Here is a 144,179-nt window from a genome sequence, read left to right as displayed (position 1 = left end):
GGTTTAAATTGTAAAGGTCCTCTCTGGCATGACTCAGGCGTCCTGACGGGGCAAGCTGTTGTCAGAGCGGGTCATCTCTACCCTATAAGGGGAATCCGAAGAGGGGAGTCGAAAGAGACTCCAGGTTCGCGCCTTGTAAGGCCGCTTTCGTTCGACGACGGCTCACCTTTAGCTCCACTGTGAAAGCAAGTTCGGCGCTCTCGTTTCCCCTTTGCGATTCTAAAAAAGGACCGACTCCAAAGCGGAAAACGAAAAGAGCGCACACCCAAGCCGAGCCCCACTCCCCGCTTTCCAAGCTGCCTCGCCAGGTGCGCAGCGCCGTCGCCTCGGGGGAATCTCCCAGGGAGCTGCAAGGCTGGATCCGGCTCGGGCTGAAGGAAGAGATGCTTCCTTGTGGCCCCGATTTCAACCGGACTTGCTCTCTTCCTCCAAGTTGCGCGCAAGCCTATTGCGCTTGCTCGGAATCCACGCCGTGGCAACTCCCTCCCGTGCGCACCCGCCCGCCCACCACTCAGCAAGCGCGCACAGGATCGCCGCAGCCAAGTCCCTTCTCTGCATAGGATTACGCTACTTAGGCAATATATTCTGTTTAATGCATTCCTGACCTGGCTCGCTCGCTCGGGGGCCGACCTCGGAAGCAAACGCTGGGCAAAGAGAGAGAGAGATCCCTCCCCGCGCACCTGGCTCGCCCCATTGCCCCGCCCCGCCCCATACCTGGAGCCGCGGGGCCGCGCACCAGCTGCCCGGGCTTGCAGCAGCTCCCCAAGCCGTCCCAATTCGGCTCCGCTGCCCTGCGCGGAGGCGCCCTGCCCTCCTGCCTCGGCCCAGGCCATTCGGTCCCTGCGCGCACGCCAGGCGAGCGCCCCCTCCGCTCCCTTAAGAGCCGCCCGCTCGGCGGCGAGGAGCCCCGGCAGGGGAGGAAGCAGCGGCGCGGCCAATGGCCGGCCTCTTCACCCGCCCTCCGCCAGCCAATGGCCGCGCAGCTTCCCCGTGAGAGACCAGGAGGATGGCGCGTGGACGCCGGGCGGGCGGGCGGCGGCGGCGGCCCCGGCAAGGGATAGCGCGCATCTGGAGCGCACGGGGGCTGGGAATGGGATGGAGCGTGGAAGGAGGCCTGGGACAAGCGGCCCGCTTCCACCCCAGGCCCGGGCGCGTTTTAAGGCCTTCTCTCAGACGGAGAGGCGCCCAAGGCTTCCTTTTCCTAATAAGCGCAACATACTTTTAAGAGCGCGTTTCCTTTCCCCAACTGGACGCCCAACAACAATCCTGGGAACTGTGGTTTGCTCTGGGTGCCTGGAACCTGCAGCTCTGGGTGGGACAAGTTAACGTTCCCGAAAATGTGGGGCGCTGGATGCAGCCTAGAGTTGTGCCACCCTGTTGGAAGTTAAAAAGTCCCCTCAGGATTCTCTGAAGGGAAGTTGTTGTTGTTTAGAAAGTACCTGTGTCAAATATATAGTGCCTTTGCAGACAGTGTTTCCCAAACTTGGGTCTCCAGTTGGTTGTGGTTGGTGTGGTTTTTTTTGGACTACAATTCCCATCATCCCTGACCATTGGGCATGGTAAAGGTAAAGGGACCCCTGACCATTAGGTCCAGTCGTGGCTGACTCTGGGGTTGCAGCGCTCATCTCGCTTTATTGAGCTTCCGGGTCATGTGACCAGCGTGACTAAGCTGCTTCTGGCAAACCAGAGCAGCGCACGGAAACGCCGTTTACCTTCCCGCCGGAGTGGTACCTATTTATCTACTTGCACTTTAGGTGCTTTCAAACTGCTAGGTTGGCAGGATAAGGGACCGAGCAACGGGAGCTCACCCCCTCATGGGGATTCGAACCGCCGACCTTCTGATCAGCAAGTCCTAGGCTCTGTCGTTTAACCCACAGTGCCACCCGCGTCCCTTGGAATTAATGGGAGGTGTAGTCCAAAAACAGCGGGAGACTCAAGTTTGGAACACAGCAAGTACTTGTTTTTCGTTGTAAAGGTAAAAAAAGGTAAAGGACCCCTGGATGGTTGATATGCCAGCACACATGGGGTCTCTTTCCAGGACAGCTTTTATTCTCCCAGTAATCCTGTGAGGTGGGTTTCTCTGGGAGTGGACCAAGGTCACCCTGTGAGCTTTTCCCCCACCCCAGTGTTTTTAGCTGTTCCTGTTTTATCTGTAAACTGCCTTGAGTCTCTGTCAGGGAAGAAGGCCGGGTATAAATGTATAATAGTAATGTATAGGTGGGGAAGGATTCAAACCTAGGTGTTACCAATCCTAGTCTTGACATTCTAGTTTAAGTATGGGCAAAGGGCTATAATAGAGATAATAAAGCGTGGAATTGGCCACATCTGCTTCTGCCTTTTCTCCACATGCCACAATTTAGGAGGGAGGGATAATATTAATCTTTGTCACAAGCAGTAAAGTATTTTGAACTAGCCCTGAGCATTATTTTCACATCCCAGCTGGAACAGCTCAGTCAATCAACCAACCACCTGTCTCCTGGATCCTTGCCCATCCTGGCTAATAAAAGCAAGCCGGGAAGGGCTGGGCGATGGGCTCTGCGGGGTGGTGAATGCTTCCCTCTGTGAGGGAGCATTCCCAGATCTGCTGAAAGAGGCGGTCATCAAACCGCTTCTTAAAAAACCATCTTTAGACCCGGCCAGTATGGCCAACTATCGCCCAGTCTCAAATCTTCCATTCTTGGGCAAGGTGATTGAGCGCGTGGTTGCTGAACAACTCCAGGCACGCCTGGAGGATGCGGACCATTTGGATCCCTTCCAATCGGGATTCAGGCCTCATCATGGGACTGAAACTGCCTTGGTCGCGCTGGTTGATGATCTCCGGCGAGCTAGGGACAAAGGTGAGAGCTGTTTCCTAGTTCTGCTGGATCTCTCAGCGGCCTTTGATACAATCGACCATAACATCCTTCTGGACCGTCTAGAGGGGCTAGGAGCTGGGGGCACTGTTATACAGTGGTTTCGCTCCTTCCTCCTGGGCCGTGTTCAGAAAGTGGTGGTGGGGGATGAGTGTTCAGACCCCTGGGCCCTCACTTGTGGGGTGCCTCAGGGTTCCGTCCTCTCCCCCATGCTTTTTAACATCTATATGAAGCCGCTGGGAGAGATCATCAGGGGGTTTGGACTGGGTGTCCATCAATATGCAGATGATACCCAGCTCTACCTCTCTTTCAAATCGGAACCAGTGAAGGCGGTGAAGGTCCTGTGTGAGTGCCTGGAGACGGTTGGAGGATGGATGGCGGCTAATGGATTGAGGTTGAATCCTGACAAGACAGAAGTACTGTTTTTGGGGGACAGGGGGCGGGCTGGTGTGGAGGACTCCCTGGTCCTGAATGGGGTAACTGTGCCCCTGAAGGACCAGGTGCGCAGCCTGGGAGTCATTTTGGACTCACAGCTGTCCATGGAGGCGCAGGTCAATTCTGTATCCAGGGCAGCTGTCTACCAACTCCACCTGGTACGCAGGCTGAGACCCTACCTGCCCGCGGACTGTCTCGCCAGAGTGGTGCATGCTCTAGTTATCTCCCGCTTGGACTACTGCAATGCGCTCTACGTGGGGCTACCTTTGAAGGTGACTCGGAAACTACAACTAATCCAGAATGCGGCAGCTAGACTGGTGACTGGGGGCAGCCGCCGAGACCACATAACACCGGTCTTGAAAGACCTACATTGGCTCCCAGTAGGTTTCTGAGCACAATTCAAAGTGCTGGTGTTGACCTTTAAAGCCCTAAACGGCCTCGGCCCAGTATACCTGAAGGAGCGTCTCCACCCCCATCGTTCTGCCCGGACGCTGAGGTCCAGCGCCAAGGGCCTTCTGGCGGTTCCCTCATTACGAGAAGCAAAGCTACAGGGAACCAGGCAGAGAGCCTTCTCGGTAGTGGCACCCGCCTTGTGGAACGCCCTCCCATCAGATGTCAAAGCGATAAATAACTACCTGACATTCAGAAGACATCTTAAGGCAGCCCTGTTCAGGGAAGTTTTTAATCTGTGATATTTTAGTGTATTTCTGGTTTTTATGGAAGCCGCCCAGAGTGGCTGGGGAAACCCAGCCAGATGGGCGGGGTACAAATAATAAATTATTATTATTATTATTATTATGAGACTCTCAATCTCAAAGTAGCAGGTTCATGTGCCTCGTGGGGCAAAAGATTATTTCATTGCCCAGGGGGCTGGCAGGACTAGATAGCCCTGGTGGTCTCTTCCCACTCTAGAATTCTATGATTCTGTATACCCAGAAAGCATTGTAAATAACTGCCCAGGGGCCAGATGTCTGATAAGATAGTGGCCACAATACTTGCCAAGAGGAAAGACAATTGAGTGCTGGATAAATTTGGTGTAGCTGACTGTAAATGTTTAGGGGTTTGTGTGAATTCCAGGCTCAGTCACCTAATGCCAACCTATATAAGTGCCATCAGTTTGCATTGATCCCTGTTATGAGGAGCGTACAATGATTTGGTGTAAAAACATCTGAAAACGACCAATAGTCTACGAAGTTTTCAGGCAAGGATTGCACCAGAGTGGAAGGCAAATAGAAGCTGATCTTGTCAACAAAGCGTAGGATGGTTGGGTCAAGAAGCATGCCAAGATCAGAAGCAAGGAGACAACCTTTGGAGTAAGCGGGGAGGCGGGGAGAGAGAGAGAGAGGGGGAGAGCTGCAGACAGGAAAAACAGGACAAATTTCTGGAAACAGGGCTCGCCTGGCCCTACCATTTGGCAGAGTAAGGTGGCTGCTTCAGGCGGCAGGTGCTGGTTGGTGGCAAGTTGTTGCAGGACAGAGCTGTGTGTGCTGTGCAACCTGCCCGGTATCCCCTAAGGTAACCTACAGCCCTCGTGGTATAGGATTCTGCCCCATCACTAGTGTTGAAATAAGATTACAGTATTATTATTATTATTATCTATTACATTTGTATACCGCCCTTCATCCAAAGATCTCAGGGCAGTTCACAGCATAAAACACAAAAGAAAACCACAAAATAATTAATAGAAACAAAAACAAAGCAATAACACACTCCAAAAATAAACACATTTAAAGGGCTGGGTTGAAGAGGAACGTTTTTGCGTGGCGCTGTGGGTTAAACCACAGAGCCTAGGACTTGCCGATCAGAAGGTCGGCGGTTTGAATCCCCGCGATGGGGTGAGCTCCCGTTGCTCGGTCCCTGCTCCTGCCAACCTAGCAGTTTGAAAGCACGTCAAAGTGCAAGTAGATAAATAGGTACCGCTCCGGCGGGAAGGCTAACGGCGTTTCCATGCGCTGCTCTGGTTCGCCAGAAGCGGCTTAGTCATGCTGGCCACATGACTCGGAAGCTGTACACCAGCTTCCTCCCAATAAAGCGAAATGAGCACCGCAACCCCAGAGTTGTCCACGACTGGACCTAATGGTCAGGGGTCCCTTCACCTTTACCTTTAATGATGTATAACGAAGGCACCAGGCAAAGCTCCCTGGGGAGAGCCTTCCACAAACGGGGAACTACCGTACTGCAGAAAAGGCCCATTCCTGTCTTGCCACCCTCTCATGGAGGAGGCACATGAAGAATGGCCTCAGATGATGAACACAGAGTCTTGGTCAGGTCATGTGGAGAGAGGCAGTCCCTGAGGTATTGTGGTGGTCCTGAGCTGTTTTATAGGTGAAAAACAGATTTTATAGGTATAAAAAATGCCAGCTTTTTGTATGCAGAATAGCAAAAAGGACATCTTTCCTTTGCCTTAGGTAGCAAAACCTATTCAATCAGTGTTATGTTGAACCCTGAGACTACGCAGCAAAGAGTTCTGGAGAAGACCTGGAACGAGAACATTGCAGTAATTCAAAACAACTCTTTTCTTTGGCATAGACTTGCCCAGTCATTAAAACAGACTTTTTAATCTGGCTTTCACCTTTGATGTGGGCATTGGAACTCAGCCTGTTTTGATTTGGCCTTGACAGATTAGCTTCCCAGTGTCTTCCAATGTTCTGTCCAGGTAGGACTGGCATGTACTATTGACAGTGTCCACTGCCCTTTGGACAACGAAAAGGCCCACAGTGTGTTGGTAAGGGTGATGTGATTTCCATGGAACAATAAACCTTAAATGCTATATTATTATGCACATGTATCTGTGGTCTTTTAAGCTATGTGTGTGTGAGAGAAAGAAAGAGTTTGTTACTACGGTATACTATTTTTGTGTTTTTACATTGCAAATTACCCTCTGATTATCGTATGAAGAGCAAGATAGTAATGTAATCAATAATAGTAATACTGTATCTTTTCCCTTTTTTCTTTTTTAAACTGAAAGCAGCCTCTTGGGTTTCGGCAGCTGTTTAACTCTTTCTTTTTTGGGCTTCTTTTGTGCTCAGAATTCACCTTCCTGCTTTTCACCTCCTGCAGGGGCATCTACTTCTTCTGCCCTGCAGGGCCAAAAGCAATTCTGTGATCTTGTGTGAATTTGAAAGAGGCAAGGAGGGGGGAACCATTCAGAAGGGAAGGAGCAAACCACCCCTCCATACTCCATTCTTCCATGGAAACTCAAAAACCACAGTGGCTGCTTCAACTTGAAAGGAGACCAGAGGAAGCAGACATAGTGCTGCATGAAATGTCCATTGTGGCCCTAAGTTCTCAGGTGTTTGAATTCTGCTTCCTCATTCTGAAAACAGTTTGAGTTAAAGCAGCATTTTAAATGGCATTTTTACTATGCTAGCGATGTCATAACTGCAGGGAATCTCTTGAGTAAATCTGTGCTCCAGGGCCTGCTAATAAAGGCGGTAGGTATGTTTATTGAGGACATCAGTTTTGGCCAACTAGAATGCAGATGGTCAAGACAAATCACTGGGACATCCTTCTCACTACCTAGAGGTCATTGAAGCTTGGATAGATATTTGATAGGACATCCTGCTGTCTTAACTAGGCTTCCAATGAATGCTCTCAGTCTTTACTGTTCTCTGTAAGCTTCTGCTCTGGAGTATTTATGAGCTTGATGCCCTCCACCCACTGGCAAAGTTATCTCATATATATATATATATATATATATATATATATATATATATATATATTCCTGACTGTAAATAGCTAGGGTTGCCAACAGTTTTCCTGTTAGGTCTTTCACGCCTTTAATGGATGTGTTGTTAAGGGCAGGCATTCAACAGCAGAATCACAGCTCATCATGGAGGTGCCACAGATTAAGAGTAGATTGGCCAGGAAGCCATGAACTCCCTGGGTGGCCTTTTAGTCAATAAAATACAATATAATAAAAAAGAAACAATAGAAATACAGTTAAAAATTAATATGAAAGTTTAATATTTGACTTCCTTTAGTAATGTATTCTTTTGAAATGTTTTAAGATATAGATATATTTGTTAACTCGGTTGCGTTAAATGTGCACCCTGTAGCTGACCTCCTTTGTAATGTTTTATTTTGAAATATTTAAGATAATATTTTATTTCCATGTTAATTATGTTGCTTTGAAGATATACTTTGTATCTGACTGTCTTCAGTAATGCTTTATTTAATGTTTTAGCGTATTGTAAACTGCTTTGTGTTTAAGGGTTTCCCCCCTTAAAAATATAAAGCTGTATAGAAATGAAATGAATAATAGCAATAATAATGTGGGCATGTTGTGGACTGCCTGAATGAAGCTTGTGGACTACAATTTGGGAACTCCTGGCATTGTGGAGAGAGAACAGTGTTGAACTAATTCATTTTGTTGAACTAGGAGTGGAGAGACCCAGGTTCAGTCTTCACATGTCAGCTGTGAAGCTCTCACTGGGTGACCCTTGATCCGGCATCTATTTATCTATACAGTAGTACCTCAGGTTAAGTACTTAATTCATTCCAGAGGTCCGTTCTTAACCTGAAACTGTTCTTAACTTGAAGCACCACTTTAGCTAATGGGGCCTCCTGCTGCCACTGCACCGCCGGAGCACGATTTCTGTTCTCATCCTGAAGCAAAGTTCTTAACCTGAAGCACTATTTCTGGGTCTGTAACCTGAAGCGTATGTAACCCGAGGTACCACTGTACCTGATGTTTCACAAGGTTATTGTTTGTATAAAAGTGGGTGGATGTCAGGACTGGACTGAAGGGGATGAGATGGAGGGGGAATGGTGGAGACCACTCCCCTCTTCTCCTGAAGCTTCCAGAGAAGAGGAAGGCAGTATTGATTTACAGCTGGGGTTTGAGGAAGGTCACAGTGCAGAGACTGGTGAACAGAAGAGTTGGGAGGTGTTAGAAGGGGGAAAGGGAGGCAGAGGCAGAGCAGCCAGCTGACACGTCACTGGAGAGTATTTCTGACCTCCCTTCTCCCAGAACTTGGCCTTCGTTAAGAGTGCAAGAGCAAAGGACCCAGAGACAGTTGGCCATGGGCAGCCACCTTAAGGGAAAATGGTGTTGCTGGAAAGGGAGGAAGGAGGAGCTCAGTTGGAGCAATGCCATTATCGATAGGCAGACTGAATTCTTTTGTCTCTTGCCATGATGAATGAATAAAGTCATTAGAAAAGACTCTACCTTGCTTTTCTCTGCTTCTTCCCAAAGCCTGACAGTGGGTGGGAAGCACGTTTGTCGCTTTGGCGCTTGTGGGAGAAAAGGGGTGAATGTACAGTACTTAGTCATAGACTAGATCAGGGCTCAGCAAACCTTTTCAGCTGGGTGCCGGTCCACTGTCCCTCAGACCTTGTGGGGGGCCGGACTATATTTTTTTTTGGGGGGGGGCAAATGAACGAATTCCTATGCCCCACAAATAACCCAGACGTGCATTTTAAATAAAAGGACACATTCTACTCATGTAAAAACACACTGATTCTTGGACCGTCCGTGGACCGGATTTAGAAGGTGATTGGTCCGGATCCGGCCTCAGGGCCTTAGGTTGCCTACCCATGGACTAGATGGGCTCTGAGTTTCTGGAGCTTCCTGGGATACAAATGGGATCTGAAAGAAGGAATCTCTTTGCCCCCTCCACCTAGATGGATCTGATGCAACCCCTGCCAGAGGTCGGGGTGTGCTCCACCAATACCTGAGATCGCCCAAAGTTGTTCAGCATTTTTGGGGAGATTGTTGCTGCTTCCTGATTCAAACCCTTCCAAAATCACGAGAGGACCTAATGTCCTTCACGTCTGACCATGACCAACAGGTATATTTACCCATTTCATCACCACTAATCAATGATCATTTTAGATGGATGAGATAATAATTTATTCTTGAAATGTAGAAGATACGGTGCTCTAAAGCTTTTAAAGTTCGAACTCATGTGCTATCAGAGAGTTGTCTTCCCCTTCCTCATCTCATTGCTTTGTCAGAATTTTCATTCTGCTGGGCATATTCTGTATCATAATTATTTGGCCTAATTCTCTGTGTCGGTGCAAGGAGATTTCTGCATTGCATCATAATGAACAAGTGCCAGCTTTCTGAAATCTGGCAGCTATTTAAAGAGTGACCAAGATCAAACAGGGCATAAAACTGCCTCAAAGTCACTGGATGTGACTGGGGAATAAATTGACAAGGTTTCATTCCCCAACACAGAGGTTGTACTAAATTGATATCTACGTGGAGGTCAATGGGTCAGTTCTAAACAGGGGTTGCATAACATGAGCATGTCTTTTAAACAAACATTATTTGGTTCTGATGATGAACTGACTTGTTAATAAAAGGTGGGGGTGGGAAGAGACTGTTCTTCCTCTGCGCTGTAAAACGACAGAGATCCTAGCATGCTTTTTCAAGTCAGTAGCTGGAAAACTTGTTCAGAGTCTTAGTGAAGGCAGAAGGCCAGGCAGAGTGGCTCTCCTGCACCTTCTCATTGGTGGCCCTGTGTCTGCAGCAGTTTAGCACAGAAAAACACGTTCCTGCCACTGACTACTGCTAGTGGAAAGGATAAAAACAGAACTTGTGACATTGGAGGCAGAAGGTTTATTTCCTGGTATCTAGAATGCACCAATGATTTGATTTGGTTCCTATGGACAGCAGAAGCCCGTTCCTCAGCAGAAATAGACTCCCTGACCCATGAAAACTAGGCCTTGAACTTTCATCAGCAACCACCCTTAAACGTAGTTGGTTCCAATGGAGGATATTGAAGTGGAAACATAGGAGAAATGCTACCAACGAATTTCTGGACTCATTACTCCTGTGAGCCGTTCTCATCCTACTGGATTTGCTTCATGCTTCCATTAAGAACTGTAAGAAGGTCATGTTGAAGCTACTATACTGCAGGACATAAGGTGAAGCTGCTCTGCCTCAGTAATAGAGAACCGGCAATTTTCACCCCCAGGAAGAGCAATTGACTATTAAACGACTCTGAGAACTGCAGGTTTGTGAGAGGAATAGGTGTCTTCTAATAACACAGAGATGCGGGTGGCGCTGTGGGTTAAACCACAGAGCCTAGAACTTGCCGATCAGAAGGTCGGCGGTTTGAATCCCCACGACAAGGTGAGCTCCCATTGCTCGGTCCCTGCTCCTCCCAACCTAGCAGTTCGAAAGCACGTCAAAGTGCAAGTAGATAAATAGGTACCGCTCCAGCGGAAAGGTAAACGGTGTTTCCGTGCACTGCTCTGGTTCGCCAGAAGTGGCTTAGCTGTACGCCGGCTCCCTTGGCCAATAAAGTGAGATGAACCCCAGAGTCTGTCACGACTGGACCTAATGGTCAGGGGTCCCTTCACCCCTTTACCTTTTTAACAGCACAGGACTGCAATACCTCAAGGACCGCCTCTCTCCATATGAACCGACCAGGACCCTGCAATCATCTTCTGAGGCCCTTCTTTGTGGGCCTCCCCCATGAGAGGTCTGGAGGGTGGCAACACGAGAACAGGCCTTTTCTGTGGTGACTCCCTGTTTGTGGAGTGCCCTCCTCAGGGAGGTTCAGCTGGCGCCCTCATTATACACCTCTAGGTGCCAAGCAAAAGCAACAACATCCAGAAATCACCGTATTTCTCACTCTATAAGATGCACCACACCATAAGACACACCTAGTTTTTGGAAGAGGAAAACAAGAAAAAAAATATTCTGAATCCCAGAAGCCAGGACAGCCAAACAGGATTGCAGTGCAGCGATCCTACTGCTGTCCTGGCTTATGGAATAGCCGGGGAGGCTGCGCACGGCTAAGCAGGAAGCCAGGAAGCACAATGATCCCGCTGGCTGTTCTGGCCTCTTGCTTGTCCGCACGCAGCCTCTCCCAGGCAAGGGGAGCCTTCATCCTCTGCTCGGGAGAGGCTGCACGGCTAAGGCTCCCCCAAGAGCCGCGCTCCCTTTAAAGAGCGTGCGGAGTGTGTGTGCGGCTCCTCGGGGCTTTTCCCTCGGGGCAGCCCTTCTCCCTCGGGGAAAAGTCCCGAAGAGCCGCACACGCGCTCCATGCGGCTCTTTAAAGGGAGCGCTGAGCAGAGCCTCCTGCCTGCATTCGCTCCATAAGACGCACACACATTTCCCCTTACTTTTTAGGGGGAAAGTGCATCTTATAGAGCGAAAAATACGGTACATTCATTCAGGAGCAAGGTTTCTCTCTCCTCACTCGTGCTACCCTAATTGCCATTCTGTGCTCAAGCGGGGATACCATAGGCATTGTTGCACTCGAAGTTACTTCTCACCTGCATCTGTGAGCCTGCATGACTCTGCACACCACATAAAATAGATTGTGTAATATGTACTCTGATGTGAGAAAGGATGAGGCAATGTGGGAATTTGCGAGATGTTACTGCAGTTGAGTTCCACTTGAATATGTTTGAGGATGAAACTGGACTTGGTTCCAGGTTCATGCACCTCCTGCAATGCTTATCTAGTTGGCAGGAAGCCTGTGAGTTTGCCTGCTAGTTATCACGGAGTTCCCTTGGCACTGCCAAGTCTTATTGACCAATGAAGCTCTCAGTCATGCCACCCGGTTAAAGGTATCTTCTGTCTTTTTTAAAAAAAAACACAAAAAACCCAAATTACTTATACTTGAATAAAAGTCACATGGTTTGATGAGACTGCTAAAATTTTTAAAGGGAATAATTGAAGTCAGTGATGATTTTTTGGCACAATATTCTTTAAAAGAATGTAACCCCAGTTATGCAAGAAAGCTGAATGCAGGATTTTCTGCTTCTGTAGCTGATATTTGTAAGAGTCATCCTCTTACAGGGGAGAAAATGGGCTGGTCAAAATGCAAGCAATACTAAATAGGCATTTTTCTTAGCTTCCTATGTCCCATACCTCAGCCAGGGACATTTACTTTAACTAAAAGTAGAAATAATCAGAGTATTTGAAATTGAAATACTCTCTGAGGTAGCTTGGATGATGTCGTGCGTTCTAGCGATGCAACTGGCAACCTGACTGAGCGATAGGCGTGGCTTCCATGAGCTGACCAATCGTGTCACAGGTAGCTTGGTTCTGGAAGCTTCTCATAGTTTCTGGCATTTTCTCCTGAGAGCCTGCATCTGCAGGGCCCGTCTAGAAATGAATTAGAAGTTTTCCACAGACTATTTATACTGCAGAAAGCCCTCAGGGCTCAATCTATGATATAGTTCATTGGAGGGAAAAGGAGAAATCTGAGAAGAAAGTGCTGAAATGGTTTTCCGCAAAGATTTTTTTTAAAAAATGAAAAAGACATGTGCTTTATAATTTTGCAAACCATACTCGTTAACCGCATGAAAGGTTAATTTTAAAAAATTTAACTTCCTAGTTTTCAAATACTGAAGATTTTGACAGATTTTCCTGAACACTTGGGGTCGAAAGAAAACAAATTAAAATAACTGTTGTTGAGAGATTTCATTCCAAATCTGCTGGATGGAGGCAGACAGAGGATGATGACAGGTCCTGCCCCCCCATAACATAATTCCTGGCTACGCTCATGACCTCAGCGGTGAAGCACATACAGAAGGTTCCAAGTTCAATCCCAAGCATCTCTGGAAAAGATCTCTCTCTCTCTCAGATCCTGGAGAGCCACTGCTGGACTAGGTGGAGCCAATGTTCTGATTTCTTAGAAGACACCTTCCTGCCTTATCTTATTCCTAAACCCTAGGAAAAGAAGTATCACATGACCTTGCTTCCTGCACCGCTTCATTGGCTGCCATGGCCAGGAAATTGATTGTGGTGACATTAATTCACACGTCTTCCTTTCCTGGACATTGCTGGGGAGGTGAAGCAAGGAGACCTGGGGCTGCTGTTCTTGGCAACAGACACGCATTCCTTATGTTGTCTCATCTTGCCTTGGGCTATGTCTGAAAATTCCAAGGGCCAGTAATGTGAAGACTTCTGCAGCAGCATCCCTGTGGGGCAGGGATGATAAACCTCTAGCCTTTGGGTGCGGTTGGACTCCATCTCCCCTGACCATTAGCCATGCTGGCTGGGGCAGAGAGCAGTTGAGCCCCATTGGTGGTTGTCCCTTCCTCCCCAGCTGATGCCAGGGCTGGCATGCCCATGAAGTGAGTTGAAGCAACAAGCTCTAGGCAAGTGGGAGGGGGTGGCACCACTTGCCCCCCACTGCCACTGCCACCGCTCCACCACTACCTGGCCCTGCCTCCTCCTCTGCATGCTGCCTGCCCACTGCTGCTGGGCACACAGGTGGTTGCAGAGTGGAAGAGGAGGAGATGGGCACTGGCAACCCATGCCACTGTTGACATTTCCATTCCACCTTAAGGAACAGACATGGGATTGTTACGTGTCACATGTCTGTTTACATTCCAGCACAGCTTGCTGGGATCTTCCATTGTGTGTACAGTGGTACCTCGGGTTATATACGCTTCAGGTTACAGACTCCGCTAACCAGAAATAGTACCTCAGGTTAAGACCTTTGCTTCAGGATGAGAACAGAAATTGTGCTCCGGCAGCGCGGCAGCAGCAGGAGGCCCCATTAGCTAAAGTGGTGCTTCAGGTTAAGAACAGTTTCAGGTTAAGAATGGACCTCCGGAACGAATTAAGTACTTAACCCGAGGTACCACTGTATAGCTTTTGTTTTTACTGTTCTCTCTGAGACGACATGAGAGAGAGACAACATGTTTCTTTGTCCTGGTTTATGATTAATAAATCTGTAGTTGTAGTATGCTTCCACAAGCCTCACGCCTATTCTGTGTGCTCAGTTTGATCTGCTGATAGTGTGCCCTGGCTTTGAAGCCCGGCTCACTGATTTACATCAGAGTAGTGGTGATGGTCTTCACAGCGGGACGGCTGGAAGGGAATGGCCCAGCCGGAGCTAGCCAGCTGGCCTCCCGGCCCTCTGCATGCCGACAACAGCCACACCACACCATGCCACTGCTCCTGAATCTTCCATATAATGTGTAATTTGGCCCAGAGTTGGTTTTGCTCTGAATTGCCTGCTGGATGCCTCTCCTTTCTGCCAATAAAAATACTGGTTTAACAGCTTTGCTGTCAAATTTATTGCGCCCATTAAAATGCTGGTATCAAATTGCAGCTCAGCAATAATCCCATGTGACTATGATGCTCAGCAGTGTGACTGATCTGGATAAGAATAGATGCTTGGAAAGTTGGAGACATAAGAGACCTGCTCCTACTGGAGGCCCTCTTGAATCATCTTCTCCCAAAGGACACGTCTACCTGGTGACAGGGTCCTCCTGAGGCACAGCCAAAGGCGGTTTTTAGCAGCACTTGTATGACGTTGATGGCACGGATACACATAAATGAATATGTGTCATTGTGGGTTAAACCACAGAGTCTAGGATTTGCTGATCAGATGGTCGGCGGTTTAAATCCCTGCGACGGGGTGAGCTCCCATTGCTCGGTCGCTGCTCCTGCCAACGTAGCAGTTCGAAAGCACGTCAAAGTGCAAGTAGATAAATAGGTACCACTCCGGCGGGAAGGTAAACGGTGTTTCCGTGCGCTGCTCTGGTACGCCGGCTCCCTCGGCCAATAAAGTGAGATGAGCGCTGCAACCCCAGAGTCGGTCATGACTGGACCTAATGGTCAGGGGTCCCTTTACTAATTAATGATACCATTATTTAAAAAGTTGGACAGCCCACCCAATGCAAAGGAGCAAGAATGTGGGCTGCTGCACCTTCTTGGCAACTTATGGGCCAGGTGTTGGATTTGCAATGGAATAAACCACTGCCAGGTTGTAGTGCCACACATGTACAGTATGATAGCATCCACTTCTCTGTAGTCACTAGGAGGCTTAGATCAACGTCACTTTGCCAGATCACACATTCATTGGGTGCTATTTGTAGATATATCGTTTGCTTATATTTAACAGAAGCAGAAGTACATAAGTAGCATGGGCTGAGGTGCATCACACCAGGCTTTTTGTAAATATGGTACTGTTTTCCAATGTGGAATTTGTTAGGAGCTCTAAATAGCTCGGGATAGTCCTGCAGAATTTTATGAGCAGGCTATTTATGGAAAGGCATTTTGGTCAGCCAAGGGAAGCGTTCTTAAGAGCAAAACCCAGTCAGAAGAATACCAGTGATAACAGCTGGGAATGGCATATGCTTTCTTTTGAAGCCTCTAAACTTTTTCATGGTCTCTCCTTCTTGTTCCTGTCTCAGAACCAACCTATGCAGTCAGCTAAATCACATGATGCAGAGTTCGTTGGATGACGCCATTTCAGATTTCAAGGGGTTGAATGGCTGCTTATTTGTTTCTGGGCTAAATTTAAGATACTGGTTCTTAACCCTACATGACCTGAGCCTGGAATATCTGATGGAGAGTGCCTTCTCGCATATATATCTCCCCATTTGTCAAGGTCTGTGAGTGAAACTTTTTAGTAGGCTCTGGTGCTACAGAGCCATGATTTTCCTCAACGATAAATAGGTCTTTCTCAGTAGTGAGAAACTCCTGTAGAGGGGCTCCTCTTTTGCCAATGCCTAGACAGCCAAATGTTGGTGAGGGAGGGCTCCATCAAGGGTTCTGCCATCAAATCAGTTCAGATACCTTTGGCACAATCTGAACTCTCTTTTTCTTTTTTATTGAAGAATAACAGGATATTTTAATGCCACCATCACAGAAGTGTCTGCAGAGGTGAAGCACTATTTCTGGGTTAGCAGAGTCTGTAACCTGAAGTGTATGTAACCTGAAGTGTATGTAAGCCGAGGTACCACTGTAGTTCAGTTTAAATATAAATGTAATACAGTTTCACTATTTTGGGAAATACCAGGACAATTGACAACAGTTAGACAGCTGTCCTGTGTAAACTAGGGTATGTTGCCACCCTGCTAACAGCACTGTGCAGAAATGACAAAAGCAATGACTGTTCAGATTAGATATAAAAACAAACAACATAAAAGCAATACGTCAGCAGGATCTGAGCAAAACAGAAAAACCCAACCGGACATAAATGCCAAATTCAGCTCATGGCTGAATGTCCATTTCCCATATATATATATATATATATATATATATATATATATATATATATATATATAAACTTATAACTTCCTTGAGTTTATTGTACGATTATAACACACATTGCCTCATGATTGGCTTAAACTGCAATAAGCCCCTTATTTATTTTGGAGCTGTAGCAATAAAACATTGTGGTCCCAGGCATCCTGAAAGTTCCCACTCCTGAAAAAGTCCACCCTGGATCCTTTGTTGCTTTGTGACAACTACTGCCCCAATGCAAATACGCCCCCCCCCCCCCTTATAGGGAAGTCAATTTCAAGGGTTGTGGCGCACCAACTGCAGGTGCTGTTTTGGTGAAACATATTATCTTGACCCATTTCAATCTGGGTTCAGGCCGTATTATTTATTTTATGGCATAAAATTTACACACCACTTGATTATAAAAGACCCCCCCAAGCGGTTTGTGAAAAGATAAAAACAAGAAAATCAAGGGAAAAAATGCACCAATCCTTTAAAAGACACAGAGGACCTGATGGACCTTAATCTAGAGAAGGACAAGGAGAATGTTGCCCTGTTATTCATACTTGAATCTCTCAGCAGCTTTTGGTACTTTTAGCCATGGTATCCTTCTGAGCTGTCTTAGTAGGATGGATATTGGAGGCCCTGTGTTACAGAATAGTTAAGGGGCTGCAAGCCTATGCACATCTTTGAGGGTGAGTTCCATTGAGCTTAATATTTTGGATTGCGCAGTAATTTTCTCAGCCATTGTGCAACAAATTATACATGTCTTGTAATGCCAAAAATTAATTTCTAAGGGTGGAATTCAACATCACATTATGGTGAGCGTTCTGTCAGCGCTGCATTCTGCCCCCCCCCCCACTTCTGCCCCCCCCAGCCCGTGTGCTGTTCTGGGGTTTTCCAGAGCCCCCAAGCCAATTTGTGGGGTGGGGGGCTAAAGGCGGGGAGAGGAAAGCCCTATTGCTCCAGCAACAGCCCTTGCACAGGACTTGCACTGACAGGATTGATTAGATTAATCCTGCCCAATCATTCCATTCCAGAAGATCAAGACTGTAGCCAAGAGTGTGACAGATTCTTAGGCTTAGTGCAGGATGATGGAGAAGAATGACGTACCTTGGGGGCAAACTTGAAATCTTAAATTGTTTTAGACTGGCAGGTGTGAAATGCCTCACAGGAAGCCACACGTTAAGGCTGCAATCTTATGCCCACCTACCCAGGAGTAAGCCCCACTGAACTGAGCGTCACATACTTCTGGGTAAAAGAAGGTAAAAGGTAAAGGACTCCTGGATGGTTACGTCCAGTCATACTTGACTATGGGAGGCGGTGCTCATTTTGCTTTCAGGCCAAAGGAGCTGGCGTTTGTCCACAGACAACTTTCCAGGTCATGTGGCCAGCATGGCTGAACCGCTTCTGGCACACAGAACACTGCGACGAGTGCCAGCGCGCACGGAAACAGTGTTTACCTTCCTGCTGCAGCGGTACCTATTCATCTACTCGCGCTGGTGTGCTTTCGAACTGCTAGGTTGGCAGGAGCTGAGACAGAGCAATGGGAGCTCACCCTGTCCCGCAGACTCGAACTGCTGACCTTCCGATCGCTAAGCCCAAGAGGCTCAGTGGTTTCGACCACAGCGCCACCCGTTCCCTCCTTCTTACATGTGTAAGAACCACACTGTAAAAGCGACGTTGCCATTCTCCATCATTTCTTGGCTGGTGGCAGAGGGTGAGGGTTGTAAATGCTTGAGAAGGGTGGGTTTAAGGTGGAGGAAAAGGTCGTTGAATGAAAAGCCCAGAGAGTGCACCAAAAGACAGACACCCAGACAAAGCTGGGCCATTGTTTACAAATGTAGCAGGGATTCTGACATGCGGCATAAATGAAGGGAAGGGCTTGCCTGGTCTCTCACCATGCCTACACTTATGGAATGTCTCAAATTGCCAGTTCCAATATTTACCTTACTGTAATAGCCACAGGCCCCATTGTGCTACACCCTGTGTAAACACCTAGCAGGAACCAGCCCCTGTTGAGAAGCACACCCCTCTGCAGGTTGGAGTTGCTTGGCAGATAATGTGGCTCCTGTTATGAAAAGCCAGAGAGTGTTCCTCCACCCGCTACAAAGGAGGTGGGGAGGGAATGTGTCAGGAGGAGATCAAAAGTACAATTGCTGTGCAAAACTTGGGGGTAAAACAATTAGGGGTTAAAAATGGCATAGAAGTCCGCTGAGAAAAGTACCTCAGAAAATGCACGGGAAGTGACGACCCTGTGCTTAAATTCAGAACATCTCTCGGCTTTTGTTTTATTGCTTATTTACACAGCAAGGCGACCCCGCGTATCGGTGGATATTGTGCGCTGTGAATTAGAAGTTGGAAAAGCAGCTCATTGCTCATGAGTGGTTGCTGGAGATTTGGGGTTCATGGGAAAGGGAAGCCCCCTCCCTCCATGTTGAGATGCAGAGGAAACCCAATGCGTTGAACAAAGGGCCACTAAGCTAAGGAAACAACCGTGGGCTGTGTATCATTTTCTAGTAGGTGTGGTAAATTAAATTTATCTATTTATCTATCCTCCAGGATAAATTACGGTAAATTATATGGAAGCAGAGATGTAGTGGATTTCCCTGTCCTCAAAAGAGGCAGCCTGTTGCATTACTATGAGCCTACTCTAGACCTAGTCTTCAGTGGCGTAGCGTGGGTTATCAGCACCCGGGGCAAGGCAAGTAATTTGCGCCCCCTAACCCATGGATTTGCGCCCCCTAACCCGTGGATTTGCGCCCCCTAACCCGTGGATTTCCCTAACCCCCAGATGTTGCGCCCGGTGCGGCCGGCCCCCCCTGCACCCCCCACGCTACGCCACTGCTAGTCTTGACCTTTCTGGAGCATACTCAAAACAGTGCAAAAACACAGGGGTAAGTCTCTCTCTCTCACACCCACACCCACACCCTTCACCCAAAGGTCTTGGTGAGGTACACACACATATTTGAAGCCAAACTGACAATATATGAGCTAAAACCAAAATACATAAATCACGCTATGACCTCTGAGAAAAATGTCCTTTAGATGGCAGCAGGAACCAGACACTGCGTTAAAGAATTTTGTGGTGCATGTGCCCCATGCTGTGGCTTCATGGAAGAGAACACATTCTGCATGTCGAAAGTTCAGGCTCTTCTCTTGATATCTCCAGCCAAAAGGCTCTCAGGTAGCAGAATTGAGGACGTTCTCTGCTGAAGACCTTGAAGAGCTGTTATGGACAGCTTAAGCTAGAGAGACGAATGGACTGATGGCATAGGAGGCAACTATATGCTTCTGCCTGGGTCTCTCCCTCAGCGGTGGCTGCCCGGGTGCAGGAGGCAGGACGCCATGTTGGTGCAAGGTAGAGAGTGATTCCATTGCACTTGGGCTGGGATAAGAGACCCTTATTCCAGGTCCAGCTGCTGCAGCACAGCTAGACATAAAGACTGGACGCTTGACAGGTTTTGCATTGGTCTGCATTTAAGGTGAGATCAAATGCCGTTTTAAAAAATTGCCAAAAAATCAGATGTTATAATTATCAGTCACTAAATGCCAACCTAGCAGTTCGAAAGCACATCAGAGTGCACGTAGATAAATAGGTACCGCTCCGGCGGGAAGGTAAATGGTGTTTCCGTGTGCTGCTCTGGTTCGCCAGAAGCGGCTTAGTCCTGCTGGCCACATGATCCAGAAGCTGTACGCCGGCTCCCTCGGCCAATAAAGCGAGATGAGCGCCGCAACCCCAGAGTCATCCGCGACTGGACCTAATGGTCAGGGGTCCCTTTACCTTTACCTTAAATGCCACCCCACCGGTTAGGTCAGATACTGTACTTAATTGCATTGCAACTATGAAAACAGTCAAATATTGGTCCACATATCTACTTGGGCAGGACCTCAGATGGTTATCCACAACACCAAGGTCTCATTTACTTGCTCATTTTCCAATGCCAACAATGCCCTTCTGCAAAGGGCAAACACGCTAGTTTGTGCAAAAGAGTAATTGAATCTGAAATTTAATAAAGTTGTGGCCATAACACGTTGTCTTGAGTCATTATTCTGCTCAGGGGTTGCCTGGGGGTTGGGGGGACTCCGCCTGTCCACGCAAATGGAAATACTCAAAAACTAGTGGGGGAACATTTAATTTTTCTGGGCACTCAGTAAATGACCACCCTGGAGTAGTCACCCTGGAGCAATTTCAAAGGGAGACAGCAGCATGGAGTCACTGAATTACAATTCAGCAAGAGTTTTATTGATATCACTTGTGGGCTGAACAAGACAAAGGATCATTGCTCTCTGACCTCATTGTTTACAACCTCCCCCCGCCCCCTGCTGCCATGTATATATGTGCCTGCAACTTGGGAAAACGCTTCATGTATCTCATACCCTCCAACATTTCTCTGGTTTCATAATGATAATTTCACTATTTATACCCCACACATCTTACTGAGTTGCCCCAGCCACTGTGGGCAGCTTCCAACATATACAAAAATATAAGAAAACACTAAACATTAAAAAAAAGCTTCCCTATACAGGATTGCCTTCAGATGGCTTGGGGGTCGGATAACTCCATACCCTCCAACATTTCTCCAATGAAAAAAGGGACATCCTAAGGAAAAGTGGGACATTCCAGGATCAAATAAGAAACTGGGATGGCTTCTCTAAATCAGAGATGTCCCTGGAAAATAGGGACACTTGGAGGGTTGGGAGGTGGACTGCAGTCCAAGAGAATTTATGCTGTATAAATGTGTCACTCTTTAAGGTGTCATAAGACTCTTTGTTAATTTTAACCAACAGCGATAGAAGCAAAATGTCAGATACTGAAATACAGTAATGTTTTATGGGGTGTCAGTATTCCAGAACAAAACGGAACACCAAATTATTTTGAGAGTATCTGATGAATGTTTCGCATCAAGTTTCATACTGGAGAATTTTGGGGAGCAAATTCATATACTGTACAGGGAGAGGGAGAGAGAGAGAGGACCGTTTTGCCTCAAATGACTGTTTTGTAATTTTGGAACAATTAATCTGTATGAAGGATGGAATTAATGCAAACTTCTGAGAGACCTGTTGGGTTTTTTTTCCCTCAGGAGAGGATAATAGTTGGGTGTTGTGTTTAGATGGTCTTTTGGGTGGGGGTCTTTCAACAGATGTGCTACTCTGAGTGCTGCCGTGTTTTCTGGACAATTCAACTTAATGTATCATTTCTTTTCCTTCCCGGTTTAATGCGGCAGAGATGACTGCTGGTTTTACAAGATATCCCAGGACCTTTCGTGCTAGGAAGGTCACTTGGAATTAAAAAGGGGCCTCTGAAACCGAATTCCAGCTCCAACACTGCTAGGCAGGAGGAGAAAAGCAGCCCGTGAGCATTTGAATTCTGAAGTCTCACATCTTGACCCTCTGTTATTATCCCTGCCTGTGTATATTAGCCTGACCAGAGTGGCGCTAACGTTTTGTTTTCAGAGAGAGCTATCCAATTCTCTTTTGTTGTTGGATGGCATGAGATGCTAACCCCTTGGGAATTTTCCAGACTACCCATTTCTGGGGTACATTTGACCAGTCCAAGAATGTTTCATGAGGGCACTTTAAAGTGTCTCTTACTTTCAGTTTTCTATAAATATGCCCTCTTGCGAAAGGCAAGTCCAAAGAAAAATCCTCTTGCAGTTACCGTATTTTTTGCTCTATAAGACTCACTTTTTCCCCTCCTAAAAAGTAAGGGGAAATGTGTGTGCGTCTTATGGAGCGAATGCAGGCTGCGTAGCTATCCCAGAAGCCAGAACAGCAAGAGGGATTGCTGCTTTCACTGCGCAGCGATCCCTCTTGCTGTTCTGGCTTCTGAGATTCAGAGTATTTTTTTTTCTTGTTTTCCTCCTCCAAAAACTAGGTGCGTCTTGTGGTCTGGTGCGTCTTATAGAGCGAAAAATGTGGTAGTTCCCTTGGCTTGGCCAAGCTATGTGCAACACAGGGCCTTGCAGGAGAAGGAAATACATACACTCTTGAACGTGAGCCTGGCCAGGGAGCTCTTTTAAAAATCATCACTGGCATCTTGACCGCAGATCTGTTATCACCAACTGTAGCAAGGAAGTATTCAAAAACAGTTTTCTTTGGTTTTTCTCTTTCTGTTTGGGTTGCCTGTTTTTCCAGTGGTTTCTGTAGCCATTAGTGAGAGCTTGCGCTGCAGAGGTTGGTTGGTGATATTGCTGTCTACTCCAGGGGTGAGAAAGCATGTCTGAGAAATATGGGCCCTTTCAACAGAATATTAAAATTGTTGTTGTCGTTTAGTCGTGTCCGCCTCTTCATGACCCCCTGGACCAGAGCACGCCAGGCACTCCTGTCTTCCACTGCCTCCCGCAGTTTGGTCAAACGCATGCTGGTAGCTTCGAGAACACTATCCAACCATCTCGTCCTCTGTCGTCCCCTTTTCCTTGTGCCCTCCATCTTTCCCAACATCAGGGTCTTTTCCAGGGAGTCTTCTCTTCTCATGAGGTGGCCAAAGTATTGGAGCCTCAGCTTCACAATCTGTCCTTCCAGTGAGCACTCAGGGCTGATTTCCTTCAGAATGGAGAGGTTTGATCTTCTTGCAGTCCATGGGACTCTCAAGAGTCTCCTCCAGCACCATAATTCAAAAGCATCAATTCTTCGGCGATCAGCCTTCTTGATGGTCCAGCTCTCGCTTCCATACATCACTACTGGGAAAACCATAGCTTTAACTATATGGACCTTTGTTGGCAAGGTGATGTCTCTGCTTTTTAAGATGCTGTCTAGGTTTGTCATTGCTTTTGCACCCCAATATTCCACTTCTCCAGGATATGTACGAGGTTGAACATGGTTGCAGAAGAGGGAGAAAGGCTCTTTAATTTCTTAATAATAATAATAATAATAATAATAATAATAATAATAATAATTTATTTATACCCCACCCAGTTAAAAGCTTCCCTAAACAGGGCTGCCTTCAGATATCTTCTTCTTTCTCATTGTACATCCCCTTCCATCAGCCTGAGGGCCTCATTCCTTATTGCACAACCCTTTGGGAGCCACATACAGATAGTGAATGGGGCCAGAGGCAAATGTAGACAGAGCAAGGGAGGCAACTATTAAACACATGCGCACACACCTCCATCACAGCATGCAAGAGGCATTATCAGGAGGAGGACACAATCCACTCAAGGAAGATGTGGAGTGAGACTGGTGATGGGTGTAGGCTGGGAGGGCCATGTTTGTTCCCAGAATCTGAGCTTCCTGACCCCAGCTCTACTCCTTCAAAGTTACAAGAGCAAATAAGGCTGTTTTTTTCTCTGGCCAGTGCCAGACCCTCCAAGTGTCCCTATTTTCCAGGGACAATCCTGGATATACAGAAGCCGTCCTGGTTTCTGATTTGATCCCAGAAGGTCCCACTTTCCGTTGGGACATCCCTATTTTCATCGGAGAAAGGTTGGAGGGTATGCAATTCTGCGACCCCTGAGCCATGTTCTCCATTAAACTTTAAAGGTAAAGATAAAGGGACCCCTGACCATTAGGTCCAGTCGTGACCGACTCTGGGGTTGCGGCACTCATCTCGCTTTATTGGCTGAGGGAGCCGGCGTACAGCTTCCGGGTTATGTGGCCAGCATGACTAAGCCGCTTCTGGCGAACCAGAGCAGCACACGGAAACGCCGTTTACCTTACCGCCGGAGCAGTACCTATTTATCTACTTGCACTTTGACGTGCTTTCGAACTGCTAGGTTGGCAGGAGCAGGAACCAAACAACGGGAGGTCACCCCGTCGTGGAGATTCGAACTGCTGACCTTCTGATCGGCAAGTCCTAATCTCTGTGGTTTAGCCCACAGCGCCACCCGCGTCCCTTATACAACCTTTAGAAGACATATAAAGGCAGCCCCACATAGGAAAATTTTAAATGTTTAATTATATTTTTATATATGTTGGAAGCCGCCCAGAGTGTCTGGGGCAACCCAGTCAGATGAGTGAGGTATAAATAACAAAATTATTATTACAATTGTAATAAACAAAAATCTTCCCTTATGGGGGACACAAGAGCCCTTATAGAGTCCTTTGTAGGTTCTCCATCGGTAGGAGAAAGTAACAGAGGCCAACCAGAGAATATTGAGAAGCAAAGCAGCTAGTACTGTAAGCCTGATCTTTATTGAAACTGTTGCAACGGGGTGCTCCCCTCACACACAGGAAAGGAGGAGGACCCAAAACAAAGGTGTGCCCACCCTTATAAAGACATTTTAAAATGACCGCCTTGGAGTCCAAGACCACCCCCATACATACATCACAGAAGGGGTGTAGCTCAAGACCACCCCCCAGATACATCATACCTACATCACAGAAAGGGCGGTCTACAACAGAAATCTGAATGCATTGTTTACCTCCTGTCTGGCAGCTTACCTGTTAATGGTCACTCGACTGGATTACCTGGGGAGCCTGGCCAGTCTTTTGTAATGATAAATACTTAGTTCCTGGGCCAGGTCACAGGCTCACCCTATTCATACACAGACATACCCTTAAGACAGGATTTGTGAAGGAAAAGACAATGGGGAAGCTTTTCCATTTTCCTTCAACTTTGCTGAGAAATATTTGAGGTCAATTTGGGAAGGACAAAATGGTTTCAGTGCCTTTTCTGTGGGGTTTCAGACATGTGGTTTATATATGCAGTTATGAACATATATATATATATATATATATTTGCTTTCGTAGATTTTCACGGGTACAGGAATGCAGGTTTTGGTGTCCTCGGGTGTCTTCCCGTGTAAAAGTTGGGGTGTCTAGGCGACGTTTCGACGAGGTCTCACTCGTCATCTTCAGGCTGGTGCTTTCGGCTTCTTGTTACTGGAACAGAGCAGGATCTCAGTGTTTGAGTTCCTATAAATACTGTAGAGGGGGTGTGGTGTATAGCCTCCAATGTTCTGGGCAGAGAGGAAGTTCCCAGGCTAGTGTGCCTTTTCTTCTTTTGTTCCTTAATTACTTGAGAGATATCTTGAGTGATTTCTTGAGTGATATCCTGAGTACCACTTAGGTGGGTCATTAGGTGTGGATTAGTTGTTAAAGTCTTTGTGTCTTGACCTCTTGAACTTTGTGAAGAGTTTTCCTGAGAAGATGGCTGTACTGTACTTAGTTGTGCTCTGGCTTGGCTTCGTGTATAGGGGCGAGCTGTGGTTTTGTGGCTTGTGTCAGCCAGATCTGTGTAGGGATTGCAGGGGGGTGCAGCATCCGGAGGTGCCACCATGGATTGGCTACTGGATGGTGTCTGTAATTCATCTGTGGAGAGGGTCTGGGTTTGGGTCTGGTGTGGTTGATTGGTGTTGGCGTTCTGTGTGCCTCTGGATCTGGTGTCAGTTTTTGTGGGGAGGGCTAATTTCCAGATGTCTGGCAAGCGGGATGTGTCGTCACGCTTGTTCATGTTGTGAGGGTGTTTCTCTATCTCGATGGCTTCCATGATTATTCTCTTGTGGTGATGTTCCGTGTTAAAGAGCAATTTGGAATCTGCAAAATTAATTTCGTGTCCTGTTTCTTTCATGTGTTGGAAAAGAGAGGAAGTTTTTTCTTCTTTTTTGACGGCATTCTTGTGTTCTGCGATACGTGCATTTATTCGTCTGTTTGTTTGTCCAATGTACGTGGCTGGGCAGACTTTGCAGGGTATTTCATAGATCCCTTGGTTTTCCAACTGGATTTTATCCTTGGGGTTTCTGAGGATATTGGCTATTTTTTGGTTGGTGCAAAAGGCTGTTTTGATATTGTGTTTATGGAGGATTTTGCTAATTTTATCTGTAGTGCCCTTGATATAAGGAAGGAGGGCCATGCCATTGTTTTCTTCTGTGTCTTGGTTTTTGGGGGGTGTTTCCTTTTGGATTAGCTTCGTAATCCTGTTTTGCTGGTATCCATTGGCAATTAACACGTTTGAGAGATTCTGTAACTCAGTTGTCAAGTGGTCTTTGTCAGCCAGGCGTTTGGTTCTGGAGATGAGAGTCTTGGCTACGGAGTTTATTTGTGCAGGGTGGTGGTGTGATTGTGCATGTAAGTAGCGGTTGGTGTGTGTTTTTTTTCCGGTAGATAGTGTGTCCTAGGGAGCCATCAGGTTTTTTGTAGATTAGGACGTCAAGGAAGGGAAGTTGGTTGTTGGCTTCTATTTCCATAGTGAATTGTATTTTGGGGTGTAAGTTGTTGAGATGTGTGAGGAAGCTATCCAGTTTTTCTTTCCCGTGTGGCCAAATTACAAAGGTGTCGTCAACATATCTGAGCCAAAGTTTGGGTTTGTGTTCTGACTTGTCTAAAGCATTGGTTTCAAAGTGTTCCATGTACAGGTTTGCGATGACCGGTGAGAGGGGTGATCCCATAGGTGCTCCTTCTATCTGTTTGTATCTTTGTCCATTGTGGATGAAGTACGTGTTGGTTAGGCAGTGGTTGGTCAGGTCCAAGATGTATTCGGGGGGATTGTATTTGTTTTGAATAGCTGTCAAGGCTTCATTAATGGGCACTTGTGTGAAGAGAGATACAACATCGAAGCTCACAAGTAGGTCATTAGGATGTAGGTTTTGCTTCTTTATTGTTTCTATGAACTGGAAGGAGTTTGGTACGTGTGAAGAGATGGATTCTGCATAGGGCTGAAGTTGCTTGGCGAGAAATTTAGCGAGATTTTGTAGAGGTGAGCCTATGGAGCTGACTATTGGTCTGAGTGGTGTTCCTTCTTTGTGTATCTTGGGGAGGCCGTAGAGTTTGGGGCATCTGGATGATTTTTCTCTGGGGATGATTCTTAGCTGGATTTCTTCACTGATAGGAGAGGCTTTTATTTTGGATTTGGTGGTTTTTTCCAGGTAGGTGGTGGGATCTGTTTTTATAGGTTTGTAGGCAGGATCTTGGAGTAGATTTGATAGTTTTGCTTAGACACCCCAACTTTTACACGGGAAGACACCCGAGGACACCAAAACCTGCATTCCTGTACCCGTGAAAATCTACGAAAGCAAATATCTTACCTCTACGGGGAGGAAACCTTCCAGCTGACAAGAACCTACGAGAAACTAGAAGTCCGAAGAGCCACCATCTTATGTGATCTCTTGTTCCTACGCAACTGCCGAGACAACAACTTAATTCCCACATGCTTCCAACTTAAATTCCATTCTAAAACCCCAGCCACCGAAAGGATCCTGAAACGAACTGAACTATCCCTAATCAGAAACGAACTACACAAGAAAAGATACCTACTAGACCAAACCAACAAAGATCTACTCACTCTTCACCTCAAACTCTGTAACAAAATCCACCCTGCACTCTGGGACAAATGCAAACAACTAGCCGTCTGGAGAGCTGAAACGGAGACCTCACATAAGACAGACACACACACCAACAAACTCCACAAACTAGAGAAACGCCAGAAGCCCAGCCACCCTCCACAGCAACCCATGAAACAAACAGTACATAACATATCAGACAGGATCCTCACCACAACTGAAACCAAAGTACTCTCCAAAGGTTTCAACTTTGCAGTCGCCCCGAGACGCATCCCCACGGAAAACATCATATGCGGAGTCGAAGCTAGCCTAACCAAAATCAACCCAGATGAAGCCAATAAAATCAGACTTGAAGTCACCAACATCCTCTGCTCCAGCAAACCACCCAGAAGCAATTTACACAAAGAAGAACAGAAAGCACTCACCAACCTGAGGAAAGACAACAACATAATCATTCTCCCAGCAGACAAAGGTAATGCCACAGTGGTGATGAACACATCGGACTACCAAGCAAAACTATCAAATCTACTCCAAGATCCTGCCTACAAACCTATAAAAACAGATCCCACCACCTACCTGGAAAAAACCACCAAATCCAAAATAAAAGCCTCTCCTATCAGTGAAGAAATCCAGCTAAGAATCATCCCCAGAGAAAAATCATCCAGATGCCCCAAACTCTACAGCCTCCCCAAGATACACAAAGAAGGAACACCACTCAGACCAATAGTCAGCTCCATAGGCTCACCTCTACAAAATCTCGCTAAATTTCTCGCCAAGCAACTTCAGCCCTATGCAGAATCCATCTCTTCACACGTACCAAACTCCTTCCAGTTCATAGAAACAATAAAGAAGCAAAACCTACATCCTAATGACCTACTTGTGAGCTTCGATGTTGTATCTCTCTTCACACAAGTGCCCATTAATGAAGCCTTGACAGCTATTCAAAACAAATACAATCCCCCCGAATACATCTTGGACCTGACCAACCACTGCCTAACCAACACGTACTTCATCCACAATGGACAAAGATACAAACAGATAGAAGGAGCACCTATGGGATCACCCCTCTCACCGGTCATCGCAAACCTGTACATGGAACACTTTGAAACCAATGCTTTAGACAAGTCAGAACACAAACCCAAACTTTGGCTCAGATATGTTGACGACACCTTTGTAATTTGGCCACACGGGAAAGAAAAACTGGATAGCTTCCTCACACATCTCAACAACTTACACCCCAAAATACAATTCACTATGGAAATAGAAGCCAACAACCAACTTCCCTTCCTTGACGTCCTAATCTACAAAAAACCTGATGGCTCCCTAGGACACACTATCTACCGAAAAAAACACACACCAACCGCTACTTACATGCACAATCACACCACCACCCTGCACAAATAAACTCCGTAGCCAAGACTCTCATCTCCAGAACCAAACGCCTGGCTGACAAAGACCACTTGACAACTGAGTTACAGAATCTCTCAAACGTGTTAATTGCCAATGGATACCAGCAAAACAGGATTACGAAGCTAATCCAAAAGGAAACACCCCCCAAAAACCAAGACACAGAAGAAAACAATGGCATGGCCCTCCTTCCTTATATCAAGGGCACTACAGATAAAATTAGCATAATCCTCCATAAACACAATATCAAAACAGCCTTTTGCACCAACCAAAAAATAGCCAATATCCTCAGAAACCCCAAGGATAAAATCCAGTTGGAAAACCAAGGGATCTATGAAATACCCTGCAAAGTCTGCCCAGCCACGTACATTGGACAAACAAACAGACGAATAAATGCACGTATCGCAGAACACAAGAATGCCGTCAAAAAAGAAGAAAAAACTTCCTCTCTTTTCCAACACATGAAAGAAACAGGACACGAAATTAATTTTGCAGATTCCAAATTGCTCTTTAACACGGAACATCACCACAAGAGAATAATCATGGAAGCCATCGAGATAGAGAAACACCCTCACAACATGAACAAGCGTGACGACACATCCCGCTTGCCAGACATCTGGAAATTAGCCCTCCCCACAAAAACTGACACCAGATCCAGAGGCACACAGAACGCCAACACCAATCAACCACACCAGACCCAAACCCAGACCCTCTCCACAGATGAATTACAGACACCATCCAGTAGCCAATCCATGGTTGCACCTCCGGATGCTGCACCCCCCTGCAATCCCTACACAGATCTGGCTGACACAAGCCACAAAACCACAGCTCGCCCCTATACACGAAGCCAAGCCAGAGCACAACTAAGTACAGTACAGCCATCTTCTCAGGAAAACTCTTCACAAAGTTCAAGAGGTCAAGACACAAAGACTTTAACAACTAATCCACACCTAATGACCCACCTAAGTGGTACTCAGGATATCACTCAAGAAATCACTCAAGATATCTCTCAAGTAATTAAGGAACAAAAGAAGAAAAGGCACACTAGCCTGGGAACTTCCTCTCTGCCCAGAACATTGGAGGCTATACACCACACCCCCTCTACAGTATTTATAGGAACTCAAACACTGAGATCCTGCTCTGTTCCAGTAACAAGAAGCCGAAAGCACCAGCCTGAAGATGACGAGTGAGACCTCGTCGAAACGTCGCCTAGACACCCCAACTTTTACACGGGAAGACACCCGAGGACACCAAAACCTGCATATATATATATATATATATATATATATATATATATATATATACGAAAGCAAATATATATATATATATATATATATATATACATATACATATATGACCTTACTTTTTTTTAATTTCACAATTATTATGGAATAGGACATCCCTATTTTCATTAGATAGATGTTAGAGTACGCAGTTGACAACCCTGCCACCTCTTTAATTTCTGCAGGTGCTGCCCTTCTCAGTTGAGTTGGAGTTATTATTCCAATGCAAGGTTGCCACTTGTCTTATTGACAGCCTGCAGTAAGGGAATCTAGCAGATGGTGCTTTTTCCAGAAATGGAGAGAGAGAACGTGGGGGCGGGGAGATTCTTTCGTCAAATCTCTGCACCTAAGACTACTGTTGAAGCACAAAGGGAAGGCCGGGGGGGGGGGAGGTGGGCCCCACATTCCATAACACAATTGTGGAGGTGGGGGGGCGGAGGACAGAGGCTTGCCAAAGGCCTCCTAGTACTTTCAACTGGCTAAGGTGGCCTTTGATCTGGGATCAGATGTGATGTGGATGCACGCTTCTGCTGGAGGCAAATAGTGCTTATTCCAGAGAATTGGAGGAAGCCTTGAAAGCAAGACTGACACCTGTGATAAGTGCAGACACCCCCTCCCCTGAGTTTTGCAACTGCACTGGGAAAACAAGCCTGGCAACTTTCCATAGCATCTCAAAAGCTGCAAAACGTGTTCCACCAGAAGCTGACTGTGGGGCAGAAGAAATGCCCTTGTGTCCAAGCAATAACTCTCCTTCATCACCTTTCAGCACCTCTCCTATAAGCTACAGTCTTATTGCTTTCCTTTGAATGGTGGTCCGTGCAGGCGGCTAGGCGAGATGAGCTCTGGTGATGCAGATACCGGGCTGCAGATCCAGAGGGGCACAGATCCAGAAGAGAAAACTGCTAGGTGAGGCAGCTCCACAAAGGGTCCAGCCCCCCCACTAGTACAAACATCCATTCAGAGCAGGAGAGTGGAACCTGTCAGCTGTGATAGTCGCAGGGTGACTTTAGGCCAGTCACAGTTTCTCAGCCTTAACGTAGCTCACAGGGTCGTTGTGAGGATAAAATGGGGGAAAAACAGAACCATGTGTGCTGCCTTGAGCTCCTTGGGAGACGAGATGGGATATAAATATGGTAAATAAGTAATAAATACAAATATTTAAGCTTAGGCCCACATTGGCTCTGGATGGACTTGTCTTCTAAGTGTAAGCGAGTACAGTGGTACCTCGGGTTAAGAACTTGATTCATTCCGGAGGTCCGTTCTTAACCTGAAACTGTTCTTAACCTGAGGTACCACTTTAGCTAATGGGGCCTCCCACTGTCGCTGCACGATTTCTGTTCTTATCCTGAGGTAAAGTTCTTAACCCAAGGTACTATTTCTGGGTTAGCGGCGTCTGTAACCTGAAGTGTCTGTAACCTGAAGCGTGTGTAACCCGAGGTACCACTGTATTTGACTAGATTTCCGGGGAGAGGGTACTTGAGTAGAGAGCTGCTAGGTGCCACACTTTGGGAAATCCCATTGAACTCTGCTCTGTTCCCTCTTTCTTCCCATCCAGGGCAGCCCTGCCCTCTGCCTACCCCCCAGAGCTATTGAGTCAAGAGGGGCTGAGCCTTGGCAGTGACAGACTCTCAGCCTCCTCACCTGCACTCCAGTGGCTGCTTTGAACTGCCCAAGGGAGGGAGGCAAGGAGCAGTGGCCATGGAGAGGCAATGGGATGCTCCCTTTTAGCCGCCACTGCCGCTTGAGACGAGCGCCAGCCCATCTTCCCTGGGCCCACTGCTGGCGGGGGAAATGGGGACATTCCAGGATCAAATCAGAAGTCGGGGTGGGTTTCGTAATTCTGGGACTGTCCCCGGAAAATAGGGACACTTAGAGGGTATGAGAGTAGTGTTTTCCAGTACAGTGGTACCTCAGGTTACAGACGCTTCAGGTTACATACGCTTCAGGTTACACACTCTGCTAAGCCAGAAATAGTGCTTCATGTTAACAACTTTGCTTCAGGATGAGAACAGAAATTGTGCTCCGATGGCGCTGCAGCAGCGGGAGGCCCCATTAGCTAAAGTGGTGCTTCAGGTTAAGAACAGTTTCAGGTTAAGAACGGACCGCCAGAACGAATTAAGTACTTAACCCGAGGTATCACTGTCCAGTGGTACCTCAGGTTACAGACGCTTCAGGTTACAGACTCCGCTAACCCAAAAATAGTACCACGGGTTGTTGTAAACAAAAGTTGCCCTTTTCCCTTATGGGGTATCCAAGAGCCCATATAGAATCCTTACATTAGGTTCCCTATTGGTGGGAGAAAATAACAGAGGCCAACCAAAGAATATTGAGAGGCAAAGCAGCCTGTAGGCTTGATTTTTATTGATCTGTTGCAACAGGGTGCTCCCCTCACTCGCAGGAAAGGAGGAGGAACCCAGAACGATGGCGTGCAAGGCCTTATAAAGATTTTTGAAATTGCTACCCTGTAGATCCATGGGGTCACGAAGAGTCAGACACGACTAAACAACTAAACAACAACAACAAAGATCAAGATCACCCCCAGAAACATTATGCATACATCACAGAAGGGGTGTAACCTAAGACCACCCCCCAGATACATCATACCGACATCACAGAAAAGGCGCTCTAAAACAGAAATTGTTGTATTTCCTTTACCCCCCAGGTTATCTGATTGCCTTTCCTGATAGTCTGTCACCCATTAAAATGCTGATTACTCAATTCCTGAGACAATGGGAAGGCTCCCTGACCCCCCCCCCCTCCTTGCAGGGAGAACATTTGGTCAGTTTGGCAATCAAAATGGTTTCAGGTCGGTATCCTGTGCTGATCTATGTACGTGCTTGGTTGGTACACTTATGAACATTACCATGTATCTAAGACCTCAAAATTCCTATCACAGGGTTAAGAACTTTGCTTCAGGATGAGAACAGAAGTCATGCGGCAGCAGCAGCGGGAGGCCCCATTAACTAAAGTGGTACCTCAGGTTAAGAACAGTTTCAGATTAAGAACGGACCTTCGGAACGAATTAAGTTCTTAACCTGAGGTGCCATTGTAATGTGCTGGGGAACATTGCAAGGCTTATTAGATGATATTCAAAGAGAAGATCACTATTGACAGGCATGCTTTCTTGAAGGATAACATGCCTGCTTCCACTGAACTTCTGCAACGTTTGGCGTGTCAGGGGGTCGCTCTTGGTTCATCGTGTGTTCCAAGAATCCTGGCCGGTGCCCTGTATGGGCAGAGCATGCTTTTTCCTCCCTCCCTCCCTCCCAAATATGCCCCAGGACAATCTGTAACACACTGACAGATGTGCTCAGCAGACAAGCTAATGTGGAAAGAGTTCCCCGGAGGTAGAAAGTCTGAAAACCTCTCCCTTAACAAAGTTTTAACAGTACAGTGGTACCTCGGGTTAAGTACTTAATTCGTTCCGGAGGCCCGTTCTTAATCTGAAACTGTTCTTAACCTGAAGCGCCACTTTAGCTAATGGGACCTCTTGCTGCTGCCACGCCGACGGAGCACAATTTCTGTTCTTATCCTGAAACAAAGTTCTTAACCCGAGGTACTATTTCTGGGTTAGTGGAGTCTGTAATCTGAAGCATATGTAACCTGAAGCGCATGTAACCCGAGGTACCACTGTATTTGGTAAGGGTTGCTGCTGGGAATTGCAAGTCTGTGGGAAGTCAGTGACAGTGCTCAGAATTCTTTGAGAGGGGGAATGTGCTTTGAAGGTGGTTGTGGGTGTACGCAGCTGTAGCTCAAAAAAAGTTACTGTTGGAAAAGGTTTGGCTGAGTAAGGTGGAATAAACTTAACTAGTAAATGAAGTAAGACTGCCTCCATGTGGTTATCTGAGTAACGTGATTAACTTTTGGCCTTGGCTGTTGACAGCAAGATAAAAGGAAGATTTGTATCATCAGAGATCGCTGCAGTTGGTTTCAACTTTGCATTTCGACCCAAATTGAAGGCCTGAAATCTGTGAGGCTGAAATGTATCTTGCGATTCCCCCCCTCCCCTTTTGGGTCCATTTTGGATGTTGAACCTTTATCGTTGTTCTTGGCATATGTCTGTCTCCAGAGACAATGGAGTGTGCCTCAGGAGGTGAAGTCAAATCGCTGCATTAGCAGGACCAAAGTGACCTACCCAGGGTGCAGGCCTGGGCAGTGTGTATGGAGGTCCTGGGCTGTCCAGAGGACAAATTTGGCAGGGGGCAGTTTGGGGAGAGAATTATACCCTATGCTCCTGAACACCCCCCCCCCCCCGCTTCTCTACATTTTGCAATGTATTTCTGTGCACTAGCAATTTTTTTAAATGTAAAAAGTTGCATACAAATTTCTTTCTGGTGTATGCATTGAAATGCATGTATTTCACATAAAGAGTGCACACAGCAGGATGGAACAGGGTGCAAGGAACCTCTGAGTTCCAGTGAGACCAAAAGCACATTGGAATTCTCTAATCATCCCATCCCTAGTAGAGAACACCCCCTGGCGACCATATTTTATATCTCACACAATTCCCCTTGCAAATGATGTGTCGGATTCCTCTGTTGGGCAACATTAATGCTCATCTGAAAGAGAATGCTGGATATAGCCCAACATAAGAAATACAACACAAATTCCACATGTAAAACCAAACACCATACCTAATATGAATAACAGTGCCACATTTTAAGTAACATAATCAAATGAAACTCTTGATTCAACTTTGGATGAAGTTGCCTCTGTTGTTTCCAAGGCTTTTGGCTGCTCATCTGGTAGTTCTAGAATCCATCTTGCCTCAGCTACCAAGGGCTTAAAGAATTCTGATTGAAAGAGTCTCCCCTTAGGTGGAGATTCCTCCAGTTATTATTCCGAAATGTGGAAATGGTGCATCCAAAATAATATGCAAAGCGTTAATGCTGTAGCACAGAATCTTGCTATGTCATATGCCTGAGGCATTTCCCACCCCCAGTTAGTTGAATTATCAACTGTTGTTAAGTTTTAACTGTTAGAGCAGCAAGTATATTGTGTTATGCTGCTGTCTGCCTCAGAGTGAGTCTGTAAATGTCAGTCAGTCTCAGATAATTTTGTTTTATATAGACGCAGGCGTTGGTAAACGGACAACTGAGGGATGAGGAATTTGCTTTAAAGAAATGGATGTTAATTAGAGATAAATCTGTAAAATAAGCAGAATGAAAGAGGGGAAGAAATGGAAATATCTGGGAAAGAGCCTGGGAAGCCAGTTTTTTGGGGGGAAATGTATTAAATTAGCTTTAATTTGCTGCTGATGTGTTATAAATTTTAAAAATGAATAAAAATTAATTGGCAAAAGAAGAAAGTGAGGTTTGCGGCATAAACCAGCACCAAACCAGCACACCACTTTGGCACCAGTTTGCAGTCAATCAGACAAGGTTGGGTTTTGGGGTATACTGACGGCCCCCGGTTTGAATGTCAATTACTCAATTTTGGGGCAGTGCAAAAAGTGGGGTTTACAGCTCAAAATGGCACCAAACCAGCACACTACTTTGGCACCAGTTTGCAATCAGTTGGAGGTTTAGCCATTTCCTTGTGACCCCTGTTTGAGTGTGTTATAAGAATTTTAAGGTCTCAAATATAGAATATTCATAAATGCGACGTGGGTGGCGCTGTGGTCTAAACCACTGAGCCTCTTGGGCTTGCCGATCAGAAGGTCGGTGGTTTGAATCCCCGTGATGGAGTGAGCTCCTGTTGCTCTGTTCCAGCTCATGCCAACCTAGTAATTCGAAAGCACACCAGTGCAAGTAGATAAATAGGTACCGCTGCAGCGGAAAGGTAAACAGCGTTTCCATGTGCTCTGGTTTCCATCATGGTATTCCACTGTGCCAGAAGCGGTTTAGTCATCCTGGCCACATGACCTGGAAAGCTGTCTATGGACAAACGCTGGCTCCCTTGGCTTGAAAGCGAGATGAGCGCCGCAAACCCATAGTCGCATTTGACTGAACTAAACCATCCAGGGTTCCTTTATTTTTACCTTTTTTATTCATAAATGCACACATATCTAAATATATGAACCATGAGTCTGAAATAGTATGGGAGAGTAATCCTGAAGCCATTTTGACTCTCCTAATGACCTCAATTATTCCTCTACAATGGGGGAAGCCTTCCCATTGTCTTTTTGATTGTAAATTCTGTCTTAAGGGCATATTTGTGTATGAATAGGTTGAGCCTGTGACCTGGAGTCAGGAACAAAAGTGTTAAGCATCACAAAAGATTGGCCAAAGTGCCCAGGTAATGCAACCAGTGACAATTGTCAGGTATCCTGGCAGACAGGATTTCTGCTGTATACCACCTCCTTCTGTGATGAATGTATGATTTTTTTTGGGGGGGGGTGGTGGTTTTGGGCTACAGGGTGGTCAACTTCAAGTCTATGTAAGGGCTTGCGCCCCATTCTTCAGGGTTCCCCTCCCTCCTGCTTTTGGTGAGTGGGGACCCTGCTGCAACAGTTTATTTTCCTTCAGTAAAGATCAGGCTTACTAGCCGCTTTACTTCTGGTTGGCCTTTGTTATTTTTCTCGTACAGATAGGGTACCCACTTAAGGACTCTATTTGGGCTCTGGAATAGCCCAAAAGGGAAAGGGAGCAGTTTTTTCTTATAACAAGTGTAAATTACTCATTTCGGAGAGCAGCACAAAAATGAGGTTTGCAGCAAAAACTGCACAAAACTTTGGCATCCAGAATTTCTGGGTCTCACACTAATGAAGCTTGGGATAGTAAACATCCACAGGCACAAAGAGAAGCCCAGCTTTAAAAGCAGAAGAATTCAAGCAGGCAGGAAGACTCTCAAGATTGCATGTGCCTAAGCTGAGATTGCAGTTATCTTGTTGTAAATTAATTAAGTTTGGAATTGGGACTGTAAATAGGTTTCCGGCATCCCCTCCAGGCCTCTGATTTTATAGCCCTTCCTATAGAAGTGGCTGATAAAGAGGTCAAACCAGCTGGGCGAGCTTAATCTAGCAGATAACCCCTTTTTGGTGAGAAGGAGACTTTGCATAACTAAAGAATTGGCTAAGTACAGGTGAAATGGATAGCGGCAGACCCTTCTGATGTCATCGAAGTGTGCAGGAAATGGATCCAGATGTTTTTCGGTCTTGTATGCTGGACATCTGTTCTTGTCTTGCTGTTCAGTAGAATGAGCTGTGATACCTGCACACCAGCCTGAACTCCCTTGTTTTATCTCCAAAAAGTTATATCTTGTTTTGTTTGCAGATTTTGGTCCCAAGTTTTGAAGCTGTCAAATGTAAACCACTCAAGACGAGCAAAAATCCTTAATGCTTAAAAGATCAGAGTGGAAATGCTGTTTGTCTTTAAATATTAGCATAGCCTTTTTTGTGCCTCTCTTTTTTTTAATTGTTGCTAGTATTTCTGTCATTTTTGAATGTGTCTGAAGAACAAATCACTCCAGTTGAATTTCTCCTGTTGTATATTACATTCTATATTTCAGTAAAGTTCTTTTTTGAGCCTCAGGGAAAAAAAAGCTTGCATTTTTTTCAGACTACTTTTGTCACTGTGACAGTTGTAAATAAAGTCTGAAAATGCATAACTAAAGAATTGGCTAAGTACAGGTGAAATGGATAGTGGCAGACCCTTCTGATGTCATCAAAGTGTGCAGGAAAGAGAATAACAATAACAATAACAATTTATTATTTATTATTTATACCCCAGCCATTCTGGGCGGCTTCCAACAAAACACTAAAATACAATAAAAACACAAAGAAGAGAGTCTTAAGCCCTATCTGTCTCTTTCCTTGGAAGTAAGCTCCGCCGTTCAGCAGGGCTTACTCCCAAGTCAGCAGCCAAGAAAGAGCTGGCTCGCTTTTAGGCCCCGCGCAGGGAACCAGTTCCCTACGCGCTTCCGTAGCCATCTCAGCCCGTGACGTCACGTCCCCCCAGCCCGGGCGCTGATTGGCTGCGAGGAAGCGGAAGCGAGGGCGGGCGCTCTGTCGCCGTTGCCGCAGTGACAGGACCGGGCCGCTCTTTAAGAGCTGGGAAATGGCGGCGGCATCGTCGTCGCGTCGCTCCCAGCAGCAGCAGCAGCAGCAGCAGCATCACCACCCCCACCCCCCGGGCGCGACTCCCGCGTCGCCGCCGCCGCCGAGCTCCAGCCTTTCCCCGCTCGGAGCTTCCCCTCAGCAGAGGCCCAGCCTAGCCGGACCTGAGGGGGAGGCTCACGGGAGCAGCGGCCGGGAGGCGGCGGCGGAGAGGCCTTTCTCCCCGGAGAGCGCCTGCGAGGCCGCCGGGCCTCCTCCGCCTCCGGGCTCGGGCGCCAGCAGCGCCGCCAACAGCAGCACAAGCAGCAGCAGCAGCAGCAGCTCCGGCTCGTCGCCGTCGTCGTCGTCCTCGGCCGCTTCCAGCCCGGCCGCCGCCGAGAGCCCCGAGCCGCCCGCCCCGCCTCTGCAGCCGCCCCCCGCGCCCGTGGGAAGCGGCACTTTCCGGGAGCTGCTGGAGGCCTGTCGCAATGGGGACGTGACCCGCGTCCGGCGCCTGGTGGATGCCACCAACGTCAACGCCAAGGATATGGCGGGGAGGAAATCCACCCCCTTGCACTTCGCGGCAGGTGAGGGGCCGCCGGGGGGGGGCGGGGGCGGGCCGGGCATCTGCCTGGGGCGCGTTGCCCCGAGAGGGTCGCCTGGTGCTTGCGGGGAACGGCCCCCTTGCAATGCTTAAGTGTGCTTAATCGGGGAAGGGAATGTCCTTGTTGTTGTTGTTGAGTCGTGTCCGCCTCTTCGTGACCCCCTGGACCAGAGCATGCCAGGCACTCCTGTCTTCCACTGCCTCCCGCAGTCTGGTCAGACTCATGCTGGTAGCTTCGAGGACACTGTCCAACCACCTCGTCCTCTGTCGTCCCCTTCTCCTTGTGCCCTCCATCTTTCCCAACATCAGGGTCTTTTCCAGGGAGTCTTCGCTTCTCATGAGGTGGCCAAAGTATTGGAGTTTCAGCTTCATGATCTGTCCTTCCAGTGAGCACTCAGGGCTGATTTCCTTCAGAATGGAGAGGTTTGATCTTCTTGCAGTCCATGGGACTCTCAAGAGTCTCCTCCAGCACCATAATTCAAAAGCATCAGTTCTTCGGCGATCAGCCTTCTTGATGGTCCAGCTCTCACTTCCATACATCACTACTGGGGAAGCCATATCTTTAACTATATGGACCTTTGTTGGCAAGGTGATGTCTCGGCTTTTTAAGATGCTGTCTAGGTTTGTCATTTCTTTTGCACCCCAATATTCCACTTCTCCAGGATCTGTACGAGGTTGAACATGGTTGCAGAAGAGGGAGAAAGGCTATTTACTTTCTTAATAATAATAATAATAATAAATTAATTAATACCCCGCCCATCTGGGCGGCTTCCACCCAAATATTAAAATACAGTAGGGATGCTCCTTCTGCACAGATCAGAGGCAGAGAGGGCAGAAAACTTGTCTGTTTATATTTTTACACCCTGGTGGCTGGCTTCCTGCTAGTGGGTGGGGGTAGATGGGCCTCCACCCTGCTTGTTGTGGTGCACCCTGCTTGTAGTGGCTGGATCAACAGCTCCTCCAGCCCAGAGTCCGAGGGCTGCACAGCAATCATGCACCTATCCTGTATCTGTGTGTCCCACACAGGGGCAGCAAGGAAAGGGGCGTGGGGCAGTAGTTGCCCTTTCCAGGAGCAGCCTCTGCCTACTTGGCCCTTTCTCTCTGGGCTGCCCGATTGGGAGGATTGGGCCCTCTGACAGATTCCCACTTCCCTGGGGGGAAATGTGCAACTGAACCAAGGGGTAGGAGATGGTGGTTGCTGCATCCCTGGGGCAGCCATCCACCCCCCTGCTCTTTTTCACTCACTTTCCCCTTTTCTGTGGGTGGCAGTCTCTGGAGGATGGGGCCTAGGATATCAGTAAGTAAGCAAGCGGAGGAGACGCTGCTGCCTCCTTCTGCTCTGTTTGGGCAGTCCAGCAGGGAGGAACAAATCCTTTCAGGTAAGAGCTGCCTCTGCCCAGACCTCCCCCCCCCCCCAAGGAATAGCAGGGAGAATTGGTGATTACTTAGCTGCCCAGAAGGAATGCCCATCTGTTCCTTCTCTCTCTCTCCACTAATATAGGACTCACAGCAGGGGTGATGAGGGAAGACAAGAAGGCCTTGAAAGTTCTCTGACTGTGGGCCTGCTATAACGAAGCCACCCTGGAGAGGTGAATGGTCATGAGCTTTTTAAGTTCTTCATTCGCCACCTCTTAAAGGACAAGGGTGTAGACTAGAGGCCCCTAGGCCCTTGATGTCAATTTAAGGTGAAGCATCAGATGCTTCTAAGGACCACTTCACATATTGCAACATTACTGCTATTAATATTTCAGGTGTATACCGTAAAATGTCGATGAGGCAAGCACTTGTATCCTGTTGGTACAGGTTTTAGCAGAGGAGTAGTGAATGTGTTATCAAGATATTGCTGGGCTCCAGTTCCCATCAGCCCCAGCCTGCTTTGCCATTGGTCAGGGATGATGGAGGTTGTAGTCCGAAAACATCTGGAGGGCCCCACGTTGGCTACCACTGCATTCTGTGGTTGAGGTTTTTATGATACCTTAGACTGGTATAAGTTGTTGTGAATTGGAATTTGCTGTTTTTCTCTGCAGATAACTGCTACCATGAGTTGCCCACTCTGTGTGACCAGTTTAGTGTTGGCGTGATAAACTTGTGTGAGATTGCTGCTCTTGTCTACAAAAGTACAGTGTGGTTTATTGAGTTTGCGGAATATGGAGGGAGAGTTTGCATGTTACTTTATTTGTTAGTCACTTTGAAGCAAAAAAGTCTCAAAGTGACTTAACAAGATAAACTAATAAATAAATAAATTTAAAGCCAAAAATCTAGCAAATGATGTGCAACAGAAAATTCCTAAAACGCTTATCCTACAACACAATAGGAACAATAAGTCCCACCTCGCCCCCACTAAATGAGCATTACATTTTAGAATGCAGTGAGGAGAGGATTCTACAAATGAAAAGGCCACCACTGAAAAACAGATTTGTTCACATGAGCAGTTAATTGTGGAAGGGGGGATTATTGGGTTGTTGTTTTTATTATGATTATCTACTTTGTGGTTTTATATTCTGATTTTATCCTGTGAATCTCCCTGAGACCTGCGGGTATAGGGCGGTATGGAAATTCAATAAATAAATAAATAGGGTAGTTGTGAGAACTGTCTGAGAGCCAGCAGCGTCTGCACCTCCTAATTTAGTGTGTTCTTGTTGGCAAACTTCAGCTTTTGTTGCCATGTAATGAGTGAAGAGGCCTCAATAAGTATAGAACTAATGCTTCTCTTTTCTCAAAAGTATTGTGTATCTTAGTTAGAGCTGAGGACTTTAGGATTTTTCCTGAAAGTCACACTAAAAGGACAAGTCCACATCTGTACTGCAGTTGGAAGGGGCTCTGAGGGTTATCTAGTCCAACCCCTGCAACGCAGGAATCTCAGGAAGATCATACATGGCAGGTGTATACAACTCAGTGGTACCCAGAGTAGATCCACTGAGATGAATGGACGTAAATTGGTTGTGTACATTAATTTCAAAGGGTCTAGCCTGAATATAATAATAATAATTTATTATTTATACCCCGCCCATCTGGCTGGGCCTCCCCAGCCACTCTGGGCGGCTTCCATAGAAACCAAAAATACAGTAAAATATGACTTAACATTAGATACAATCCATATTTATGTAGCTTTTAGATTCAAGAGGACATCAGACCAGTATCTGGTGTTTACTTCATATAAAATGTTTACTTTAATACCCACGGTTTTAAAGGATTTATGTCAATTGAAGAAAGTGTTCAGAAAGTTGGTTTAAAAGGGTTACATGAAAAAATTGATGCAAATCCCATTGGTATTTATTAGATTTGCTGAGCTGACAAATAGGATGTGTCTGACCTTAAGGAGCTCAGCTTGGGATTTCCTAGGGTGTTTTTCTGTGCCAAGTTCATGGAGCCTTTTTTAGTATCAAGGGCAACTGACCCACAGAAAAACATCAATTTGGGGGCTGCACACAACTATTAGTCAGGTAATTAACTGTATTCTATTCTCTTATAACTATCATAGGTTCATATATTGTAATGGCTGGAAGATGATGCTGGGGTTTTGCTTAGGTTCTCAGGTGGGGATCAAGTGAATGGCCTAAACCAGGCATGGCCAAACCAGATGTTTTCGGACTACAATTCCCATCATCCCCGACCACTGGTCCTGTTAGCTAGGGATGATGTGAGTTGTAGTCCCAAAACATCTGGAGGGCCAAGTTTGGCCATGCCTGGCCTAAACAATCTAACTACCACTCCTAGAGAGAGGCGGGATGAATTAATGAACACTATGACACTATGAATTAATACTTCTGTTGGAGCAGGAAAGACAGGTGAGGGGGGAATCTTGGAGCCCTTTCCAGTAGCAGCACTCAATTGGTTGCTTTATACGCTGGTCCTTTCTGGAAGGAAGTGGCTCCCTAGAAATGCTTAGAGGCTGGTTGAGATTAAACATGTGACTGCATCCACCTCATAGATTAGAAGTTCCCCATCCCTGGTACAGACATATGTTCAAATCTCTACTTAGCCATGAGGCTCACTGGCTGGCCTCCTCAGCTTATTCTACCTCATGGGGGTGGCTGTGAGATAGAATGGGGGGAGGGAAGCATGCCCTGAGCAATTGGAAGAAGAGTTGGGGGGGTGTAGTGTCTACTACACAGATGACTGTCTTCTGGTGGGCCAATTTTTCTTTTTTCTTTTCCCTGAACAAAACTTCTTATAGCTCACTCTAGCAGCTGAACAATATGAGGAGTAAGCAAGTTTTTCTTTTCCAAAAATAGCTATTCCTTCTTTCAAGTAGGTTTCTCCCAAACATAGGTGGCCCTAATCCCACACTAGTTATCAAATTTAAGAATTCCTGAAAGGCATCCTTGTTGTCACCTTCTGTCTTGCAACTCACAGACAATCTTGACAAAAATTGGAAACTGCTGTTTATTAGGTTATATGTGATATGTGTTTTCCCCAAATCAAATTCATATTTTTGCTTGCATTACTTATTTTTTTTATATAGGTACAATTTTACTCACTATTTGCAGTTATTATTTAAAAATTATTTTGTTTACACCTTTGTCTAGGACAGCAGTTTTCAAACTTGTCATGGACCCTTTGAAAATGAGTGGGGGCCTCGGTGGATGACTTAAACATTTTTCTTCAGTGCACCATCAAAACAAGTGCAGTATTATGAAAAACATGATAGTTGGGTACCAAAGGAATAAAACTAGAAATTTGTTTGTCTCCTTTATATGCCGGTGCCAAAACCAGACAATCCCAATCAGTAACTTTTGGGCAGTTTGAAATATATGGCTTCATTGACCAATAACTAAGAAAGCTGAACATGTCTGATACACTAAAATTACAGGTTGACTCAAAATACAGCATTGGGCACCCAGACTATGAACCCTAGGCCTTGTTACCCTATGCAAAAAAATCATTATTGGCTCTAGCAAGCTTGATCACTATAGATAGATAGATAGATAGATAGATAGATAGATAGATATAGATATTTTAATCAAGTGCAACACCAAGTACAAATATTCTTACCAATCTGCATTCTTTCCACAGTCGACAAAAATGGCATTGTAAGCCACCAAGAGCTTCTGGACTAGGACAATTTGCAAATAAAAATCTTAGTCAAATCCAGTACTAGATAATTTACTGTAATCCTGTGCTCTTGGCAGTTAAAAGTTAGTTTGGTATATGTTCTGGGATTTCAACCCTGAAGGCAGAGAAATGTGGAGCTCATAACTACAGAGTAGGCACATTTCATTTTGGGATGTTGTAGAAATAGAGACAAGTAAAAGTGCCATTATTAAAGCCATTAGCGCTGTCTTGTTTGGGTTACAATACCCATCCTTAGTCAATTGTGTTCAGAAATGAAGTCAGATTACAAGTGCACATAATAGCAACCGGAGCTATTGCTGAATGAAAAACCTTCAAGAGATGAGACTGGAAATAAAGGGGTCTCTTTATCCATTTTTTTTTTTAAAGTGGTGAACTGTGAGAAGAGAACACTAGTACTCCACATATCTCATAGGTTTTTTTTGGGTTAAATATTCTAGTGTAAGAACTATTGATTTAAAATTATGGTTTTGTACTCAGGCTGAGATTTTGCAGTAAGTGATGCTGCTTGCTCATAATCTCAGATACAAAGAACCCTTAGCCTCAGAAAAAAACACTGGGCATACTCAAAGTAAAAAAGAAGGTCTCATCATGAGACTCATGAGTCTCATCATGAAGTTCGGTTGGGTATGGGAGGCTGACGCAATTTACCAGCGCCGTGGTCAATAAGTCACCTGGATCCCATTGGAGAATACCAAAAGAACTGTGCCATCTGCAGAAGAGTTTTGCTATAGAAATAGAGAAGGAAATATATTAAGCATTTCACTGGGCTCTTAAGCAGGGATTTTGTGTTTGCTGCCCCATTTTCTTGAGCATTGTTAGCCTTATGGCACGGCCTAGGACCCTCGTACCTATGGGACCGCCTCTCCCGGTATGCCCCACGGAGAGCCTCAAGGTCCATAAATAGCAACACCCTAGTGGTCCTGGGCCCTAAGAAAGTTAGATTAGCTTCAACCAGAGCCAGGGCCTTTTCAACACTGGCTCTGGCCTGGTGGAACGCTCTGCCTCATGAGACCAGGGCCCTGCGGGATCTGATTTCTTTCCACAGGGCCTGTAAGACAGAGTTGTTCCGCCTGGCCTTTGGCTTGGAGCCAATTTGATTCCTTCCCCCTCTTTCTTTTTTCTTCTCCTTTCTCCTGCGATGAGGCTACATTTTAATATTTTAATTTTTCAATATTTTAATGTTTCATTTTAATTTTGTTTTTAACTTGTATTCATTCAACTTGTTTTTATTATTGCTTGTTAGCCGCCCTGAGCCCGGCCTTGGCTGGGGAGGGCGGGGTATAAATAAAAAATATTATTATTATTTCAAGCTGTTCAGTTCTGTGCTTGTCCTCACCTGCACTAAAATAATTACTCATATGACCCAAAGGTGTGCCTTAGAACAGGACTTTTTCAGTGCTCTTATACCATTGATAACTTTTTTGTTGTTTAGACTGATAGGAAGGAGAACTTGCTAAAATGGCAGTTTCATCAGGGATTTCATTGGGGCTGTTTCAATAGAGGAAAGGGTTGAATCTGCATCCACATGTTGTGTGATCCTAGTCCAGATTGGGACTCCCTGTGGTTACTTCTTGAAAACCGCCACCAAATACACAGATGCCAATGCAAAAATGTATTTACTGTTGTGATTTGGTCCTCTGTTGGTACAAACGGGTAGGAAGGAGCTACCCTAAACTACATGAAATTAGCAAGAAAATAGTATGCCATATTCATGAATGTAATCTAAGTCTTAGTTTGCACAATGTACTAGGTGGACTATATGTATATTTGTTCTAAATTCCGTATATTTCAACATTTTAATGGTTTTTCTTAAATTACATATTTTTGCAGGTTTTGGAAGAAAGGATGTAGTGGAACACTTATTGCAGACAGGAGCCAATGTCCATGCTCGTGACGATGGTGGATTGATACCTCTTCATAATGCCTGTTCATTCGGTCATGCTGAGGTAGTCAGCCTGTTGCTGTGTCAGGGTGCAGATCCAAATGCCAGAGACAACTGGAACTATACTCCTCTGCATGAAGCTGCTATCAAAGGCAAGATAGACGTGTGTATTGGTAAGTGCATCTTTCCAAAAATATGTCTTTTTTCCCCAGTGGTTTTAAATAGTATCATATCTTATGGGCCTATAGTTACTATTGTATTTACTCAAGTCTAATGCGCCATCGAATCTAATGCACACCTTAGTTTTCAGAACCTTGAAACCAAAAAAAGTATTTGCTGGCGAATGTAAATGTGTCATCAATTCTAATGCGCACATCAATTTTTGCAACTTAATTTGGCCCAAAAAGGTGAGCATTAGAATCGAGTAAATACAGTATCTTGTAACAATAATACTGATACCAAAGCAAAAATATTCAGGTGCTACAGAATGTCTGAAAAGGCCTCTTTACATCAGTTCCTCTATATTTTTCAGCAAACTATTATGAAATATACAGAGAACTGAACTGATACAATCTTTGTTTTGGCTGTTCATCAACTTCCTTGGCTCTTTGTTTTTTGATGAAGGATTCTGATTCTATCTCCATTATCAGCTCACAGGTATTATCCCCAGACCAACTTGCCCATCGTGCATAAACCTCTTGTGTTTATTCTGCAGCTAGATTGTTAGTGGCCTCCTGTTGGAAGTCCAAATCATCTCCTTCCTGAGAGGAGTGGATAGTGAAAAATCAGAATATCTGACACATAAATGGAGAGTCCTTAAGTGTTCATTAAAAACATATCTTTTTTATTTGACATGGTATAAGTTTTTTCCTATGTTAACTCTATTGAACAGCCCACTAAACCCCCTGCAGGTAAACTTGTGGAGAGGCTTTCTTGAGAGCTGAATTGACTCTCTCTCACACCCCCTTTTTAAATATGTGATAGTTGAATGCGGTATTGAATTCTCAATTGTTTTCAGGTTTTCCTTCCCATTGTATTTTTCCTTTTATTTTTTCTATTTCTGCATGCATTTGTATTCAGGTCTCTTTTCACTTTTAAGGTATTTTTGTATTGGTTTATATCAACAAGTTTCTTTTTTTAATGAAGGATTTTGGTCAGATAAATTATATTATTTGTTCACCCTAAAGAATAAGGGAGAAAAAAGGAAAAGTGAGCATGATCCTTGATTATCTGGAATCCCTTTTGAAAGAAAAAGAAATTTACATGGCTGCCTGCTAGTGTAAAACACTGCATAATACTTCAGTTTATTGCTTTAGTTTCATGCTTTCATCTGTATAGGAGTGTAATAGCTAATATATGAAAAACTGAGCTGAACAAAAGTCAGCATTATTAGTAATCCAGAGTCAGACCACTTGCTGTTACTGCTATGCTACCACCTCACTATTCTATGTACTGTATAGCCTGTGCAGATTTACAGTCTAATAATTGTCTGGCAAGTCTTTGTAGCTTGCTAGCCTTCTGGAAAAAAAGATAACTAGGGATGCAATTCTGTGGGCTCTTTTCTGGTAGCTGGGCCTGTTTAACTCAATGAGACTTGCATCTGAGTAGACATGTATAAGATGGCACTGCAAATCTATGTAAGACAACTATACTTGATGTTCAGGAACTGCAGGGCTAACTCCATGGGCCAAATGAGACTGCTTTTTTCTTTGAGCAACAACTGCCCCCTCCTCTCCCTGGATAAGATACTTTTGAAACATGTTTCAAAGTCATTTGAAATGCAAAAATGGAGGGGGAGATGCTCTCTTGATTGTGGCCTTGTGTTTGTGTGTGTGTAATATATTAGATGGTTACTGGGACTATTTATGGCCAATGTATTCATTCTGCAAGTCGGTTTTCAGAGCTTTCCTCCTTCTTTGCACAGTGCTACTGCAGCATGGAGCTGATCCAAATATTCGAAACACAGATGGGAAGTCGGCCTTGGATCTTGCAGATCCCTCTGCAAAAGCTGTACTTACAGGTGAGAAGTATCTGGGTTCTTGTTACCTTACTGTGTGTAATCAATCTCTTAAACTACTCCTTAGTTTTTCTACTATAAAACAGCACAAATGTACACAGCATGTTTACAGATTTCATTGTAGTACTTAGTGAGGACCAAATGTTATAAATATTATTTATTTCATAAAATTTCATAAAGTTGCTTGTTGTACTTCCTTCCTTACGGCAACTTCCTTCCTGTTAGAATTCAGGCTTGGTCAGAGGTATGTGCCTATCTATCCAGGCACCGGCTGAATTCTTTTGACCTCCCTCCGGCGACTCCCGGCAGGAAAAACACATGAGGTCCGTTCCGGCGATTTTCCTCAGGCTGTGAGAAAAACACACCAACTGCTTCTCCTCCTCCCTGCATATCCCCAGGGAGGGGAATCAGACACAGACAGAAATGTATCTACATGCCTTTATTCCTGTCTTTAGCAGTCATACAGTAAAAGATGTCTGCTCTCTTCAACAAACAGAGAGAAACTCTAAACTCCACCCATGTACATCCTGTACAGGTCATATGACACACACACTGAGCTAACATCCGGTGCTCAGTACAGAATGGACTGCCCCTTTGTATCCATGGCAGCAGTCACATACATCCTGTCTGGCTTTGCAGCCACAAGCAGCTGACTGAGCTGCTAGAGCCTTTGCTTGCTGCAGCATTGCTGCTTTAGAATAACACTCTACAACTAACTTGCAGTTAATGTATTTTGATTGAACTGTAGTGATACCGATATAATTTTTCTATATATTTACATCATTTACTATAAACCATTTCAATCCTTTACAACTTATATACAGAAAGGAACTGATGATCATTTGTAGAATTAAAGAGAAAGTAGCATGTCTAAAAGTTTACATGACCAAATATGCTGATGGAAATTAAATGAAGTCTGCCGTTTTCCATATCTGTTTAAAGGGGCTCAGGAGTTGTAGCAAGGGATGAAAGGCTAAAATCTATATTTCTATTTTGGTGATTGATCATGATGTCACTGTCTTTCCTGAGAGAGTCTCACATTTTGAGGCTGTAAAAGACAGAGTACTGAATGAAATGTTAGGAATATAGTTAATTTTCTCATCTCTCTTTCTTTATTCACTTGCAAGCAGAAAGGAAGTCATTTGAGACTCATGGGGAATAGAAATGAGGGGTGGTTTTTTATTTACGTGAGGATGACACAGTAGCTTGCTAGAATTATTATGGAAAGAAGAGTTTTGAGTCTGCAAATTATGTGAATCCCTGATGACTTTTCTCATCAGAATAGTTTTTTTTTAAAAAAATAATTATTTAGAATACTTATATCCCACTTTACAGCTCTGAAAGACTTTCATAAGCAGCTTACAAAAGGTTCTCAAGCTAAAATCATGCTCAAATCGAGTACAGCAACAGAAATTACATGGAGTCCATATGGAACCAAGATTATTTAAGGCAGCATTTCTTTCCCTTGCCCTTTAGGGTGATACTCCAGCTCCCACCAAAATCCTCTACAGCAAGGGTGTGGAACTGAGCACCTGGGACCCATGCAATTAGAGCAGATGAAATGATAAAATAAATGTTTTTTAATGACACCAAATAAATTAGTCAGTTTTGGCCATTCCTTAGAGAAAATTTTCTAGTTCTGTCCTGCTAGTCTTGATAACCTTGGTTAGTGCTTTAAGCCATGTCTTTGTTATTTGTCAGCAGCTTGTGGCTTCTGAAAAAATTTCTCTGCACTTTGGATCTGACAATTTAACTCTGTAGCCTGTAGTTTAAGACGGTGCTTAACCAGAGTGCTCTTTTGGGCACCACATCTTCATTATATTGATATGGCACAAATACATCAGGCCAACAATTTGGGTTGCAACTAGAAACATATCAGTTACAGTACTTTTGTTAGCATTACTGTTTGTTAAAAGAAAGGTGCTACTGTTGATTCCTGGAGTAACAACGTTGCTTGGTCAGGAATATGGCTGAATTGCTCCATACGTATATTGCAAATTGTTTACATCCCTTTTCTCCACAAGGTACCTAGAAATGCATTCTGAAAAATAGAGGGTAAAAGATCACAGATAGGAAGATGAAGGACCACCCTTCATTGCTTTCCAAGACCCCAGCGTTTCTTCCTGCCTTCTATGTTCCTGAGTAGGCAATGAGGGTTGACTTTTGTTTCACACAAGCCAACATTCCAACACAGTTTAGGCCACTGTGTCAATTTCATAAGCAAAGTTCTATAAATGCATAATCAGATCCTATGTCTTCAATTGCAGCTAGTGAGTTCTTCAGTCTGATGCTGCTCATCTGCCAGGAAGGTAGAGAGATTGCTGATTTTAGGCTCAGCTAGTGCTGTAGCATGTAAGACAAGTCATCAGCTTATGTCAGTTCTTAGGGAAATTCCAGAAGTTAAAACAATTTCCTATTATTTATTTAAATAGACTCCAATAGTGAATTCTGTATGTTTTGTTAAGAAATCAAATTATTTAAAGTACAATTGATAAGATCTGATCAAAAGGGATTATGAACAGCCTCCTATAGCATCTCAGTTCGCATCCTTGCTTTGACCTTTTAGCTAAGCTATGGTAGAGTTGTACAGTACTAAATTCGGCAGATAGTGGCAGCTAACAATCCATTGGGCTATTATTTTTATCCTTACGATTAGGTGAGGCATTTAGATGTCCAGTTAAATTGGTCTTCCAAGTGACCCTTACAATGTGCTGGGGTCCAGAGAGGGCCAAGAACTCACTCATAAAGACCACTGGGCACATCACACATCCAGGTGAAAGAATACATGGAACTCAAGCCACTGAGGCCTCTGATACTACGTTTGGAAGACTCAAGATTCATATAAACCCTAAAGAATTACATAGAAGTTAAGTCAATACTTCACCTTGTCTTGTACAGTCGAGTCTCTACCTGGGGACCTCAGACAGATCTTTCCCAGTCATTTATTCTGAGAGCAATACCTGGAGATGCACTCCAAATCTCAATTAAGCAGCGTGCCACGAACCGACTATTCCTAGCTTTTGTGATGCTGGTGTGTGAGAGAATCTGCTGTGAAAGGTATAGACCTGCACTATTTTCAGTTTTAAGTGTTTTTGTGCTGTTAATTATATCACCCTTCAGTTTAATTTCCCTCTCAGTCTTTTATCTGTTTTTAATGAAGGAGTTTATGTTTTGGCAAAGAAATGAAAATCCTGATAATGTGAATTTTTAATACTACATCTGTTCACAGGAGAAAGAAAACGTGCATTCACCAGCTTATAACAAAGGGAAAAGAAAAGCAAATGTTCCCAAGCAAGCACATTGCTGGGTACTTGAAAAGATTAAGGGCACTGGTCCATAGGCACACATTAGCATATGCTAAATTATTTGTATAGACGCAAATTGCAATTTAAATGCCGCAGAAGGCAAGCCAACTAATTTCCCATCCAAATCACCCCATATAAATTATTTAATTAACATGCACCCCAGCCCAGATGATCCCAAATCATTCCTCTTCAGTGTATTTACCCCCAATTAATTTCCCAACTGATTTCGTTCCAAATGATTTTGGTTTCCCTACATATACCCCATCATCTATAGTTAATCTTAATTTATTCCTCAAATTTATACATTACCCACTAACAAAGATCACCCTGCTCAATTCAGTTTCTTCAGCTCCATTACCCACCCAGAAAAACTCTGAAAAAGATTTGAGGCTGTGGACTAATTTCTAGCAATGCCGCTGTTCCCAAGGAATAACTGCTGGGGAAAGGGAGAAAGCCCTCCTCAAAAACTGTTCCAGTGTTCCCTAGCTTACTTATTTCACACAAAAAGGGTGGGTGTAGTTTTGCCACTTTAGTTAACCTTAAAATACAACCTTTAAAATGTGTCACAGAAGCAACTAGTTTTATTATAGTTAGGTATTTTGTTGCTGTAGCAGACTAAAATACCTACTTTTTGACATTTGTGTTACATTGGTTGTGCTTGGGGATCTTGGAAATGTATCCCTGCCCCAATAGAGGCTACACAAAGTAGGAGCATCCATTTTGAGGGGTAGAGGGAGGGAGATTCAGGGAGGGGGGATAGCATCACTTCTGGAAGCTGTACATCCCAAGGGACCCTCTGCTCACCTGTGCTCAGATGCTGCGGGTCTGCCCTTGCCAGCCTGGTGAACCTTCTGGAGGGCACCAGGATGGCGAAAGCTGTTATAGGCTAATCTATATTCTTCCAAAGGGACGCAGGTGGTGCTGTGGGTTAAACCACAGAGCCTAGGACTTGCCGATCAGAAGGTCGGTGGTTCGAATCCCCATGATGGGGTGAGCTCCCGTTGTTTGGTCCCAGCTCCTGCCCGCCTAGCATGTCAAAGTGCAAGTAGATAAATAAGGCACCGCGGACTTCCGGGTCGGCGCCATCGCCGAATGGCGGACTCCCTCCGAGCTCCGGAGGGAGCCTGCACGGCAGGGGCTGGGTCCTACCGCACCGGCGATGCGGGGACCCTTAAAAACCACGGCCACGGGGGCCGTGGACATGGAGACTCGGCTGACACCGTTAGCGCCCTCCCGACTCGTGAAGGAGCCTTTTTAAAGGCTACGGATCGGGTGCCGGGGAGAAGCGTGGTGTTTTGAGTCCTCTGCTATCCCTGCCGTGCGAAGCCGCATGCCATTCGGCGGAGAGCGCTGTCTTCTTCCTTTGAAAATTCGGACCTAAAAGAACAACCTGTAAGTAATTGGAACTTGGATTAAAAAGAGGGACAAAAATTTTAAAAATTTCGGAGCGAGCGGGGGAGGCGCAAAAAAGGAAGTCAGCCACCCCCTCCATTGTAGAAGGGTCAAAGCAAAGGATCTGATAACTAAGATCGGAGTAACATCATTTTGGCAAGTTTTTAACCTCACGAGTGAAGAACATGAGATTGAGCTGGAGGAGGAAAGTAGAATTCGGACTTAAAAACAACCCCCCCTGGAACCCCGGGAGCGATCGATGACGGAGTTTGGAGAGGAGAAAGGCAAGTTTTGACAGCTGTCAAAGAGCTGTCAAAGCGGAAAATAAGATAGAGACTATGTTACAAGGACTTTGCTGGTTATATTTGTTATAAATTGGATACAAATTGTTTTAAATAAGGATTACAAAGTTACTAGGGCTAATGGATGTGATCTGGAAGAGAACTCAGCTTTTGCAATCCACCTAGAGGAGCCGAGGGACATTACAAGTTTTAGCTGGAAATTGGAACTGAACTGTTTATCTCCTGGGAAACTGCAGAAATGGAACATTATTATGACTACAGAGGCCACTACACCGAAGAAGACAATGGAATCATCTGTTGTGGAATGAAAGGAACTTGACGTAATGTTTTGTTTCTGAATAACAAGCCTCTGTAAAGGAACTAACTTTTGGAATTAGGACATTTGTGCAGGAAAACAGGGACAGAAAGAAATAGAAAGAGGAGTGTGATCAATAAGAACAACAAAATAACAAGAATTGGACCAAGTTAAAAGTGGGGACATTTGGGACATCCAGATTTGACAAGCTTAAGGATTATAATTTGGAGTTTTTCACTCCTGGATATAAAAATCTGGATGGAAAAAATGGGCCTCTCTTTGAGACAGAATCCTTCCATGATTGGACATTCGAAACTAAAGAGGACTGGCAAAGGACTATGATTTAGAGAGACGTGGAAATATCGGACATTGAGGAACATTGGGAACGCAACCGGGAAAAGGGGGGGTGGGAAATGTGGAATCCTTAAAGGCGTAAACTACGTTTTATTTAGGTTATATACATCTACATGGTATTCTAAAGGGGGGAACTCGTGGTGGGAATAAGCCGATTTTAGGGGAATGGAAAATAATGTTTTTTTTAAAAAAAAAAAATTTGGGTTAAGGATAACAAGTTTGAATTGAGGAGAAGAACTTGTTGAGATCATTTGAGAGATTGGGAATACAAGGGGGGGAGGGAAGGGGAAGTCCTGAAGGGATGTAATTGGAAAAAGATTTGAAATTGGATGTTTTATTAATTTGTAATTAATTGGAAAACTTTAATAAATATTATTAAAAAAAAAAAAAAGATAAATAAGGCACCGCTCGGGCAGGAAGGTAAACGGCGTTTCCGTGCGCTGCTCTGGTTTGCCAGAAGTGGCTTAGTCATGCTGGCCACATGACCCGGAAGCTGTATGCTGGCTCCCTCGGCCAATAAAGCGAGATGAGCGCCGCAACCCCAGAGTCGGCCACGGCTGGACCTAATGGTCAGGGGTCCCTTTACCTTTACTATATTCCTACAAGTGACAAATAACTGCTAACAGCCTTCTGCTGTCCAATTAAATACATGTTGATTTATTAATTATCAGAGTTTTAATCTACAGACCTTGGACAAAGCATTCAGTCCCGTAGAACTTGGCAAACATGCAGTGGATTTAGTTGTGAGGAACTCAGGCTGATAGGTCATGGGTAAAAGTTACACTTCTGAATTCTAGCAAAGAAGCTGTTTGTAACTTGATGAACACAGCAAACCTTCTGTGCCAAGGGTAGGGAACCTTTGATCTTCAGATGTTGTTGGAATCTTAACATCCATCAGCTCTAGCCAGTGTGACTAATGATGACAAATGATGAGCGCTGCACTCCAACAGGGTCACAGGTTCCTCCCTCCTCTTCTCTGCCCTCAGGAACATCCTCTCCGCCAATACCCATCAAATACATGTATGTATGCATAATTCCTCATGATCTTGTTCTGAAATAATGAAGTAGAAGTTTTGCTAAGAGGTATTGGCAGTATTGTAACTTGGGTAAAAATAAGTGAGGAATCGTAGGTAAGGGTTTTTATATTGGCCAAGGTGCGACTTATGGTTCTTGGTTTATTTTCAGCTTCCTTGGAGTAGCATTTTAAATTTGCCAAAGTGTTCTATATTCTTTTATTCTCACAACAGCCCTTTAAAGTAAGGCCATAGTGCAATTTTATCAAAATATGGTTTATTCATATGCAGCCGTTCCACAGCTAAGCCATGCTCAAGGTGGCTGCAATTCCCCCCTAAAAATTACATAGTTCAGTTTGTTACAAAAATATAAGAAATTTTTAAACAGTCATAAAGGGCAGGTGGAAATAGGCCGGCAAAACAGGGAGCAGGTCTTGTAGGTAAGATGAAAAGAACAGTACTACCACCTTAAGGGCTATCCTGTAGATTATTGCATAAGCTTTCTTGGGCTAGAATAGTCTTCATCAGATGTATCATTCTTGGTATTCCTTGACGTTTATATGCAATATTACTGTTAGCCACTTAAAACCAATTCATCTTGGTATAGCTACCTAGGTGGTGAACAAAAGATGAGAGCTAGTCTCATCTGGTGATGGGAAGACATGCAGACTTGACTTGCTCTATGTGTTGTGTTCAAAGCTATGGCTTTCAGGGGTTCCCTGGAAACCTAATGGGTAATGGGGGAACAAGATCTGTTTGACTGTTGATGCTGCGAGTCCTTCCACCTTATGCTCAGCCTCTCTCTCTCTGTAAATAAAATCATATATCCACAAAGACACTGCATTCTCTTGTGACCTTCATTCTAAGTAATCAAAACTCAAGGTAAGCACTGGCACTCCCTAGTGTCTCACATTGGTTGGAGATTGCATTACACTGGCACCCTCACTCCTAAAGCAGTGGGAGAGAAATGTATTTCCTCCTTCTGAAAGCATCACTAGCTAGTTGTTTCTGTGTCAACATACATGTACTTGTGCAGATCTTTAGACATGTGCAAAGGGTGCTTAACAAAATAAACTGGTTTGACTGCTTTAGCAGTACCTTCTGCTGCAGAATCTCATTTGACAGATATAAAACCAGAAGCCTGGAGGGACCCAGGATATCATTCAACCCAACCCAACCCAACCCTCCAATCCTTTATTAATACATTTGCTATAGGCTTAAAATGCCACTGGGCTATTTTTTTAATTTCTATTGTAAGCAGTGGCTAGTAGGATATCCCTTTGAAAATGTACCACATCATTTTAAGTAATGGTACCCCACAGCAACACCATGCAATGGGTCTATGGCAAAGAGGAGGAATGTTAAATTATGGCTCCAAATCAACACCCCCTCCTGGGCTGAATTTTCTGAGTGGGTGGTTGGGTTGTAATTCTATATAATGAAATTAATAGTGAACTATAAATGAGGGGGGCAACATTTTATTGGATATCAAATTTTTATTTTGGTAGAGTTGGTCTGCCTTTACAGCCTGACAAGTTGGCTATCCCCCTTTGAAGAGAAAATGTTCTATGAACATGCTAGCAGCTGCTATTCAGACAGTGGAATGTGCTACAGTGACCTAGCAAATTGAATTAAAATGTTAGATGTTATCATCTGCAAAGAATTGTAGCAATAAATGGTCAATCATCCTGACTCCAACATCTTCATCAGTAAAAGCAGTGATGTTAGGAGTGTATTACAACCGTGAACCAGAGAACTGCTGCTGATTTGCATGTAATTGCAGAAAATTGTAGCAGCTTGCATTTTTTTAATGAGGTGATTGCGAGGACATAGCTGATGGAGAGCTTGTACTCTTTCCTGTGATATATTTATAATTCACTGTGTGAGTCTAGACGTAACAATTTTTTTAGAGACAGTAATAAGATATGGATTTACATTTAGATATCAAAATGACAATTTGCACACTAACAAATTTTCAGCATAAATATTTGCAAAGAAGTTAAAGTGGACATCTTAATGGAAATGCATAACGTAATCTGCTGAAAGACCAATGTTTCATATCAATGTTAATACTTAACCTTTTTTAGCTATATGACCAGTTGAGATGAATGGGAATGAGTTTAGAAATCATGGTAGTTGGCATGATTCAGAACTTATTAACACATATGTTTGAAGGGTGCTGATGAACATGTGAATGTGAATTTTGGACTTTGTAGTGTTGTTGCTTGATCTGTCATCACTCCGTAAAAGCCTTTGCTATTTCTGTTCCCATGGCCCTTGTTCAACTGTCTGTTTTCAGCTGTCTTTTACTTCCTTGCAATTTCTGTATTGTTGTCTCTGGTTATAGCATATCTCTTTATATACAGGTATATTTCCTGCCACGACTTGGGACAAGTTGCTTTTGCCTGCTTTCTTCTAACAACTCAAGGACCTCTGGCAATCTTGATTGTGCGAAAATCTATCACATATTCCCCCTCTTTTCTCTATAGAGTAATGAGCTGTGGATACAGGAACTGCTTGTGTATATTCAATCACAATAGTGACATCGTACAGTTGTGTTAAAAATCGCCTGGTAGCTCTAATCCACCCAACCCCATTTGTTGGTTAACTTACTGTGATACCATGGAATGTTTACATACACAAATATTACCAAAAAAGCCTCGGGATTTTTAAAAATGCAACTGTGTGCCCTTCCTCTGTTCTGTCTCCATTGTGCTGCACTAACCCAGTTGTCTAGCATCACCTGTTGACAATAGGAGAAGCAGTTGGCATAGTGTTATAACAATTTACTGTCACAAATAGCACAGCACAAAAGGCTTTAAAAAGTCACTGTGTTGCATTAGATTTATGGCATCACTGTCTGTTTTTCTTGTTAGATTAAGACAGAACATAACAACTTTTCATCTTGTAATAATATGCTGCTTCAGATTTTTTTATAGGAAATAGATCTCTGAGAGGCATTATTGAGTTTATATCTGGCCAAGTTTGACTTTTATGGTAGTTTGTTTGGTGCAGCCACAGTTTATCCACAACTTCATTGTAATGAGCTGCAGAAGGTGTGGATATAACTGATAGAGCAGTTTTGATATGTTTCTTGTGCATTGTACAAAATACATGTGGATCTAGGCTTTGTACATTGTACAAAATGCATACGTGACAAGGCTCTCTGGGCCAGCTCAACTCCATGACAACCATAGGACTGTCGAACGTTGTCGCTGGCTGAACACATGGTTAGGACATCCCCTTGATTTTAGTCTGGATTATTTTGTTGTTGGTGGTGTGTGATTTAACCCTGTTGGAATCGTCAGACCATCATCTGTAGCTTGGTATTGCAGCGCAGATCCCCACTGCATAGTTGAGGGACCCATGAGGATGGCCTGCCCCTGGATACTTACAGAATATGACAGGTGCATGAAAGCTTTGGCAGATTTTCCAGAAGTCATATTTGACAATCATGTTGAGGTCTTGGTCTTGCTATAGGAATGGCGAGATGCGCTGGGCTGTTGACACGATTGCTCCCGAGTGCCCTATCCAGCACTGTGGATTTCCAGTGGGTCCCTGCTTGTCCAAGGATATTTTTTAATATATTAAGCAGTTTATAAAGGCTAATTAATTAATTAACACTCCCAGGTTACTGATCTCTTTGCTCCCCTGCCCCCAAGACCCACAGACTTTGGCAGCAATGACAAAAACAAAAATAATTAAATACAGCACTGCTGTATTTGAAGTCTCTCAGCCCCACTCACCTCACATAGTGTTTGTTGTGGGGGAGGAAGGGAAAGGAGAATGTTAGCCACTTTGAGACTCCTGAAGGGGAGTGAAAGGCGGGATATCAAATCCAAACTACTCCTTTTCTTCTTCTTCTTCTTCTTCTTCTTCTTCTTCTTCTTCTTCTTCTTCTTCTTCAGTGGATGGAGAGGTTTAAGACTGTTCAACCGGTGCTCTGATGGAGATGCAGTTTTCCCCTTCTCCTGCCGCAATACTAATAATCTGATGAGTGGAGAGAGGACTGCAGATGTCTTAACTGCATAGGGGTGGCACATGAAAAAGTGCCTATCACAATGATATTAAATGCTGATATAGGTAAAGGTGGTGGTCTCTGAGGTATGGGATAAATGACAAAATACCATCTACCTCAATGCTTAGATAATGCTTCCAAAGTCTAATAAGGGGTAAGTGCTCATCTACCTTACTGTGAATCTTCATGGAGGTTTTTAGACTATGCCCTGGTCATGTTTGTTTTTAAAGGCACATGGCATAGCCACCTTACTGAAGCCAAGCAGGACTGCATCTAGGAAACAGATGTAATCAGCTTTGAGTTGTATGGTGGAGAAAGGCAAGATATATACACACTAAATAAAATACAGGTACCCCATAGCAGTGCTCTTACTTTAAGATTGTTTTCCTTCAGCACTCTCATTTTCAAAAGATAAAATGCCAAACAGGTTGTTTCCCTGCAGCAAAGCCATCACTGCTGCAGGTCTTTCCTTCATTATGTTGCTGCAATTCTGACACTACTGTAGTAGCATTGGCTATCCCCAGCATTGAGCTAAGGCAGAAATCCCTCCCCATCCAGCAGCATGGTCATGTATCCTCCTTTGTTTGAAGGTCTGTCCAATCATCTTGTTTAAAGAAGGGAGGCAAGGGCCTTGATGTTGCCCATCAACAGTTAACATCTTGATTGCTTAGGCCACCTGGTCTCAGCCTGCCTTGTAATGTTGAGATTCATTGGATTTTAAAAAAAATTATAGTAATTGCTTCTAAATGTGCATTTATACATACATATTAGCACATGCACATTTCAGTGTGTGTGTGTGTGTGTGTGTGTGTGTGTGTGTGTGTGTGAATGGCCATTCTACTCCCCCTGATGGTTGTTGGTACAAGCCCTAAAGCCAGCAACCTTGTTCTTCATTTGCCCTTCTGTGGAGTGATATAGCTTACAATTTTTGGGTGCATCTTCCCTTAATTCCTCAGTTCTGTTGGCATGCTGCCAACTCATGAGCCTGGGAGACACTCCACTCCGGTACTTCCTATATGCCTCTATAGTTTTAAAAATGGCTTCAGTGATTAACTTTGCAAGAGAAGACAAGGAGGCTGCTGGAGGCCTGCCTGAGGGGGAAAGTAGCTGAAGAAGTTAAGTTGGTCATCTCAAAGGAGTGCATGTTGCAAGTCATATGTGCAGGACATGACCCTGGGCAGTACAATCCAGTTAGCCATCAGTACAACAAGTGCCCCTTCAGGCCCATTATTCCGGTTTAAAATCCAATCATGCTAATCAAAGAGTCGCCGTGTCAGCTAAAGCAACAAAAGAAAACTCAAGAGTAGTAGTGGGTTAGGAGAACTGAAAATAATGCCAATATATTTCACATCTGGCAACCAATGTGTCTCTGGTTTCAGATAGTACATGGGTAGATGAGTTTTAAAAGCCTGGGGCACAATTTTTTCAGGGCACTCTAGAGGCTATGGCGGCTCATCTACCAGAAAGTAATGTATTTAGTTTTAACTCTGGAAGTGTATACTCGATTCTGACCAAACTAAGCATCCTAGAGCAAAAGATACACCAGGAAACAGGTATTGGAAAACATGACTGCCCAGGAATTATGCATTTCTTGTATCAAATCAGTTTTGGAATTTGCTCTAAAGCCTTCGTTTACAAGGGACTATAAACTCCAGGTTTCCCAGTTAAAAATGTTATGGTTGCCTAGATCCACTCTACCTACCTAGATCCACTCTACTGTAATCACTTACTGAATCACTCAAACTGCCAGGCCAGTACCTGTTGTCCTCGTTTGCTTTTCCTCCACTACATCTGGTTTCTGCTCCTTTGGGCATGTTTGCTGTATGCCAGGCTTCCTCAACCTTGGCCCTCCAGATGTTTTGAGACTACAGTTCCCATCATCCCTGACCACTGGTCCTGCTAGCTAGGGATCATGGGAATTGTAGGCCAAAAACATCTGAAGGCCCGAGGTTGAGGAAGCCTGCTGTATATAGTCCTTTTAAGGACTCCATACAGTCTCCTGCCTCCTGATGGCTGAAGGAGAGTTCTCTTTTCCAGTTGCCAAGAAGCCTTTTTAAAGGGCTCCCTCTTGCTTACTGTTCTTGCTCTTGGCTTCAACATGCCCAGTTTCTCTTTCCCATTGCCCAATGGTGCTTTGATTGGTGATTCACACTCTCTATTCTGCCTTCTGGAGAACCTTTCCTTACAAATTATCTGCTCCTTCTGTCCCCCGTGTGTGTGTGTGTGTGTGTGTGAGAGAGAGAGAGAGAGGTTTTTGTATGTCACCCTCTGGTCCTCCCTTCCCAGCTGCTCATAACTGTGCCCTAGTTTGTAAAATGAGTCCACAGAGAAATGAGTCCACTACTGTTCTTCCTTAAGCAGCACTGACCTCCACCTCACCCTTCCTTCTCTTGTACCCTGTGTGCTTGCTCTTTCTTGTATGCATGTTGTTAGGTTAGTTGTGGTTAGAATCAATTGGCTAATTCCCTCACACTAAAGAAATGTGTATTGTTACTGAGTGATCACCATTGCCATAAAAGAGATGCATTGTTGCTGAGCTATTCCTCACTGAAGTGTTAAATATGTATATCTTGATTCTCTCCATTTTAAGACCTGTGTGAGTATAAGTTGCTGGGTAAATCTGCCAATGCACTTTGTTGCCATTGCCTACATATCCTAATTCATGACTCTTCTAGAACATGCATATGTAAAACAAGTGTCTCCTGAAAGCCTAAGTATACAAATAATTCTGCCATTCGTAGCTGTAACCATGAAAGCTGCCCTTTCATATATTAATATATTAATTCATGGATCCGGTTTTCTTGGCTGGCCAGGAAGAGAGTGATCTGAGAGTGGAGGATATCAACATCAGTCCCTTGTCATGACTACATCACTTGTTGCTGAGATTTTGACTTTCAGCAGCTTACCTTCTCCTCAGAGGCAGGGGCCCTATTTGGATGGTCTGCTTTTGGAGGCTGATGGAGCAAATTGGTTTTCAGATGACTCGGAGCCAGCGAGGCAGCGGTGGGATTTTCTGATGGGTACAGTTGATGCTTTGTTGAAGCCCTGGCTGATCTGTGGAATATGCAGGATTCTTGGTCTGTTAACGTTATCAGCCCTAAATATCCTCTCTTGCTTCACAAAGCTCTTCTAACTTCTTGGTATACACCAGAGCTTAGGGCAATGAAGCAAGGTGGGAGATGGCTTCTTCGAAGGCAAGTGGAGCAAAACTTCAGGTGAATACAATCAAACACCCATGAGTGCTCTTTATCGAGCCTAATCTTTGCTAGTGAAGAAGACATACATTGCTGCTTCCATTGCATCCTCACTGTGTTGTCTGGCGGAGCTTTTCCAGGTAGTATGGGGCCTTTTACATTGCTCAAAGGAGGCAATAGAATGGACAATGGCTTGGTGTGTCTTGTTTGCCAAGCATTTTGAGGATAAAGTCTTGTGCATCTGCCAGGATCTTGGCTCTGCTATTACAGTGCTTGGTTTGCTTTGGTCATCCACTTGTGCTCTTGCTGATAGCAACTAATGGATCACCAGCTGGGCCAGGGGGTGGTTAATGCCTCATTGCAAATAGGGGGTAGTCCATACATACCTACCTAAAGAAGGTGATTGTAAGACCACTCCTTAAGAAATCCTCAGTGGATTCAAAAACATTAATTATGTAATGTCCCCTTTGAGGGGAAGGTTCTTGAGTGTTTGGTCATGGGCCAGAGCCAAGCTCTTTTGGATGAAACCAATTTTCTAGAACCATATCAATGGGGGTTTAGGCCTGGTTTTCACACAGAAAGTGCTTTGGTCACCCTGTATAATGACCTTTGCCAGGAGAAAGTCAAGGCTGTGTGTATGCCTGTTAATTCTCTTTGATCTCTCAAGATGTGTTATGGTACAGTATGTTGTTATTCTGGAGTGAATGCCCTAGTTGGGGTGGGCAGCACCACTCAAATCTACATGAAACCACTGAGTGAGGTCATCGGGAGTTTGGGAGTGGTTGTCAGCAATATGTTGATAATAGGCAGATCTGTTTCTCCTTTAGATGTGGCAATGGACTAGGTGAGAACCAATAAACTGAAGCTTAATCCAAATAAGTATTGGTGGGTTCTCTAGATTGGCTGGGTGGGCCATTGCCTGTTCAGGATGGGGGTTGCACTCCCTTGGAATGAATAGTTGCACAGCTCGTGGGTGCTTTTGGAACCACTACTCTTGTCTGAGACTGACATGGCCTTAGTGGTCAAAGTGCTTTCCATCAGCTTTGGTTGCTGGCCCAGCTAGACCCCTATGAGGATAAGGATAGCCTAACTTCTGTGGTCTGCGTCCTGGCAATAGGTTAGATTACTGCAATGTGTCATATGTGGGGTTACGTTTGGAGACTGTTTGGAAACTGCAGCTGGTGTAGAATTCAGTAGACTGGTGGCTGACCAGAGCAAGATAGACTGATCAATCTTGGCATTGTGTACTAGTAGGTTTGTGGACTCAATTCAGGATGCTGTTTGTTAATCTATAAAGCTTTATGTGGTTCAGGGCCTCAGTATACGAAGAGCTACCTCTTCCACATGAATCAGTCTGAACCCAACATTCATCATCTGAGGTTCATCTCTGTGTGCCCCCTCTGAGGGCCTTCTCAGTGGAATGCTTTTTACTTTTAATTTGTAGGAGAAAGGCTCTTATGCTCATTTTTTGAGTGGTGTGGGTTGATTTGGATCCACCCATTTGTGTACCGTGTACAGTATTATGGATGAACATTTTAGGTGTTTATTTTATTCCTGTTCTTATACTTGGCTTTAATGTTTTGTTTTTATATTGCAAGTTGCTTTGTGTCACTTTTGTGAAAAAGCAACCAGCAAATAATAATGTAGTTCTTTGGAATCATTCTGCAGATTGAACAAAGAAGCTTGTGCACTTTGCAATTTATTCATGCTTCAGCAGGATATGGTAAAGTCTGAAACATGCTTGTAACCTCGTTTTGTGTTGTGGTACTAGCAAGGTTGTTGAATGTAAAGCAGGAATGCCAATGATCCTCAAAATACGTAAGTGTATTACACCTAGAGATAATGGGTTATCTGCTTCGAATAAAAAAATTATATCTCTCTAGCATTGTTAGTAGTTTGTATTTGCATGTGAATAGTAATGTTTAGTGTTTCCACTTAGGTGCTGCATACAAGATTGTAACTGATGGTCAGGATCCAAAGTAACAGCTGGACTAGTTCCACGTGCCTAAGGGGAATTTATTGAACAGCAGAACCCTGTCTAGTTTATGAAATGGTATTATCCATTATTCAGAAGAATAAAAAATCCTACTCGTTGCACAGAAGTCCTTGGACACACCCAATAATCCCTCTAGCACTCAGGCAGCATGTTTTGAATTTCTTTTTTCTTTGTGAAAGACCAAGGAGCAAAAATACAGTGTAAGGGGGAGTGAATAAAACTATCTCCCTCTAGTCCTTATGGGTGATATTACAGTATGAGAAGGATTGGACGACATACAGGTCTCTGGTACTTCCAGCTAAAGCAGGCATGTGCAAAGTCTGTTTCGGGGGCCTAATCTGGCCCGCCGGTTGATTTATATGTCCTGGGGCAAAATCCGAAAAGGGGGGGGGAGGGGAAAAAAGCTCAACAACTTTGGGGCTCACTTCATCAAATCTGACCCTCTTTGAAAAAAGTTTGGGCACCCCTGAGCTAAAGGATCTTGGCTAGCAGGGTTGGAAAACATCTCTGCCTGAGGCCTTGAAAAACCATTGATAGTCAATGTAGACGATGATGGGCTAGCTAGGCCAATAGGCTGACACTGTAAGGCCACTTCATAGGTTGAATCCTATGAAGTCAAGTCTGTATTTATTCTTCACCGATAGAGGTTGCATTTGCATGTAACACTGAGCCCAAACTGCATGGTTTCTTTTAACTATAATATGTATGAGGTGTATTGCCAGTGAATACTCCTGTTTCCTCCTCCGTTGAGCTGGGAAACAAACCATAGAGTTACTTCTGAGCAAGGATTTGTGCTTTGTTTCTCTCAAACTGCAACAAAGGAGCCCATGTTTTGTTTTTGGTTTGTTTGAGAGAAACAAATCATGAATGCTGATTAAGATGTGATGTTAAGCCAGCCACTTCATGGCTTGTTTTCCCACCAACTAAGGAAGGAGTAAAATGGGATCTCTTGACAAATTACACAGTGTGGCTTAGTGTTGTGTATCTGTGACCATTGAATAGAAATTATGTGTGTGCTCTCCAAATATCCCCACATTGATTTAACATTCATTCAGTAGTTGTGTCCGTGCATGTGGATTTGTACAATTGTCCCTGGCAGGTGATTTTAATGGACATGTTGCTAGCCATAATTGTAAAGTGCAATGGTTTTTAATTGTAATATTTCTGTGAGTGAAAGGGCAATGTTAAGATGGCCTGGATACCGTAGCTGCTATTGTGAGGATTATTCCTGACTTTATGGCTCTTAAATTGAGGTGTACTCAGCATTTCCCAGTTCAGGTTTTTGCAACTTTTAAAATTTGAAGACCTGAGGGTTCAAATAATACTCTTCAAATCAAAAATGCTTCAGATATTCCACGGAACCCTTGGCACTGGGAGTTTAGCTAGAGTTCAGGACGTGCATTTAGAATTTTGCCCTAAGATACGAAAACAGCCAAATAACCTTTCAATGGTAGGTTTTAAGTGCCGCTTTCTGAATGCTTTTGCCCTTCCCCATCTCTTTTGATGCATTGCTTTCCTTAAGGCCAGAAGCATGCTCTTAGGAGGCAGAGGCTCAGGAAGTTCTGACGTAGAAAATAATTGTTTTGCAAGATACTGTCAAGCTAGAAACGGATTCAGGGGGTTGTGGCTTTACTTTTTTTCTTACCTTTTCACGCAGTGCTAGTATGCCGTGATACAGTGAATAGGAAAAGTGGGGGAGGAGGCATTGTATTCAGCTGCCATGCTGTTATCGGAGGGATTGTTTCTAGATACAGGTTTAGCATTCATTGGTTGTCTGAAGAAAGCCATTTCATCCGAGGATTGGACAAGAAGCTGCGTCAGTTTGCTGCCCGTCTCCAAGGCACTGGTGATGCTGCCTCCAGAAGCTGGCTAACGTCACAGCTCCATCACCCAGCGGGGTGTGGGCTCACTCTCCCCCCCTCCCCCGTTCTGTTTAATTCTGTATTTGCTTCCTGCTGCATTTCTTAATCTGTCTTCTGCCAAATGCTAACAGCATGATATTTTGCAATCATTTAGGTGAATACAAGAAAGACGAACTCCTGGAAGCTGCTAGGTAAGTGCTGCTCAGAATACAAATGGTTTTTGAAGGGAGGATGTAGGAAGCCGGGATGAAAAATGGGCTTTTATGATCGCTGTCATTCTGTCATTACCCTATTATGAAATTATGCAGATAAACAAGGCTTGTTAGCATGGCTTGCTTTGGATTTTAGCCACTTGCCAAAAGCAAAAGAATGTGTTTATTTGTAATCATGCAGTATGATGGGGGTGCTTGCATTTTGACATAATGTACTCCAAATTTCATTTATGTTTAGAGTGATCATTTTAGAAAGAAACAGTATATTAGGACATTTTCTCTTTATTTTATACCTGAAAGGCATATTTTGTGTTTTCTTATTAAAGCCCATCATAAGAAACCTTGAGCAAGAGCTCTGAAGCTATTTATAGTGTCTTGAGGAATGTAACAAAAATAGGTGTTTGGGAAACGTCTTTTCGGCAGATACATAAAACCAAGTAAAATATAAATTAAACATTAAATTGATGTTAATCTTTTACATGGTGTATTCTTAAAGGAAATGTTTCAAGTGTCTGTTTTTTGCAATTTGAAATGCATATTAGGTGGTTCTTTGAACATGCCAGTATATAGAACAGTATATAATGTGAAACTCCATTTCAAATATGTTATAAGGGGCTCTCCCTCTTTCTTACTTCTCTATCATGCAGGAGTGGTAATGAAGAAAAACTAATGGCTTTGTTGACACCTTTAAATGTGAACTGCCATGCAAGTGATGGGCGAAAAGTAAGTCTGTGCATATTTAACACATTTTGTCATTTTTACCCCTGACAGCTAACCTGCATGCCTTGTCAATTTGAAAATATTTTTAACCCATCACTTATGTTGGAAGTGTTGTAATTCGTGTCTGTTAACTATGAAATTAAATGATGCTATGCCTAATATTGATGGTTTGTGACAGATTGACAGAGGCAGTGGAGCATGCACTTGAAATCATGCTATTTGTTTCAAATGTCAACTATTGGGCTATGCTTCAGATAGTTCGGCTATAAAAATAAACTGCATGTTTGGTCTGTTAATAGCTGTAAAATAACAGTCTGTCTAGTATTTTCTTTTTCGTGGTATTGTTCAGTTAAGAAAGGTAGGAGTCCAAGCCCCTACTACTATGCTTAGCATAGCTAATTCCATATCGGTATGATTTGTGCCTATTGAATTCTCTTAACTTTTGATATTTTTATGCTTTTGATGTCTGGCTGCAGCTTTATATAACGGGGATGTTGAATGAAATGGATTGGGTTAGAAGGGGAAGGGAAGAACCTACAATGACAGGCTACCAGCCAGACTTCATGACATGTTCTCTTAAATTACATAATGTGCATTTGACCATTTAATTTCGCTGCTTAGCTTTGAAATTTTGTAATTGGTATACTAGAATTTGCTCTTGGGACTGACCCAGGTCCACACAGATTAGGAATCTTATCCTTCGGTGGCTATTTTTAGGGTTTGCCGAAATCTTCACAGCCTAGTCTCAAACAGGGATGACCAGCTGCTTTGGCCTGCAAGGCTGGATCATTCCTGCCCAAGCTGAGCTGGAGAGGGTAGACTCATAAAAACTGGGGCAGGTTGTGGCCCTTGGTCTCCCAGTTGTCAATTTTGGAGCTAAATCTTTTAAAAATAAGTTTATTCATTTGCAATGCAAAAAGGGCCAGTTCAAACATTTTTTGACACAAACACTACAGAGCAAGGCTCATGTAAGTGCCATTTATTTCAATGTTTATAACTGCTTATATTTTATGGGACCATGCCCTTTCTTTTTAATAATGTTGTCTGTATAATCTGTAACTGAGCTAAAATTATACCCACTAGATTCTTGATTAGTTGTACTGATTTAAAACTTGACGGTATGCATTGCTTGTGTGTGTGTGTGTGTGTGTGTGTGTGTATGATTATATATATTGTTTTGTTTTTACTTATATGTTAGAATGACCATCAGTGGTTTTACTGTCACAATGAACTGTATACACTATCCCCACCCCCATTTGTTCGCAACTAAGTACTTCTGAATCTCCTTAGAACTGTCTGTGCAAGCAACTTATATTTAGGAATTATTCAGATGATTTGTAGTACTGTATTCTTAGTCTGATAGCATGGGGAAGTCTTTTAAGTGATGATATGCAACTGTGTGTGTTTATTTAAAGAGTTTTCTTTTATAATCAGTATTCTTAATATAGAAGTCCTGAGCAGAACTTTTTTGTGTAGCTAAATCCACACAGATAGTTAAATGAGGCCCCAAACAATATGCCATCAAGTATAGTATTAATTGTTCAGGAATATAATGTATCTGAGTGTTCTGAAAGGAAATACAAAGGAAAGAAGTTCATTGTATTTAAAACAACTGAGATGCAGTAGCAGATAAATTGATCAAAACCAACAGATTTCTATTCAAAACAAAAATAAAATTATTATTAATAACAACAAAACATTTATATAATGAGTATATTTGGTACCTACTGTTGAGAGCTCCTCTGTTGAGAACTGTTCCTACCATGTGATGGATCTTGGGGTATCCCTACAGGTCAGCAAATGCTTAGTTCTTTTTAATCTATTACTGTAACTGTGAAGGCACCATTCAGTTCTCTCCCCTATCAAAATGGCTCATGTCTTCTCTGTTGAAAGCATACTCTCCAAGATTCAAAAGACTCTGACCTGTTCACAGATATCCACCTGTGCAGCGATTGCCCTTGCTTCTGTCAGGGAATAAGTCACATATCGCATAGGGAACAGTGCATACGTAATGCTTTTGAACCTTGAACCTTGATTGGGGTTGGGGAATGCTGCTGGCTTCTGCATTGACCAAAGGAATGCGATTTTGAGACTCTTGCCGTTCAATATGTTTCATTCTGTGATACTGCTTAAGCCTTTTGCTCCTTTCCTTCATCTGGCATCCCCAAGGTTCAGTAGTGTACCAAATTGGATAAGTGTCTCGTTGCTCTGGTTTCACCATTAGTATTAAATCCACCCTAAAAGCCACAAAAATCAACAGCTGGCTTCAGGTAGTATTCAGCATGGCACTATTGCAAATGTTCCGTCTATGCAAGCATATCAGCTTGCCAGATGACTCTCCATGTGCTGTTCTGGGGGGGGGGGTGTTCTCCCCCCCCCATGCCATTGGGGGGGCACATCGGGGGGGGGGTGATACAGAGAGGAAAGCCTCATTGTGCAAGTTGAAGTCCTTGTGCAAGACTTTGTTGAGGTTCATTGGGTGAATCCCACCCTTCATCTATGGGTTTCAAGACTACAATATATTAGGCACGAAATACCTAAGTTGAGTACAAGGTTACATTCTGCCATCTTTCCATGTCTAAGCATCCAATTAGGCCAAAAGGACAGGCGTTGACCAGGGGTGTGACCTTTTAGTTGACCTAGTAAAGATTACCCTCATGTGGATCTGGAATTTATCTGGGAAATTCCCTTTATTCATTCTCTCTCTCTCTCTGTCTCTCTCTCTCTCTCTCACACACACACACACACACACACACCCCTTTACCTCTCTCTATTATGTTCAGATAAATGAGTAAAATGGTTTGAGCTTCAAATACTTGACATCGTTGATATAGGAAGATAGGCTATGCATGCCTAAATAAGAAACCTAGGAGCAAGCCTTAATTTTGGGTCAGGAAATCCCAGCAGTCAGAGTAATGATTGCTGGCTGTGAAAGATTCATGTGCACAAGCAGTCATTACTTAAAACACTAGTGTTTGTGCAACACAAGCTGGTTCTAGGCACCAACATTAATCGCTTAGCTGAAATATGAGGATGCACTTTTTTCTTTACAGTTATAAGAGGCTGTAATTCTTCAATAAAATCTTCAACACTGAATATTGTATAGAATTTTGAAGAAACATATACTGTTGAATTCCATCATTCAAGCTCGCATTCTACTGAAGTTGTAGTACCTAATAGTCTCTGCTTATTAATAACAGCTAGAGGTTAGGGTTTTGCGTGGGGAAAAATAACTCCAAGATACTATAAATAATCCTATCAGTCATCCTGTATATTTTTAGAATCCATTTGTGCAGTTTTTTGTATTATTTCTAATGAACCCATGACCCTATTATCTGTCAATGAATTGAATTGTAAATGAAGAATTGGCTAGTATCTGTGTTTGAATTCAGAATGCCAAGTGATGATACATATTGGCAGGAAATCAATGGCAAATATCCTCATCAAAGATTAAAAAATTAAACAGTAACACCAGGAAAAATAAATTCAGTTAGATAATTCAGTTAAACAAATTATGTACTGTATATTGTGTTGACACAATACAGAAGAAAATGATACAAACTCAATTTTACATTACCAAACAACTTTTACAATATTGCATTAAAATAAATTGCCTCTGCGTTACTCTCCAAAAAGATCTTGCAAAGCTTAGCTCTGCATAAATGCTTCTGCGTGACATAAGGGAAGTGTTTTCATAGTGGGCAGCAATGGAACCGCAGTTATCCCTTTGGAAGCAGTCATATACAGCAAGGCAAGGAAACAAGAAGTTACTGAACTCCTTCTCCCACCAGTCCAAGCCCTCAAGGCTAATGGTCTGGGATAATGGTGTTGTAGACTGACAACATCTGGAGGGCTGCAGGTTCCATATCATTGCAGTGATGTCCAGAGTCCTTTTACCTCAGCAGCCCTAGTAGTTACTGATACAGTGGTACCTCAGGTTAAGTACTTAATTCGTTCCGGAGGTCTGTTCTTAACTTGAAACTGTTCTTAACCTGAAGCACCACTTTAGCTAATGGGGCCTCCTGCTGCCGCCGTGCCGCCAGAGCACGATTTCTGTTCTCATCCTGAAGCAAAGTTCTTAACCCGAGGTAATATTTCTGGGTTAACGGAGTCTGTAACCTGAAGCGTATGTAACCCGAGGTACCACTGTACACTATTTAAAATGGTAGTTACTTATTCCAGCTTTACTGCTGGTGCTCAAACCATCATAAAACACATTATAACAACATCTGCTAATTTATTTACTTCAAAGCAGTGAGATTCTGAGGGTTGTCATCAGTGTTTGTTTACACTGGATGAGAGTTTAGACCAGAAAAGGTTTCAATGTGCTATCTGTTTGTGTAGACTGGCCCTTAGTGAGTTGCAGTTCTCCAGACTTCTAATTCTTTTAAAACTTCTGCCCCTCACCCCATTAAACCTTTCTAGTGCAAGTTCGGATCTCTAGACTCGCTTAACTGTTTGCTTTCTGTCATGTTAAAGTGTGTTTCTGGAACTTTCTGCAGTGTTGTTTCATGGTGCTGGAAACTGGAGAATAAAAGCAGCTTGATACAGAAATTAACTTCCTTTTCACGCTGTGCATACTTAACAACAAAGCCCCTAAACATAAATGGAGGCCCATAGGGAGATGCAAGACCAATGCAGAGCCAAAAAATAACTCATCATGCTTTCTGCAGATACAAATGAGCCAACTGAGTGCATCTTATTTCAGAAGACAGAGCCTTTATAGTATTTCACTACTTTCCTTAACTATCACCTAGGGAGAGGGAGCCATTTCATCTTCTTGCCGTTGCCTTGTATGCAATGTGGGAAAATGACTAGCACGGGAAGTCTTAAAAGCCCTTTCAGTTCTGCATGTGAGAGGAAATAGGGCAAGTGTTTCCTTTCTCTCTTTGCTGTTATAAATCCATATAATTACAATGATGTATCATACCCAGGCAATCTTTTGTATAAACTTGAAAAGAAAACTAGGCACATCTGTTTTGGACACTTCATGTGGGGGCAAAAAAGGAAGTTCTTACCTTCTGTTCTTGGTTCTTCATATATCCTACCCTACTTGGGTATCATATATTGTTCTTCGTCCAAACCCTGTACCCCTTTTATCCTTCAGCAGCCCTGTAATCGTACATGTAGTTTGAGAGACATCAACTGGCCCAAGGTCAGCCAGTGAGCTTCAGGACTGATACAGCGACTGCACCATACTAGTTAGTTCAAGTTCAAATTCAGATATATTAGAAGTCACTTGTTTTTCCTATTCACCATTTTATATACTGTACAAAGCCATTCTTTGTTTACAGGCTGTAAGTCTTAATTTTTGAGGGAAACAAATTCAAGTCCCCATTTTGGATTAGTTTCCCATTGTGTTTACATTTAACTACCATAAACAGGATTCTGGAAGACAATGTTTGCTTTTGTTTGGCTTTTAAATGATGATGCAATTGGAAAAGTTAATGGATTTTCACAAGATGATTTTCTGTTTTCCAAGCATTGTGTGTTTTCTTACCCTTAAATGCAAAGTAATTTGAGAAAGTTCACTCTTACTGGTTACCTACTGAAATGCAAACTGGAAGATTTTCGTCAAACCTAGCAATTGCATTCTGTATAACCACCCCAAATAACTTGCGCTAAGACTGCTTCCATTAGTCCCCAGATGACATCAATACACTATTCTACAGTCAGGAAGGAATCTTCATTTGTTTACACAAAGATCTTAAAGGGGATCATTCACAATGCTGGAATACCTGTGGAAGTGATAGGCTCATTGTGGTATGAGCAGAGGTGACATAATAGTTAGACAGAGCCATTCAGCTTACTGAGTGATCTTATTCAGTCACCATCACACTGATTTCATTCATATAGATTAGATAGATAGATAGATAGATAGATAGATAGATAGATAGGCACTGTTTACCACCCTTCTTCAGTTCCATGAAAGAAAGATGGCATATAAATGTAAGACATACTAATGCAAAAACAAAAACAGCCTTTCAATTTGAGCAAGGAAAAAGGTTTCTTTTGTCATTCTTGTGATGTTTAAACCCTTCATTGTTTATCTCATAAGTAACCAAACAAATAGCTACCGTATTTTTTGCCCTATAGGACACACCGTCCCATAAGGCACACCTAGTTTTTTGGGGGGGAAATAAAGGGGGGAAATTATTTTCCCCCAGGCGCGGGGCTAGGGTGGGGGAAGCTGGGCTCCCGCGCCTGGCGGAGAGGTGCGCGATATCTGTGTGCTCTGAACCCAGCGAGCCCAGCCTTCGTCATGCAGGCAACTCTCCGCAAGCCGCGGGAGCCCAGCGCAGGGCTCCCGCGGCTTGCGGAGAGGTGCGCGAAGTCTGGAGAGCGAGAGGGGTCGGTGCGCACCGACCCCTCTCGCTCTCCAGGCTTCAGCGAAAGCCTGCATTTGCCCCATAGGACACACACACATTTCCCCATCATTTTTGGAGGGGAAAAAGTGTGTCCTATGGGGCGAAAAATACGATAAATGTCTTCAAAGTCACCCTTTTTTCTTTTGGGGGGGATATGTTAACAGGATTGTAAAGTAGGGTGGTCCATTTTCCTTTTGAAAATGCAGGGTGGGAAAGCTGTTTTGCAAGGCTAATTATGATGATTTTTCACTACTAGGTATTAAATTATTTTAGACATAAGAATTTGAAAAATCAAGTAATGCAATGTTTCACTTTGGAATGTTTTAGGTGTTCAATATTTGGAAGGAAGAGTTATGGGATTCCATAGATGGAAAGAAAGCAGTTTGTTTTCAGCTTCAACAATTCAGACTATAGCAATGTTTGTTTACTGTTTACCTATGGCCAGTCACCTCATGTTTACCCTCAATTGAAATAATGCTTAAGGTATTATATTTATCACTTTAAAAGGGCTGTGTTTAGGACAAAAACACTGTCCTTTTGCATTACATTGGTACATTGGTTTCTTTGTGCTGCAGGGGTCACCAACCTTTTTGAGCCCCTGGGTAGGCACACTGAGGTTGATGAGCATTGTGTGTTCTTGAACACAGGTGTAATATATTTGGTTACTTCTCTTATGGAGCTCCTGCCAGAATGTTTTTTTGCATCTGATTCTGATCTAGATTAGATGTGCTAGGATACCCAGTTTGCATCTATTAGAAACTGACTGGTGGTGTCATGGTATAAACTCTTTACAATCAAAATACTTTCTCCCTTCTGCAGTTCTCTTTCCATAGGCAGAAATCTGTTTTCAACACCAAAGCTAAAAAGGCTACGATCGCCATATTTCCCTCCACAGAAGATGTCCACTCCAGGTTTTCTGGTGACCTGCTATTCCCTAAGAGCACCTCAGTTTTCCTGCATGAAACCGGCAGGGAATCTTCATCCTTGGTGTTTATCTTTAAACAATTTGCTGAAAACTGTTTCCCCCTTTCTGGAGTGAGAAGTGAGGTGTGAGGGAGAGTCCTGCTCTGAGTGTACCTCTGCTGTAGATGCTGCCAAAGAGACAGGAGAAAAATTATGCTGAGGTGAAGTCACAGGGAAGAGTGGCAGATGAAGGCAAATACAGAAATGGGAAATAAAAAAATTGAGGGAAGTAAAAAAGAGGTTTTTAAATGCTGCTCCCAGAAGCAGGAGCTGGCGTGGAAATGTAACACAGCTGTCGGCAGGGAGAATTCTGACAATTCTAGAAAAATAAATACTGTAATTTTTGCTCTATAAAACTCACCTTTTCCCTCCTAAAAAGTAAGAGGAAATGTGTGTGTGCATCTTATGGAGCGAATGCAGGCTGCACAGCAATCCCTCTTGTTGTTCTGGCTTCTGAGATTCAGAATATTTTTTTTCTTGTTTTCCTCCTCCAAAAACTAGGTGCGTCTTATGGTCTGGTGCGTCTTATAGAGCGAAAAATACGGTAAATGCCAAAGGCTAGCACTGGTCACACTACAGAGCTTGCCCCAAGCATGCATGTGTTAGAGGGCACAGAAGGAGTTTACGCATGGCAGCTGCTCATTCTTAATTTCTTCGGTGTAGACATGCTAATCACATGATTCACCTTCAGGGTGTGAAGAAGACTCCTGGGACTTAAGCTGGCCAGAAACTATACCCTAATTCTGTTCACTAGATATAAACTCTTGCTTGCCATGGCAACTGTAATTGTACTTCCTGGTTGCTGAGAGGAGCATGATGGGACAGCAGGGTCACTTAAACAGTCTGGGCTAATTTCCCCAAAGCTGGAATGCAAGAAGCGTTTTTCATTAATTTTGGGGAAGCTAGACTGATTTAACCTAGAGAATGCTAATTAAGTTGAGACTTGGATTTGGTATTTGCAGTCAGTGAGAGAAGTTGAAAGTAGGGCAACCACTTTTAATCAATTGATCTGTTCAACAGATTAAATACCTTTTACATCAGTTAAAAAAAACATGATCTCTTGGGTAGTGGTAGCTAGATATGTCATTGGAAATATTCAGTCTGTTGATAAAATGCATATAATGATGTTATAACAGGATCTGTGGTGCAGCCTTTTAAACTAAACTTATAAACTTATCAAACATTTGTAAATGTTACATCACAGATGTAAATGTTTTTTTCAGTCTAAGATGAAAGTAGCCAGTTTCTCTTTTGTTGTGAAAGAAAGCAAATGAACACACTCAAAATGGAGACAGTATTTTAATGGTTAAATAGTGGGTAGAGGATGCATTTTGATAGATTAATAGGGAGCTACAGAGAAGGCAGTAGCCAGAAGAATTTTTTTAATCGACTGGGAAGAGAAAACAGAGGAGAGGGGTATATTATTGATGATACGTTTATCTCTATGCCTACCTCGAATAGCTTACGCATGCAAGCTGTTCTGGTGTTTTGAGGCTGCTGCTCATGTGAGGTGGTTCCCATAGGAAATCTGTGCAGATCATAGAAGGTGCTTTGTGATTGCTTCCCAGCCAGAGTTGCCATTTCTGCCTGCAGTATCTGTCTGTGTGGAAACTTGCCTTACCCAAGGAAAGAGTCTTAATTTCATTCTTTTTGTTTCTGCCTTTTCTTACAGTCTACTCCATTACATTTGGCTGCAGGATACAACAGAGTCCGGATAGTCCAGCTTTTGCTTCAGCATGGTGCTGATGTCCATGCGAAGGATAAGGGGTATGTAAGACAATATAATGAACTCACTGGCTTTTTTAGCGCTCGTAAAGCAGGTGGATAGGGATGCAGGTGGCGCTGTGGGTTAAACCACAGAAGGTTGACTGTTCAGAAGGTTGACTGTTCGAATCCCTGCGACGGGGTGAGCTCCCATTGCTTGGACCCTGCTCCTGCCAACCTAGCAGTTCGAAAGCACGTCAAAGTGCAAGTAGATAAATAGGTACCGCTCCAGCGGGAAGATAAATGGCGTTTCTGTGTGCTGCTCTGGTTCGCCAGAAGCGGCTTAGTCATGCTGGCCACATGACCCGGAAGCTGTACGCCGGCTCCCTCAGCCAATAAAGCAAGATGAGCGCTGCAACCCCAGAGTCGGTCAGGGGTCCCTTTTTTACCTTTACCTTTAAAGCAGGTGGATACTAGTGAAAGGGCCTCTTAAATAGTGGTACCTAACAAAGGCTTATCCTTTGGGCAACAGTAAAACCTTAATTATTCTCCCAAGCATTTCAAATCTTGTAGATGTTACAATGATGTACATTTGGAGTAAAGTTTTGAGATCACAGAATTGATTAAGTATCACACGCTGCAGCTCTCTCCCCCCCCCCCCATTGGCTTAGAGCAGTGGTTTTCAAACTGCATTCTGGGGGAGGTATAGTGGTTCCTCGACAGATATGTCTTTGTGGAAAGTGAAGGGAGATAAACAACAATGCTGTAGAGTAATTCAGAAACATCTTAAGACTTTTTCATATTTCCTACTGCATTTTTTTCTAGTGTGGTTGGGGTGTTTCCACGCCATATTTTTATTTGTCACACCTTTACGAATTAGTCTGTTAGATTATTGTAACAATTTTCTGTTCTTCTAAAGCTTTCCTTTGTGCTCTGGCCTCATTTTTGCGTTCAGATTTTTTTTTAAAAAAAAACCCTCCTCTTCCCTTGCTTGTGAAGTAGCTGGAACCTTTGTACAAAGGCAAGGAAGAGGCGCATTTCAAACGTTGGAATAAGATATAGCAAAGTGCTTTAAAAAGTGGCTTCACCTAGGGCTCAGAAAGGATTTTAAAAGTTGGTCGTGTGGAACAGCTGCTGTGCTGCCTCTCTGGATGAGTTCAAGCAATCTTCTCATCTGTGCATCAGAATTCCCATTTGTGCAGGCATGAATCATGCGACTGATACCCTGCATGAAACTGGGCAGTGCAGTGTTGCTTGTGTTACATGCTCAGATTTTCATAAAATCCTACACCTGGCTAGAATCTATGACCAAGCATCTGTTTGAATAATAATGTTATTGAGGTTAAATTACATTTTACATCTTTAAATGTCTCTTGCTGCAGCCAATTTGGTTCTAAGTTGCCTAATTATTAGCTTTTCAGGTAATGTAATTTTAATGCTTTATTTATTGCAGTGGACTTGTGCCCCTCCACAATGCATGTTCCTATGGACATTATGAAGTTACAGAACTGCTGTTGAAGGTAACGTTAAAGAGAAGTAATTCTTTAATGTTATGTAATTAATTGAAGGAAATAATTAACATGTAGTGTGCTGTCGTGTTTACTATTGGTGTGTTGTCCTTTATTGTATGGTTATTTGTATTTTTAAGTTAAATTGTGTAAGCAGCCTTGCAGATCCTGTGAACTAAACATGGCAATAGCAATATAAATGTCCTTAGCTGCTGTGTACAGCATATGTATGGAAATACGGTATGGCTTGTGGGGGTCTTTCTGTGTGGTCAAACAAACGAAAGAACAATGTTTGAGGGACACACATTTCTCATCAATGAGGCTATTTTTCAAACAATAGCATATGATTAACTGAATTTGTGTGTGCTTGTGACATATTTGTGATTGAAATGTTACACCTCTGAAGAATACGCTGTAAAAATTAGGTGTTACGCCATCCATAACACGTAAATTTTAGCTGTAGTCCATAATATTTTCTATTATGCCATCTTATTAAAAACTAAGTGAAAATAACAGACCTGGTCCACATTCCACACATAGGAGAGTATTTCCACCATATTACAGAAACTGGGTGACGTCTAGCTAAATTATTACGTGATTGCAGTGACTTCTGCTCACACAATGGAACTTCTCCTTCTATGCAGCCCCCTCACAGCCCCATATATATCTGCTCCAGAAGGTTTGGGAGAGACACCCCAAGCAGATTTGGAGAGTTGGAGGAGGAAGTTCTGTTGTGGAAGTGGAAATAAGGCAATAATCTTAAATTAGATACAACCTATTACTTGCCCCAAGCCAACCACAGTTTATGGCTAGTTGAGATTCAACATAAGATGTTTTTACCTGCTATGCTACACCAAGTCTTACTGAAACTGACATTTATTTATTTTTTAAACTCCGTAATCTCATCATATTCTGAGAGAGACTCTGGGCTTTCAATAAACATTTGCAAGCAGCAAACCTGGAGCACATTCTTTCTATCAAGTGCATATTATTTGAACATGTATTAAAATATCAATTCGTTATAATCAAAGGTTTCATTAGATAACACCTATTCTGTTTAGCACTGAAAGTTAACTGTGGTACTGACACTACATAGAAGGACCTGTACAGTTTAACTCTTATTCTTTCCTTACTTAGCACGGTGCCTGTGTTAATGCGATGGATCTTTGGCAGTTTACCCCATTACATGAAGCTGCTTCTAAGAATCGTGTGGAAGTTTGTTCTTTGTTACTCAGCCATGGTGCAGATCCAACGTTGGTCAACTGTCATGGAAAGAGCGCTGTTGACATGGCCCCAACACCTGAGCTGAAAGAGAGGCTTACCTGTAGGTATCACTAGGGTGCAAAATACTGTATTTCACATCTAGAAAGTGCTCTTTGTGCTCTACGGAGTGTGATATCGATCACAGAATTCAGCTCCCTGTAAACCTCAACTTTTTTGCAAAGATAGTTGCAAAGATCATTTTGATGTGGGCATTTCTGGTGAAATCTCAGAGGGATTGCTGTGTAACATTTTGAGCAGTCATAGGGTAGGGCCTGGGGTTCCTTTGCATCCTTCATCATGACCAGCAGAAGCAGAATACATTGTTCGAAATAATGAAAATTATGTAATAAATCATGCAAACTGAGAATAATCATGCTAGTTGTTGTGTAATATTTACTTAATTACTGCCCTTATAATATCTGCTTCATATGTGTTAATAGATTTCGCTATTGTCACAAAGTTTGGGTCACTTTGGGACAACATTCTAATTTATTTCATGCATTAAAAGTCAGTTCAGAAGCCTTTCCCTGCAACCTTTTTTCTTGTTAATCTTCTCTTATCAACATATTTGGCAGATCAGAAGTGTGTGTGTGTGTGTGTGTGTGTGTGTGTGTGTGTGTGTGTGTGTCCCCTTTAGGCAGCATTTATACAAGTCACTGAGCATCTAAACTAATTTTGTATTTAGGCTGAGTAGCATTGAAATAGAAACCCCCCTTTTACCTCTCAGCCCAAGAATGTTATTTTGTCTTCACAATTCTTCACTTGAGAGAACGCAATAGGACAGTTCTTGGTAAACTATGTGGAATTATATTGTCCCTCTTAACTGTTGTTTGGCTTTCCTAAGCTAATGCTGTATAATTCTGACAGTCATGAATATTGTTTATTCCCCTGCAGATGAATTCAAAGGACATTCCTTACTACAAGCAGCAAGAGAAGCTGACTTAGCCAAAGTAAAGAAGACACTTGCCTTGGAGGTCATTAATTTCAAGCAGCCACAGTCCCATGAGACAGCACTGGTGAGATCATAAGAGTCACTCTGCTTGCTTTAGGCAGCATGTAAGGTTTTGTATACATAATTGTGGCTGAAGTTATCCCATAGTTAAGACTGGCGTTTTCAAGGTAAATCTAGTTCAGCCCATCACATAGCTAATGATGCTTGACCTGCCAGTGACTTAATGCTGAGCTAAGGAAGAACCTGTAGTAAGCATCTTCTTTCATGTTTACACCATTTTAGCAGGGATCTGAGAATTCTGCCATTCAGAATTAAATGTTTTTTTCAGTTGTCTGCTTTGAAATGAATGGTTTGATCCCTCAGTACATCGTGTATTTTTACAACTGTAATTGCTTCAGCAGCTTTCAAAATCTGCTAGAGTAAAAAAAAAAAGGTTGCGTATCTGTAGGCACGATGGCACAAGCTGTAGCCTGTGCTGTGAGAGGCAAGGGAGGCAAGCAAACCAACTAATTTAGTTCCTCCCTTTATCCTCACTGCTGCCGCCAAGTGTGGATAACCTGCCTGCCTCCACTAAAACAGTCCTTAACACCTGGAATTTATTTAGTGGCCCAGTGAACTTTCTATATCAAGTAGTGTGGTAAGGCAATTAGTGTAGTGTGAACTACAAAGCCTCTTACACATTTAACCCAAATTTAGATTTTGTAAAAGATTTTGTAAGGCAGCAATGTAAAAAATAATCATGAAGGTCTTTATTCAACAGTAATGATTTGAAACATTTTGAACAAAGAAGATAAAATGAAAATAAATAGGAAAACATGTTCATCTAGTCCAGATTATTTCCCTACCCAAGTTGGTACTTTTATCAGGCAGTGTCCATCTCCCACATTGTTCAGCATCTTCTGTTCCTGGATTCTGGATGTGTAGCTGTCCTTTAGCTTCCTTCTTTTGATTCCAGCTCTTTCCTATTTCACCAGCACTGTGTCTTTCTAAACTCCATTTGCTAGCTTTACTTACACGCATTATTTCAGGTGACCAGTCAGAAGGGCAGTAGAATTCTGCTTGAGATTCTCTTTTCCATAATTTTGTCTTATTCATGTTTAGGTTTCATTTGCACCTCTCGTGTTTGCTTCATGCAGTGAACTTCTGACCTGCCTGGTTATAGAACAGAGAGTGAAAAGCAGCCATTTTATAACCCAAAAACAATAGACAAAATGGTTGAAACAGTTTCATACTTCCACAGTTGGAAAGACACGACTGTAGAGCGCCAGTTCAAATATATCATAGTATGTCCTCTAACAGCGACCATGCTGAGGTTAAGATGAGGGATCATAGTGTCCCTCTCACCAGCCCCTCCTCATTGGTGCTCAAATTCCCTTGCCACTGTTTGCTATGATTAAGGGCTACGTTTGCATCATCAAAGAAGTGTGTGATCTTGTAACCTAGGGGTAATGAACCTGTAGCCCTCCTGATAAAGTTAGACTTCCACCAGCCACAGCCAGCATGGCCAGTGGTCAGGAATGATGGAGTTGCAATTCAGTAACATCTGCAGGGCCACAAGTTCTCCTTCTCCCATGCCTCAGGTGGTAGAACTCAAGGTGCACCCTCCCTCAATATCGGAGAAGTACCTTTGAAGGCTTCCACGTTCTGATAAGACCTTGCAAGAGCTCCACAAAGTCCCCCTGGGCTCTTGCAAGATCTTGCTGGAAGCCACAGCCACACAACCCTAATAAGTGAGGCTTTGGCGTGGGGACGCACGGCACCTTCCTGTTTTGGCTCAGGTGGCAAAGCGTGGTGGGCCGTCTCTGCCAATCTCTGGGATACGTAAAACCTATCCCAGAACATCTTGTGCTTTCTATTATAGTTTTGTACTAAATGCATACGGAGTAGAAGCAACAGTTCATGTTTACTCCAGGGAAATGGAAAACGATTGATGCCCCCAAATTATTGCATTACACCTCAGCACCCCCTCCCCCCCAAAAAAAGCTGTTAGAGGTTCTAAGTGCACTTTTTGCATTTGTACTAAGATTTTCACATGAGAACAAGTTCAAAATATGATGGTACAGTATGTGCACTATATTTTATATATTACATGGTGTCCACAGAAAGGATGCATGCATATGGAACTATGGACATTGCTGGAGCTCTGCTTGTCAATTTGTTGTGGCGGTTCCTACAGAAGAAGCAAGCCGTGATTCCATTTAAGTAGCAGATTCCATCTTTGGCACAGGGAATTACTCGGGCGCATGAAGGGCTACTTGAACTTCAATCACTTGCATACAGTTCCATTTTGAATCCCTGAACCAGTCCTGCATCCTAGGAAGCAAATTCCTTGTTGTACACTATTACGATTTATACAGGTTAACTGCAGCCTTCTCATCTTGTATTTCCAGCATGTCCTTCAGTTTTCCATGTTCTAACCCTTGGCTTAAGTTTTCCTACATTGCCTTTTTTGCAGCACTGTGCTGTGGCTTCCCTTCACCCCAAACGGAAACAAGTCACTGAGTTACTGCTTCGGAAAGGAGCGAATGTCAATGAGAAGAATAAAGAGTATGTTTTCTTCTTTAAAACAGCAACATTTGTGTTCAGATGAAATGGACGCATTCTGAAACTTATTTCTTTGTATCTTTCTTTTCCAAACTAGTTTCATGACACCTTTGCATTTTGCTGCTGAACGAGCTCACAACGATGTTATGGAAGTTCTTCATAAACATGGAGCAAAGGTAAATATTGGATTATGCCTAATTTTCCACACACTGTATTATACCTGTGGTCTTGTGTGCTAGTCCTACAGGTGTGAAAAATTAGGGAAACATTTGCTCTGATATTTATTTGTGGCTCTATGGAAACAGTGGGGGTTCAACTCTTTGCCTCTTTTCACACAAACAAATGTAGTCGTTACATTTTCATTGATACCAACTTTGATAGTTGGAAGTAATTATTTGCACACATTTCCTTTCCAGACATCTGAACAGAAGTCTGGGTCTGCTAGCATGAGGTTTTGGAAGAAGCTTGTTTGTCATAAGTTCTTTGACTTTGTAATCTCTGCTTGATATGATCCTGGTAAAAGTCTGCCTTGCCTTTGAAGAATTTACCGGGATAAAATGTTCTCCTTGTATAATTTCCTGCCAAGCTTTTAAAGATTCAATTTGGATGAGAGCTTTGATATTAGACAGGAAATCATAGGGTGCTTTCACATCTGAAGTCTGCAGCTCAGGCCATGATAATACTGAGTATTATGGAACAAGGAGAGCTGCAATATGCCTTTTTTCAGCACACCTGTTAACTATCTCTGCACTGAACCATCACAGCTACATTTCACCCATTTAATTGTTTGGCACTAATGCCCTAGCTGCAGCTGGGCCACAAAACTCGTAATCTACCCACTTTTGTCCGGTCTAAATTTACATCTTTTTGTTCCAACCAACCAGTGTATAATCAAATAAAAATGCTAATTCAAATTGCTCCTGATATCCAGAGTGCTTGGGCGCATGTAATGTTTACATATTTTTCAAAGATAAAATAATGTTTTTCAAAGCCTATTGGGTAAATTATTGTCATTGAGGCTCTTTCATTAGCTGTCCTTTTCAAGTTCCTTTTTTCTGTTTCTTTAAAACACAGAGGTGCAATTTCATAAATTAATGTATAAATGTTGTTACATATACTTCTTTCTTAATTGAGTATAGACTTGCTAGATTCTTGTTAGCTTAACTTGTTTTATGTCTTCTTTAAAGTGCAAGTTTCAAGACTGCTTATAAAGTGAGGATTTCATATATGTTGCCAGGGGTCCCCAACCCATGAGATTCGTTCAACTGGCACGCTGCATGTCCACATTCATATTGATTTTTAATTGTCTTCTATTGCTTCTTTTTTTTCTTGTATTGTACCACATTTTGAATTTCTGTGGCATTCAGAATGCAATACAATATAAGAAATAAAAGAAGCCATAAAAATACAAATAAAGATCTAGCATTGTGCATTACAATTTCTATAACAGGTTAAAAAAAACCCTTTAAGTTGCCCACCAAGACAATCAGTAATTTTCAAGTGGTCCATGGGCAGGAAAATCCTGGGAATCACTGAACTCCTGAATGGTGAATTATACTTCTGATTCTGTGTGTTTGGGGTTCTTCAGAGTCTTTTCTGGAAATATGGTGACATACTTTTGGCTGAGGTATGGTCAGTTTATTATTTGAGAGTATTAAATAGAGAAGTTCAGATAAAGAGATCTTGGTTGCAGTTCACAAGTGGTTGCCTTGTTGGCACAGGCGAATGAAGTCGCTAAGGCCCAAGGGTACCAAGGCTTCAGGAAGCTGGAAAGTCCATAGCTTTGCAATAAGTACCAGGCCTTGCAATAGTAGCAATGGTGACTCCTGTTCTTAAATGAGTTGGGTCCAGATTTGCAGTTCTTAAGTGCAACCTTTGAGGCTTCTTGGCGGCTGTTGTATGGCCTGGATTGAGGGGACCTTGAGTGTGGAGGAGGGGAAGAGAGAGAGTTTGTGGTTTCCATTCAAACCCGCAAACAGTTAAGTATATCTTCTTTATTATATCTTCAAAACAAAATAAAAAAATTCCTTCCAGTAGCACCTTAAAGACCAACTGAGTTAGTTCTAGGTATGAGCTTTCGTGTGCATGCACACTTCTTCAGATCGTATCTGAAGAAGTGTGCATGCACACGAAAGCTCATACCTAGAACTAACTCAGTTGGTCTTTAAGGTGCTACTGGAAGGAATTTTTTTATTTTGTTTTGACCATGGCAGACCAACACGGCTACCTATCTGTTATTATATCTTATTAGAGAGATATAACATATATCAACAATTCTTCAATTATGTCAGACAGATGCGTTTTAATTTAGGAATCTATTATATAGAAGTGCTATTCTCCAGACCTCTGTTTCTGTATTTGTTCCAAGCAGGTTTAATAGGATCATAAAATACAGTGATATACAGAATCGGGAATGTGTAGTGTGTTATGTTCCAGAATTTTGAACCAGCTGTTACCTTTTTTCTGTGGGGAAACATTTTAGAGAAGAGCCTTTGCGCTCACTGAAATGGCAAAATTGTTTACTCAGGCTGCTAATTAAATGACTTCCCCAAATTGCCATCTAATAAAATTTCAGAAGTGGGGATCCCGTTTGTTGATTAAAATAATGTATCTGGCCAAAGGGTTACAGGAAAATGAGATTATTTGAGTAACAGTGTCTTTTGAACCCAGTAAAGAAGCCTTCACCCACAGTTCCTAACCATACACTGGAGAGAATAGATGAGAAATGTACGTCCAAATGTTCTACCTTTCTATCCTCTACCTCTAGAAAGTAAGGATTTAGGAAACACTGAGAATTCGAAACAGGAAGGAAATCAGTAATAAGAGGCCCTGTCAAAATAGTCTTCAGTTGCTGAGCTATTACAGATGATTGGCAGAACATAGGACAGTTATAGGTGCAAATGCTGCATTGCCACACAGGAGCAGTAAAAAGTGCTGAAGTAAAAAATAATTGCTCGTTGAACAATGACATACATCCATTTTGACTTTCAGTAACATTTCACATAGGGAAGGGACTTGGATGTAGTGAAAATAATTCATTCCAATGGCAAACTCTTGCTTGATAAACCTGGGCAACATGACTTTGAAAGTGATGTTAGCATTGCCTATTTTAGCAGGTTTAAAACATGTGACTATCAGGTCTGCGCTGGTGTCTGTCTGGTGGAGCTGATAGACCTGTCACTTTGTAAGCTGAAAGAGCTCTTCCCAGTCTGCAGCGCAATGCATCACTGCATCAACATAACATGCACAACAACAATCAATGTGACTGCCACAGTTTTTTGGGGAGGGGTTGGTGTAGCTTTAGCGAGCAGTGTAACTTTTAAGTGTATATATCGTTGGGAAGCCAGCAGTGGGCTGATGAATGAAGCCTTCATTCCATACCAGGCAAATTGTCGTTTTGTTATGTTAGCTCTCATCCAGTTCTACTTAGGTCAGTTGGAATTTTGGTGAACTAAATATGGAGGAACCAGATACTTCAGGCAAGAAATTTGGGTCTGCATGGTGAGGGCCTTCTGGCCAGGGTCCCTAAGAAGCCACCTCTACCTACACTTGGGGAACTTGGAGCGATCAATTTAGCTCTCATTTTCCATAAATGAGGAATGCAGTGTGTGCTGGTTAGGACAGACAGTATGGCAGCTAAAATGCATTTGTCACAGACAGAGAGGTAGTTGATCAAAATCAGCCCTGAAGGAAGGAAACTATTCTCTTATGTAAACACCCATCTGCCCACAAGGGCAAAAACACTGGAAAAGGTTCGTTTTTAACCTTCATCCAGATTGGCTTGGTTAACCCCAGTGGAGTAAGCCTTTAACCCAAAGATACTTGATCAGATCTGATTCAGTTCTGAGGGCTGATCATCTGTCTTTTTACCTCTTCTTCCAACAAGAAGTTGTTGAGGTTCAGCATAAGTTTTCAGGTAGGAGGAGGACCAGTTGATGCCCTAAAGGCAGATTAGCCATGCTGTTAACTTTGTACTTCCCTGCCATAACCTCTTCTTCCAAGAGTAATCTGGAAAATCAGGTATAAATTTTAACTGGCCCAAGATTGCTAGCTATAACGGCTCCGATACCATGAGAGAGCTTGACAACTCAAAGGCAGCTTTGCAGGATGTGTCCTTTTTCACATAGCTGGAATGATGTCAAATGGTTCACGGCTGTTGGATTTCTGACCCTGGATGCACTGCAATTTCACATTCTGGTGCTTGTTGCCCTCCCCTTGAGAAATTCTGAATTTACCTGTGAAGTTCTGCTCTTCTCAAGGGAAGCAGGGTAACCAAACCCAGCCTTAGTGAATCTGCTCCTACATACAGAGGTCCGTATATTATAGCCAGACGTATATGCCTAGAGGGGAGAATCAATTATCTACAGGGATCCCCTTTCTGACCCTGTGCTTAAGTTCCCTTGATATCTGGGCAAATTGTTCATCCTAAGTGGTAGGAGAGCTGGAAGTTGGGTTATGTGTGTTGTTTGAAGAATATTCAGCAACTCAAGTTAGTGTTTTGCTACGTACTACTGTATGTACTAGGGACGTGGGTGGCGTTGTGGGTTAAACCACAGAGCCTAGGACTTGCCAATCAGAAGGTCGGCAGTTTGAATCCCCGCAATGGGGTGAGCGCCCGTTGCTCGGTCCCTGCTCCTGCCAACCTAGCAGTTTGAAATCCTGTCAAAGTGCAAGTAGATAAATAGGTACCGCTCCGGCGGGAAGGTAAATGGCATTTCCGTGCCCTGCTCTGGTTCGCCAGAAGCGCCTTGTCATGCTGGCCACATGACCCGGAAGCTGTACGCCGGCTCCCTCGGCCAATAAAGCGAGATGAGTGCCGCAACCCCAGAGTCAGTCACAACTGGACCTAATGGTCAGGGGTCCCTTTACCTTTACCTTACTGTATGTACTATGCTTTGATCTGCTCTTCAGTCCCCCCCCCTTTTCTCTGCCAGACAGGTTCTTGTACTCTCAGATTGATTATTTTGACTACAGGGGAGAGTCCTTCCTCTAGGCACAAAAATGGAGACTAGTCTGTCAGAGCAAAACCCTATTTAAATGCTAGCTGCCCCCTTTCTCTCTCAAAACACATTTTCACATATAAATCCAGCATTTATGTTTCCATTCGTTACAGTAACTGGATATTATTTAATTTGTCACCAGAATTGAAAAGCATGCATTTATTTTACAGTTAAATAAATGTGCTTATTGTACATTTAAATTTATGGTAGCCCCATTAATTTTTTTTACCTTGGTAACAATTTCCGTTAATCACCTACTTCATATGAAATAAATGTGCCTTCAAAGTAACGTGGAAGGACTTAATTGATCCTTTATTGTCCTGCTGTGTTACTGTTTAAACACAGCAGGAGGGGTAATGAAATTAGTGTCTTGTAGTCTTGGTTAACTTTTTCCCTTCCATCCACAGATTGTGAGGTAAGGTAGATTGTAAAGCATTTATAAGCTCTGTTTGGGTTAAGCACATATATATATATTTCCCCCCTCAGATGAATGCACTAGACACACTTGGACAAACAGCTTTGCATAGGGCTGCTATGGCAGGTCACCTGCAGACATGTCGCCTCCTGCTGAATTATGGTTCGGACCCCTCCATCATCTCCTTACAAGGTTTTACAGCAGCGCAGATGGGCAACGAAGCAGTGCAGCAGATACTGAATGGTGGGTGTTCTTTCAGACGATAATGATAACCAATGATGTGCATTTGTAATTTGCAGGAAAGGCTGATTGGTTCTTATTTTAATTAAAATAAAATTGCTTTGTAAATGAGGCTCAAGGCAGCGACTGAAAAGGATAAACAAAATGACACACTGAAACAATGTGACTCTATTTACAATGACTGTTAAAAAGTCACTGTAAACAGGATGACAAGCTCTACATGAGCTAATTTCAGACCTGGGAACTCTTTCCAGTGTTTAATTATGTCAATTCTCTTGATACTTTAGTCACCCACTCCCTCTCCCCCTCCTCCTCCTGCCTCCCAGACTCTGTTTTATGATTTCCTTTACTGAGCTTGTTTTGAATCTTTTACATGCATCGTGTACCTACTTGTCCTTGGGCTAGGCAAATGGGAAACTTCCCAGTTAGTTAACTCATTAGGTAAATTTTTGAGAACTGCTTTTGATGTTCCAAAGCCAAAGTGATTCTAAGACCACAGATCATATGGAACTGGGATTATTTAACAGCTGGAAATATGAATGGCCAATCTTGGGGTTTTAGCTTTTATAACAACAAAGAATCTTCATATGCATAGTTCTGGCTGGGGGATCAAAGAGAGGAATGGTAAATGCAGCAACCCTGTCCAGTGGCGTAGCGTGGGTTGTCAGCAAGCGGGGAAAGGCAAGTAATTTGCGCCCCCTAGAGTGAGTGAGCCAGGTAGGGGCAGAGAGCTGTGAGTGCGAGCGCGCGCCCCCAGATGTTGCGCCCGGTGTGGCCGGGGCCCCCTGCACCCACCATGCTACGCCACTGACCCTGTCCACCTGTTCAGATCAGGACATAAATGCTTTAAAATCATAGCTTCTAATAATAAAAGCTGCAGCTCCACTTGAATGCTTTATTATGCTTTTCAGAGAAACATATCCCTTTAAGAAAATAAGTATGTTATAAGAAATATCCAGTTTACCACACCAAAAGCCAATTAGCCTTTTATATCCATATATTTAAAATTCCAGCCAGCACATTATTTTGTGCAATGTCCACAATCATCCCCCTGAAATTTGTGGAAGGGGAATCTATAAGTGCCAGTAGTGTCCAGCCTGCCAGAAGACAGACACCATTGGATTTCTTGGGTTTTCTTTTGTTTTTGTTCTTGTTTTTATGTCTTTTGTGTTTTTCTATGTAGTATATTTATTATGTGAACTATTCTGAGATCTACGGATGAAAGGTGGTATACAAAACAAACAAACAAACATCTCCCTTTGTCACTTCCATGAAATAATTAGTATTAGTTACCCGAACTTCACCAGCAGATGCAATGATGGGTTGCAACAATTTGAAATTCAATATCAAAAACAGTGAACACATCTAGACGTTACAAAGTGCTTTACTGTTGCTAATTCTTACAGCTCCATAAGATCAGCTAGGCTGGATCAGACCCTGGGCCCATCTGGTTGAGCATCCTGTTTTCACAGTGGCCAACTAGATGCCTACAAGAAGCCCTCAGGCAAGACTTGAGCACAACTGTGCTCTGCCAGTAGCTGGGAAGCATAAATGAGGCATGGAGAGTGCATGAACTCAACAATCCATCAGTCAGTCATTGCTCACTTTCCCCCCTAAGCTAGAAATCCTCAAATGTTATAACATTTCCTAAATGGAGAGTTGCTCCAGCCCCATGGTATGCCCCAGTATGTTCCTCATATGCAGCTGACATGTAATTACTTAGTTGATCCATTGAACTCATAGGGAAGGTGGGATGTATAGAAATGTAAAGTTGAAATGTACCTCGGGGGGTCATTTAGTGCAACCCCCTGCAATGCCCAATGTGGGGGTTTGAACCCATTGAGATCAAGAGTCTCGTGCTCTACCAACTGAACTGGAACGTCCTGGTTTGTAGTTCATATTTGTGCTTAAAAGTTGTTTCTATAAATTCAACCTGTTTATAATTTTTTTGTCTCTTGTGTAGAGAGCACTCCTGTACATACATCTGATGTGGATTACAGACTGTTGGAAGCCTCTAAAGCCGGAGACTTGGAAACTGTGAAGGTAGGTTGGAGCAAATAACATCCAGTGTGTTCCTGTATACAGTGGTACCTTGGTTTAAGAACAGTCCTGTTTACGAACGATTCGGTTTATGAACTCTGCAAAACCGGAAGTAGTGTCCTGGTTTGCGAACTTTACCTTGGTCTAAGAACGGAATCTCAATGGTGGAAGGGGCGGCAGGAGGCCTCATTAGGGAAGGCTTAAGAATGGACTTCCAGAACGGATTAAGTTCGTAAACCGAGGTACTACTGTATTACTGTCATTGCTTGTGTGATCTGCCTAAAAAGATAGTAGGAAGTATTTGGCACCATCAAAATTAGCCCTACCTTTTGTGTGTGATGATTCCCTTTTGGGTGCATTATAATGCAGCTTGCTGGTGGGCAGGTGCGTTTGACTGCTTTAGAATCAGTGGGATTAAATCGATAACAATTGCAAATAGAGCACAGTAAGACAGTTATGACTCACAGACCAGCTTGGATGTCACGATAAACCCATGGCTTATTGTGAGTAGACTTAAAAATCCTGTCTTACTCAAAAATATTTTGAATTGGTGTTCTTTATTGCAAGAGAGTCACTTCATGGTTTAAAATTTAAATAAGCAATTCAAGAATTTGCATCTGTAAGGCAGGACATGGCAGTAGCCACTGAGGGAAAAAAAGAAAAGGAAAAGATTAGCAGCAGCAATGAAACCTCCTCTCATTTTTACACTTTGAGAAGGTGGTAACTGCTTGAAAAGGTCTCTTTCACGAGTTTCTTTATGGATGTTTTTCTCTTTCAATTTTCATTTCACAGCAACTTTGCAGTCCTCAGAATGTGAACTGCAGGGATTTGGAGGGGCGTCATTCAACCCCATTGCACTTCGCTGCAGGTTATAACCGAGTGTCAGTCGTGGAGTACTTGCTTCATCACGGAGCGGATGTGCATGCAAAGGATAAAGGGTAACCTGGGATTCAATTTACGGTTTTGTGTCTGAATAGAATAGCTTCTTGCTTTCCAAGTCCTTTTGCTTCTGTGCTTTTCAGTACCTTATTCTTCAGCTGTATGGCCACAGTCCAGGGGTTCTATTTATATGCTCCAGTTTTGCAGCCAACAAAGGCAAACTCTTGATTAAATTTCAACCTGTTGGCCCCATCCACTACTGCCAGATGCTGGGTTTTTTGGAAGAAGATTTCTGCTTCTGGATCTCATGAGGAAAAGGGGTTGCGTTTCATCAATGTTCTGATGATACCTGTCTGTGGACAAATGCCGGCTCCCTCAACCTGAAAAGCGAGATGAGCGGCGTACCACATAGTCGCCGTTGACTGGACTTAACCGACCAGGGGCCATTTACCTATTTTACCTTTACCTTTTTACTAAATGTATATAATTTTTAAGGTTTGGAGGTCCATCACTTGTCAGAGACAGTTGATGTCATCATTTGGAATACTGATTTATCTTGAAGGATAACTACAATTTTTACTTCTAGATCCTGACATGTTAAAAGCTGACATGTTAAAAGCTGACATGTTTCTTTCTTTGATTAGTGGCTTAGTGCCCCTCCACAATGCCTGTTCATATGGACACTACGAAGTGGCAGAGTTATTGGTGAGACACGGGGCATCTGTCAACGTCGCAGATCTGTGGAAGTTCACACCGCTACATGAAGCAGCAGCAAAGGGGAAATATGAAATCTGCAAGCTCCTTTTAAAAGTATGCAACTTACAATTTCTTTAGACTTTTGGAGACGTGAGAAAGAGCTGAGTAACAGCAGGGCTTTATTTTTTAAGAAATGGGGATCAGCTTCAACATCTAGCCTGACGATGAGTACTAGAGAACGTGCTTACCAGTTGTGACATTTTGTCTGTTCTAATCAAATTTCAAAATCCAACTGGATTTTGAAATTTTCCAACTATTGAATTTTCTTGTACTAAAGAGCCTTCATCTAATGAAACCTGTGGCACGTGGTACCGCATGCAACGTTTCTGAGCTAGACAATAGTTCAGTTGGTAGAACATGAGCCTCTTAATCTGAGGGTTGCCCACATGTTGGGCAACAGATTCCTGCATTGCAAGGGGTAGGGCTGGGTGATACCAGCTTTGCAACGTCGTGGTGTGTCGCCAGCCAAACATTGTGGTTTGACGATATACCTCAACCTTGAAAAAACAAGATGCATTGGCCTCTGCCCGCGAGACACCGGTGAAACTGCCCCAGCTCTCACCTTGAAAGCTGAGGCAGTTTCATCCAGGCTCGTGGGCTGGGGCAATGTAGCTTGTTTGTGCAGCTAAGCTGGGAGGAGGGAACATTCCCCACCCCAGCTGAGACAGCCCCAGTGCTCTCCCCGCTTGCCCGTGACTGGGCAGAGCACCAGAGCTCCTTTAACTGCTTGCTGCGGGGAGTAGCCACCGTGTTCCTCTCAGCCAAGCAGTTTCACAGAGCCCCCACCCCACCGTCGACTTCCGGGAGCCAGCGCAGGACTGAGGGCCCCTTTAACTGCTCGACTGAGGCAAGGGCAGCTCCACACTCTTCAGTAGAGCTGTTTAAAGCAGTGTTTCCCAACCTTTTTTGGGCAAAGGCACACTTGTTTCATGAAAAAAATCTCAAGGCACACCACCATTAGAAAATGTTAAAAAAATTAACTCTGTGCCTATATTGACTATATATAAAGTAACTCTCTTTAATAGGAATCAAATAAACACAAAGAAAGTATTTTATAATTACTTTATTATGAAATAGTAAGTAAACAGAAATATGAAAAATTATAAAATACTTTATTGGCATACAAGGCACAAAACTGCCCACGTATTAAGACAATCCTCAGAAGCTCTGACCTGGGTCCCCCACAGTTGGAGAGATGCGCAGGTCTTGGCTGGCACCAAATTTGATATCTGTTTGGGGCCAGGTTAAAAGGCCTTTAGAGCTGCCAGTTTTGTGTGGCACCGGCATCTTCCTCTGCTGTTTTTTTTTTTTTAATGCATTGTTGTTATTTTTCATAGTTCTTTCTGTTTTCGTTGTTATATGACTTTTATTCTTTCTGTAAGCTGCTCTGCGCAGAAGGCTATGAAGCACTCAAACGCATAATGCATACATGCTGTGCTAAGTTACAGGTCTTCTTTCTCCCCATTCCTGAAAACTTTCTTCCTACTGCTTCCTGGACTCTATCTAGCATCCCAACTCTAGACACTCTCATCCAGCCTTTCCAACCCGGTGTTCTCCAGATATTTTGGAGAACAACTTTTGGGCTGGCGGCAGCTGGCGAGTGTTGTAGTAGTCTCAAAACGTCTGGAGGGCACGAGGTCAGGGAAGATAGCCGGCAGGCATCCCATTGATTTAAAACAGAACTTTATTCCCAGGAATGAACTCAGGTCTCTGGGTTGAAGCGACCTGCTGTTCACAACTAGGTGTGTGTATGGTGCGGGGGGGGGGGGCATATAGCCCCTGAGAAAAGGGATTAGGAGCAAATTTCAAGCAGAAATAACGCCATATGGGATGCATTGCCCAAGGCAGCAGGCTAGCCCTCTCTGCCACTACTTCCTGGGGGTTCTGCTCGCCAGATCCACACACCGCCTCCCTAAAGCATGATTCAAGAACAGGGTCCCCTTCCCCCTGGCAGTCCTTGGCTTCCTCTGCCGAGTTGTGAAACTGACCTGCTCCCTCCACGCAACTTGCACCGAGTGTCTCTGCAAAGCCAGAGGCTCCTGCTCCAGACTGTGACCCGGACTCGGCTCAGGAGTGTCGACCGAAGCCTTTGCTTGCCTCCTCCCCCATCTTTACTGCGCCCAAGCCGGAGAAGCTGAACCGGCTGCCAGGCTTCTAACACAGGAGGCCAATCCTGGGTGTGTTTCCTCCTTCTCCTTCCTGGTTCTCGGATGCGAATTGAGATTGGGGCGAGAAGGCGGCCGGGAGGGGGGGCGGTGAGGCTGAAGGTCTGCTAAGGAGAGTGGTTCCTTGGCAACATGCTAATTGCGCCGGGCTCCGGCCGTTGCTGTCGGCGCGGGGTGCGGGGAGAGGCGGGGGGCGGCGGGGGGAGAGAGAGAGCCGAGGAAAGGGGAGGATGTTTCCAAGCTCTGGAGGAAAAACAACCCTGAAACTGCTGGAAGGCTGCGGCGCCAAGCAACCCCCGGGAAGCCAGCGGAGCGATCATCCGCCTCGACACCTCGGCCGTGATTTCCACGCCAAGGAAGCCGAGGCGCCAGGCTCGCCCTTTCCTGAAGGCAGCATGCAAGCGGAGCCTGCCTTGCCTCAACGCACCTCCCCCCCCACCCCGCACATGCACACACCCCTCTCTACCCCCTCCGGGGGGGGGGGGACAGGCTCATGCTCCCTGCTGCCCTTCTTCCAGAAAACAAACACGCTATAACGACTCGCCCGCCTCCCTCCCACGGCACACCAGGCAACGTCTCGCGGCACACTAGTGTGCCGCGGAACACCGGTTGGGAAACACTGGTTTAAAGATTCAGAAGGAGGAACAAGGTGTAACAACACCTCACCGATACAGCTTCTTTCTCCCTCTCCATCATATGAGGTCTGCCACTCCTGAGTCCCTCTGCTATCAGTGCCCATTGGAGGAAGGAATTCTTGACTCCCTCCAGTGGATGTTGCTAGCAGAGGGACTCGGGAGCAGTGGCGGTTTCACCAGCGATATACCACTGAGTGAAACCAACATCATGGACTGTTCCTCATACTGCTCCTGGGTGATACACTGATAAATCACTCAGGCCTAGCAGGGGACTAGATGACCTTGTGGTCCCTTCCAACTCTAGGATTTTATGATTTCATGATTCTATGAAAATAAGATCAGAAAGGATAATTAAAATTAAAATTACATAATGAATACAATTGTATTTTTACTTATAGGTTAGACATGGTACTCTTTTTCAGATTTACAGGCAGCCCCCCCCCCCATTTATGCGGGGGTTACGTTCCAAGGCCCTGTGCGCATTGATGAAATCAAACATAATTCATACCCATTGAAAAAGTCTGCAAACACCCTGATTCACCTTGGTCCTCTACCATTTCACTCATTTAGTGATGGTTCCGGGTCACTTCTGGGTTCAGCGCAATGCGTGTATACACAGTCGCGCACACATGGGGCTGCCTGTATAGTATCTCTGCAAACTGGCATACCTTTGCAAATAAAATCAGTAGTTTGTATGTGCAGCATGCCATGGAAAAATCTGAACTCATAATTTCTGGTTTCTAATTCATTGAATGTTAGCTGCAATAATTAGGACAAATTTTCGAAGTAAATCTGTTGGGGTCGGAGAGGCAGCGTATTAAATTTCTAAATGTAGTATTTGTGTTTATGCTCTTAATAGAAGTGGTTCCTTCTACAACTTAGTTGCATTTTTCTCCCTTTCTTCCCCCTCACCCTCCTTTATCTGATAAAGGTCATGTATCACTCAAATTGCCACCATTGTGAAAACAATTTGAGTCCCTAACTGGTGTTTCATAGGTTTGACTCTGGACTTAAAAGGAAATTGCTCTTTATGTCTGCAGAAAGATATGCATTGCATCAGAGCCTTCCCTCCAGACTGTTAAAATTTCCTTTTGGTAAACTTACTGTCACAACTTTGGCTTCACTGTATTAAAGTGAGCATGTGCAAGTCCACCATTTTGCTTCAAATGGTTTCTTCCACTTGTCTCTTGTGGGAAGCCATTTGACTCTTGTCTAAGCATTTTTAAAATGTTCAAAGCATAGACTCTCTATTTGCTGGATTCTCTGCCTTGAGAACAATTGGAACAATTGTTTAATCCAGACCACCATTTTGATTCCAATAGTGATCATCCATATTATACTGGGGAGCTTAAAGGAGGGCACTAATACCCCTTCTCTAGTTTTTTTCTCAGCAAAGAAAGGGGTGTCACTCACCCTGCACCAGTTATATAGTATTGCTGGATTGCTGACCATGTGAATGGGTTCTACATCTTTCTGTTACCCCTACAGCTTTTGGAAGAGCAGACTTAGGTGCTTGTAATGAACATCTGTTTGGGGCTATTTTTGCAGGAGGAATTTTGCAATCTATTTTTGCAGGAGGAACCAGCTTAGTGGGGGAGGGAGTGTCCCTTCCTGGTCCTCCTCCATCAAATTATCAAGATAATTATTTACAATGTGAAGTTGTGCCTGCAGCTGTCAACATCTACTTCTGCACTGCTGTGAAGCAATTTCAGGGCAAGGGCAGGATTTTCTCTTTGAAAAATCACAACACCTGTAGTCAGACTTGTGGCTAACTGATTAATATTCTTCCGTGGGCTTCTCCCAGTTTCCATGGTATCAGCATTTCTGTTCTGGAAAGTCTCTACCCACAAGCCATTCTTTTTTGTATTTTTAAAGGAAAGTCTTCAGGAAGGTAGTATGAAAATTATAAAATCTGCTTTTACTACTGGGCCTATTTGAGGAGAATTGATAATTTTAAAGAAGCAGCAATCAAAATAATTACAAAACCTTTTCTTCTTTTCTCTTTCCTCCTTCCTTTTCTTTGAGTTATATGTGGAACAAACCATTTAGTGAAGATATTCATCTTGTAAGGACTCATAGCATAATGCTATTTTCCTGAAATGGTGGGGGGATATCCGTGTTTGGGTTGCACCTCCCACTCACTTCAGAAGGCAGGGCTATGTAATTTACCTTGCACGAGAGAGAGAGAGAGAGAGAGAGAGAGAGAGAGAGAGAGAGAGAGCACCCCTCCCAGTTTTCAGTCCTGCCTGCTCCTGGAGACAGGCTCAGGCAATGTTTGTACCTTCCACCATTTTCTATTTCTGATTTTATTCTGTTTGCCTTGCCTTCCTCCCAGCTAGTCTGACTTGCCCTGAGAAGAGGGATTTGGGGGGGAGGTCCTTGGCTTGGAGATCTCCCTGAGAGGCAATATAGAAAGACATCAGGGCATCTTATCACCAGAAAGATGATAAAAGGTAAAGGGACCCCTGACCATTAGGTCTAGTCGTGACCGACTCTGGGGTTGCGGCGCTCATCTCGCTTTATTGGCCGAGGGAGCCGGCGTACAGCTTCCGCGTCATGTGGCCAGCAGGACTAAGCCGCTTCTGGCGAACCAGAGCAGTGCACGGAAAGGCCATTTACCTTCCTGCCGGAGTGGTGCCTATTTATCTACTTGCACTTTGATGTGCTTTCAAACTGTTAGGTTGGCAGTAGCTGGGACAGAGCAACGGGAGCTCACCCCGTCACGGGGATTCGAACCACCGACCTGATCGGCAAGTCCTAGGCTCTGTGGTTTAACCCACAGCGCCACCCGTGTCCCTGTGGAAAGATGATAGACCAGTGCTATTGTTAGACTTGTCCAAAGATCGATTTGAAAGAGCATTATCAAGTTGCTGCCAGAGCTTTGGCTTGTCATCAACTGCTCAGGTGACAATGTTCTCCCAACTGGACATTTTGCTTGGTTCTTGATGCCCACCTTCATTTGGGGGTGACTAGTCACATGCAATGAAGTGTGACTAGAGCTGCTGCCTGGGCCAATTTATTTTCATCCTAATGAGCTATTTAATCTGGTTAAAAGATGTAAAATAAGTAAATGGATTAAAGAAGAGAAAGCAGATTTAGTTCTGTTACAGTGAACACATTTCAAGCCACCAGAATCTCACGGTTTAAGTAGGTTTAAAGGAGATTCTCTTCGCTGGTGCTGCAATACAACTCAAGGAAGTGAATACTTAGATCTTCCAACAAAGGGTATTTGGGTGTTTATAAGGATAATATGTGTTTGTAAGAGGGAATATTGAGAAGATAAAAAGAACAGTAGTGGATTGAGTTTTGGATTTTAAGGTTTTCCTATGGTACTTCTGAAAAAGAGAGCGGTGTGTTGGATAATTATTGATTGGAGCTTTCACAGAGTTTATGAGCTTCAAGGCAGAATAACGTAACACTCAAACACAGTGCTAATCTTAGGCTTAAGAAATGAATAACAGAATAATTTATTGAGTAGTGAGGGAAAATGCATCTCTTTATCTTGAATGTGTGGTATATGTTAAAATACTTTTGCCCACATATTCTCTACTGGCATATACTATTAAATACATTAGGGTCTGTTTTAAGTCACACCTGCTGGTATTTATATATTCTTTCTTTGAGTACTGCATTACTTTAATATAGTACAGTGGTGCCCCGCAAGACGAACGCCTCGCAAGACGGAAAACCCGCTAGACGAAAGGGTTTTCCGTTTTGGAGGCGCTTCGCAAAACGAATTTCCCTATGGGCTTGCTTCGCAAGACGAAATGTCTTGCAAGTTCCTGCGGGTTTCCCCCCCTTTTTTCCCCTTTTCCTAAGCCGCTAAGCCACTTATCAGCTGATCCGCTAAAAGCCGCTAAACCGCTAATAGCGCTAATCCGCTAAGCTGTCAATGGGCTTGCTTCGCAAGACGAAAAAACCGCTGTACGAAGAGCCTCACGGAACGGATTAATTTCGTCTTGCGAGGCACCACGAGATGCACTCTTGAGTAGACCCATCTTAGTTTTACTTATCTAGAAATATTAAACTGTAAACAGTATATACTATTCTGTTTTGGGGTCCTGTGGGGAGGGTGAAGGAATTGGAATCGTAGCCACCCTGCATTTTATTTCTGTTAGTAAACAGTAGAAATGTTGTTTATAGCATGGAGCAGATCCAACAAAAAAGAACAGAGATGGCAACACACCTCTAGACCTCGTGAAGGAGGGAGACACAGATATACAGGACCTGCTGCGAGGTGACGCAGCTTTGTTAGATGCCGCCAAGAAGGGCTGCCTGGCACGAGTTCAGAAATTGTGTTCTCCAGAAAACATCAATTGCCGAGATACCCAGGGACGAAACTCAACTCCGCTGCATCTTGCTGGTAAGTGATTTGTCAGGCTTTCTTTATCACAGCCACATAATTTATTCACCCAAAAATTGTCTTGGAAACAGTCCCAGCTATTTAAAGAATCATACATGAATGCAGCAGGAAGTGAGAGGTTCTCCATTAAAAATACAAGCGATTTTTCTATTAACCGCTGGATGTTCTGTTGATGCATTGTTTTTCTTCATAAAGCCGGTTACAATAATTTGGAAGTTGCTGAGTATCTTCTGGAGCACGGTGCTGATGTCAACGCTCAAGATAAAGGAGGATTAATTCCACTACATAATGCAGCATCCTATGGGGTAAGCATTATTCATTAATGTTTAGATTTTCAAGACTCTTATTCCCCCTTTCTGTAGAATTATCAAGGCACCTTACAATGCAAAACAAAGAAGAAGAAAAAACCCCATCAAGTAATAATAACAGCAATAAATAATGAAGAAAACAATCTATACCCCCAAATAAGGTGCAGCAGCAATATACTATAAAAGCTTGCTAAAACTGGTAGAGGTGTAGAGTATATCGGTTTACTGCAGTTTTCCCTTTAAGTGGAAAGCCTGTCAGATGGGAAACAGAAACGTCTTTCCAGGACTTTTAATTAAAATAGGGTGAATAGATCATTTTTACCGAAACTGTTCCTTGCATGCATATAGCTATTTGATAAGCTGGGGGTGAGAATTTTGCACCTGGCCAAAAATCTGATCAGCAGGGGAATGATGATTCTTTGCACGACGTGGCAGAAAAATGCACATGACTGTTTTCTAGTGATCACATGACTACCATGCTAAGTTACCCCTTGATAAATAGTCATCAGTATTTACCAGTGGACTGGTGAAATCCAGATCAAAGTATTAGGGGAGGACAAGTTCCTAGGTTCCACCTTATCCTGCCCCCTTTGTTTCATATATGCAATCAATAAGCAAGCCTTTTTCAATTTCTTCTGTTCCCATCTTCCTATGTAGAAATGGAAAAAGGCTTGCTTATTGATTGCAACTAAGAAAAGCCCACTTTAGGGAAACTCCAGGTAACTGAAGAACTGCAGGAGCCTCAGTATACTGCAAGTATGTTAAGGAGCTTCCAGCACTTAATACGTCCATCCATCCAAGACTTATAAATGCATAACCCATCATTTAAGAATGCTTTCTTTTGCACTTCCTTTATGGGTAATGCCTGCTTGCTATTCTACTCTCTTTTTTTATCTCTCTCTCTCGCCCCGGTGGCAGCATGTGGATATAGCTGCTTTGCTGATTAAGTACAATACCTGTGTAAATGCCACAGATAAATGGGCATTTACACCATTGCATGAAGCAGCACAAAAAGGAAGGACGCAGCTGTGTGCCCTACTTCTAGCTCACGGAGCAGATCCAACGATGAAGAACCAAGAAGGCCAGACACCTTTGGATTTAGCTACAGTAAGTCCGTTTTGAAAAAGAAACAGCAGTTATTTCTAAGCTGCAGATCACTAACTAGTACTGTAGCATGCTTTTTACTCACCGTATTTTTCACTCTATAAGACGCACCATGTTTTTGGAAGAGGCAAACAAGAAAAAAAATATTCTGAATCCCAGAAGCCAGGACAGCAAGCGGGATCGCATCCCCTGCCCGGGAGAGGCTGCGCACGGCTAAGCCGCACTCCCTTTAAAGAGCGCATGGAGTGTGTGTCTTGGGGGCTTTTCCCCGAGGAGGGAGAAGGGCAGCTCTTTAAAGGGGGCACGGTTCCTGCGGGCTTTGCTACGAGGTGGGGGAATTCCCCCAACTCCCGCAAAAGCCGGGCGGAGCGTGTGTGTGGCTCTTGTGGGCTTTCCCCTCCTGCCCCCAACCTGCATTCACTCCATAAGATGCACACAAAATTTCCTCTTACTTTTTAGGAGGGAAAAAGTGTGTCTTATGAAGCGAAAAATACGGCAATCAGCCACATTTATATCCTGACCTTTCTGTTAAGGAGCTCAGGGTGGCATATGTAAAGTTGGCCCAATTTTATCCCCTCGAACAACCTTGCGAGGTCAGGTGACTTTCAAGACTAAGTAGGGACATGAGCCTACCTCTCTCCAGCCCAAATCCAGCACATGATTCATTATACTACAGTTCTCTTGTTTTACATCAAGAACAGGCAGAACTATGAATCTTGTACAGATTGTGCATCTTTGTTTGTAAATCCATCATTTCGTCCAGGCAGATTCACGATGTGTTCATTCATTTGGTTACTATTGAACAATTGCTTTCCACCTTAAATTAGATTTTAACCCTGCTCCTTGAACTTTTATATTCAACTTTAAAAAACAAGTGATGGCACCTGAAATGTGAACATGCGTAAAAATAATCTCTGTTTCGAAACAGCAGAACTTAATGCTTCCAAATTTGGTGTCCAAGGCTGATGGTATTTACCATTCACAAGCGATGCCAGTTTAAAGAACAGCTTGGAAATTGAAATAAAAATTATCTAAACACGGTACATCTTCAAGAAACAATTGAACACTGGTTCTAATTATTATTATTTTTGTATATGTGATTTCTTGTTTTCAGGCTGATGATATTCGAGCCTTGCTGATAGATGCGATGCCTCCAGAGGCCTTGCCAACCTGCTTTAAACCTCAGGCTACTGTTGTTAGTGCCTCTATCATTTCGCCAGCATCAACTCCATCCTGTCTCTCTGCTGCCAGCAGCATAGACAACCTTGCAGGACCTCTGGCAGAAATAGCGGTGGGAGGGGCGTCTAATGCTGGTGATGGAGCAGCAGGAACGGAAAGAAAAGAAGGAGAAGGTAAGTTTTTGTTGACAGTGCGAAACACTCAGGCTACAATCCTGTGCACACTGACTAGGGAATGAGCCCCCTGGTACCTAGTGGGACTTATTTATATTTATTCATAAAAATATTTATATATCGCTGTATCACAAAAATGTAGCAAAGCGGTTTACAACAGTAAAAACAAATATATGTAGGATTGCACTGTGACTACTGTAATCTCTCACATTATCCTAATAAGTTTGTTTCATTATTTATTTGGTCCAGCTGTAAAAAAATTACAGAGTCCTGGGATTTGCTTTAATCAAATGAAATTTCATTTTGAATCAATAATCTTCCTGACTTTTTGTTAGCAATTGATTCCTGGGGTTTTTTATATTTTTAATTAGTGAAAGATGTGTTTTGTTTGTTTGTTTGTTTGTTTCTGCCTATAGTGGAAGTTTGACTTGTAGAAAGGAATACATGAAAATATAACTGAAGTTGTAAGGCTCTAGAAATAGTGGTGATCGTTAAGAGGGGATTCATAGGTTTGTGTAATTTAACTACTGACAGTTATGAGTGGCCTCCTCATGCAAGTGTTGCAATATCATAGGGTGATAAATGTCACAAACTGTGAAACAAAAGTTTTTGAACCCGCTTTTGGAATCCACTTTGTAGAAAAAAACACCTCAGCAGAAATACACCTAGTCTTCATCTGAATTCCTTAATAATTCTTCATATTTAGATTCCTCCCCCTCAATCTACTTTCAATGAAAGTTTTCTCAAAAATGGATTAGTTTTTGCATTTAAAAATTGCATTTTGCAATTGATGTTTGGTAGATTGTTCAGAATATGTTTGCATCCTTTTGTGAAAAACACACTGCTGTGTCTCTTATTGTAGTTGTTGGACTTGACATGAACATCAGTCAGTTTCTGAAGAGTCTTGGTCTGGAACATCTTCGGGATATCTTTGAAACAGAACAGGTAAGATGCTGCTCCCTCCAAAGTATTGTTCCACTATTTTTTAGTCTTATAATAACACCTAGAATAGTAGGAGATATTGTCTAAGATTGGAGGAACTGTGCAGCTAGTTTTGTGCGTGCAGGGGCCTTTGGACTTTAGTTTCCAATCAGCATAGGCATTGGTAGTTTTACTTTCCCATTCATTTCAGTAGGGGTAAATCAGTAAAAAAAGATAGATCCCTGTCCTGACGTAAAATACTTATTTTTGTTCTTTTCTGTGCTTCTCAGATTACCTTGGATGTACTGGCAGACATGGGACATGAGGAGCTGAAAGAAATTGGCATCAATGCCTATGGGCATCGTCATAAGTTGATAAAAGGTGTAGAGAGACTTCTAGGTGGGCAGCAAGGTGAGTCTGCTAAAGCATCCTGCATCGAAATCAATTGGAGCTTTGTCTACAAACAGTAAGCTCCATCCTTCGTACACTATAGAAATCTTTCAGGAAGGTCCTTAGGTAATGAGCGATCTAGGCAACTCTGTCTATTCATTTTTGTAGCCTAATCTGTTAGAGAACCTCAGACTTGATCATAGCAGTTTTGCCTGATGGACTTGAAGGCAACAAAGAAAAAATAAAATATAAAAATAAAATATAAACCTCTTTTTAAAAATGCAAATGAAATGAGATGGTTTTATCTTCATGCCTAAGTCATGACCCCAATCTCACACAAAATCAGGAACCACCCTGCCAACCTATTTCCAAAGCCCTTTCTCTTAACGGTGGTCGGGGAGCCAGCATGTTACATGCACTTGACTAAGGTCTTGTGCAGTATGTATTATCAAGAGAATTGAGGGCTGTGGAATATAAATTACTTGTAGAATGGATGCAGTATTTCAATGTGCATGTTCTGTATTTCAGGCACCAATCCTTATTTGACTTTTCACTGTGTCAGCCAGGGAACTATCCTGATAGACCTTGCTCCTGACGACAAAGAGTATCAATCTGTGGAAGAAGAGGTAATTACATCTGTAAAGACATTTGGGACTGATTCATTCGTGAATGTATTAAACTTCTTAAGGGTGCTTCCACACCAGATAGAGAACTGAAAGTTGGCGATCACCTGATCGTTCAATAGAGGGACTAGTAATTTAATTTACTAATTACCTAAACCTTCTGAAATTGGTACTTTATACCTGTCTGCTGCAACGTGGGACGCAAAATAATTTCCTGAAAGACACAAGTAGTCTAACACAGAGCAACACATGGGGATGGAAGGTTGTGGCATGAAATTTTGTTTCTCCCTTTATACACTTGAATCCATCTTTTCCTGGAGGAAAATTCCATTGGCAGACAGGAGCCTATCTGTGTTTGTAAATACAGTTTGTATTGTGCTGATAGAGTTGCAAAATATCCTAGGGTTAATTTTGTACCTCTTGTTTCCAAAACCTGTGTAGTTGTACTTTAAACATGCCGTGGCTTAGGGCTATGTTGAATGCTTCGTGTTTCTCACCCTCTAGAGATAAAATGAGCATTCCTAATTACTATGTCTTATGTTTTAAATGCTCCAAATGCTAAGGCTGCTGGATAACTTCTTCTTGTTAATACATTTGTAGCTGGAGTTATTCAGGGCCCTGCCCTCCTAGGCCAGGTAGAAAAAGCCCTGCCAGGCAGGAAGCAGGTCTTCCAGATGATCTCTAGATATGAAAAAGAAAGAATTCCTTCAGTGAATAAAAGTTTATCTACCCGCTCTCAACAAGGTTACAGGGCAGCAGTGGTAAGCCTGATAGGTTTCTCAGTGCCCACAAATCAGTTCAAGTTCTCATTCACTAAAGGGAAACAGTATTCAACCCTTTATCTGCTGTGCTCATCTAGTTAGATGCCCTTACAGCCCCACGAGGGGTTGAACCTTGTTGGGAGCAGATAGGAGCTTATATTAATTGAAGGAGGTGCATGAAATGAGGATGGGAGCAACTCAGAAACATGCCTCCTTTCCAGATTATACTGGGCATGGAGCAGGTGAATGGGAAAGTTCCTTCTCTGTAACAAACAAGACTGTGGGCATCACTATCTCTTATTCATTCTTTTACTGAAGAAAGAAAAAAAATTGCAGAAATACCTACCTTTCTCTTTTCCATTTCTGCCTCCTTCCTCAGAAGGATAGGAAGAAGAGCAAGAATGGTTTATTCACAGCTTGCCTCTCTCGGCTGGGAAGATAAACACTGCTTCTGTATTTGTTTTCCCCTCCACACAGTCACAGAACGTAAAAGGCAATAGATGTAAACACCAGATTAAGATGCGGGCAGTATTTCTGAGATGTCCCCTTCTGGGTGTCTTACCACTTCACTGTTTTACAGATGCAGAGTACCATCAGGGAACACAGAGATGGTGGCAATGCTGGGGGGATCTTCAACAGGTATAATGTCATCAGGGTAAGTGTCAATGACTTTGAAAGCCTTCGTATGAAACAGCTACCAATTTTGCTGATAAAGTAATCCTTTCATAGCAGGAGAGGACCCTTAGGTCCTCTAAATAAAGCGATCGTAGGAATGGATGGAGTACTGTTGAGAATTTGAGCAGCAGCTTTGAACAGAAAGCCTTTACATTACTGTTTATACTGACCTTTTAGACTAGGGGCCATAATTAAGGAAGCAGGTGAAAAGGGAGCACAAGCAGGTGGTTTAGTTTAGCCATATATTCACGAGGCTAATATATTTCCAGTTCAGGATCTTCATAAGTAATCACACCCAGTGCTCCTCCTGACCTTATTTCAATTGCGTCTTATGACCAGGCACCCCCAACCTTCAGCCCTCCAGATATTTTGAACTACAATTCCCATCATCCCTGACTACTGGTCCTGTTAGCTAGGGATCATGGGAGTTGTAGGCCAAAACTTTTGGAGGGCCGGTTCAGTGGTGCTCACCAGTTCAATGGTGATCATTTTCCATATCAGAGTGCTTGTTGCCCCTGCCTTTATCCGCTTTAAAGGTAAGAGACCTGCAGCAGCACCCACTGCTTTTCCAGCTTAGAAAGAGTGCCACAGCAGCCTTTGAAACCTGGTGGAATAATGTTGCCATATGCCTTTTCTCCTTGGGGCCAAATGTGTTTTGGTCCAAGCCATTTCTTCTCTGAATTATACTACATTGTACTTAACACTCTCTGGAGAATATATGTTAGTAGATTAAGTATTTCTCTTCTGGAGGAATCGTGGGTGAAGCTGCAGCTTGTTATACAAGGCTACAAAAGGGGATAATTATTATAATGCCTCCCATTGTTTGTGCACATGACCCAAATTCAACAGAGGCTCCCACTGGAGGAAGGGGGGGGTGCAGTTTTCACCAGTTCCTGCTGCAGCTCTGAGTACCACTTCCCCTTCCTTTTCTGAAGGATCCCCCAATTCTCTGGAGCGCCTTTTCATGGGATTGCAAGAAAAATTACCTCTCCTCTCTTTCATTCAGTGGAGTGTCATACAAAGAGAGCTAGCCCTAAGATCTCCCTTACATTTAGTAATACTGTTTTTTTTTATTTAAGGTAATCCCACATATTTTTAAAATGTCAGTTTATATGGAAATAGTTTATCTGGAGTTCTGTTTCTCTGGTTCAGTTATTGCTTATCTTTTATCCTTTTAAAGATTCAAAAGGTGGTGAATAAGAAGCTGAGGGAGAGATTCTGTCATAGACAGAAAGAAGTCTCAGAAGAAAACCATAACCACCACAATGAACGCATGTTATTTCATGGTGAGTAGCCTTGCCTCATCTAGTCATCTAGTCCAGGCTTCCTCAAACTCGGCCCTCCAGATGTTTTTGGCCTACAACTCCCATGATCCCTAGCTAGCAGGACTAGTGATCAGGGATGATGGGAATTGTAATCTGAAAACATCTGGCCGGCTGAGTTTGAGGAAGCCTGATCTAGTCCAACCCCCTGAAATGCAGGAATCTGAGCTACTTCATAGATGACAGGTGGTCATCCAACCTCTGCTTAAAAACCTCCAAGGAAGGAGAGTCCGCCACCTCTCGCGGGAGTCTGTTCCGCTGTCAAACAGCTCTTATTGCAGAAAGTTCTTCCTGATGTTTCATCAGAATTTCCTTTCTTGTAACTTCAATCCATAAATTGTGTTTTTTGTTCCCTTTGGGTTGTATCCAGTGTTAGTTACACACACAGCAGGCCCATTGAAATTAATGGACATTAGTTTTCTGTTTCGACATCATTTCTTCACCCCCCGTTCTAGTTAAAAGTAGGGTGCCAGGAAAAATGATGGAAGAGGCAGCCTACCACTGGAGTCAAAGGAGCTTGCCAAAGATTCTGGAGAGTTTAACAAATGTTATTGCTCATTGGTGGCAGATGTTGAAAAGGATCAGAAGTCCGTGTTGGTGCTGGTGGTGTTCAGAGATTTCCTATACGCCCCTGGCAGTCTCTATGAGAGAAAGGGATTGGTTGAGCCTTAGTATTAGCCATGCAGTATGAATAACTATATTTCTATTGTACAAGTGGGGGGCCTTCCTTCTTTCTATGCAAACAAGCCCGAACTCTTTACAACACTGGTGGTTTGTCCAACAACTTAATCAGTAGAAATTCAGAACTCTGGCTGTAAGTGACAGTGCTATCTAATCCCAGAGAATGGCTTACAAAGCAAAATTTGAAGTAGGGAGCTTGTCGTTTCCTCATATATATGGAAATCATAAAAATGTACTTGAAAATCTCCAGTGCAGTTTCTCACCCATTTGTACATTGCTTCCGAATTTGATTTAATTATTTTGCATTTGAACATGGAGGCTGTATACCACATGCATAAGCAACGTGTTTTACGTTCTGTTCCAGGGTCCCCTTTTATTAATGCTATTATTCACAAAGGATTTGATGAAAGGCACGCATACATTGGAGGCATGTTTGGAGCTGGGATTTACTTTGCAGAAAATTCCTCTAAAAGTAACCAATACGTATATGGAATTGGGGGAGGCACAGGTTGCCCCACGCATAAAGACAGATCGTGCTACATCTGCCACAGGTGGGTTTCTGGTGACCTGTATCACCCCGTCAGCCAAATGTAATGTTTCTTTCTCTTTAAGAGTTATTGGGAGGAAAAGTGCTGGTTGAGCATCAAACTGGAAATAGGAGGAAATGCTTTAAACTTGTCAGGTCTTTCAACCGGAGAAATGTTTCTGTTGTGCACACTGACAAATTCTGTGTACTAAATAAAACCGCTGATAACAAAGTTTTGGCTTCACTGCCACTTGGGCCGTAGTCCAACATGCAAGTAGACACGGCTTGAGGAGCTAGTTATTGACAGAGGACTTTCATCAAATCTGCTCCTTAGCCATGCCTGCTTTCCTAGGTTAGCCATCTTATTTCTCCCTTCATTCATGAATCCTGAAACAGGGGAAACCTGAATTCTTTTTCACTGCAGTAAATATTTAGTCATGATGTGTCGTTGGCTAACCACTCTGAAGCCATGGATTTTTGTTAGCTTTCTAGTTGTGGCTTTTCACACAAAGCAATTGAGCAGCATGTGAGAGCATGTTGCCATTTCTAGATAACCTATAGTAAGCCAGAAAGCCTGTACAAATACAGCCTAAAATACAACTTTTGACTGCTCTAAAAACTTTGGGCATTCAAAGTAAATAGCTTAAGAAGTTTCAGGTAGCTGCACACTGGAGCCAGTGTGGTGTAGTGGTTAAGAGTGGTAGACTCATAACCTGGGAAACTGGGTTTGCGTCTCCGCTCCTCCACATGCAGCTGCTGGGTGACCTTGGGCTAGTCACACTTCTCTGAAGTCTCTCAGCCCCACTCACCTCACAGAGTGTTTGTTGTGGGAGAGGAAGGGAAAGGAGAATGTGAGCTGCTTTGAGACTCCTTAAGGGGAGTGAAAGGTGGGATATCAAATCCAAACTCCTCCTCCTCTTCTTCTTCTTCTCCTTCTCATCCCAAGCATTCCTTCTTTCCTGCTAGTGACATTGCTTTGTTCATCTTGTTTTCCTCCCCCTTTCAGGCAAATGCTCTTTTGTCGTGTGACGCTGGGGAAATCCTTCTTGCAGTTTAGCACCATGAAAATGGCCCATGCCCCACCTGGGCATCATTCAGTCATTGGCCGGCCAAGCGTCAATGGACTTGCATATGCTGAGTATGTTATCTATAGAGGAGAACAGGTAAGCAGTGTACGTGGTGCTTCTGTACAGCTGGATGATTGATGTGCTAATTAACTGTACCAGTCAACTGATGCGCACTGCCTATGTGTCACTAAAGTCCATCTGGGCTGCCTCATGCTTTGCGCAGCAAGCTCATCCACTGAGTGTACTGTCAGAGTGACAATGCTGTTTCCTGCAGCACATTTATAGTTTGCTGTCTTGGTTGGCCAGGAGATAGATAGATAGATATATACACACACACACACACACACAAACACACATATATATATATATATACACACATATATATATACATACACACACACACACACATATATATATATATATATATATATATATATATATATGTTTAAAGACACATGTGCCTTTCATGCTTCACAAAGCAGACGTGATTGCTACATGTTTCCTGCCACAAATGCGTAAAGCATGGGTAGCCAGACTAAGGCCCGGGGGCCAGATACGGCCCAATTGCCTTCTCAGTCTGGCCCGCGGACTGTTCGGGAATCAGCCTGTTTTTACATGAGTAGAATGTGCCCTTTTATTTAAAATGCATCTCCGCAGTATTTGTGGGGCATAGGAATTTGTTCAATTCCCACCCCCCCAAAAAATATAGTCAACCCTGCCTGGTAACCCTAAAGGCTCCTAAAAGATCCAAATTGTTTTATAATACATGCAACAAGAGATATCTCTTTGCCACTGGTATATTTGAGCATTTACCTGTGGTAAAACAAAAACATTTCATTGGGTTTCATTCCATCCATTTCACTGATTCATATTCAGTGGCATTTTTAAAAGCCTCCCCCCCCCCGAAAACCCTCTCTCTGTTAGTCCTTTTTCCAGACACTCCCCTTCTGTGTTATGATGCAATGTTGAAACTGGGTAACTTCCCTGTATTACCACCCTGAGCTCCTCAGAGGAAGGCTGAGATATGAATGTGATAAATAAGTCCCAGCATGCTGCTTGCAGGAGGCAAAATAGTGTCGCTCGTCTACCAGCTCTGAACATTGGGCAGGAAAAAGACTCCAAGCGACTTCCTGGACCAGCAGCTGCCATTGTGGTGTATGCTTTAGAAAGCCTAACGTCTAAAACGTAGCTTTCAACCTCCCATGCCCTTTTGACATTCAGTTCTTAATGCTCTGCCCTTTCTCTTTAGTAGCACTTGTTCAGATGGTAGTTTCTTTCTGAAGAAAAGGAAGAGCTGAGGAACTGGCTGTGGGTGAGAGGGCTCCTGCTGCCTTTTGCAGGAGGGGGAAATGAGCATCTGATAACTATGCTGGGCAGCATGGAGGGAACATCTTCCAGATAGAGGATGCAATGTCTGGAGGGGTGATGGATGCCTTATGAACGTGGACATAGTGTTGCAGTACACTGGAAAAGGGTTGTATTCTGTTGGGTGCCACCTAGAGTGGCTGAGGCAACCCAGCCAGATGTGCAGGTTAAAAGTAATACATCATAGAATCATAGAATAGAATCATAGAATCATAGAGTTGGAAGAGACCACAAGGGCCATCGAGTCCAACCCCCTGCCAAGCAGGAAACACCATCAGAGCACTCCTGACATATGGTTGTCAAGCCTCTGCTTAAAGACCTCCAAAGAAGGAGACTCCACCACACTCCTTGGCAGCAAATTCCACTGTCGAACAGCTCTTACTGTCAGGAAGTTCTTCCTAATGTTTAGGTGGAATCTTCTTTCTTGTAGTTTGGAGCCATTGCTCCGTGTCCGCTTCTCTGGAGCAGCAGAAAACAACCTTTCATCATCATCATCATCATCATCATCATAGGGAGGGGTGGAATAAGTGGGCTGAAATGTGATTTCTTTCTGAACCTCTGAAATGCATAATTTATTTGTATTTGTATTTATCTTCTTGTTCTTAGGCTTACCCCGAGTATCTGATTACATACCAAATTGTAAAGCCAGATACTCCCTCACAGACAGCAACGGCCGCAGAGCAGAAGACCTAGTAAATGCTGTTTTGGTGAAACAAATCAGATGACTTTAATAACTTACGGACTGGATGGATGACATTAGTTTCAAAACATCAACGTTTTATGAAATGCTTGTCACCCTGGAACTAAGCTGTATGTGTTTTATAAAGCATTGCTCTATAAACAGATGTGAGTAACGGATACGTACTCAATTGCTACTATTCCTTTTGAGGAAATGTTTACAAAGGTTTGCCTTTTAACAACATATCTCAGGCTCACTTTCCCTGCAGTTGCCATGTGTGTGACGACATCATTGCTTCAATCTGGGTGTTTGGGAACATTATTTAACAAGCAGGGCTAGGTCAAGACCATATTTTTAAAAATAAATTCTGACGCCACTGCTCTGGTTGTGTGATGTGTGCATAGCTTGTATTGAACCCATGCCGCCTTTTCAGAGTTGGTTGTCTTTTCGAAAAGTCCTTAGTTGGCTATTTATTTTACTCCCCCCACCCCCCTGCCCACTGTGTTACGAAAATGAGCCAGGCCCTTTTTGAGGATATTTTTTGCACAAAGTCGAATTGACTAAAATCAATGAACAATGCAATAGGAATTTCTTGTCCAAGAAGGTGTTAGAGATCTAGTTCTTTGGTTTGGGATTCTTTTTGCACTTTTTATGAACTCTTCTTTTTTTATGTTACTAGAAGCGTAGTTTCAGGGTAGAAACCTGTCCTTTTGACCTTCTTGAGTTCCTCTTTCGATAAGAGGAGTTCATACTAGTATTCATGTAGCAACCTCATTTTAAAAACACCCCTGTCCTTGAAATGTATGAGTTACTTTGCTAGGATGAACACAAACGGATAAATCTGCCAGAGGAACCTGTGTTTAATGGCATGTTTCAGTCATCGCTTTCTCTCTGGAAAGAGATCAAGCAATGGGCCTTGATACTGCTCCTTCTGCCCATCCCAGCCCTCTCCATTCCCAGCGCTTAACAACACAGGGAGAAATGAGCAAGTGAACAAAAGCCCCAGTGGTTGTTTGAACTGGACATCTCATGTAGTTCATGAAAACAAGCCAGTGGGGGGGGGAGGGGTGAGCCAGGAGCCCGCCATTGGTACAATCCAAGAGAAAAAAATCTTTCCCACACAGGGGCTGTGAGAAAGTGAAAATTGTCCTTAAGCTAACGACCAGAATACATTCTAAACTGTTACATGGCCAACGGTCTCAGTCATGTGCTGTATCAGCAACTGTCTTCTGACGTGCAAATTGTGTGGGGTTTTGTTTTTTTTAAAAGCACCAATTGATCAAGTAGCGTATTTGCGTTTATCTAATCCCAGAAGCCTGACAGTTATTTCCCCTCCATTAAATTTGTCCCCATAAATCTTGTTTGTATGTGAAGAAGCCTCTTTGTGACCCACCTGTCTATTTTCAGAGGTCTAGCCACAAAAAAAATAATTTTTCCAAGAGAAGCAACTTTTTTTAAAAAAACAACAACAATGCAAAATAGCTTTAGGGGAGAAAGGAAGAAGTTGAAAATTAAGTAGCGATAGAGGTTTATAAATAGGATATGTAACAGAGAGATTGCAGTGTTTGTTGTAGAAATATAACCTTGTAAAATCTTTAGTCTGAGGAGGTCAACAGCCAAAGAAGGTTGAATTGCTCAAATTACAGTTCTTCCATTAAAGGTTTTATTATGATTATTTCTTTAGAGTAACAACAGCAGACTGTGGCAATTATTTTACAACATATACTGGCATCTGCTTGGAAATGGTGGCAAAAAATCTTACCTGCTGACACAGCAAACACAAGAACAAATCCCCAAAAACCTTTTGGAAAAAATGTCTTTGCCAATAATAATCATGTAGACTTTGACATTGGTCAAGATCAGTACTTGATTCAAGCTGACGAAATGACTTCTAATATTAAGAGAGACCAGATGAAACAAGCTTTGACAACTGTGAACCTTTCCCTTTGCTTCTGTTGTCCATGGCCACTTAAGTCTCGTTGGGTTTGTTGGCTTACAGTGTAGGACTTTGAAGGCCAAAGCTGACCAAAATAGTTTTTCTTTGAATTAAGAAGGCATGTTGGGGCTTCGCTGTTAGCATTCTGATTACCATTCATGTTGGGATTTATGTTTTTAAGCATAGCTGGGGGGGATATGGCAACTGCATTGCAAGCTAAAAGACTTTTCCGCCAGCTTCACGTAGTTGTTAGTCGTAACCCAGCCGTACTTCATAGTTAAGTTAAATGGTTAACTTGGATGTGGAAGTTCAGTGTTCCTTTCTCTCGGGAGAGAGAAGTCCCAGTTCTGTGGTTGTCTTTCTCCTCCAGTGTGCGAGTTCACCTAATGGATGTTTTAGATTTCATCTTCAGTCCTAACAGCCAGATTTTCAAACTATGGCCCCGATCTTTTAAACTGCCCGTGTTTTGTAACTGATGTTTTGTGCAGAGTAAAAGGTGCTGTACGAGGAATTCCATTTGCAGTGGCTCTTGTCTTGTAGTTACGTGATTCTGTTAACCCTTTCTTGGTCGGACCTTGAAAAATACGCATTGCATGTTTGCTCCAAGTCTTCAGAGATCTCAAAGCCTAACATGGATAGTCTTAGAAAAATGAAATGCACACCTGGTGTTTACTGTCCTTCAGAATAAAATGATAGCCACCTTTCTCTCATACAGGAGCTGGTATTGCCCCAAAGAACTCACAGACTGGATTCCTAAACCCTCTTATTTCAGAATAAATTCCATAGTAATTATTTCAGTACAACTTCTTACTTGCTCTGGGGAGAAGGCCTGGTAAGAGCTTTGGGCAGAAGCACACTCCTTCCTTCCAACTGTGAAGTCGAAGTAACAAGAATTGTGTTATATTTAAATAAATGCAGTATCTCCTTGGCCATTGGGTAAAAAACCCCAAAAACCACTCCTTACAGGATGGATCAAGAAGATGCTATAAACATTGCACAATTTATTAGCTTCATCCTGCCCTGGGAACGAGGGCTACTAGTTCACGAGAGTGAGGGCTGACTCACTGGGTTGAGAGACCTCAGAATTTAGTTAACAGACCTCAGTCACAACATTATAGAAACACAACATTATATAATGCCATTGCATTATCTGCAGATCCCTGACAGATGTACTTGTATGATGCATGTCTTGGCAAACGAGACATTTATCACATTGCATTCTACATTTTTTAGTATATAGCTGCAGATGTAAATGTGTGACAAAGCCCATGGTGATTATTTTTGGATGCCCCAAGTCACACCATTTCAGTGACTGGTATGTTGCTGCTACAGCAGCAAGGTTAATTTGTTTGCCGAAAATCGGGTTTGCAAGAAACAAAACGTCATTTGCAGAATTTGCCTTTTTTTAATGTCACGTTGAATATTTGGTAGAAAAGAGATCTGCACCATAAAAAAAAAAATGTTTTCAATGAACTCTCTAAGAATAGCTGTTTCCTCTTTCCAGGGAACCCTGACAAATTGTAGCAGGTTTTTGTTTTGTTTTTTGAAGAGGGTGAGATAATAAAAGATGGCAAGTCCCTCTTTTCTGGCTAAATTATCTGGGCCTCATGATCTTGGGGCAAAACATGAATATTCCACGAGCTATGATTTGAACTCCTGAAGTGGTGTATGCATTTTTTGCTTGCTTTAAACCAGGCATAGGAGACTCTGATTTTGATAGAAGCAACGGTGCTGCCTGGAACTGTACTGTGCTGTTTCCAACTCTAAATTGTGCCTCTCCCCAGCTGCTGTAAGTCCAGCAGCAGGAATAAAGCAACATGTGCCTCTGTTGTAGGGGTTGTGTTTTTAATTGTGGGCCCACAGGACAGTTTAGAGCAATGGAATGACCCACAAAGAAGGATGGAATAAAATCCTACTTTAAAGCAAAAGAAGGAGAGTAGATCAGGTACTGGATCTTCCTTATACAGGCAACTTCCCACTTACACATGGGTTACATTTCGGGGCCCAATGCGCATAAGTGAAATTGCGTGAAGTGGGCAGCGCCCTCTAAACACCCTTTAAATGCCCTCTTTGCTGCTGTCTCTTCAATCCATGCCAAAAATACTGTATCCAAAAATATCCACAACTAGAATTGAACCTCTGGCACTGGCAAGAGGCCCGAGGACACAAAGGAAAGCTGCTGCTGCTGCTGCTGCTGCTGTGCTAACCTGCGTGGCTGAGCAGCGTAAACAAAGCCCCACTGGGTCTCCAGTCTCTTCAGGGATTCCTCTGCTTTCACTGACGTCCTCTTCAGGCTCCGGGGAGAGTCTCCTTGCAAGCCATGAGGTCTCTCCTACTCCCTCCCATCATTCCCAGCTTTGAATTGAATTATTTAATTAATTGACTTATTTAAAGAGCCTGGGCAGCTCAGTTGGTTCGATTGTGGTGCTGATAACACCAAGGTTGCAGGTTCGGTCACCCTTTTGGGACAGCTGAATATTCTTGCATTCCAGGGGGTTGGAATAGATGATCCTCAGGGTCCCTTCCATCTCTAGAATTCTACGATTGTATTTAATTATTACCCAGCGCTGCATGTATACATGGCCACTTGCAAGTAGGACATGCATGAAGTACTGGGATGCCTGTATATCTTCCAGCTCTTAAGAGATTGGCAGGAGGATCTGCTAGCAGGGCTACCATTAGGCGGAGGAGATTTTGGCGTACCACTTAAAGGATAGCGAATCACCAGCTAGTCAATATTTTTACCACCGTGGATGGGGAGGGTGTTGAATTTTCGGCCTTGCACATCAAAGCGTCTGCCAGGATACTGAATTACAACCCGTCACGGGGGGAACTTTGGATGCTGTTTTCAGTGCTGTTAATCTGCTTAATTTAGTAGTATACTTGGCAGCATTTTAATAACGTATTAAATAACGACTGGAAAAATTAAAATGCCATGTTTGTGTGGCTGATGGATAAAATGGAGCTGGTTTAGTTCACATTTACAGTAGCCTTCTCAGCATGGGCAGAAGCTGCAGTCAGGTTCTGTCACATGGAAGCCTTAGTATTTGAATGTGAGAGCTGTATCCATGGCCGCTGAAGTTCGCATTGCAAACAAAATTGCTGCGAGAGAAGCCTAGCCTTCCCTGCTCCCCAGGCGATGGTGTGTGGGCTGCTGTGAATGTGAATAGATCCCGTGAAATTGGTGGCTGAAAACTGCTGCATTTTATGCTGCGTTTGCTGGCAGCAATCCTGGTCTCAAATGTTAAAATGTCCATATGAATATGAGCTCTAATGTTTCCACCCACCATACATCTGATTATTGTGCATACTAATATCAATTCTACTTCTGGTGCTTTCTGACACTCCCATTCCCAGCTGGTTTCATGCATGCAAGTGGAACTAGATTTGTAGTTATTGCTGCAACAGCCAATGTCAGTGACAGAAGCCTTCAACTGTTCTCAAAGGAATTCTCCTAAAGTTGGGTTCCTCGCATATGTAGAAATGGCTCCCCAGGATTGTACCCAGTAGGAGCCAAGCTACATGTATTCTGTGATTCTTCAGTAGCACTGAAAAAAGTTGCAGGATAGTATTAGGTGTAGGACTCCTGCTAACCTCACCTGCACCAAAACACAGTTTTCTGGTGCTTTATACTGTGTGGGCAATTAGTCTGCTGAAGTCAGAGGGCTGGTTGAATAAAATGTCCATAAATTGAGGCTAGGACTTCAGTATCCTTCATAGCTCCTTGCTATTCCCTAATACAAAGGTAAAACAAATAATGGAAAATTGTAGAATTACATGAAATAGTTAACACATGGGAGATAAGATCATGCATATTTGCTTAGTACATACCGTATATACTAGAGTATAAGCCGACCCAAATATAAGACGAGGCACCTAATTTTACCAAAAAAAACCTGGGAAACTTAATGACTCGAGTATAAGGCGGTTCACCACACCACAAACCTGGTGGTGGTGGCAGCGGTGGAGGAAGAACAAGCAGCCAGAAAGGACCCTCACTTGAGTATAAGCCGTGGGGGGCTTTTTCAGCATAAAAAAATGTGCTGAAAAAGTCAGCTTATACTCGAGTATATACGGTAATTTAGACAGACTGCAGAAACTGGATGCAGAATTTTAATTTTTTTAGAATGGAATCTCACCCAGGTTACCACCCTGTCTGCTTAGAGGTTTTGTGAAGCACAGAGTTGGGTTTTCTTCATATTAATAAAAACGTTTTTATTGGAGGAAAATATGGCTGTGATCACAGAGGACAGTAATATTTTCACCTTCACTTCCTATCATGGTCCTTGTGGTTTGTTGCTGTAAAGGTGGAGAAAGAAGACTAATTATGCATCGAAGTTGAAATGTGTCTATGGCGGTGAATACTCATTCGTGTTTGTAGCTTACTGATTGACCAGAAGGTAGATTTGTGTGTGTGCTGGTTCAGTTCAAAGTATTACTGGTTAAAGGGTTTAAAAGCTTGTCTGTTACAATGCAATCTCAACTTTCTTTTCCTTTTTTTGCAATTGGCAACTTTGCAGTAGCCATCAACCTGTGTATACAACCCTCCTAACATTTTTAACACCTAGTTATTTCCATAGGCACTACCAACTACTAGCTTTGCATTGAAAAACAAAACAAACAAAAAACCCTTGTATAACTTGCTTGCATAGCTAGCCTTGTGTTCTTGATACCTGTTGGCCATAGAAGAACATATGAAATCCCAAAATGGCCTTTCATTGTTTGTGACCTGGAACTGGGATGTTTATTTCCCCCCCCCTCTTGCTAAAAGAGGATATTAGAGTCTCTTAACTTAACCAATGTGATGGAATTTTGCATAAAGCCAATGTAACAACTTAGATCTTACTGTGCTTTAACTTAATGTCTGACCTATAAGTACTTGTGACAGATTAAGATTCAATAAACACACTTTTTAAAAACGTTTTTGGCGGTTTTTTATCATGGAGGCACCAAAGGTTGTACCACTTTCTTCGATTGCTTACTCCAGAAGCTGGTTGTTGCCAGAGTTGTGTGTACCTCACTATTATTTCCACATTGCCGCAATGTGTGGCATGGGAAGCAGAAGCTCACTTCATTTCTTTTAAACTTTCTGGTTCTTACAGCTTATTCTACAGCGTGAGCAACGCTTTCTGAAATCTCAGAAGACAGGAAGAGATAAATCTGTAAGAAGCTAGTGGGAGGGTTTGTCTTGTGTGGATCCTTGCCTCTCCCTAGGACTAGCCAAAAACAAAAAAACAGAATAAAGTAGTAAAATATTGCAGGGGTAATTGCTGATATAATAATGCAGTCATCCAACTTCAAGGATCTTTAATCTGCAATAGTGACTGTGAGGGAATTATGACAGGTGCAGCTATTTTTAGCGAAAATTACATATGCAGTAAAGCAGTTACCTAAAAGGTACAGTGGTGCCTCGCAAGACGAAAATAATCCGTTCCGCGAGTCTCTTCATCTAGCGTTTTTTTCGTCTTGCGAAACATCCCTATTAGCGGCTTAGCGCTATTAGCAGCTTAGGAAAAGGGGGGGGGAGGGAAAAGACTCGCAAGACGTTTTCGTCTTGCGAAGCAAGCCCATAGGGAAATTAGTCTTGCAAAGCGCCTTGAAAAACAGAAAACCCTTTCGTCTAGCGGGCTTTTCATCTTGCGAGGCATTCGTCTTGCGGGGCACCACTGTACAGGAGTTCTAAAGCTGATAGGGTTGATCCACCTCATTGTAGTTTAGTCAATGCCTGGTTTTCCTGACACTCAAATGGCATTCTGCAGCATAGCTCAGCTTTGTACTATCTGGATAAATGGTCTTTCTATTTATACATTAAGTGCAGAAGAAATAATGTAAGGGCCTTTTGTTTTATGGTGCAAATTTTTACACCTCTCCACTTTAGCCTCATTCCATCCCCCTTAAACTGTGTTCCAGTCTCGGCTAGGGTTCATTGATAAAATGAGGAATAGCAAATTCCTTTCAAATAAACCAGCTTGTTCACTATTGCCATTTTTCCTCTCCAAGACCATACCCAAGCAGGACCAAAGAGCCTCTTATTACTTTGTATGAAAGGAGACCATTACTGGAAATTTATTTTGAATTATCATTGTCAGACAATAAATTAAACACTTGAAAACCTAAAACACACACATGCATTTGAGACAGCCTATACATAAAAATATAGAGGTGGGAGTTTGGGCTATTGCACTGGTGGGAGGTGTATCAAAAGCTCATTCATAAAGGTGAGTGGACTAAGCCACCTGCTTTCAAGGAGGTATCTTTGCTTCCTATCCTTTGGCCACGGAGAGAACAAGCTAGGCAGTGCCTGTGCAAGTAGCATAGCTAGGAGGCATGGGTGTAAGTCTGATTTAAAGTGTTGGGACTGAAAATTGAAGACTTCAGTGTAATCATTCCATACTTAGATGAGCTGAGAAGAGAGGGCACAGACCAATTTGCTTTCTCACTTAAGGCTTGCTTGCAGGGGGGGACACGTGGTTGGGGGCTGTGAATTGGCTTTTGCACTTGGGGTGAAGCATTCGTAGCAGCAGAATGTACGGATGTGGGGAACAAAGGGAAGCCCAGCAGGTTTTATCTGAGCCATCACACAATCTGCAGGGGAGCATTTTCACCCCTTTCTAACATGCCTAAATCCCATTGGGGGGAAAAAAGCCTTTCCCCTCAACCCACCCCACTCTAAGCAACAGATTGGAGTTGTACATGGTGTAGTATTTTGAAGAGAATGGACACCTAGCAGAAAACATGCTCCATAGAAGCTTCTTCCTATGCGTCCATTTCTTCCGGTGACACCACAAGAGGGTCTGCTATCACCTCATCCTCTGACTGGGCTTTTGTCTTATGAACAACACAGTCACACATTTCCAGAGTCCTGTGCACTGGGACTGAAGTTAACTTTGTCTCTCTCCTCTTTGGTCTGCTATAGGATATAGAAAGTGAGCTTTCTGCCAGGCTTGTGCAAAAGGGAAGCAGCAGCAGCAGATTCTTTCAGAGCGCCCCCAGGGAGGGAGTTTCTTGTTTGACGGCCTCGACACTCAAGTGGTCAAGGGCAGCAGCCTGGATACCACATCTGAAACAACAAAACAGCTACGGATCTGGCCTACTTCCGGTTGCCTCCTCTCTGGAATACAGAGGAGGCTGCTTTTTAGCTGATGTGGTAGAACAACAACGCCCCACAGTGTACTAGATTTCTGCACGAAAGTCCCACTGAAAGAAAAAACAACCGGTGGAATTGAAGTATAAAATTTTCTTCCGAGTTGCGACAAGGAAAGTAAACGGTTCGGGAAATGAAATCAGGAATAGGATATTTAAGGGGGGGGAGGGAGAAGTAGGCCGATGTTTATCAACTCGCAGAAATAAATGACTTAATTGCAAGTATTACTGAAAGCCTTTGTGCAGTTGAAATTGATCAGGAGCAGGTTCCGGACTGATGAAAAGAAGCACTCCTGAACACAATGCTGGAGCCATGAATGAGTGACGGGTGAAACTGAGTCCCCATGTTTAGGGAGCGGATATATTGAGGGCAAAGAAGGGCTGGTCTGAATCCTTATGACCCACTTCAGAGCATCCCAGTGTTTTTATTTTGATGATGGATTTTGTGGCTTTATATTTTGATTCTATTCTGTAAACCACCTGAGACCTGCAGGTATAGGGCGGTATATAAAATCAATAAATAAATCATCATCTGTGGATGTTCCCACCACTACATGAAGCAGCAGCAATGGAAAAATATGTAATCTGCAAGCTCCTTTTAAAAGTATGCAACATATTTTTTTTAGAATTTTGAAGACACAAGAAAGAGCTGAGTAACAGCAGGGCTTTAGTGTGTTTTTTTTTTTTTTAAAAAAAGGGGGGGATCAGCTTCAGCATCCAGCCTAACAATGACTTCTAGAGAACTTGCTTACCAGCTGTGACATTTTGTTCGTTCCAATAAAATTTCAAAATCCAACTGGATTTTGAAATTTTCAACTACTGAATTTTCTTCTACCAAACAGCCTCGAACCCGGTAGAGCATGAGACTCTTAATCTGAGGGTTGTGGATTCGGGCCCCACATTGAGCCAGGTTCCTGCACTGCCGTGGATTGAACGATTCTGTGCCCTAGGAGTTTTCACTGCAGGATATTCCTTCTCAGCACAGCTTCTACCAACACTACCATGTGGTCAGATATAGAAGAAAGTTCCTTGCTATTTTATCCAATTGAACCAACACATCCACACTGTCCTTCTGCCCCACATAATAAAATAGTGCCTCAATATTTGAAGTTGCAACATGCAAACCTCAGAGACAAATCTGGGGCTCTCCAGATGCTGGATTCCCACTGGCCCCAGCCAGCATGCCTAATGGTCAGGGGTGATGGGAGCCACAAAGTCCCCCCCCCCTTTTACCCTACCTGATGCATGCCAGTGGATGCACCGTGTTTGTGAATAAAGCTTTGTCCATGTTTTGGGGGTGGGAGAAGCATTCACCGTTAGGCTAGACACCCCAACGAAAGAAAGGTTAGGAGAAAAACCACCCTAAGAGTATAGAGGCTAAACCCATCAAACTTAAAAAAACACATCTTGCTTGAGAAAGGCCCTGATTTGTGAAATTTTCTTCCACATGTCAGTAGTGGAAAGGACCAGGCTTAAAGTTGCTGGAGATCTTGGCGCAAGTCTCCCCTCTCTGGACAGAAGGTAACTAAACGGTACAGCACAATACTCTGTCCATCTGTACCAAGTGTGGAAATGTTGGCCTTTGGACATTGCTGACCCACAATTTCCAAAATCCCTTCCCGATGCAGCAACATCTGTACCAAGGTTCTCTGAATCTGCTCTTCCCTGCTCCTCTTGTAAAGGGGTGGTTCCATATTTGTCTGCACCTCACAGAAGGTAAACATCAAGAAATCTGAGAGCCAAAGAATCAACGTGAAGTTGCCTTTTTATTGTCAGGCATCTTACTCTACCTGCCCTTCCAAGAAGTGGTCTTCTTCTCCATCTCTACTGGAGGCCTACTCTGATGCACACAGGTATTGCTCAATTTTGCTGCTGCTTACGTGTAGCAGATCACAATATAGCTGATTAGAATGTTTCGCTTCTAGACCAACTGCTTTTTTGAAAAACCATTAGGAATATTTTAAAGGGCACAGATTTCAGGTTTGGGGAGACCCTAGATGCTGGGGAAACCAATATTGGATTGGGCTGTGCAGTACCCAAGGAGAAGAGGCTACATAAGCTAGCTGAGCCTTCACCAAGTTGGCACTCTCCAGGTGTTGCTGAACTACAACTCCCATCATCCCCAACTTGGCCACATTGGCTGGGGATAATGGGGAGTGCAGTCGCAACATCTGGAGGGACCAGGTTTGCCAAGGCCGGTAGCTTATTCCCCTCTAGAACCACAGAGAGCGGTCCATATAAACAGGACACCCAAAATCCAAACCAGGGGTTAATGCATGCAGGAAGGGCACTGCTTAGGCAAGTAACCGAAAGTGCCGACCATGAGGAAACTCCACACTGAATATGGCGGGTGGGGTGTCCCGATTCCAGCTCCACACCAACATTTCCTTAACAAGTGGGTTTGTTACTCTTGACCAAAACAGAAGGCATTTTCGATCCGATTATTTTTACACAGAGGTGCTTCGGTGGAATCCAAGAACGGCTTTGTGAGGTAATAGCCACCCCTTTCTCCTACTTCAAAACCACCCTGGGCCTCTTAATAAATAATAGTAATAAGAAATAATAATAGCAGCAACCAAAAACCAGGCACTTTGAGAAGCTGTGGCCTCAAACCCCATGCTGTAGGCCTCCTATACGCATCAGGAACCAGCTGGGAAAATACACCAAGAGGAACATTGGCAACACAGTGAAATCCCTCCTCCTGTCTCAGGGCGTGCGTCTCCCTCACTCTTCCCCACACACCAGAACGTGACGATTTCACAATTTCAAATGTTTTTATATATTATATATATATACTTTAAAAAATGAGGTAAGTCATCTTGCCACAAAAAGACATGCTGCAGTCGCCTCCCTCTCCCCACCCGAATATTCCAGCTGCGAGGATAGCTATTATTGCTCTGTCTCTGGGTGGACTCTGATTGGCTGCTGGGTAGGCAGAGTACGTTATTGCCATTATCGGTGGCCAATGGGGCTGCCTGGCTTTCTGTCCTTGGGTCACCCCCAGGCGCAACCCACAGAGGCCGCCTCTAGCAAGTGGGAGAGGTGGTGATGGGGCTGTGCAGGTACGGGAGGCTGCCGGCAGTGGAGTGCACAGCCACAGAGACCGGGAAACTGAAGACGAACTGGGAGGTGGGCGTGGAGGAGCTCTTCCCCCTTTCCCTCAGCGTCCCCGATGGGCTGGCGGCCTCGGCGGCGCACGACGTAGCCAGAACCTGGGACTCAAACTGGAGGAGCTGTCCCATGAAGCTGAAGTTGGGAGAGATGATACTCCGGCGCTGCTTGACAAACTCAAAGGCTTCCTCGAGCTTCACCCGCTTCTTCATGATCAGGTAGGCCAGGCAGATGGTCGCCGATCGGGAAATGCCAGCCTGGCAGTGCACTAGGACGCGGCCGTGACAGGCCTTCACGGAGTCTGGGGGGAGCAGAGCAGAAGGTTCAGAACACAGAGGAAGCAATCTCAACAGGCAAGAATCCTTCGACACCCAGGACTGTGCAAGGTTATGTAAGTTTTTAACATATTACAGTGGTACCTCGGGTTACATACGCTTCAGGTTACAGACTCTGCTAACCCAGAAATAGTACCTCAGGTTAAGAACTTTGCTTCAGGATGAGAAAAGAAATTGTGCTCCGGCAGCGTAGCAGCAGCGGGAGGCCCCATTAGCTAAAGTGTGCTCCAGGTTAAGAACAGTTTCAGGTTAAGTACGGACCTCCGGAGTGGTACCTATAATCTTGATAGCTGCCGTTTACCTTCCCGCCGGAGTGGTACCTATTTATCTACTTGCACTTTGACGTGCTTTCGAACTGCTAGGTTGGCAGGAGCAGGGACCGAGCAACGGGAGCTCAACCCGTTGTGGGGATTCGAACCGCCGACCTTCTAATCGGCAAGTCCTAGGCTCTGTGGTTTAACCCACAGCGCCACCCGCGTCCCTTCATAGTCCCTCAAGTGGACCACAAAATGTGGCTTGAGGCCTGCTCAGATTTTCCTCTAGTTTACTCTAGTAGCTAGAGACCTGAACATTTGCTCCACCGTTTGGAGCTGGACCCACAAGCTTCAGTTTTGAAGCCTGTGTTCCACTATCTCTGCCTCACCCACCCAACTTGCCAAGATGAACGTACCTATGTATTCAATCGCTTCCATGAACCAGGAGCTGATGTCGGTTTTGTGGTTGTCTTCCACCGGGATGCATTTGTATTGAAAATGTCCTTCAAAGTGGTTTGGGCAGTCCGAGGAAACATTCAACAAGGCGGTGATCCTCAAGGCGTCCAGCATGTCTCTCCGGGCGGCGTGATGAGCGCTGCCAAGGAAGAGGAACGGAAGGATTTCCACGGGGCCACCCTGCTCTCCGGAAGGGGAAGCGAGAAAGGAGAAAAGAGAGGGATCACGATGACTGAGAGAGGGAGAAGAGGAGTCCCAACAGGAAAAGGAACCGGCAGAGATGTGTGATGCTCACAGGATTCATGAGCTCCACAAAACACATCTGGCGAATGCCAGTGACATTGCTGGACTCACAACAGGGACAAATAAGCAACTGTCCCCATTCACAATTCTCTAGTGATTCTCAATCATCGTCAGAGATTCACAATAGCTTTACGTTTGAAGCTTTCTGATCTTAAAGCTGTGGGACCCCAGCTTTTCCCCTCAAACCTGTGGAGGGCATGGTGTGAAATGGAATTGGCTATACCATGTGGTGTTATATATTCTGTAGGCTTACGGTGACTGAGCAAAAACACAAAACAAAAAGGGTGCAGCAGGAATATCACTCTGAATTGCATTTCGTGATGCAATTTAGCTTGCTGAGTAATGGTGAGCACACAATTTCTAATCAGGTCTTGGGCATCTGTTTCTCTTGAGAGCATTATGCCGCTATCCCAAACAAGACTCTGTATCACTTGCCGACAGCACGCCTGCAGCAAGGTTAACTGGCTATAGAGTCACTTAATAATAGTTTGCCAAGATGTCCATTCTGGAACTTCGCTCTTCATTGAAAATCTGAACTCTCCTAATAAAACCTAGCCCTTTTGATTCATGCAACTACAGTTGTGGGTTCTTTGTTCATTTCCACAAAATTTTAGTCCTGGAAGGCCTGGGAGATTCTACTCCAAAGATCTCCAGATGTTGTGAACTGCATTTTCCATCATCTGTCCTTGACGACTGGGGATGCTGGCTGGAGATGATGGGAGGTGTAACTCACAATATCTGGAGGATGTTGGCTAGACTATCCCTGATCTACTCCTAAGCAAAGGCCACCAAGTTCAAATCCCCACACAATTCGCTCTTCATTTACGACTGTGTGTCAGCCAGCATGACAGTAACACCCACACAAGAAATAACAATCGCTATTGAGTGTCTCCCACATTAGTCACCCTCGGGAGCTAGAAATTAATCAACATGACTAACTTAGGCTCCCTAATTATAGGAGGTCTACGCCAAGTATAACTTGGTTGGTTGGATGCAACCTTATGGCTCCATAGTCTGCTAGACTAGAAGTCACTGCATCCAAACAGTGTACCAAAACATCTTCATTGTTCAGCAGACAACAACAGGTGTACACCTTCTCCCAGCAAGGAAGATCTATATAGAGAAGCAGGTTCCTGGACATTCTCCTTGTTGGATTGAAAGACACATGGCCAGGTGCACATCTGCATTACTTTGACACCACCACATAAGAGTGGCATCTTTTTACAAAGTAAGAATGGGGAGAACTAGTCCGGCCACACACAACGTATAGTCAGGTTTTGCTCACTGGTTTTTCAATGGCATCCAACTGGCCACTGGGAGAACCAGGGGCTGGACTGCATGGGCCTGATTCATGTTCTTATACTATCCAAATTAGGCCAGGCCATTTCCCCACTTCTAAAATATTCCGATGGAGAACGTATTTCTCCAGGGCTCGGAGATCCTGTTTGAAGTGCAAAAACAGACCTCTGTTGTTTTAAGGACAGACAGGTTGTCTTTGATTCTTACGGATAATACACCAACCCAGGAGACTGAATTCATATTGACAATTCAGACAGAACGAGGGTTTAAACGGCAACAAGCTCCGGAAGGCCAACCTGATCGTGTTGCGGTGTCCCACAGGAGCTGCAGCTGTGCTCAAGGTACTCTGCAGTCGCCACAACGGACGCAGCAGTCGGAGATTTTGTCTTTGCACAGAATTCCGGATATTCCGAATGAAATCTCTCATAGCCGCCTGAAAGATAAGCAACATCACAGTGTTAAGAGTGTTGGACCTGAGAGATCAGCGTTCAAACCCCCAACTGGTCGTGAAGCTCACTGGGCGACCTTGCGCCAATCGCAGCCTCTTAAGCTAACGCGCCTGGCTAATTTCTAACACTGAATCCAACGCTGCATTTTCAAATACTGTCCAAGCTCTATTTACTACGGATGACTTCATAGTTTCCTACCAACCAGGCTGCTTATCGCTGAGGTCTCCAATGCTATCCATCTTTTAACAAAAAGTGCTGTTTTCTCCACATCCACAGGTAACCTGCTGAGAGGCCCACAAATCCAGCTGCCAGGTGGCCAACAGCTCCTCTCTCCCCTCTAGGGACTGATCCTGCTGCATTCAAAGGGCTTGGCTGCAGAGGCAAAGCAACCTGCTTTGGTACCTGGAGCAGCACTCGTCCCAGGGGGCAAGATGCGCATCCCAGGGGACGTGGTGTGCTGCCCAGGGGGGTTCACGGTGAACGGAGCATGCCCCGGGGGTGCCCCCGATCAGGGGTGGCCATTTTGTCCCTCCCCCTTTTGGAATGGCACCTGGAGTGGCCCGCCCCCCGCCCTGCCCCCTTGGAACGCCCCTGCTTGGCCCAACATGTGGCGTTTTACTGCAAACGGGAAGTTAACTTGGGGCGGGAGGAATTTGTGTGCTGGGTGTCTTCTCCAGCACATGCAGAGAGCACAGAAAGACCTTGCTTTGGATTTGAAGAAGAGAAAAAAGCAGTGATAGCCCCTTGTGTCACTTGTGCTTATCCCCAAATGAACTGACTATAGAATGATCTGATCCACTGGGTCTTCTGCTTTGTTCATTGGTTGAACTTTATGAGTTACAGCGGTACCTCGGGTTAAGAACTTAATTCGTTCTGGAGGTCTGTTCTTAACCTGAAGCACCACTTTAGCTAATGGGGCCTCCTGCTGCCAGTGTGCCGCCGGAGCACGATTTCTGTTCTTAGCCTGAAGCAAAGTTCTTAACCTGATATAATATTTCTGGGTTAGCAGAGTCTGTAAGCTGAAGCGTATGTAACCCGAGGTACTACTGTACTTCTGTTGAAATTTACAATTTGATACTGTGTTTATTGAGTATGCTTTACGTGACCATAGGTTTGTTGGTTGTTGCTTTGTCCCCAAAGCCCTGCATGAATTTGGCCTCAATTCTATGGTGCATGCAAGATCTTAATAGAACATATTAATCTGTTCAGCAGTCATTGGCACTCATAATAGCTCTGGTAAGGACCACATCACAGTGATCTTTAGCTTGGACAACGACATAGTCTAAAAGCTCCAGTTACAGATAGGTAGCCGTGTTGGTCTGCCATAGTCAAAACAAAACAAATTCCTTCCAGTAGCACCTTAAAGACCAACTAAGTCAGTTCTTGGTATGAGCTTTCGTGTGCACTCTGTGTATCTGAAGAAGTGTGCATGCACACGAAAGCTCATACCAAGAACTGACTTAGTTGGTCTTTAAGGTGCTACTGGAAGGAATTTGTTTTGTATAGTCTAAAAGGTGGCAGTGGTTTGACCGGGGGTGCTTCCATTATATTTTATTTTTTGTCTAAAGAGTGTGTTGGTAATACAGTGGTACCTCGGGTTACAGACGCTTCAGGTTACAGACTCCGCTAACCCAGAAATAGTACCTAGGGTTAAGAACTTTACCTCAGGATGAGAACAGAAATTGCATGGCAGTAGCGGGAGGCCCCATTAGCTAAAGTGGTGCTTCAAGTTAAGAACAGTTTCAGGTGAAGAACGGACCTCCGGAACGAATTAAGTTCTTAACCAGAGATACCACTGTAACAAGGTTGTGCGCTGCATGTACAGTGGTAACTCAGGTTACATACGCTTCAGGTTACATATGCTTCAGGTTACAGACTCTGCTAACCCAGAAATAGTGCTTCAGGCTAAGAATTTTGCTTCAGGATGAGAACAGAACAAGTCATGCTCTGGCAGCGCGGCGGCAGCAGGAGGCCCCATTAGCTAAAGTGGTGCTTCAGGTTAAGAACAGACCTCCGGAACAAATTAAGTACTTAACCTGAGGTACCACTCTATAGTCAAGAGTAAAATTCCATTCTGGTTGCTGTTGCTAATTCCTTCTTTCCCAATCGGCTACGTGTGATTGCCAAAGAAGAAGAAGCATGCAAGAGAACTTGGGAAGAGGGAGGCCATTGTCTCACTCACCCATTTTCAGAGTTCTCTGCAGCTGCCAGGGGACTTGAGGAAGGCGATGGGGCTCAGTGACAAGCACAAAGGCTGGCTGGCTAGCATGCCAACTCGCAATCTGTCAATCCAAACCTTTTTAGCACACTCACAAACCTAGCCCTGGGGCAAAAATGCTCACATTCCTTGATTAGTATCACCCCTAGATATTTTTGGAGCAGGGGCAGAAGTCCCACTTCGATCACAGTGCAAGACAGTCACGATATGTGACTTCATAAGCTCATCAGCCCAGTATCACAAGAGCTGCGTAGTGCTGAGAAATCTCTCTATTCTTGCCATTTCAAACAGGTACAAACACTGCACTTATCAGGGTCCTATCTGGCTGGTATTCTGCATTCAGCTGACTCACAAACCACACAAGGCCCTTTCAAGTATCTACACTTTTTCCTTCAGGGACTTCCCTTTTGCTCGTTCATTTCTATATGTTCTGAAGTTTTATTTATTTTTAATAGGCATTTAAAATTTTCATTCTGTAAACTGCTTTAAGCTTCGTTGTTGAAAAGCGGTATACGAATATTGCACGCACGCGCACACACACACACGTTCCCTATCCAAATTTGGGGGTTCCCAAATCATTGTTTGAATTCTCCCCTCTTTTAAAAACGTTGAGGTCCCATTCAAAAGATGTCCTGGTCTCCCTTGCTCCAACACACCTCCCACTATTGGTGTGGAGAGTTGGGGAACTGGATTCAACCAACACACTCCAAAGAATCCTGCAAATTCCATTCAACACTTCCACCTTTCTTGCAGCCCTTGACCCTCAATACAGTGGTACCTTGGGTTAAGTACTTAATTTGTTCCGGAGGTCCGTTCTTAACCTGAAGCACCACTTTAGCTAATGGGGCCTCCTGCTGCCGCTGCACTGCCGGAGCACGATTTCTGTTCTCATCCTGAAGCAAAGTTCTTAACCTGAAGCACTATTTCTGGGTTAGCGGGGTCTGTAACCTGAAGCATATGTAACCTGAAGCGTATGTAACCTGAAGTACCACTGTACTTCTACCATAGAAATGTCTTCTTACAGTCTGTCTCCACTCTTCACGCATTCCTCTTTTACCAAGCCCTCAACATCCTTCATTCCCACAAAGATCAGAAACTTTGTTCTGGGAAAACCGCTCACCTTCCCAAGGGGCCGGAGTTGCAGGCTGGCCACAAGCCCTCCCCATGTACAGCGGGGTGTGTGGCGATGCTGCCCACATCACGCCCCATGGCCGACCAATCGGGTAGACCATGGGGCGTGGCTTACCGGATTTAAACCACCACAAGGCTCCTGCATTGGCTCTCCCACCCTCCCACCCTATTTTCATGAATTCGCCATCTTGGCCTTGGACTACGGTTGGTTGCTGGTTGAGGGGGCCCAGTAGGAATTTTCCCACTTGGCAAATTGGCACCAGCCATGTGGTTTTTGCCTGCCTTGTAGCGATCGTCACAACTTTATAAGGTTTGGCAGTTAAAGGTAAAGGGAGCCCTGACCATTAGGTCCAGTTGTGGCTGACTCTGGGTTTGCAGCGCTCATCTCGCTTTATTGGCCGAGGGAGCCGGCGTACAGCTTCTGGGTCATGTGGCCAGCATGACTGAGCCGCTTCTGGTGAACCAGAGAAGCGCACGGAAACACCGTTTACCTTCCCGCCAGAGCGGTACCTATTTATCTACTTGTACTTGATGTGCTTTCAAACTGCTAGGTTGGCAGGAGCAGGGACCGAGCAACGGGACCTCACCCCGTCACGGGGATTCGAACCACCAACCTTCTGATCGGCAAGTCCTAGGCTCTGTCGTTTAACCCACAGTGCCACCCGTGTCAGGCGGTTAGGCATTGGTAAACCTGTTTGATGGGAGGGGAGGTTGTGGCCTTCATCTGCCCCTCCTCTTTAAGGGTATTCCCTTAAAGGGATTCAGGGGTGCGGATCCTGTCTGAAGCCCGGGTATGGGCTAGGGCCATGGCACGACCCCATCAGGGACCCTGGGGGAGCTCGCAGTTGACGTACATCAACAGGGCTCCCCCTACTGATGGTTGACCCTTCAGAGACTACCTGCATGATGGGCAGGAGTCAGATATAGCCGATTCAGTCCCAATGCCTAAGCCAATACCACTCACATCTGTAACCAATAAAGTTGTGGCCTTATTTATCCCATTAACCCAAAATATTGGTGTCTCCATGTTTCATTATCAAAGACATGGGGTGGTGTTCGGGGTCTCGCCATGCAAAACCTAACCATCAATTTCTTGCTTGACATTCTGCATTCAAATGAGCACGGTCAGTACTTGGGTTACACGAACCTTTCTGTGTAGAGAACAGCAATCCGATGGTCTCATGACTCTCATGAACACATGATTCTCCAAAGGTAGTGTTATCCTAAACCACATACCAACAAAGTGAGGTTTGACAGCAGCCAAAAGACTGATATCGATTCATTGGAGATAATACTATGACCTCCTTTGATCAATGGATAGAAGATACGATAACTCTCTCAACATACAAACAAGATTGCTTTTAGATGCAGATTGTGTATGGATAAATATAATGATATTTGGAATGCATTTATAAAAATTAGAATGACTTGTTAATAATTTTACATTCCTTGGAATAGTCCTACTACAAATATACCCATTTATTGTATTGTTATCAGCTGCAACAAAGGGTTTCCCCCCTTCGTTTTATTTCTCCACTGAATTTTTAAATTAAATACAAATTTGGGCGCGGAGAGGGATGATTCTCCAAGGGTGATCTAACTAGGTACCAAACATACAAAGGATTGCATGACTGGAAACAGACGTACTTTGTGTGACTGTTGAACTGGCCAACCAACTAACAAACAAAATGCATCAGCCTGAGTAAGGAAGATTTATTCAGTAAGATGTTCAAGATGTTCAAGAGACTCTAAAGGTAAAGGGATCCCTGACCATTAGGTCCAGTCATGACCGACTCTGGGGTTGTGGCGCTCACCTCACTTTACTGGCCGAGGGAGCCGGCGTACAGCTTTCAAATCATGTGGCCAGCATGACTAAGCCACTTCTGGCAAACCAGAGCAACGCACGGAAACACTGTTTACCTTCCCGCCGGAGCGGTACCTATTTATCTATTTATGTACTTGCACTTTGATGTGCTTTCGAACTGCTAGGTTGGCAGGAGCAGGGACCGAGCAATGGGAACTCACCCCGTCACAGGGATTCGAACCGCCGACCTTCTGATCGGCAAGTCCTAGGCTCAGTGGTTTAACCCACAGCGCCACCCGCGTCCCTTAACAAGAGACACTATTTGCTCCATTTACTACTGTCCAATTTAATAAAAAAAGCCCTTTAACTTGGGCAGATATAAACAGGGTTGTGTGTACTGTTGCATACTTAAAGATCAAATTCTGTACCCAGGCAAGCTAAATCAATTTCAGTGTGCTGAATAAATTATGTGAACTGTGGAAATTTGAACATTACTGTATTTCCAGTGCTGTTAGTCCCAGCCCACAAGATGCAAAGTTTCTGAAGAAACCACTCAAACTCTTATTCATGCACCTCTCTAGTTTCCAAGATTTAAAACTGGGTGGCAACCATATATTTTTTTAAAAAATAATCTCAGTTGATTCTTGGTTTATTCTTAGCTTCAAAATGTACGACAGCATTTAAGATTGGGACCTGTCACTAGAGCATCATTGCCAAACTACAGATAATGATAGCTGAACAAGCTAAAATACATTCCTTGTGATGTGTATCAAATTGTTTAAGACTCATTTAATTATCTGCTTCGGTTGAGAGAACACTCAGTTTAAACTTTATACTGCTGTGAAGCATGAATAGTGCGGAGGCAGGCCTCTGTGTGCTGCTGTTAATATAAATTACTCTGAAATATTTGGGGATTTTCAAACCACTCTGCACTTGATCTATCCAAGATCTGGCCTTATCAACACCCAAAACGTTTTAATTGCACTTGCGTACGATTGTTGCAATCACAAGCTTTTCCATTACTTTTCACCCATTCATGGTGGTGTCACAATTTTCCAGCAATCGCTGGCACATGGTGCACTCTGTAAGACTTTGTTTCCTACTGAGTCAAAGGAAAGACAGGAATTCCATGGAGCTTCAGAGCAACAGCCCCTCAGCTGATTCACGGGTAAAGTGACAAATCCATCGCCCTAAGACACCAAAACGTAAACAGCGATCTGGATGATCACCCGAGATTTGCACACAAGTCACTTGGCTGATCAAATATTGTCTGTTGATTATTTCTTGACGGTCAAATATCTAAAGGAGCCATCACGTTTGAAAAATTAATCTGCGGCCTCCTCCGCACAAATGCCTTTCAAAGCTGACTTTTGTTTGCCTCTATATAATACAACTTATTTCTATTTTTACCTCTTTCCCTACTTTTGTAACTCTAGTTTGACCGCAATTTTTAAGGATAAAAGCAAAAGGCGAACTGAATAAGCAAATCATTCACAGAAACAGCCCCTAACACCGCTAAAAATTGTGATAATTCATTGTATTTGTTGGAATATGGTTTATTGTTTTGCCGTAACAGGCAAGTTTGTTTTTGCACTTAAATATATACGATATCTTTATTGTCATTGTCCCATGCAGAACAATGAAACTGAAAAACTACATAAAACATTCAAAACCCCCTAAAAACTCTGAAACCTGTTCAGTTTCTGTTAATTGATTCTCATGAAAACTTGCAGATTCTGGCTTCACACAATTAACTCAAGGCAGTGTCAATTTGCTCTTGGCAGAAAGCCAAGGTCTGCTTGACCTAGAAACTACTCACTCCGATTGGTTAACGACCAGCACTCAACTCTGTTATCTAGGAATGCTAGTACGTTTGGGGCGTGGTGTGTTAGGAGTGCTGTGTAAGGTTGAGAGAGAGAGAAAGAAAGGATTTATTTTACTTTGTTTTGTATGCAGAAACTCTGCTGGTTTTATTTTTCCTTTTAATAAATCCTGTAAATAGTTATTCTGAGTCTAGCTGACTAGTCATTTCCACCTCAACTAGCTTCTTCGCTGTGCAGGAAAACTCTGCTACGTTTGGGCTAAAGCCATTAGAGCTATGCCTGACACTTCAAAGTTCCAAGAGGTTATGGGTATTGTGCTGCCAGCCTGAGTTGTGGTGGTGTCAGCATCAACGGTGTTGGTTCCAGTAGTTCCGGAAGTTTTTGTTCCTGTTGGTGCAGCAGATGGACACTGGTTGCTTCCTGACTGTTGTGAGCTGGTGACGCAGTGGACACAAGGACAACAGCTGCAGCGTGTGAGTGCTGGGTTGCTGTGGTTCCTGTTCTCTCTCTCGGTGGTCGTGAGTAGCTGGTTCCGGGTTCCAGGGACATCGCTCTCAAGATGGCCTCTCAACCAGTTCAGATGGCTTTTGAGCGTCTGAATGACTCCAATTACTTGCTGTGGTCGGAACGCATGCAGGCAGTGCTGCAGAGGGATCGTCTCTGGCAAGTGGTGAGTAAGTTTCCTGCGAAGCCTGATGATGAAGACCTCGATAAAGACCAAAGAGCAAGGGCCACAATTGTTTTGGGGCTGGAAGATTCCCAGTTGCCGTATGTGAGGGGAATCAAGACAGCTAGAGGTGTGTGGCTAGCACTTAAAGAACTCCATGTCCGTGAGACAGCGGTTTCCAAGCTGTTCATTCGCAAGGCATTGTACAAGGCAATGTTACAGCCTGGGGTTACAATGCAAGAACACCTACACAGTTTACAGTTAAAGTTTGCTGCTCTACAGGAAAGAGACTGTGCGTTAGACCAGCAGGAGAAGGTGGCTATTATTTTGAGTTCTCTCCCAGAAAGCTGGGATAATTTAGTTTTGTCTCTAGAAGGCATACAGGAGCATGATTTATCAGTCAGTTACGTTACTGGGCGTTTGATTGAAGAATGGCAGAAGAGGCAAGAAAGGTTGTTTGCTGCAGAGGCTTCTACAGGCGGGCGGTTTGAAAGGAGTTCTCATGCCGTGCCAGAGTTGAAGCAAGAGCAGCGTACCGGTGAGGAGACAGCGTTTGCTGTTAGGCGTTGTTTCCGATGTGGGTCTTCAGCGCATCTAAAACGACAATGTCCAGAGTTGGTCAAGTCTCAGTGGCCGGTGCAAGAGCAGGGACGAGATCAGCAGCAGCAGCAGCAGCAGCAGCAGCGTAAAAAGAAATTCTTCAAACGAAAACAGTCGGCTCAGCTGGTGACCGCCGAGGTCAAGATTGCTGATGAGAAACAAACTGTCTGGGTGGTCGATTCGGGCGCGTCTCGGCACATCGTAAATTCAGATGAATTGTTTGTTTCCAAGAACTCAGCACAGCGCAGCCAGGTAGCCCTAGCAGACGGAAGTACTTCCGAAGTGATTTCGGGGGGTGCAGTTTTTGTTCCTTGTTTTCGTGAATGCCTGCAAAATGTACTTTGTGTGCCTTCATTAAGGAGCAATCTGATGTCTGTAGATTGTTTGCTAAAAGCTGGGTTTAAAGTGTATTTTGAAGGAGACAGTTGCATTATTAAGAAGGCTGGTGAGATTTTAGGCACTGCTAAGTCAGAGGGAGGCTTGTTTTGGCTTAAAGCAGGATCTCAAGTTGCAGCAGTAGTCAGTAAATCTCAGCCTGCAGTGAATAACAAAGCTATACATGACAACTGTGTGCACTTATTGCATAGGAAATTGGGGCATGCTGGCTGGAAAAGTGTACTAAAAATGTCTGAATTGGCTGATGGGGGTAATTTAAAGAGTTGTAATAAGTACCTTGATTGTAATGTCTGTAAAAAGGTTAAAACCCACAGAGTCTCTTACCCCAGAAGTGACAGAGTTAGTGAGTCACCGCTACAGCTGGTTCACATGGACGTAATTGGTCCATTTGCTGTAAGCAGGGGTGGATCGCGTTTTTCATTAACAATTGTGGATGACGCCACGCGTTACTCTTGGGTTTTCCCCATGAAGAATAAGGGTGACGTGTTCACTAAGTTTAAAGGCTGGGTGGCATCTGTGGAAAGATTTCTGTCCATTAAACTCAGAAGGATTCAGACGGACAGAGGCGGCGAATTTATGTCAAATGCTTTTAGAGATTGGTTACAAAAGCGTGGCATTGGGCATAGAAAAACGAATGCTTTTTCCCCAGAGGAGAATGGCGTTGCAGAGCGAAAACACAGATCTTTACAAAATATGATGTTTGCCATGCTTGATGATGCTGATTTGCCCATGTCTTATTGGGGGGAGAGCATGCTCACCGCGTGTTATCTCCAAAATAGGCTCTTTCATCAAACAATAGGTACAACCCCGTACTTTAAATTGTTTCAGAAAAAACCCAAAATTGACCATTTGCATGTGTTTGGATCAAAAGCCTGGGTACTAATTCCAAAACAAATGAGAAAGAAGGGAGATCCTAAGACCAAACAGTTAGTGTTTGTGGGTTACCAGGAGCTGGGAAAAGGTTTCCGCTTTGCTGAAGGGACAAATGGCATTGTGATCTCCAGGAATGCCAGTTTTTGTGAACATAGTGGCTGGGAGAGATTACATGCCAATACTGAGGTTTGGTTTGAACCTTCCCAGGAGCTTCATGACTCTGAAGGTAAACATAGAGAATCAGAGTCTGAGGGGGAGGAAAGTTCAGATAAGAGCTCTCAAGAAAGTGGAATTAGCCAGAGACCAGTTGCTACGCAACAAAAGAGAGGTCGTAGTTCTGAGGAGGAAAGTGGGTCAGAAGAAAAATTTTCTCCCAGAAGATCTAAAAGACAAAACAAAGGAGTGCCTCCGGTGCGTTTTTCTCCAGATACTGCAAACGTGTTTAGTGTAATTGCAGAGCCCAAGAGTTTTGTCTGATTTATGTAGATGATGTATTGTATGCTTGTAAAACAGATGAACAAACTAAAAGGTTTGCCAAGCAATTGTCCAGCAAGTTCAAAATGAAGGACTTAGGCCCGGTTAGAACATATCTAGGGTTGGAAGTGTGCTGGGCCCAAGATGGCAGCTGCCTAATTAGTCAGCAGAACAAAGTTAAACAACTACTGACTACATACAGGATGCAGGATTGCAAAGGGGCAGTGGTGCCTATGGATCCAGGTTTCATAAAAACACTTCATATAGATGAGAGTCCTGAATTTGAACATCCTGATATATATCATTCTGCAATTGGAAGTTTATTGTATCTAGCACAATGGTCCAGACCTGATATTAGCTATGCAGTAGGCATATTGAGTAGATTGGTCTCAAAACCCACACTAAATGCCTGGAAAGGGGTAAAACAAGTTCTGAGATACCTCAAACAGACAATTGGCTATATGTTACAATTAAATTCTTCAGAGGATGAAATGTTGAGTTGCTTCTGTGACAGTGACTGGGGAAATTTGCCAGATAGAAAATCCGTCACAGGACTAGTCATAATGGTCGGTGGAGCTTTAATCAGCTGGCGGTCACGCAAGCAAGACGTTGTAAGTGTGTCATCAACAGAATCCGAGTACGCCGCATTGAGTGAATTGTGCAACGAGGTGATTTATTTCAAGCATTTGTTAGCAGATTTAAATGTAAATTGTGGAGAACCAATACAAGTTTACATTGATAATCAGGCTTGTATAACCTTAAGTAAAACAGAGGGTTTCAAATCACGTTCCAAACATATCTCTGTAAAATACCAAAATGTACGTTGCTGTGTACAGGACAATATAATCACATGTACTTATGTACCAAGTGAAGAAAATGTAGCAGATGTATTAACTAAACCATTGGCAAAGATAAAGAACAAGCAAATGTGCAAGGGTTTAGGTTTGCTGGAAAAACAATCTCCTACATAGGTGTTATTTGATGTTAATTGTCCAGCAGAATCTGTGAGGGGGTGTTCAGTTTCTGTTAATTGATTCTCATGAAAACTTGCAGATTCTGGCTTCACACAATTAACTCAAGGCAGTGTCAATTTGCTCTTGGCAGAAAGCCAAGGTCTGCTTGACCTAGAAACTACTCACTCCGATTGGTTAACGACCAGCACTCAACTCTGTTATCTAGGAATGCTAGTACGTTTGGGGCGTGGTGTGTTAGGAGTGCTGTGTAAGGTTGAGAGAGAGAGAAAGAAAGGATTTATTTTACTTTGTTTTGTATGCAGAAACTCTGCTGGTTTTATTTTTCCTTTTAATAAATCCTGTAAATAGTTATTCTGAGTCTAGCTGACTAGTCATTTCCACCTCAACTAGCTTCTTCGCTGTGCAGGAAAACTCTGCTACGTTTGGGCTAAAGCCATTAGAGCTATGCCTGACACTTCAAAGTTCCAAGAAAACCCCATTTTAAAGTACACTATACTATAGAGACACCTTATGCTGTGTTTAGAACCAGAATTGCATTTGCATAGAAACTGTTTCTCAGGCTGCTAGTACTGGCCTTTATATCCCTATACCTTTTTCCAGAAGGCAGAAGCTGAAAGAGATAATTTCCAGGGTCCGTACTATCCTGCATAGGCTATCTCTGCCGCTTTCTTATGGCACCTGATAGCATAGATTTGATCTAAGGTGGGAAGGGTGCACCCAATTATTCTCCCTGCAGTCTTTACAACCCTGGACAAACCAATCTTTACAAACCAATTGGGGTTGCCAATGGGGAATCTGTGAACATGACGGCAGCTTTAAAGTCTCCCACCAGCAAAGTCTCAGAGCCCCCCCTCCCCACTTGGTGATAGGTGGTTATCTCTTTCTCTTCTGAAAAGTACACAGAGCTGAAAGAGGAAGTCAGAAGAGTGGTGTTCTTTCCCACTTCCTCTCTCTGTTCTTCCTACTTTTCAAGACTCAGATTAAGCTACAAGATCTGACATTTACCAAGATCGCTTGGAATTGCAAAGAGAGAAAAGTTATGTGTGTGAGCATGAGTTTTCCGGGAGAGGAGGGGAGGTGATAACAGAGGGAAGGAGAGTGTGGGCCCACAGCACTCACTCAAAATCCAAATGTGTCCTTGAGCCCAATTGAAATTGCAAAGGATCTTTTGTTATTTTGTTTGACCCAATCTTTAGGAGCAGTCAATTACCCAATCTAGGACCACCACTAGCCCCCAGTATACACCGAGGCAGTCCCCAACACAGCAATTAAAACAATTGGAGAAAATCTAGGTTTGTTTGGTTTTAGAACGTGCTGAAGCAGGAAGCCCACTGTTCATTTTTAAATGCTAAAATATAAAACAGGAAAGCAGCTTGCCTCTTCAGCAGTAAAAGTTGATGCAGTGAAAGCCCCGAAAGAAACCAATAATCTGGATATATGGCATCATAGTTTTATATCGGAATCTTCTTTTTCATGTATTTTTATTCATTTTCGAATTATTATGGAACCACAGAGACAGGTAAACAAGAGCAAAAGTTCAATAACGTCTCCAACTAAAAGCACTGCATACCAAACCTTAACATATTAAATAGCAACACTCAATCGAAAACCATGACAACCGTATTTCTCTAGATGTCACGTGACGAGACACATGTAAATCTAAAACGAAACTATATGAAATAAAATCCCACCATACTGAATAGAAATTATGTGGATCTCCCTGTCCCACAGACCTGTAACTTATGTGCTATGTTTTCTGCAACAACTAAATTCCAGAAATATTTAGACCAGGCATAGGCAAACTCCGGCCCTCCAGATGTTTTGAGACTACAATTCCCATCATCGCTGACTACTGGTCCTGTTAGCTAGGGATGATGGGAATTGTAGTTCCAAAACATCTGGATGGCCGGAGTTTGCCTATGCCTAATTTAGACCATAAGGATGTAGTCAGAATTTTTTCAAGCATCATGGGGTAGGCAGAAAGGAAGAAGATACTGTATTTTTTGCTCTATAAGACTCACTTTTCCCCTCCTAAAAAGTAAGGGGAAATTTGTGTGCGTCTTATGGAGCGAATGCAGGCTGCGCAGCTATCACAGAAGCCAGAACAGCAAGAGGGATTTCTGTTTTCACTGCGCAGCGATCCCTCTTGCTGTTCTGGCTTCTGAGATTCAGAATATTTTTTTTCTTGTTTTCCTCCTCCAAAAACTAGGTGCATCTTGTGGTCTGGTGCGTCTTATAGAGCGAAAAATACGGTATGTACTGCTTGTTCTTCGCAGACTGCCAGAGCAGCAACGTTCAGCACAACCTTTGCAAACCACTGGCTTAAGATCACAACCAAGTATTTCTTTATTTTTGAGCCAACCTCACTCTCAAAAGTGTCTTGAAACACAGAGAGAGACCATAGCTCATACCTTTCCAGGAAATACCTGGGCCCAAGGCCTGGTCAAAAGGCAACAATATTCGGCTGAATGGACCACACTGTATCTGACAGAACAGATCAGAGACAGGCACCAGGAGGCCAAATCACCAGCCCTCCAGCATAGCTCCTGCCTGCAAATCCATCTTAGTCCCCAAACCATGCTGCATGTGAGTAAGCAGCAGAGGTCCCCAAGGCACAGGCAACTGGGAGGGAGCAGCTGAGATGCCCCAAGGGGAGAAGATGAACTGGTCCCTCTGCCTCTGCTGTAGGAAGAGGAGGCAACAGACTCATCAGCCATAGACAACCTAGGCTATCTATGGATGCTTCTCAGCCCTTGAGGAATTCAAAACATGGCCTTCATTAAAAGGTTAGGCCCTGACCAGGGTTATAAACGCAGCTTCACACGTTTGCAAAATAAGAAAAAATCCTCCACTAGCTTGCAATGCTTCCTCTACATCGTTCTCAGGAGCTGGTGCGATTTTTCTACAGAAACTGATGCAAATATCCTTCCAGGGCACATGAATACATATACCCAGGCATGGCATCAAGGCTGTGTGTTGCTTTGTTCCTTTTTTTTATCCTTGAGGATGCATTCCTAAGTCCCGAAGGGAGAGGCCGTTCCCGGGACAATAAAGCAGGATCTTTCCATCCACCCAGAGCTTTTGCAGTTCAAAAGGTCACCAGCAGCCTTCACACACACACACACACACACACACAGCCCAGATGACAGGTCAGATGGGCAGGAAACAATCTCCGGATACAATTCTGTCTACTATTTCCAAAGACCACACCAGGAGGGACCGTGAAGGAGACTCCCGCTACCCGGAATCCCTGGCTGGGACGGATGTGAAGGAGGTTGCAAGAGGGTGATAAAAACTCCCTCTTTTTTCTGAGTATTGCATAATATTTAAGAAGCACATCTGAGGGAGGGAGGAATGGGTGCGAAACCTCACGGTGATGGAGCCTGCGCCACTAATGCATGGCACACGTAGAGTGCACAAAAGACAGAATCAAGGCTGTCTCTTGCCGAAAGAAATCTCTTCCTACTAGGTGGAGCTGCCTGCATGGGGAAGGGATCGCCCGCGCAGTTTGGCGGCGAGGGAAGGGAGTAGGCGAGGGTTGGGAGCCAATCTGAGCCCGACTTCCAATAACTTAATGAAAGAGTGTTGTTCCCGGGGTTCAAACCAGGTCGGGAAGCTCCCACTCTTAGGGCTTGAAATGGGAGTCGCAAGCGGTGGGAGACACACATTGCCCTAAGAGGCACTCCCGTCTGAACGCTACACGACCGGGCAACACGGAAGTGCGCAGGCACGATTCACAGAATCGTAGCGTTGGAAGGGACCCCGAGGGTCATCTAGTCCGACCCCCTGCAATGCAGGAATCCTGCTCACAGCCACCCCGGGTAGTCTCGAACCACCAACCTTCTGGTTAACAGCCATGACCCATCCTTGTGCACCCTCGGCTGGGTCCGCGCAACTCCTTCTCCCCGGAGGTCTTGGGTCACCCCCCACTCACCTTTCTTTTTTTTTCAATTTTTTTTATTGGTTTTCACAACATTATAAACAAAGAAACACATAAGACAAACATAAATCATAGCCTTATTAAAAAAGTACACTTATTAACATTGTTAAGTGACTTCCTCGCTTCCCCTTGGCTGGATTTTAACGGTTTTCCAAATCACAGTTCTTATAAAATTTAACTTAAACATTAGCATCCTTAGATCTTCCCATTATGAAATTAAACCTATTAATTCACCACTTAACAAAAATAAAATCCTGAGCCAATTAGGGAAGGTGCCCGCTCACCTTTCAGCAGGCAGATGTCGGCGTGCTGCGCGTCCCGGCGCAGCGCCCGCACCACCAGCGCCACGGTGCTGTCCTCCCGCAGCGCGTCCGCCCGCCCGCTGCGCTCGTCGTACACCACCACGGCCGAGTAGAGCCCCGAGCGGAGGCGGGCGCGCGCCTCGTCGTCGGCCGGCAGGATCTGCTCCAGGCTGACGGAGCCCTTGGCCCTGCGCCGGACGATGGTGTTGCAGCGCACGTTGAGCGCGCCGCGGATGTGGCCCGCGCTGTGCGCCAGGAAAGGCCTGCAGTCCAAGAGGAGGCACTTGCCGCCCTGGCCGGAGCCCCCGCCGTGCAGGAGGCGCTGCAGCCCCACGCACTCCATCTCGCGCAGCTCCGCCATGGCCGCCGCCGCCGCCGCGCAACCTCCCTCCCTCCCTCTCCCTCCTGCTGCTGCTGCGGGACACGGGCCTTAGCGCGCTCCTCTTGCGCGCAGCCCTAGCGCGGCCGCGGGGAAGGAAGCGCAGCTGCTGCTGCTGCTGCTGCTGCTGCTGCTGCCGCTGGTGGCGACGGCGGTGCTGGCCGCGCGCCCTCCGGAGCGCGTGGGAGGGTCGCTTTTACTACCTCGCCCCGCCCTCCCGGCTCGGCTTTCCCTCTCCCCGCCGCCGGGCCCCATTCTTGCCTCCGCTCGCCTTGAATGGAACGCGCGACGTCACAATGGGAGGAATCGAACGCGGCCCCGGCGCTTGTGCGCGCGTTCCATTCATAATAATAATAAAGGAGGAGGAGGAGGGGCGTTCTACTGGCGGCGGCCCCAGGCTTTGTGAATGGGAAGCCGAGCGCGGAGGGGCGGCGGCGCTAGGGAACCACCCAAGCAACTCCAGGGGCCGCTTCCTGGCTTTCTCTGTCATCCTGGCGCGATCCGAGAAGCACTTGGTTCGTTTGTTTGCTGCTGCGTCAAGTTTCTTAGGAAAGCAGCGCCGGGTCGCGGCCTCAGCTGCGCGCACATCCTGGCGCCGGGTTTGGGGTTATTTCTGGCTTTCTAATGGGCGCGCGCACTTGGCGGGGCTGCTTCTCCGGTAGAAATGAGAGGCCCGAATTGGTACATCGTCACCCTTTTTAAACAGGAAAAAGCCGCTTCCAGTGAAGTGGGAAGCGGGTGGGGCGGGGAGGACTTGGCCCTTTCATCTGTCGAGTAACTTCCGCCCTGGCATCAGTCATGTGTCGCCAATCTTTACTTTTCGATGCACGTTTCTAAAATTCTCAGCATTCCTGTGTTAGATACTACAGTCCAAACGCCACTTATCTGGGATTAAAAGCAACTGAATTCCATGGGGCATGGTTAGGATACTAGCTCGACTTTTTTCAGTCTATTCTAGACGTATTAAATAGTATTTATAATACTTTACTGATTGGCAGGGTGGTGTGTTTTTTCAGCCGGAACTGAGTTCCGCCACCTCTTTGTAGCTGTAGTGTCAGGCTTCGGGCAGCGCGACGGAGGCAACGTTGTAATGGGGCCGCAGCCATGCCAGCGGCGGGGCAACTGGGCGGAGAAGTTTCCCCCCACAAAAAAGTGTTTTTGTTTCCCCCCTAAAACATCTTTGGCTCCCCCCTAAAAAAAGCGCAACAACTTAGGGTTGTCCATAAAAAACCCCTACTGCTGACTGGTTATATTTGTTGGTCTTGCATTTTATTGTACACCACTTAATCATTAATATTTTAAAGTACTGTCCTGTAAAATAATAATAAGATTTGAACCTGAGACTGAATAAATCTTATTATTGTTTATTTCATTGATGCCTTATGATGCCAATTTTGCCTAGTCCACATCCAGCCAAATTTAGTAGATTGCTTCCCAATTTCTTGCCAGTATTGGGGCCAATGGCAACTCACTCCTGGAGGAGACAGGTTTTCACCAGGACCACCACACTCTAGGATAGAGTTACGCACAACCATCCGTTTCCCCCGCTCAATTGTCCTGATTTGCTGCTATTTAACCAAGAAAAAATATATACACAAAATAACGCACGTTTCCTGTTATCTTTAATTTGGACCTTTAATTGAGACACCGTAATCGTTCAAAACAAAACAAAACACCCCAGAGGTCTCTGCACTTTCAGAGTTTGTCAGAAGAGAGACTTGAAAAGATTTGAACGTGGGACTGAATAATCTGCACTCCTGGCTTCTCACCAAAAACTCCCTGGATAAAATGATCTTCCTATTGCATAATTTAATTAAGATGTCATGTTGCCCAATACATTTTTTATACCTTAATTTCACTTTAAAGGCACACTCAGTCCTAGGCGGCACTTCGTTCATGAATGAGGAGACTGAATCACATGAGCACACAAAAGTCCATGTGAACTGACCTTCCAAAGGATTTTGACATCTGGAAAGGGCATGGCTTCCTGGCAGGCTTCTGGACCTGGCAGGCTTTTTGTAGAAAGTAACGATGGATAGAGGCCAAACAGGGACACAATCCAAATACTTAGATGTCTCCCCGTAAAATCACTGGTCCTTAAAAATACTTAATGTTGGCTGCATTCAAGCATTCAGTGTTGAGCTTCACAACCCTTGTTTCTGCAGCTGCTACAAACAGAGATATTTCTCAGATGTCTGGCTAGAGACTATAGTGAGGAAGCCAGTAAAAGAATACCGCATTTTTCGCTCTATAAGACGCACCAGACCACAAGACGCACCTAGTTTTTGGAGGAGGAAAACAAGAAAAAAAATATTCTGAATCTCAGAAGCCAGAACAGCAAGAGGAATCACTGCACAGTGAAAGCAGCAATCCCTCTTGCTGTTCTGGCTTCTGGGATAGCTGCGCAGCCTGCATTCACTCCATAAGATGCACACACATTTCCTCTTACTTTTTAGGAGGGAAAAAGTGAGTCTTATAGAGCAAAAAATACGGTACTTCCGGGTACTTATTTGGGGAGCTGCCTGGCTAGGTGCGTGTAAGCCAAACATCAAGAGCTAAATAACTCTTTGCCTTTGGCTCAAAGCCTGCAACACTGAAAAAACAGAATTAGGCGTGTGTGGATGAAGACATAATTTAGTAAATATTTTCACGGAAATGAAGCAGTCAGGATTTCTGAGGAGCAGAGAATCTATGCTTATCTGGCAGTATAGATAATATTACATTACTTAACATTTACTGTAATTGCCAGGTTAGATTTAAGTGAAACCTGAAATTGCTGGGTGTCTGTGCATTTTTTATCATCCTTGCTATTCCTGACCTAAACCCACAATATATATGTCTTCGTTTGGAGAGCAGAACAAACACATAAACAAACAAACCTTACAGAAATGTCAGCTATCGCTTTGAAGAAAGCCTGCTCTCATGCTGAGGCCTTGTCTTACTAACCTCGGAGTGCGTGAGAATGTTTTCAGCACCTGTTCTGCAACTTCTGTCATAAGCTAGCTTGCATTCTTTTTCCTCGAGGGAGCGACTTTGACTCTATTGAGGCGATGGGAAAGTTTAGGTCGATTCATAGCACTTACGTTTTAGGAAGTCACGTGGTTTGCCACAGTGATGTGTTTACTCTCTCGTACACCATAATAGTAATTACCTCGGGGATTCGTACTGAAATTTCACAAAGCGAGGAGGTTCCTTTCCACACCTAGTAATTATAGTGTGCACAGAGTTCTCATCAGTCTCTCAGGGAAAGTAAAGAAAGGTGCTTATGAGAAGGGAGAGCCACATCGCTCACAAATCTATAATGAAGAGGAACCTGCTGAACTTCCAGTCTGAAGCGAAAGCATATAAATGTATATAGATTTAATATGTACCACGATAGCTTTTATATACAGTGGTACC

The 144,179-nt window shown here is 43.9% G+C and overlaps 3 protein-coding genes across 4 annotated transcripts in view; 1 reads left to right on the top strand and 2 right to left on the bottom strand.

Moving 5' to 3' along the window:
- Positions 1-847, bottom strand: part of PPP1R3B (protein phosphatase 1 regulatory subunit 3B) — a 14,847-nt gene extending 14,000 nt beyond the window's left edge. Inside the window, exon 1 of one of the 2 annotated variants that reach the window (XM_081845549.1) lies at positions 715-847. The gene's annotated coding sequence lies outside the window, so the exon portion shown is untranslated. Of the gene's footprint in view, positions 1-166; positions 318-714 lie in introns of those variants that run through there. The other variant, XM_081845550.1, reaches the window with a different exon arrangement.
- Positions 848-38,078: 37,231 nt separating this feature from the next.
- On the top strand, positions 38,079-116,768 carry TNKS (tankyrase). Its single transcript, XM_081844819.1, has 27 exons — positions 38,079-38,689; positions 45,613-45,837; positions 47,589-47,684; positions 65,567-65,603; positions 66,272-66,347; positions 75,348-75,442; positions 76,833-76,899; positions 78,025-78,211; positions 79,045-79,166; positions 81,558-81,649; positions 81,744-81,822; positions 87,133-87,304; positions 89,265-89,344; positions 90,134-90,279; positions 90,865-91,030; positions 97,920-98,139; positions 98,335-98,444; positions 99,366-99,554; positions 100,666-100,903; positions 101,766-101,848; positions 102,115-102,235; positions 102,743-102,840; positions 104,179-104,253; positions 105,454-105,559; positions 106,641-106,827; positions 107,809-107,965; positions 109,841-116,768. The coding sequence occupies exons 1-27, from the start codon at positions 38,125-38,127 to the stop codon at positions 109,925-109,927; spliced, it is 3,876 nt and encodes a 1,291-aa protein (XP_081700945.1). The 5' UTR covers positions 38,079-38,124; the 3' UTR covers positions 109,928-116,768.
- A 3,971-nt stretch (positions 116,769-120,739) lies between these two features.
- On the bottom strand, positions 120,740-141,040 carry DUSP4 (dual specificity phosphatase 4). The gene is made up of 4 exons (XM_081845432.1): positions 140,384-141,040; positions 125,047-125,183; positions 123,109-123,328; positions 120,740-122,404 (listed from the first exon to the last, which is right to left on the bottom strand). The coding sequence occupies exons 1-4, from the start codon at positions 140,760-140,762 to the stop codon at positions 122,019-122,021; spliced, it is 1,122 nt and encodes a 373-aa protein (XP_081701558.1). The 5' UTR covers positions 140,763-141,040; the 3' UTR covers positions 120,740-122,018.
- Between the last annotated feature and the right edge of the window lie 3,139 nt (positions 141,041-144,179).

Source organism: Podarcis erhardii (genome assembly GCF_964252035.2).
Source record: "Podarcis erhardii genome assembly, chromosome: 17".
NCBI lineage: Eukaryota > Metazoa > Chordata > Lepidosauria > Squamata > Lacertidae > Podarcis > Podarcis erhardii.
This window is presented reverse-complemented; position numbering and strand designations above follow the sequence as displayed.

What these genes read in the sequence shown, in the direction of transcription:
- TNKS (XM_081844819.1), top strand. Translation starts at nt 38,125, where the DNA reads ATGGCGGCGGCATCGTCGTCGCGTCGCTCCCAGCAGCAGCAGCAGCAG. An exon ending in GAACTCCTGGAAGCTGCTAG is followed by an intron (nt 65,604 to 66,271) that starts GTAAGTGCTGCT and finishes TCTATCATGCAG; the next exon opens with GAGTGGTAATGAAGAAAAAC. An exon ending in ACTTCTAGGTGGGCAGCAAG is followed by an intron (nt 102,236 to 102,742) that starts GTGAGTCTGCTA and finishes TCTGTATTTCAG; the next exon opens with GCACCAATCCTTATTTGACT.
- DUSP4 (XM_081845432.1), bottom strand. Translation starts at nt 140,762, where the DNA reads ATGGCGGAGCTGCGCGAGATGGAGTGCGTGGGGCTGCAGCGCCTCCTG. An exon ending in CGACATCTGCCTGCTGAAAG is followed by an intron (nt 125,184 to 140,383) that starts GTGAGCGGGCAC and finishes CTTATCTTTCAG; the next exon opens with GCGGCTATGAGAGATTTCAT. An exon ending in GGACACCGCAACACGATCAG is followed by an intron (nt 123,329 to 125,046) that starts GTTGGCCTTCCG and finishes TCCGGAGAGCAG; the next exon opens with GGTGGCCCCGTGGAAATCCT.